The sequence below is a fragment of the Spermophilus citellus genome (assembly GCF_964194105.1).
Source record: "Spermophilus citellus genome assembly, chromosome: 3".
NCBI classification, from domain to species: domain Eukaryota; kingdom Metazoa; phylum Chordata; class Mammalia; order Rodentia; family Sciuridae; genus Spermophilus; species Spermophilus citellus.
Window position 1 is genome coordinate 14,526,660 of NC_138184.1, and position 144,179 is coordinate 14,670,838.

A 144,179-nucleotide genomic window follows, 5' to 3' on the forward strand; every position below is an offset into this window, starting at 1 on the left:
AGAAAACCTTGATACCTGACAGGACTTCCAAAGAGGAAGGGGCTCTGGTGAAGTATCCAGTTGGAGTGGGTTTAATGGTTGCCTTGTGTTCCATTGTATTAACGAGCCACCATTTCTTTTTTTTTTTTTTTTAAGAGAGAGTGAGAGAGAGAGAGAATTTTTTTAATATTTATTTTTTAGTTATTGGTGGACACAACATCTTTGTTTGTATGTGGTGCTGAGGATCGAACCCGGGCCGCACGCATGTCAGGCGAGCGCGCTACTGCTTGAGCCACATCCCCAGCCCGAGCCACCATTTCTTTAATGGCCCTTTATTCATGATTTATCTCATGTTTTCCAGTCATAAATGTCACTGCTCTGAACACCTTTTTGTTTACACAGATGTGGAACAAATCTATGAGGCACTGACATAACCAAGCGTCTGTTCTAATCAGGAGTCAAGATTTGAACCTGGATCCGTCTGCCTGAAACATGCTTTCCCATGGCTCTGGAGAGCAATGAGATTTCTCAGTAAATACATAAGCAAATATTCTGGTTTGTTCAGTGGGGTAGGGAATTAATTAGTCCACCCTAGAAATATTTGTTTAGAATTGATTGTATGTTCCAACAACCATGCTGGTTCTGGAACGAACGAGGTGATCTAATGATGAAGCTTGCAGCCCAAGGATGCACTGTGTGGTATGAGATATCCAGAGCTCAACTCACAGCCAGTGCCCGTCCATTTCCCAGGTTCCTTATTCATTAGGACATCACTGGATCTTACTTATTTTAAAATCATGACTCCTGAATTCATCAAAATTTTCCTCAGTGTGCCTAGGATGTAAGCTCCAGTACAAAATGGGTCACTATTGAGCTCCTGTGCCATAAAATAAGGATGTTGGGGTATTTGATTTGGAGAATGGACAGTCTCCCTGGAATTGGGATCCACAGAACCTCCTGTAGGAAGATACTGCATAAAGCCCTGAATGGAGAGGACATGGAGTCCACAAAGACCCTGCGTGACGCCTGGATCATCCGTGTCATGTGAACTTGAGTGAATCACACAGATTTGGAGCTTTAGTTTCCCCCTTTAAAATGGAGCATGTGTGTGGTTCTGTTTGTTGCCACATGAGGCTGTGAGGACACCCTGTGCCCGAGCATGAGGTGCAACATCATCCTGCAAAGGGGGCTTCTCTGGATTCCCCATTGTGACTGAAATTGTTCCCTGCTTCCTGCCACTTGATGTCATCCCAGGATTTCTTTTTACTGCTAAAGAGATAGAGACAGACTGAATTTATACTTAGAAAAAACGATGTAGTCTGCTATTCAACTTAAATGCAAAAACACCTAATTTTAGCAAATTATAAATACTCTTCAGTGGGATCGAACTGTAATCCCTCTTCATGGAGAAACAGATGTGCATTAAGCCCATCTGACCATGAGATAAAATAAATTTTCATCCTGCGCTCTGAATTCATTGTCCTTGTCCCCCAGAGTTTCCTGCTGGCCCATGTGCTGTGTCGCCATCTAGCACAGTGGACGGTATCTCACAATAGGGCACTTTTACTTGAACCAACCACAAAGGCACTTCTGTCTGTAAGTATTCAAGATTCACACCTGAAGCATCAAGGTTTCCTCAGCTCTTTCCCCTGAATCTGATTGTTGCTGTTTCTAACTCATATTGCACAGATTTGGGCAATGCTGAACTGTAGGGTGTTTTGCTCTCCTCTGTGTTACTGATGGTAGTTTCTGATACACTTAAAAATCTGAGTCACTCCTCCCTGGTGCTGCCAGGTACAAGTGGAGCTGATGTCTGCCGCTTCTCATGGCATTGAAGGTTTGTGCCACTGGAAATCTTAGATGACTCTGGATTTTGGCATGCGGAAAACAGGTTAGAGGTTTGGTTCTGATCAAGTGTCCTGTTGCAGATAGAAGTAGTCAAATATTATTGTCTCTGTGTTATTACCTCACATATCCTTCTGTCCCAAATAAATATCTGATGTTGATTAACCCCCGGTGTACACACTCAGATATTTCTTGCAAAGAAACCTGAAAACATCTAAAAAATATAGGTTAGTTCATGTTGGTGGAGCATCATCTCTAACAGTGGAATTTGGAAACCCAATTTAGTTACTCCAAGGGACTCCTCCCAGAGCATCATATTTTTTCTGGGTAGAGTTTGCTGAGCAAGGTCTTCTTCATGGTGACCTTCAGCTCCTTGTTCCTGAGGCTGAAGATGATGGGGCTGAGGAAGGGCGTGAGGACCGTGTAGGTGATGCCCATCAAGGTGTCTCCTTCCAGGGACTGTGGTCCCTTGGGCTTGAGGTAGATGACAGAGGCAAAGCCGTAGTGCACAATCACCACTGTGAGGTGGGAAGCACAGGTGGAGAAGGCCTTGTGCCGCCCCTCTGCTGATGAGATCCTCAAGATGGCGGCCACGATGAAGGTGTAGGAGAGGAGGATGAGGAGGAAGCAGCCCAGCAGGGCCGTGATGCACACCAGGCCCACACCTTTGGCCACCACTGGGACATTCTCCCCACAGGCCAGCTTCAACAGGGGTGGGACGTGGCAGAAGAAATGTTGGACCTCGTTGGGTCCACAGAAGGTGAGATGAAAAATGGCCATTGTCACCACCAGCCCCATGACAGAGCCACCCGCCCAGGACCAGGCCACCAGGCAGGCACAGGCACGGGGGCTCATGAGCACGTTGTAGCGCAGCGGGTGGCAGATGGCCACATAGCGGTCATAGCCCATAATGGTGAGCAGGAAGGAGTGGGTGAAGCCAAAAGTGAAGGAGAAGAACATCTGGTTGCCGCAGGCAACAAAGGCGATGGAGTGGTGGGCGGAGAGCAGGTCAGCCAGCATGCGTGGGATGATGGCCACTGTGTAGAGGATCTCGGAGATGGAGAGGGCGCACAGGAAGAGGTACATGGGGGTGTGGAGGCTGCGCTCGCTCCAGATGGTGGCCATGATGAGCAGGTTGCCCAGCAGCGTGAAGAGGTACATGAGCAGGAAGAGCAGGAAGAACATCAGCTGGAGGTGGGGGAAGGTGGAGAAGCCGATGAGGATGAACTCGGACACAGCTGAGCGATTGGCTCTCTGCATGGAGGCTGTGCCTGGGTGAGGTGTGGAGGGAGCAGTCAGCTACAGGATGGAGGAGGGTCAGCAGTGTTCACCTTTCCTGGACCTGCCAGCAGCTGAGCTTGATAAAGAATAACAGGTGGCATTAATTTCTTTCCCACTGTTACCTCCTGTAACCAATGCTCTCCTCAGTTTAGGAGGATCCGACTTTTTTCACCCTCATCATGCTCTTTTGAGAAGACTGGGATGTAGAAAGGCTGGGCAAGTTCTCAAGGTCAAGCTGTTAAAATGGCCAACTCAAGACTTGCACTGAGGGGCGGCTGGACTATACCCTTCGCTATTCCTCCCTGTTGTTCCCCCCATTGAAAATGTCCCTTTCCTGTAGCCTCCAGCCATTGCTTTCCTGCCCAGCTATTTCTTTGTGATCAATCCTGTTCTCCCCACAGCTTCAGGTGCCACAAGATTTTTCCCGCCCATGGTGTCAGCTCCTGGGACCGGGTGCATCTCCAATTTAATTTAAGTCAATCAGATTCTTCTTCTGAGGTTATCCATGTGGATAATCAGAAGGACAGGTGACAGACTGAGGTTGTGAGGAAACAGCCAGAAATAACACTGTGCTGTTTTCCAACTTCTGTGAGGCACATCTGTGTTCTGAGACAATGCCACACAACCATCAGACAGGAGGAGGCAGGCATTAGCAGACTCAAGTTCAAATCTCTACTCCCCTACTGCGTAATTTGAGCAAGTTTCTTCATTTCTCTGCAACTGTTTCCCTTCCCCACCTCAAAGTGTTGTTAGGTGAAATAAATGAGTTATTTGAGAGTGCCAACCCAGGAGCTGTGACATATGATAACTAGATCAATACAATAAGTGAGCAAATGTGTGTGGTTTGTGCTTAGTAAATAATCCCAATTTAATGAGATTTCAGTGTTTCTAGATGAATCACTGAACCATATTTAAATTATCTTTTTTTTTTCAAATTAGACAATAAAACGTTTAAAAAGTAAACCACTTGTCTGCTTTCTGTTTCCACGGTTGGCCCGTTCTAAACATTTCATAAAAACGTATGACAGCATTGTCTGATTTATTTTGTTCAACATGGGGTTTCAAGGTTCATCCACATTGTAGCTGCATCGTGACTTTGTTCCTTTCTGTGGCCACATGATATTCCACTATGTGAATGTACTTCACCAGCTGATTGTCATTTGGATTGTTTTTTCCTTCTGGCTTTGGTGATAGTGCTGCAGAGAACATGCTGGAGGAACTTAAGGCAGACGAGGGGTTTCCAGAGACCGGGGCAAGGGGGATGGGTAATAACTGCTAACGAACAGTGTTTTCCTTGGGGGAGATGAAAATGTCCGGCACTAGACGGAGAAGATGAGTTGTAAAACACTGCAGAGAGCAGGTCAGCCAGCAAATGTACTTAATGCCTCTGGATCTTAAACATTACTTATATTTTAAGTTTTTTTTTTCAATTCTACATGACAGTAGAATCCATTTTGATATGATTATACATTATTTATTTTGTGATGGTTTACTTTTAAATTTTTTGTTATAATTTTTGTTGGCTAATCATAATTGTATGTGTTTATCACACATGATGTGTTTTGATATATGTATTCAATGTTACATAATCAAGCTCATGGCCACATTCATGACCTAAGTAATCTGTTCTTTTTAATATTTAAAAATTGTGTGTGTGTGTGTGTGTGTGTGTGTGTGTGTGTGTGTTTGCCAGGGTTTGAACCCAGGTTTCATGCTTGCTAGGCAAGCACTCTACCAGTGAGCTCCACCCTCAGCCCTTGATGATTCTTTTGTGATGACATTTAAAATTTGTTCTCTGGGGCTGGGGATGTGGCTTAAGCCTGGCATGCGTGCAGCCCGGGTTCGATCCTCAGCACCACATAGAAACAAAGATGTTGTGTCTGCCGAAAACTAAAAAACTATATATTAAAATTCCCTCTCTCTCTCTCTCTCCCTCTTAAAAAAAAAAGTTAAAAAAAATAAAAATAAAATTTGTTCTCTGGGTGATTTTGAGCTGTATAATACATGATTATTGACTACAGTCACCCTGCTGTGCGATAGAGCTCAACACCCAGTCCTCCCGTCATTTTGAACCTTTGTGCTCTTTGATCAACCTCCCTATTCCCTCTCTCTCTACACCTTCACCTCCAGCCTCAAAAAACAGTTAAATGGTCCATTTTTATATGTATTTTTCCACCATAAAATTTCATTGCTGTGGCTTGGGATGCAGCTCAGTGGTAGAGCTCTTGCCGCACATACCTGAGGCCCTGGATTCAATCCCAGCACTGGGAAAAAAATCCATTTTAAAAAGGCACTTGCATGATTCACCTTTCCATGAGTGTTGACAAATAACTCAGTAAATCAAATGAAGGAGAGGGAAGGTTTATTTTGGCTCATGTTTTTCAAAGTTTCAGTCCATGACCAATTGATCCCATTAATCTGGGCCTGTGGTAGCACGTCACGGCAGGAGTGTGTGGAGAAGCCCATTCACCTCATGGATGGTGTGAAGGAGACAGGGGTCCCACAGTCCCTTTGGTGGCATGCCAGAATGACCTAAAACCTCCCACTTGGCCCCAAATGCCAAGGGCTCCAGCACCTCCCAGCAGCACCAGGGTCTGGGGACCAAGCCTTAACATGGCCCTCTGGGGACTTTCAAGCAGTAATGAGTGGCTCTTCAGTTGGCTTAGGCCCTGGATCAAGCCCTGACAGGTTCATCATGAGCATCAGTAAGAACCAGTTACTTTGGAGAGTGGAGGCTGCATCCCCAAGTACTGCCACCTCCCATTTTGGGGCCTCTCTTCCTGGAACTGCTTTCTTCTTTCCCCCACTTTGAGGTCATCATCTGCCATTGCTCCCCAGGACGGTGCCCAACAGTGCCACACAGTCCTGCCACTCTGAAATCATAGAGGGGTGAGTGGCTGGGAAATGAAATCCTCCAAGAGACCATGAATGACACTGGGAGATGCGTGCCATGCTCACAGGCCCTCTGTGGCTCCCCAGTGTCTAGGGCAGGGTTACTCACACTTGGAAATATGAGTATTTAGGGCAAGATCATTCCGGGAGGGGCCTGTGCCTGTGGGATGTATAGCAGTGTCCCTGGTCTTGACCAGCTAGATAGCAGACTCAGATCCGATGTGACAAACAAAAAATGTCTCCGTACAACACGGGTGTCCTCGTGGGGTGCCACGGTGCATGGTTGAGAACCCAGAGTGCAGCTTCACCTGTTGGCACCCCCCTCCACCGCCCAGGCCCCGTCTTCCCCCTTTGCACTTGGCATGTGCCTGTTTCTCTTTGAGATTCAGTTTCAGGGCTGGGCTTGTGGATCAGTGGTAGCGCATTCACCTAGCACGTGTGAGGCCCTGGGTTCGATCCTCAGCACCACATAAAAATAAATAAATAAAAATAAAGGTATTTTTAAAAAAAATCAGTTTCAGTGTCATTTCCTTTGTCCCACACTCCTGAAAGTTTCTTCCCAAAAAACATTTAGTCACTTCTTCCCAAACAAAAATTCCTACATGACTCTAAAACTCCTTGCTTATGACTTTGTCCTGCCATTCATCTGTCACCGCGTTGGAACCATATCTACCCTATCACTGGACTGGGGGTCCTTAATGTCAGGGACTCTTATCTCTACAGAACTCAACAGCAATGCCCCAGTCAGAACAGCTGCCCTTGGTTGGATGCTTCCGTTGGACTAAGTATCTCATGTGGTCCTTAAATCTTTTCCTGTGAAACTCCGCCCCCACCACCACCCCATTTTGCAGATGGAGAAGCTGAATCCCACAGAGGAACTGTCACTTACCAGGGTGCCATGACTCTAGAACACGGGTGCCAGGATCTGAACTTAGATCTGACTGACCCCAAAGCTTGCTTTTTTCTGGCCTCTTCTTGTTGCTCATGGCTTACTGGAGGCTGTGGAGTGTCGGGGCCATGCTCAGGTCAAGGAGACACCCCTCCCCATGGCTACGCCCACACTCTCACTCCTCATATCTCTGAAGACCCCAAACACCCATAGAAAGAAAGAACTCTGAGAAGACGAGAGCTGCTTCCCTCTGGGGAAATGTGCAGGGCAGCTACGCTTCCCTCTGGAATGACGAGGCTCTCGGGATGCAGCTACAAGGGGCGCCTGCTCATTCTGAAAAAACGCACCATCATGGAGACAAAGGAAGGTCTCTGGCTGCCAGGGAATCGTGGGGTCAGAGGGAGGAACAGGAAGGGCACAGAGAATTCTTCAGGTGGTGGAACTATGCTGTAGGGCACTGTAGAGACAGATTCTTGACATTGTGTGTTTGTCAAAACCCAGGGAGTTCACAACACTATGAGTGCCACTGCATAGAAATGTAGATTTTAGTGAGAGGGACAAAAAAGACAAAAAACAGAGAGGGGAGAGAGAGAGGAAGATGAAGGAGGAAGAGAAACACAGAAGAGGACTTTCTGACACTAGGGGAACCCACAGCAAGGTCAGCTCTCTGCCCAGAGACTTGGGGACCACGCTCAGTGAGGCAAGTCCTGCCCACAAGTGTCCTTGCAGTGGGGTTTCCCAACTTTAGCATTAGGGACATTTAAAACAGGACTGTTCTTTTCTCATATTATTTTTGATAGACTTATCATAATTGTAGGCATTTATGGGGTACATAAGTGATGTTTTGATTTAACATGTCATGATTAAATCAAACCATGGCCGTATCCATTGCCTCATTTATTGTTTTTATGGTGAGCTATTTGAAACACAGTCTCTTATTTTTTATTTTATTAGTTGTAGATGGACACAATACTTTTGTTTACTTTTATGTGGTGCCGGGTTCGAACCCAGTGCCTCACACAGGCTAGGCAAGCGCTCTACCACTGAGCCCCAGCCCCAGCCCCAGCCCCAGCCCAGCCCAACTCTTAGTTATCTGACATGGATTTGTGTTACCATTGAGGAGAGTCACCCTGCTGGGCAGCGGATCCCAAAACTTACTCCTGCGGTCTAATGGGAACTCCACCACCCACCATCAATAATTCTGCATTCCCTCCCTCCCAGCTACACCCTCAGTGCCTGATAACCAGCCAGCCAGGCCCAGAGAGACAGATCATTCATGATCCCCTTCATACGTGGGGATCTAAACAGTTGAACTCACAGGCAGAGTGGCCTGACGGCTGATCACTGGGTGGGCGCTGCCCAGGGCATTTCATGGTGTGAGCAGCGTTCCTGACCTTGATCTGCTGGATGCCAGTGGCATCCCCAATCAGGACAATAAGGTGTATTGTCCCACACTGTCAAATGTCCCTTGGGGGATGGAATCACCCCCAGTTGAGAACCATGGACTGGGTCTCTCTTCCTCAAACCCCTCTGCCTTCCCTGCTGCCCACCCTTCTTAGTGACCCTCTCCCATCTCAGCCACCTCCTCCCTCATTTCTTATTCCAACTCTTTAGCATCTCCTCATCTGGCCCACGATGCCTTCCTCACTGTTTGCACCCGGGGAGCCTGGAGCTGCTCCATTCTGAATCTCCTTGTCTCTCTTTCCTCTCTGCCTCTCCCCAGCCAATTTTTTTTTTCCCCAGACAAACCAAGAAGAAAGGTTAGAAGCAGACAGATATCCTAAGTGACCAAGCCGTGGTCCCCTGTCTCTGCATCTCAGTTTTCTCACCCATCCAAAGAGCTACCTCATCCAAAAAGAATCAGGTCTGCTAGGCAGTCGTCACAGGTCCTGATGTCCCCTGCTCCCCTGACTTGAATTGCCTGAGTTGTACAAATGGGTGGCTTCTCTGGCAGGTGTCCTGGTCAGGTAGATGGCAGGGGAGGTGACTCACCTGGAACTCCAGAACCTTTACTTGTTTCTGCCTCACCCCAGCAGCTGACCCTGGAGTTTCCCTGTTGAGAACGTGTGGAGGGTGACCTGTGAGCCTCGGCCGCTGGGCAGGGAGCTTGACAGAGCTTGACCACCTTCATTTATCCCCCTGCTTCCTGCCCATTTTTTTCTCTCGCTGGTGTCCTTCTACCTCTGCGACAGGGAATGCCGAGACCCCTGGGACCCGCTCGGGGATGTGGCAACATCAGGGAATCTGTGTCCTCACTTTTCCTCCCAGGCTGAGTCAATTACCTGAACTTCTCAAGGGCTTGAGAAGAGACTAATGCTCTACAAATTTGGGATTTGGGGACCTGGCTGTTGATGTCGACAGGAGAGCAATCCCATCATTGCCCGCTGGGACTGAGGCGGCTACCTGACAGGCCCCTCCACCTTCCTCCTTCTGAATCTAGGTCTCCTGCCCAATTAGATGATTTTTAATGATTTTTCAAAATCAAAGATCATGTGTGTATTTGTTCCTTCTTCTTAAGTAACTGAAATGCTACAAATAAGGCTAAGGGCTGCCATGCCACCATGACGGTCAGTTACACAACATCCTTTCAGACTTTCATAGGCATATGGCACATCAACCAATGCAGACCTTTGAAGTGCTGCACATCACAGTTTTATTTTTGAGACACATTTCATATAATTAACCACTTTACAGAGTACAGTTCAATGGGACTTAAGGCATTCACAGTATCACACAAGTACCACTTCTAGCTGGTTCAAAACATTTTCATCATCTCTAAAGGAAACCACACAGTCGGAGCACTCACTGCTTGCTCTCCCACCTCCCAGACCCCGGCAATCGCCGGTTTGTTTCCTGCCTCAGTGGAATTGCCCATTGTGAATACCCCATACCAATGGCATCCTAGAAGAGGTGGCGTTTTGTGCCTGATGGCTGTCTCTCATGACAGTGCTCCCAGGTTCTCCAGTGGCGTTGCATGTATCAGCAACATCTGTCTTTTGCATGGCCCAGGGAAACCTGGTGCCTGGATCTACATTTTGTTTACCCATCCTCTGCTGATAGACACTGGGGTCCTTTCTACCTTTTAGTTATGATGAACAGTGCTGCTTCGACCATTGGTGTAGAAAGATTTGTTTGAACTCTTGAATTATTCTGGGTACATGCCCACGAGTGACATTTCTGGTAATTCTATGCTAAACTTCCGGAGAGACTGTTGGGCTATTTTCCTCTGCTGTGTGTTTTGACATGAATCTGATTGTCCTTTCTGAGACTTTTGGCTTTTCCACTGAGCAACTTGGAGTTTAATTCAAACCAGGTCTCAGCCCTGACAGTGCCCATGTGCTGGGCTACACCATTCTTTGCAGTGCACCCCACCCCCACTGTGCATGGCAGGATGCCCAGCAGCATGTCTTTGTCTGCCCACTGGATACCAGCAGCATGTCCCCACCCCGGACATGACAGAAGTATTTCCAGATATGGCCAAATGTCCACTGAGAAGTAAAATTACCCTGGGTGAGAATGTTTCTTTAGGACCACCCAATTTTCATAAAAGCAGCTTAATATTCAAGTTGATGATCATCTGTGGCCTGGGTTTAGCTGTTCCCTACTCATAGACACCTCAGTTGCTTCCAGTTTTCCACTGTTACTAGGAATAATGCGACACATCTCCTCATCTGTCTTTTATTGCTCACGGGCACTAGCTGATTCAAATACAGATTAAGGTGATAACAAGATCAGGTCCTAAGGGGCTGGGGCTGGGGCTCAGTGGTAGAGAGCTTGCCTAGCGTATGTGAGGCAATACCATATATCAACAAATGAATAAAATAAAGGTCTATCAACAACTAAAACAAATAACTAAATTATATGTATATAAATGTCCTAAATAAAAAACAGGTCCTAGGAAATGTGATTCTTCAATTTAAGAAGGATCGTAAAATTAACTCCCAGCAACCCTGCTTATCTACACCCCTAGCACCTTTGTGTCACGGGATCTATTGTCCTACACCATCCCCAGTGTTTGACAAAATTAATTTTGACAATATAGTTGCCAAATGGTCTCCAGTTGTTGCTTTAATTCATATTTCCTTAATTACCAGTGGGGTTGAAAAGTCTCCTTTTTAAAAAAAAATCATTTGCTCTTCTTAGTCATACATGACAGTAGAATGTATTTGGACATGTTATACATACATGAGTATAACTTCCCATTTTTGTGGTTGTACATGATGTGGAGTTACACTGGTCAAGTATTCATACATGAACATACAAAAGTTATGTCCCATTCATCCTACTACTCTCTTTCCTATTTCCATCCCCCATCCCTTCCCTTCATTCCCCTCTAATCCAATGAATTTCCATTCTCTCCCTGTCACACATATACACCTACTTACTGTGTGTTAGCATTCATATATCAGAACATTTGGTCTTTGTTTTTTTGGGATTGGCTTATTTCACTTAGCATGATAGTCTCCAGGTGCATCCATTTACCTGCAAATGCCATAATGTCATTCTTCTTTATGGCTGAGCAATATTCCATTGTGTGTACGTACCACATTTTCTTTATCCATTCACCTGTTGGATGGCACTTTGGTCGGTTCCATAGGTTAGCTATTATGAATTGAGCTGCTATAAATATTGATGTGGCTGTGTCACTATTGTGTGCTGATTTTGGTCTTTTGGGTATATGCTGAAGAATGGGATAACTGGGTCAAATGGTGGCTCCATACCAAGTTTTCCGAGGCTTTCCAGAGTGGTTGCACCAACTGCAGTCCCACCAGCAATGTATGAGGGTATGTTTTGCCCCACATTCTCATCAATATTTACTATTACTTGTATTCTTGATAATTGCCATTTTGACAGGAGTGAGATGAAATCTCAGTGTAATTTTAATTTGTATTTCTCTAATTGCTAGAGATGTTGAACATATTTTCATATCTGAAAGTCTCCTTTAACTCATATGGATATCCTCTTTTGCAAAAACCCTGTTCAAAACATTTCTTCATTTTTCTGTTAGGTTGTCTGGTTCTTATTGATTTGTAAGCATTTTCTTTTTGAGAGTCTAAATACTAATTTTGTGTACCATTGTGTTGTCCTTCTGCCTCTCTGTCTTTATACTTTCCTTATCAGATATATTTCTATGGGGTTCTTCCGGTACTTTTATACTACAAGTTTAGGGGCCAAAACTATAACATGGGAGATATACTGTTGCTTTTATGAGTAAATGGGGTGTTTTTTGACAATGATGAAAGAAATTTAATAAGACTCAAATATATGAAAATGTATCTCATGCTCACACAATGGAAGAATTAACATTATTAAAATATCCATACTACAGGGTCAGTGTCATCCCTACCAAAGACTTTCTTAACAGAAATGGAAGAAACAATTCTAAAATTTATATGGAACCACAAAAGACCTTGAATAGATAAAGTGATCTTGAGGGACGAGAACAAAGTTGGAGGCATCCCACTGCCTGACTTCAAACCTGGCCCCAGCAAAACGCAGACACACAGCCCAGTTGAACAGAATAAACCGCCCAGAAAAATCCACACGTTCCTTGCTAACTGATTTTCAACAAAGGGGATAAGGCTGCATGATGTAGAAAGCAATATCTCTTAGAAAATGGCACTGGGGAAACTGGATATCCATCTACAGAATGAAATTAGACCCCTTCCTCTCACCACACACAAAAATCAATTCATAATCCATTAAAAAGACTTAAAATATGACAATGTTCTAAAACCAGACAATATTCTAAAATTGAATGGTCTAAACTTTGACAATGTTCTAAAACCAGATGGTGGTGACATTTGTACAATATTGTGAATGTACTAAGTGTCACTGAATTGTTTACTTTAAAATGATTTTTAAAAAAAGACTTAAAATGACTTGAAACTATTAGAGGAAGACATAGGGGAAAAGCTGCATCACACTGTTTTGGGCAATGATTATAAGGGGCCATGACTCCAAAAGTCAACAAAAGGAAAAATAAGCAAAGGGGGTAACATCGAACTAAAATGCTCTGTAGAGCGCAAAGGAAACAATCAACAGAAGCAACAGATAACCTCCAGAATGGGAGGAGATATTTTTATACTATACATCTGATATTAATTTCCAAAATATATAAGGAACTCAAACAATTAAATAGCAAGGAAACAAATAATCCAATAAAAAATATGCAAAAGAGTTGGCTACGTAACTCAGTGGTGGTGTGCTTGCCTAGCATGTGTGCGGCCCTGGATTCAATCCCCAGCAACACACACACACACACACACACACACACACACACACACACACACTCACACATACAAATAACCTGAATAAACATTTCCCAAAAGAAAAAAAAATATTCAAATGAAATGCAAATCAAAACCACGATATCACCTCACACCGTTAGAATGGCTATTACCAAAGAATCAGTCACTAGTGCTGTGGAGAAGGGGGACCCTTACACACTGTTGGTGAAAATGTCCAGTATTATATAGACATTATGGAGAACATTATGAATATTCTTCAAGTATTAAAAACAGGACCCCTGCATGATCCAGCAATCCCACGGCTGCACGTACATCCAAAGGCCATGAAGTCGGTCTGTTGAAGAGCCACACGCTCTGTATGCACCACACCTTTCAGGATGGCCACGTTATAGGTCCATCTAAGTGTGCAGCAGTGAGCAGATGGGTAAGGAGAATGTGGCCCATGGACATGACGGAATACTATTCAACCATAAAAGAAGAAAACCTTGCTATTTTATGGCAACGTGGATGAACCTGAAGGACCTCTATGAAGTGGAGCAGGCCAGACACAGAAAGACACTGCCCGATCGCTCCATTTCCCGAACATATGGAGTTGGTCTCATCAAAGTGGACAGTGGAACAGCAGCGCCCAGAGTGTGGGCGCGTGGTTGAGGCAGGGAGGGATCAAAGGCTCCGTCATTTCAAAAGATCCAATAGATTTCAACAAATGCTTTTTAAATGGGCAGATAGGGTACAAAGTAAAACAGGGACTGCCCGGGCAAGGAGGCTTGGATGTGGCAGGCGGGGCCTGGGAGAGAAATGGGGACTACGGCCTTTTCTTTCCCTTTTCCTTTCCTTCCTTCCTTCCTAGAAATGGGGATGATGGCCTTTCCTTCCTTCCTTTCCTCCTCCCTCCTTCCCTCTCTTTCGAACCCAGGGGCCCTTTACTCAGGGAGACATAGGGAATTAAGAGAAAATATATACCTTATTAAAAGTTGTGCAATTACTTTTTCTTTTCTTTTTGTATTACTAGGGGTTGAACTCAGGACATTGTATATACCAGGCAGCCACATACCACTCAGCTGTGCCCTAAAGATATTTTAATTAATGAATTATTTTTCTAGTATTGGGGGTTAAACCCAATAATGGGCCCAATGGGCACTTACCCATTCGGCCACACCCACAGCCCTATTTATTTATCTATTTATATTTTGAGGCAGGGCCTCACCAAGTTGCTCAGGGCCTCATGTTGCTGAGGTTGGCTTTGAACTTGTGATCCTCCTACCTTAGCCTCCTGAGACACTGGGATTACAGGTGTGTGCCACTATGCACTTTTGTTGTACTGCTGTATATGACCTAGGTATGAACATTTGATGGCAAAGGACTGAGTGGCATGTTTTCTCCTGGACAAATCATATTTCTCAACTCGAGTTAATTTATACTGAGTAGGTGTGGAGAGCCATTCTGACACATGATTGGGTGACTCCTGTTAAGGGCCTGAGGCACTCTGGCTGTGTCGGAGTTATCCCGACCCTTTCCTGATGAGAGAGCCCATCCGTGTGGGGGTGTGCATGACCACTGACCCTGGAGACCCAATCACTGACCCTGATCTTGGAGTACAGCCCCCCCCTCAACCTTCATTGGATGGAATTCTCCCCTGAATCTCTTGTTTCCCCCAAATAAAAGGCTGATCCCCGGCGTGTTCGCTCTCTCTCTCTCCTGCTAGCCCAGAGTAATCCTCGCTGCCCTGCTGGGCGGCTGGAGGCAGGGAAACAGGGAGGCGAGCCGTCTCGGACCTAGCAATGTAAAATAAGGTACTGTCTGTGTGTTTTATTTTGATCTCTTCTAACTAACTTAATGCCAGAACCTCATTAATGAAACCACTGCGCAGGCCGCGTGGTAGAATTGGCGCCCAAGAGGGGGGCATTCTGAATTAGTTAGATTGAGTGGGAGCGCGCGCTAAAAAGATTAAGGGAAAGAGAAAATAAAGGAAAGTAAGGAATAAAGAATAAAGAAAAGGAAGAGGTGACATTTGGGTCACAAAAGTAATAAAGAGGATAAGGAAAATAGGAAATAAGATAAGAGAAAGGAAGAAGTGACATTTGGGTCACAAAAGTACCGAGAGATATTAAAGGAAAGAGACGTTAATTTACTTAAAATGGGAAATTCTACTTCTTCGGATAAGGAAATGTATCTAACTATTTTAGACAGTATAATTAATCAGAAAGGAAAACAGATAAAGAAAACTCAGTTATTGCAATTCTTAAAGATTGTAGGTGAATATTGTCCTTGGTTTTGTGACCAAGAGTCTCCAAATTTACTTACTTGGGAGAAATTAGGAAGAAAGTTACAGAGAGTTTGTCTTTCTACTGAAATACCTGGAGGTATAGAGAATATACAGAAAACTTGGACAGCCCTAGAAGTCTGTCTCTTTGAATACATGGACCAGAGTCCGTGGCCGCCAGAAGACCTTCTGAGAGGTATTCAAAGAGCCATTAGGTCTATTCAAATGGAAAATCAGCCTGAAGCTAAATTAATTTCCTTTCCTTTGAGCCGTTTTAAAACAAAAGCGCTAGGAGCTAAAACAAAGGTTAGAATTGTGCAAGCGCAGACAGATTGTACAGAACAGCATGATAAAGAAGAAGCATCTCTAATCTTGGAGAGCCCTCCAGAAGTGGTAAACAGTCTTCCTGGAGAGGAAAATACAAAGGAAACTCCTAGTGGGGCTCAGGTTTCTTCTCAACCACGTGAGTTAGAAACCCAAATTCCAAATGGCGATAGTACAGAGTCTGATAGCAGCTCACAGTCTGAGGAAGAAGAATTAGACATAGAAACTCAGGACTTAGAGAGAAATTTTAATAGATTGCATTTAGCACCACCTGCCCAAGCTTTTAAAATTCGGCAGATACCTACTAGAAGGACCAAATTTAACAGGTGTGCTGAATTAAAGATGACTTTTCTTACCCCAGTTCAACAAGGTATTAAGAAGGCTCAAGAAATGGGAGAGGATACTACTGGTTTTCACCTCTTTCCAGTTTTTGAGCAAACTAATGAACAAGATCAGAGAGTTAGAGTTCATGCTGTAATCCCTTTTAAAACTATCAAGGAATTGAAAACTGCATGTGAAACGTACGGCCCAAATTCGCCTTTTGTTCAGAGTCTGATAGAAAATATTTGCTCACAACCCCTTCCTCCTAGTGATTGGATTTTTTTAGCCAGATCTTGTCTGAGCGGGGGAGATTACTTGCTTTGGAAAACTTACTGGACTGATTTTTGTAATGAACAAGCAGAAAGGAACAGGAGACAGGGCATAGAAACGCCAGTAACGATGTTTTTAGGGACTGAAGATTTTGCTGATTTAGAAAGACAGTTAAATTATGATTTTGTAGTGTACAATCAAATAACTGATTGTGCAAAACGTGCCTGGAGGCAAATTGTCCCCAAGGACCAGTCCAATTTAGTTCTTACCAAGATCAGACAAGGTGCCAGTGAGACTTATTCAGATTTCGTAGCCCAACTATATCAGGCTGCGAACAGGTCCATCGGGGACCCAGGAGCTAGCGAATTTATTGTTAGGCAATTGGCTTTTGAGAACGCAAACAAAATTTGCCAGGATGTTCTCCGTCCCCATCGTAAAAAAGGAACAATTTCTGAGTATATTCGCTTGTGTTCTGACTTAGATTCCACTCAGTTGCAAACGGTGGCCTTAGCAACAGTATTAAAGGAAACTTTGGGGCCACAAAATTCAGTTCAGAAGTCCCGCGGCAGGTGTTACGTTTGCGGAAAACCCGGTCATTTCGCCCGCGAATGTCGCCAACGCAATTTTAGGTTTAGGGCTCCATCTACTGGCGATAATAGATATTGCAGGACTCGGCGCCACGTGGTTGATTCGGGTGGCGCGGATGAGCCCGCCTTCTTGCCACAAGTATTTCCTCCTAGCGAGGGGACAAAAAACTTCCGTTCGGCCCCTCCCCGGGCCCAGAAACAATATGGGGAGACGTCGCACAGTGTGACGTCACTAGCGGCGCCGACCAGGACAGTCCGCGATTTTTACCGGAACAGAGACATGGATCACAGACAGTTTTCTTAGGACCTTCAGAGACAGTTGAATTAGATCCTGAAACGGGACCAACACAAATCCCTACTGGGATTTCCGGGCCACTTCCTGAGAATACTGTAGGTTTAATTTTGGGGCGTAATAATTTAAAGGGAGCTATTGAAGTAATACCTGGTGTGATAGATTCAGAATTTAAAGGGCAATTATATGTTACTGTAAGATCCAATTATGCCCTAAGGCTCACCCCAAAGGATATTTTTGCTCAATTAATATTATTGCCTTGTGTCTCAGAAAGGCACCTGCCGGCAGATTCAGTTTCTAAACCGCCGGACAGAGTATATTGGTCCCAGTTAGTGCGACAAGAACGCCCTTTATTAAAACTTAGAATTAATAATAAAAATTTCCTAGGAATAATTGACACAGGGGCTGATAGCTCAATATTGTCCAGCCGGTTTTGGCCCAGGACATGGCCTTTACATACAGCATCAGCTAACCTAGAAGGAATAGGACAAATTTCACAGCCTGCTCAAAGTGCCAACTATCTCCATTGGGAAGATTCTGATGGGAACAGTGGAATATTTAAGCCTTATGTGTTAGAGTCTTTGCCAGCTAATCTATGGGGAAGAGATATATTAGCCAAAATGGGACTACTACTAGTTACCCCAAATTCTATAAGGTCAGTTGAGGAAGTTAACCAGAGGTATTTTCCTGGAGATGATAGGGAAACCTTTCAGGAAGAATATCTGTTTACAAGTCAGTCTCCACGACAAGGATTAGTAAATACTTCAGGCCAAAATTTTTACTAGGGGCACTGAGTACTTCCCCAATCCTTAAGACAGCTGAAAAAGTCACATGGCTCACAGAAGAGCCTATTTGGATCTCTCAGTGGCCCATCTCAGGGGAAAAACTTAAAATAATTCATAGATTAGTTGAGGAACAACTTCAGGCTGGTCATATTGAACCAACACTTAGCCCTTGGAATACACCTATTTTTGTTATTAAGAAAAAGTCAGGAAATTGGAGATTACTACAGGATTTAAGGGCAATAAACCAGGCAATTCAGCCTATGGGATCATTACAGCCAGGACTTCCCTCCCCCACAGCCATTCCTTTAGATTATAGCTTGATGGTAATAGATTTAAAAGACTGTTTTTTCTCTATAAGGTTACATCCTGAAGATTGTGAAAAATTTGCTTTCACTGTCCCCACAATTAATTTTAAAGAACCTGTTAAAAGATATTGTTGGAAGGTTCTTCCTCAGGGAATGCGTAATAGCCCTACACTGTGTCAAAAATATGTTGATCAGGCAATAGATCCCATTAGAAATAACTTCCCTGATGCATATATTATTCATTTTATGGATGATATACTATTGGCTCATATTAATTCAGAAGTACTTTCAGAAATTTTTACTCAGTTAGAGACCTCACTTACAACAATGGGTTTAAGTATAGCTCCTCAAAAAATTCAAAAGGTATCTCCTTTTCAATATCTAGGTCAGATAATTCAAGGGAGTACAATCCGTCCTCAAAATCTTCAGATAAGAGTTAAGGAGTTACATACCCTTAATGATTTTCAAAAACTATTAGGAGATATTAACTGGCTAAGACCATCCTTAAAGTTAACTACTTCTGAGTTAAGTCCTTTATTTCAGATATTACAAGGAAATCCTTCTCCAACCTCTCCACGTCGACTAACTCTGGAGGCCAAGGCAGCCTTAAGGAAAGTGGAAATTGCAATTAAAAATGCACAGCTTACTAGAATAGATCCTAAAGAAATAATGTATTTATTAATATTTCCAACTGAGCATACCCCAACAGGAGCCATATGGCAAAAATTAGGAGTTATTGAATGGATTTACTTATCTCATTCCCCTCAAAAAACATTAATTCCTTTTCATGATTCTATAGCTCAATTAGTAATTAAGGGTAGAACTAGGATTTTACAATTAATTGGATCTGAGCCTGATATCATAATTATTCCATTTTCTGTTCAACAGACTAATTGGCTTTTTCAAACTTCTACCTCATGGCAGATAGCTTTTGCAGATTTTCCTGGGCAGATAGATAGCCATTATCCTCGTGATAAGATTGTACAATTTGCATCATTAACATCACTTATTTTTCCAAAGATTGTACGTTCCCATCCAATAGAGGGAGCTTTATCGGTGTTCACAGATGGTTCCAGCTCTGGTAAGGCAGGTTTCTTCAGCCGTGTTCACACAGAGGTAATACAAACTTCTTATACTTCTGCCCAAAGGGCAGAGCTCCAAGCTCTGATTTTTGCCTTAAATTATTTTTCAAATGAGCCTATTAATATCTATTCTGACAGCTTATATACAGTCAGAATTACCAAAAATATTGAAACCTCAGTTATTGGGTTTACTTCATCACAGGAGTTATTTGAATTATTTCATAATTTACAAAAGACAGTGCTAATGAGGAAGTACCCATGTTTTATTGGACACATCCGAGCCCATACTAACCTCCCTGGACCTCTAATTGCAGGTAATGACAAAATTGATAAATTAGTAGCTTTTTGTCAACAGATGTCTTCATATGACTGTGCCCTAGCTTCCCATTCCTTGCATCATCAAAATGCTTCTAGCTTACGTAAAAAATTTAGTATTACCAGAGAACAGGCTCGTCAGATTGTAAGCCAATGCCCTAAGTGTGTTATTTACACTCCATCTCTGCCATCAGGGGTAAATCCCCGTGGTTTAAAACCAAATCAAATATGGCAAATGGATGTAACTCATATTCCTCAATTTGGTAAGCAATGTTATGTGCATGTCATAGTGGACACTTATTCTAGATTTATTTTTGCAACAGCACGTACTAAAGAAAATACTCAACATGTAATTTCTCATTGCTTAGCAGCTTTCTCCGTTTTAGGGTGTCCTATGCAGATTAAAACAGATAATGCTCCAGCTTATGTAAGCTCTTCTTTTCAACAATTTTGCCAAGAGTTTCAAATTAATCATAAAACAGGAATTCCTTATAACCCCCAAGGTCAAGCCATTGTAGAACGAGCTCATTTATCTATTAAACTTCAATTACAAAAATTAAAAAGGGGGAATAAGATAGTGACTCCCCAAAATAGTCTTAATCATGCCTTGTTTGTTTTAAATTTTTTAAACTGTGACGCAAAAGGTCACACAGCTGCTGAGAGGCAAATGTCTCCCTCGGTGACAGGCCCTTTAGGCAGAGTTCTGTGGAAAGATTTACAGACTGGTCAGTGGAAGGGCCCAGATCCGGTAATATCATGGGGCCGAGGGCATGCTTGTATTTTTCCAGAAGGTGCTTTTCGTCCTATCTGGGTGCCTGAACGTGCTATCAGACATGGAGGAAATAGAACCCAGACTCAAGCGACTGAGGATCGACCCAGAGGAGCCACAACCCAGAAGGAGGAGATATCGGAAAAGGATGAAGAAAAACCAGATTGAACCAGCCGAGAAGCTGATTTCATGGAAAGATGTGAAGAAGCTGACAACCCAGGCCTCCCAAACACCTCGACACCTAGGAAAGAACAGGACCCCAGTCTTGATGGTAGCGACAGTAATTGCCCTACTGGGCTGTCAGGTAAAAGGGAATCAAGTAGACACTTATTGGACATATTTCCCAGATCCACCCCTGGTACACCCAGCTGTGTGGACTGGAGAATCTATTCCAGTATTTACTAATGACTCATTCATGATGGGAGGATTTACAGATACTCATATTACTCCCAGTCATGTGACTAGATTTAACTATTCTGGCTACAGTGCCCAATTACCTTTATGTTGGTCACATGATAAACATGCTGGCTGTCTGAAAGTATCATTTGAAGAAAAGACAGCAATTGGTAAACCTAGACTGACAAATAATTCTATTTATGGGGACTTAAAACCTAATACTAGATCAGTAATTAAGATGGGACTTTCCCATAACAAGCCAGTCATTTCTGCAAAACCTCCACCGGTACCCCACTGTCCAAATAGTTCTATAATTGAAATTGGCACCTTTCCTAAATGGATGGATTATGTAAATACCTTTCCTGTACAACATAAGGTGTCTAAAGCTAGTGGATATATTTTAGACTGGTCTCCAAAAATTGATAAGAGACAATTACGAAGAAATTCTGCTATGACACCTGCAGGATTTGTTAGTAATATTTTGACTTATAGTGAAGGAGGTATTCAAAAAGATATTTGGCGTTTAATTGCTGCCTCAGAATATTTACATTTTTCAGACAAACCTTTACCAAAATTTGTTGGCAAGAACTGTAAAGAGGGATCTTGCTATGGCCTAAGAGCCTGTGTCCAATCTCCTTATGTTTTAATTATTGGAAATGTAAAAGTTAAATGGATAGATGACAGATATTTTGTTACTTGTAATAAGTGCAATCTAACTAATTGTATTTCTAGGTATAATGGAGGAAAAGGAGTGCTGATACTTCATCAGCCCTCTTTTGTTTTATTACCTGCTAATATTTCAGAGCCATGGTATACTGATGCTGGTTTACAAGTCTTACAACAAATTCATGCCCAGCTAACAAGACCTAAACGTGCTATTGGAGTCATAATTGTTGGTGTCTTAGCACTGGTCTCATTTATTGCCTCAACTGTCTCTGCATCTCTGACATTGTCTCAGAATATTCAGCATGCAAAATTTCTTAATAATTTAGCTCAAAATACTTCCAAGGCTCTGCGTAATCAAGTAAATATTGATGAAAGGATTGAGACTAAGTTAAACGCCTTAGAGGCGACTGTTATTAACATTGGTAATGAACTTTCAGCCTTAAAATTTAAGGAAAGGCTTAAATGCCATGCTAATTATAAGTATGTATGTGTTACAGCTGCCAAGTACAATGCTTCTCTCTGGGATTGGGAGAAAGTTAAAAACCATTTATTAGGTATTTGGCAAAATAGTAATAATAGCTTGGATATTCTGGAACTTCATCACCATATCCAAGACATTCAGAATAATAGAGCTGATTTTTCAGATCCTTCTTCCTTGGCTAACCAAATATTGAAGGAGTTAAATGGATTCAACCCTGGAAATATTCTTAAGCACTCCGCTTGGTACATTATTGGATTATTCTCTTTGCTGTTAATTCTCTTTTGTATTGTAACTATAGGATGGCGAGTCTTCCAATCAAGAATCCGGGGACTCCAGAGAGTGAACCGCCGCCTCATTGTTAAGAATAGAAAGGGGGAATATGTGGAGAGCCATTCTGACACGTGATTGGGTGACTCCCGTTAAGGGCCTGAGGCACTCTGGCTGTGTCGGAGTTATCCCGACCCTTTCCTGATGAGAGAGCCCATCCGTGGGGGTGTGCATGACCACTGACCCTGGAGACCCAATCACTGACCCTGACCTTGGAGTACAGCCCCCCCTCAACCTTCATTGGATGGAATTCTCCCCTGAATCTCTTGTTTCCCCCAAATAAAAGGCTGATCCCCGGCGTGTTCGCTCTCTCTCTCTCCTGCTAGCCCAGAGTAATCCTCGCTGCCCTGCTGGGCGGCTGGAGGCAGGGAAACAGGGAGGCGAGCCGTCTCGGACCTAGCAATGTAAAATAAGGTACTGTCTGTGTGTTTTATTTTGATCTCTTCTAACTAACTTAATGCCAGAACCTCATTAATGAAACCACTGCGCAGGCCGCGTGGTAGAAGTAGGGATTCTTGTTTTTTTTTTTTAACCTTGCCTGTGTCCTGTGCTTCTGAATTTGATAACTGTTGACACTGTTAAGGACAGGTGGTGTCCTTGGGCCCATCCCATGTTGAGTATGTCAGTCACATCCCCCTTCTGCACTAAAATTAGGACGCTACTCAAAATGAAAGCTGTCTGTTGCTCATTTAATTATTTTGATAAATGACCTTGAAGCTTCCCTGCTTCGTTTGGTGTTTCCAGGGGGACATCACAGCGGCGTCTACTTTAAGAATGTGTCACTGATTAGCTGGGTGCAGCAGTGCATGCCTATAATCCCAATTTGGGAAGCTAAGGCAGGACAATCACAAACTCAAGGCCAGCCTGGGCAACTTTGAGAGAGCCTGTCTCAATTTTTTTCCCATAACTATTAAAGTTGAAATACAATAAAATGCACATATGTGAAGTATGCAATTTGATCAGTTTCACCATGTATGTAACCAATATAATTAATACAAAAGCATTTCCATTACTTTTTTCAAAAAATTGAAATCATGAGGACTGGGTTTCCTGTGTGATTTAATGCATTAGAAATCAATCATATGAAATAAGAAAAATACAGCTTAAATTTGATAAACAAATCTAATCAAGAAAAAAGCAAGAACACAAAAATATAAATGGAAAGAGAGCTACATAATTAATCCTTCAGATGCTAAAAATATATTAATATTACAATTGTATGGGAACATATGTGGTAGATTACATAACATGGTCTACCATACACAAGGCTCCATTGGCTAAGAAAGTGTATTCAGTCCAAGTCCACATTGTCAATTGTATTTTTTAGTTCTTTGGCTTTAGTTTTTGTTTGGAGCATCTATCCAGTGGTCACAGAAGCATGTTAAAGTTACCCAGTATTATTGAATTGTGGTCTATTTGATTCTTGAAATTGAGAAGGGTTTGACTGATGTGTAGATGCTTCATTGTTTGGGGCATAAATATTTATGACTGTTATCTTATTGATGGGTAATTCCCTTAAGCATTATGGAATATCCTTGTCCCTTCTGATTAACTTTTTAAAATTTTTTAGTAGGGGGCTGGGGATGTGGCTTAAGAGGTAGCGAGCTTGCCTGGCATGCGTGCGGCCCGGGTTCGATCCTCAGCACCACATACAAACAAAGATGTTGTGTCCGCCAAAAACTAAAATATATTAAAAAAAATTCTCTAAAAAAAAAATTTAAGTAGTAGATGAACACAATACCTTTATGTGGTGCTGAGGATCAAACCCAGTGCCCCACGCATGTGGGGCAAGCATTCTACCACTGAGCCACAACTCTAGCACCTATTTCTAGTTTTTAACTGGCATTAGTTTCTCATTTGACTATTCTTTTAGTGTAGTTCCTACAAAAACAAGCTGATTTTCACTTTTCTCATTTCATCTTTATGGTATATTTTGGTAAGAATGTTCTGTAGTGCAGGCTTTCTAGTTTCAAATTCCTTTTTTGTTTATCATGGAAAGTTTTTATTTCATCTTCAAATCTGAAGCTTAATTTTGCTGGATTTGGGTTCATGGTTGGCACCCATTTTCTTTGAGTTTGGTATGTTATTCCAGGAACTCCTAGCTTTGAGGATCTGGGTTGAGAAATCACCTGAGATCTGAATTGGTTTCCTCCTATAAGTAATCTGATAGTTTTCTCTTTCAGCTTTAAAATTCTATCCTTATTCTATATGTTAGGCATTTCCATTATAATGTGCCTTGGTATGGGTCTGTTGTAATTTTGTGCATTTGGGATCCTGTATGCCTCTTGTATTTGATTTTCCATTTCATTCTTTAGGTTTGGGAAATTTTCTATTATTTCATTGAAAAGATTGTGCATTCCTTTGATTTGTATCTCCACGTCTTCATCTATCCTGATAAGAAAAATTTTTAAGTTCGGTCTTCTCATGTTAACCCATAGTTCTTGAAAGTTCTGTTTATATTTTAACATCTTCTCACTATGGTTGACTTTATTTTTAAGGTTATATATTTTGTCTTCATTGCCTGAGGTTTTGTCTTCCAAGTGATCTCGTCTATTGGTGATGCTTTCCATTGAATGTTTAATTTGGTTTATTGATTCTTTCATTTCGAAGAGTTCTTCCCCCCCCCCAATCTCTGCCTCTCTCTATTGAAGTGACCTTTTACTTTCTGTATTTTCTGATATTCACTCCTTCTCTAACATTTCTTCCACTGTGGTGTCAATGGATTCTGTTATTGAAGTATCTTAGTTTGCTTGAGGTGATGATTTTTCATGTTGTTTGTATGTCTACCCATCTAACAATATGGATCTGAGGCAGCAGAGTTTCTATCTGTGGACTTATAGTGTCTCTGAAGGTTTAATGTACCTCAAGGGTAGACAAATAATTAACAATAACCAATACAAACAATATATAGCATTAAACCAAATATTTCTACTATGATGTCTACAAATTATCATAATAAACAGAAATTATATGATCAGTTATTGCCTACAATAATAACAACCAGCTTGCAAAAGGGTTTATACTTTCAAATGGTGGACAGAGAAAACAGAAGTGATAGGATGTGAGATTATGAGGGAGGAGAGAAGTAAAAAATTAAAGGAAGCGTGAAAGAGAATAGAGATTGGCTGCTAGCAGAAGAGAATCAAGGGAAACAGAAGAAAAAAAATATGTAAAGTAAAAACTTTAAAAATTAAAAATAAATACAAAACAATACTAAAATATACTAATCAAGCATCCTGTTTAACAAAAAACCTAATCCATGAAAAAAAAAAAACTGGCTTCAAAAATACTAGAAGAAAAACTTTAAACTGTATAAATGTCCATGTACCATCAAGGTAATAATTAAACAGAGAAAAAGAATTTTTTAAAAAAATTTTTAAATCTTGATGAAAATTTAAAGAACTCTTTCCATTGGAGTTCAAAATATTCTCAGCAGTTGTAGGTGGGGTTGTAAGGAGTATGATGCTCCACCCTCTATATTGCCTGAAAAAAGGGCTGGGGATGTAGCTCAGTAGTACAGTGCCCTTGGATGCAACTCCCATTACTCCCCCACAACAAGAATGAGCCCCTGATAAACACAATATCTTTATTATAACTTGTAGTATTTCCTTCAGATTGCGTATTTTCTGGAGTATTTTACACAAATTATTTTGCATCGAGTTCTTCATATTACTCGTAAGATTGCACTACATGACAATTTTTCATTAATTGAAACTGTGTTTCAACTAATAACTTTCTTGGGTTTTATTTTTTTTCTTCACAATGACAAGGTTTGATTCAGTGTGCATCCACATGTGTGAGCCAAATGGAGACTTTTATACATAGGGTTTCTCTCCACTGTAAATTTTTTCATGTTTTCAGGGAACTGGGATCACCAAACGCTTTACCACATTGCTTGAGTTCGTACAGGTTCGATGCACTGCGCGTTTTTTTATGGGTTCTCAGAGCAGTGGAACAACGGAATGCTTTCCCACACTGCTCACAAACGTAGGGTCTCTCTCCAGTGTATAATCTTTTCATGTATTTGAAGGGAACTGAGAAACAAGATTTTCTCACACTGCTTACACACATAGGATTTGCCCCTGTGAGCTTGTTCATGTGCTATAAAATGATTCAAAATAAGGAAGGTTTTCCCACATTGCTCATATACATAAGGTTTCTCTCCATTGTGCGTTCTTACGTGGTATTTAAATGAAGAGGGATAAATGAAGGCTCTGCTGCAATGCTGTCAAAATATGGTTTCTCTTCAGTATGCACTCTTTTATGTCTTCTAAAGGCACTGTCAGAACTGAAGGCTTTTCCACAGTGCATACATCTATAGGGTTTCTCTCCTGTGTGAGTTCTTTTATGTCTCCGAAAGGCACTGTCAGAACTGAAGGCTTTTCCACAGTGCATACATCTATAGGGTTTCTCTCCTGTGTGAGTTCTGTTATGTCTCCGAAGGGAACCAGAACAAGCAAAGGCTCTCCCACACTGCTCACATACATGTGGTTTTTCTCCAGTGTGAACTTTGTTATGTCTCCGAAAGGAACCAGAACAAGCAAAGGCTCTCCCACACTGCTCACATACATGTGGTTTTTCTCCAGTGTGAACTTTGTTATGTCTCCGAAAGGAACTAGAAGAAGCAAAGGTTTTCCCACATTGCTCACATACATGTGGCTTTTCTCCAGTGTGCACTTTGTTATGTCTTCGGAAGGAAGCGGAATTATGGAAGGCTTTACCACACTGCTTGCATTCATAGGGTTTCTCTCCACTGTGAATGTTCTCATGTTCTTTCAGGTAACTGGCACTATAGAACGTTTTACCACACTGCTTGCATTCATAGGGTTTCTTTTCGCTCTCTCTATTGTGTGTCTTTACATGGTACTTAAAAGAAATGGAATAAACAAAGCCTTTACCACAATGCGGACATACATAGAGTTTCTCTCCAGTATGCACTCTCTTATGTTTTCGAAAGGCACTGTCAGAACGGAAGGCTTTCACACAGTGCAGACATTTATAGGGTTTCTCTTCTTCGTGAATTCTTTCATGTTTTCGAAAGGTACCAGAACAAGCAAAGGCTTTCCCACATTGCTTACATACATATGGCTTCTCTCCCCTGTGAATTCTTTCATGGTATCGAAGGGAACTCTGATCACAGAAGGCTTTACTGCATTGCTTACAAACAAAGGGTTTCTCTCCAGTGTGAATTCTTTCATGTGCGTAAAGGGAACTAGAACGAGTAAATCTTTTGCCGCAACTCTTACACACAAATGGTTTCTCTCCGGTGTGAATTCTTTCATGCTCTACAAGGATACTAGAACGAGCGAAGGTTTTCCCACACTGCTTACATTTATAGGGCTTCTCACCAGTGTGAGTCCTTTTATGATTTCCAACAGGACTGGAACACCTAAAGGCTTCATCACATTTTTTGTCACAGGGTCTCTCTCCACTGTGAGTCCTTTCATGAGTCTGCAAACACTGAGAATAGCTGAAGGATTTCCCACACTCCTTCTGATTATATGGCCTCTCTCCATATTCCTGATGCTCACATGGTTCGTGTTCAGTGGGACCTCTCAGGGGCACCTTTAGGGATGAATGACCAATGGTCACTTCTCCACACACAGGACTTTCACATGGTGTTACTCCTGGAGGAGTTTTTTCCTTCAAAATATGCTCTGGAGTCCAGTTAAGGTTTTCCGCACACTGACTATCTCCTTTGCATTCACAGAGTCTCTCAACCACTTGACTTCTGTAAAAAATGAGAAGCACATTACTAAGGTTTTTTGTTTGTTCTTTAATATTTTTAGTTGTACAAGGACACAATACCTTTGTTTAGTTTTTTATGTGGTGCTGGAGATTGAACCCAGTTGCCTCATGCATGCTAGGCAAGTGCTCTACCATTGAGCCACAACCCCAGCCCCTAGGTTTTAATTATTAATAATTTACTATCCCAGTGGTGCACACCTGTAATCCCAGCGACTCAGGAGGCTGAGACAGGAGGATCGTGAGTTCAAAGCCAGCCTCAGCAAATGCAAGACATGAAGCAACTCAGTGAGACCCTGTCTCTAAATAAAATACAAAATAGGGCTGGGGACGTGGCTCAGTGGTCAAGTGTTCCTGGGTTCAATCCTCAGTACCCCCCCCCCAAAAAATTTTTTTTTTTGCTACAGAAGTGCTGGTTTTGTGCCCTGTAAGAATTTTTGAACATCAATGGATTGAACACTCAGTAGAAAGTTTCCAAGACAGCTATTACAAAGAGTTGGTATTTATATGTGGTTCTATATGGTAGGTACTTGAGTATTCCTTATATAGTGGCCAAAAGTACACTGGATTTTGATATATTTGCACAGACATAATGAGATATCTTTAATATGTCTTCTACTTTACAAAATTCATTTTTGTTTCACATATACATTATACCAAAAATCTGAAGGAAATATAAAAATTTTAATAATTTTGTGCATAAAACAATGTGTGTATACACACACACACACACACACACACATATACACATATGAGAAAGTGTCACTCCTAGCATTATGTTGCTCCCAATGTTTCCAATATAGTTAATATTTGGGGTTTTGGATTTTCTGATTATGGAGGCTATTAGCTTTCCATCCCTGTGATAAAATGTATAAGAAAAACAACTTAAAATATGAAAGATTTATTTTTGGTCCATAGTTTCAGAGGTTTCAGTTGCTAGTTGATAGGTTCCATCCCTTTGGGCTTAAGGCAGAACATCATGGTGGGGAGCGAGGTAGAGCAAAGTTGCTCCCCTAATGGTGGCTAAAACTCAAACGTGAGGAAGGGGGTCAGGCAAAGAAAAAGCCTTCCAGGGCATGCATGAAGTCTTGTAGGGCCCTACTTCCTCCAACTAGTCCATATCTCCTACAGTCCCTGCCACCTCCCAGGAATGCCATCCATTTATGAATATACGCCAGGAGCAGTAGTGCATGCCTGTCATTCCAGAGACTTGGGAGGCTGAGACAGGAGGATTACAATTTTAAGACCAGCCTCAGCAACTTAGTGAGGCCCTAAGCAACTCAGCGAGACCCTGTCTCAAAGAATATTTTCAAAATAAATAAAAATAGATTCCTCCTTTTAAAAAAGTTATGCATCTATTAATTGATTGATGCACTGATAAGGTTAGGTCCTTCTTTATCTGATCACTTCCCAATGCCTCAACTTTGAACATTGCTGCATTGTGCACAAACCTGCAACACATCAGCCTATGGGGGACATTCCAGATCCAAGTCACATCAGATGCTCAACCTGTATACAGTTGGGGGGAACACTTCTGAGATTAAATCAACTTGAAGCTGCCCTTATTTGTACCATGTGCTCGTTTCAAAAAATACCTATCATTCCAAGACTCTGCAGGAACACTGCTTTCCCTTATGAGTGCAAATTACCTTAGGTTTTTCCTGGGGCTTTTGAACTCATCTTCAACATTTAGTTCTTTCCATTTTTTTCCTAAAATGTAGACCCAGAAAAACCACTATGAATCATTCAACATTATAGAAAAATTATTAGGTTCTAGCTATATTCAAAGTATAATAGGATCATGCCTCGTGTCTTCACCCCAGTGTTCCCAAATTCACATTCAGAATTATGCAGCAACACTGATGAAAACAAGGGACATTTGCCTTCCAAGACCAAGCCAGGGAATCATGCCATCTTTACCTATAAAGGCCAGGTTCCCAGAGGTTTCCTGCATCACATCTCTGTAGAGCTGCTTTTGGGAAGGATCCAGCAGAGCCCACTCCTCCTGGGTGAAATTCATGGCCACATCCTCAAAGGTCACGGGCTCCTAAAACATCCACATATATTTCCAAGAGGAAGGGAGAGAGACATCAAAAAGTCATTTCTAGACTCACGGGGACAAAATAGTATCTACTTAGGGACATGCATGTATTCCATGCATGGCATACACAAAGCCCCTGGGTGTGGTACCTAGTGCCACCCACATCCACAAATGAGACACATCTACTGTAAGATAAAACAACATATTGAAAATAAGACCTAAGGCCTTGGGGAGGGAAACAGTCAATTGAAATCTAAGTGTTGAAGACGGAGCAAACAGGCAGGGAGTTTTGCTTAGAGGACACCGATACACTCCACTGTCAATTCCTGTCATTTGAACTTCAATCAAATCTACAGACCAGTCATTTCCCAGCAATGTTCAGAGAACGCATTTTCCAAATGTATCTGGAAACAGATGCAATATTTTTCAAAGCACTAAGAAGGGACTTTGAGAAGCCCAAGGCCCTCACCACTGGATGGATGGAAAATAGTTTGCTTCAGCCTCAGTCATGAGAATGTGTGGGACCTAATGAGGCCAAGAAAGGAACCTGTAACACTTTCCCTTGAAATTGCCTTAATACTTACTAAAAGTTAGAGATTAAATCAACTTGAAGCTGCCCTTATTTGTACCATAAATAAGGTACTTTCTGTTTCTTAAAGAACACTGGTTAGTAAAAAATCACACAGAAAAGACTGGAAAGTGACTGAGGAATTAGGACATTGGTCACCTATGGAGACTCTAACGAATGGCCAAGGCTCTGTTATGAATCTTCAGAAGTCTCAGGATATTTATAGTGTTAGTACTACTACGTCTTAATCTTACCACAGACCTTTTATTTGTTCTTTTGTCAATATACTTTATGATGAATCATTTACACAAAGAATTGAGTTTGGGAAAGAACAGAACATATCCCTATTTATGTCTGCCTTGAAAGAAGCACTGTGGGGCTGGGGATGTGGCTCAAGCGGTAACGTGCTCGCCTGGCATGCGTGCGGCCCGGGTTCGATCCTCAGCACCACATACCAACAAAGATGTTGTGTCCGCCGAGAACTAAAAAATAAATATTAAAAAAAAATTCTCTCTCTCTCTCTCTCTCTCTCTCTCTCTCTCTCTCTCTCTCTCCTCTCTCTCCTCTCTCACTCTCTCTTTAAAAAAAAAAAAAAAAAAAAAAAAAGAAAGAAGCACTGTGAGCTAAGATTCGCAGACTGGGTAGCAATAAGCAGGGTAGCACAGGTCACACCGGGAGATCCCCGGACCCGGAGCAAGCAGAGGTCAGAGTGCATGCTGGCCGTCAGGCAAAGAGCAAGTCAGCAGATGGAACAAGAAAACACAGACGGGGAGGTGGTCAGTGTCTGCACATTCCGCTTATGGTCTGGTCATCTCCACAAGGATGGTTCTGATGCTGACACTGAGGACAATGTGGCATAAAACAAAAAAAAAAAAAGCGAGAAGACAGGCAAAGGCTTTACTCACTGAACTGAGGGCTCAAAGAGAGAAGGGCAGGTCTCTCAAGCAGGCAGCAATTGTCTTTGAGAGAGCAAGGCAAGAAGCCTGGCCTCAGAGATTCATGGAGGCTACAGGGAAACTCTGGGCAGAGGTTGGGTGGTCTGAGTCTCCTGCCAGCTCCAAAGAAGGGAGCCTCAGGCTTCTGATCACCGCCTTAGTGTGGTGCACAAAGAGAAGAAGAAATGGAGAGGGTTAAATTGTGGAGCCCTAGTTGGCGGTGTTGGCAAAAGCCAGGCCTGGGAAAGGCGAGGATGTGAACGACCTTGACCCTCGGCTCTGAGGCCAAAAAGTTATCAAAAGTTCCACTAGAGTGGGTTTTCTGGGTACAGCAGGATAGCCGCAAGATGGTTCTAACTGTATAACATTTTAGTGCACAAAGAAGCCTCTTGATAACTCACAAGCCTGAACAATTCACAAAGCTTCTGCAGTTTCACTTCCTGGTTATGAGACCCTACATGATAAACATGCTGAGCTAGTTCCGGGTCACTCTTCCCACATTAAAAAATTCACACAGGACAGAACCCCTATAGATGTGAGGACTGTGCCAAAGCTTTTATTTATAAGCCAGAGCTTGTGAAACACCAGAGAACACACAAGAAAGAACCCTATAAATGTAGGATATGTGAGAAGGCCTTTGCCCAGAGATCAAACATCACTGATCAAAAGAAAATTCATAGCTGGGTGCAGTGGTACACGCCTGTAATCCCAGGGACTCAGGGGCTGAGGCAGGAGGATTGAGAGTTCAAAGCCAGCCTTGCAATGGCAGGGCACTAGGCAAACTCAATGAGACCCTGTCTCTAGATAAAATACAAAAAAAGGCTGGGGATGTGGCCCAGTGGTTGTGTCCCTGAGTTCAATTCCCAGTAAAAAAAAAAAAAAAGAAAGAAAATTCATGCCAGAGAGGGCTTATGACGTGGCCACATCAATGTTCACAGCAGCTCAATTCATAACAGCTAAGCTAGGGAACCAACTTAGGCACCCTTCAACAGATGAATAGATAAAGAAAATGTGGTATATATACATAATGGAATATTACTCAGCCATAAAGAAGAATGAAATGATAGTATTTGCTGGTAAAAGGATGCAACTAGAGACTACCATGGTAGGTGAAATAAGCCAATCCCAAAAAACCAAAGGCCAAATATTCTCTTTGATATGCAGATGCTAACACACAATAAGGGGAGAGAGTAGGGATGAATAGAAGTTCACTGGATTACCCAAGGAATGAAGGGAAGGGTAGGGGAATGGGGATAAGAAAGACAGTAGAATGAACCAGATATAACTTTCCTGTGTTCATGTAAGGGGCTTCACTAAGTTGCTGAGGCTGGCTTTGAACTCGAGATCCTCCTGCCTCAGCGTTCCAAACTGCTGGAATTAGAGATATGTGCTATCGTACCTACCTCTAATCCACAGCATGTACAACCACAAGAATGGGAAGTTATACTTTGTGTATGTCAAGATACATTCTACTGTCATGTGTAACTAAAAATAACAAATTTTAAAAATCTATATAGGAAAAACTTCTAAATGATACTAGTGATAGATGGGAGGAAGCTTTCTTTCAGAAGTCAAGACTTCATATCCATCAGAAAATTCACAGTGGAGAGAAAGCTTGTCCATGTAGAAAATCCCTCAGCTAGAAGCTGGGCCTCGGTTTACATTTAAAAATTTGATACTGGACAAAAACCTTATGAATGAATGTTCTGAATGTGGGAAAGTCTTCACTGATAAGTCTTATCTTGTGAGACACCAGAAAAGAATTCACCACAGATAGGAACCCCTGCACTTTAAACATAAGGGAAGGCCTTCACTTATAGGGCAGCCTAAAGCCACTACACAGAAATTTGCACCAAAATGGACTATAATGTGAAGGCTATTGCTGAGGTACTGAAGACTTGTCTATTTCCTTTGAAGATTTATTTGACTTATTTATTCAGTGAGTAATTACTTTGTTGTTATTGGGGTTTTTTTTATTTGGTTCGGTTTGGTGCTGGGGATTGATCTTAGGGGCACTTTACCACTGAGCTGCAACTCCAGCTTTTTTTTATTTTTTATTTTGAGACAAGTCTTGCTACATTGCTGAGGCTGGCCTCAAACTTGACATCATCGTGCCTCAGCCTCCTCAGTAGCTGGGATTATAGGCAAGTACCACCACACCCTGTCACTCAGCACTATATTTATTAAGTGCCTTTTGGCTAACAAGGACTTTTCTAAACACTGAAGACAGAGCAATAAACAGAACATGACAAAAATAAGAAATGGTTACCCTTCATCTCCCAACTGGGGAAACAAAGAGGCAGACCCTGAGCAGGATTAACTTACTACATCAGAAACACTTAACCAAGGTAGGAAACCATCCCTGATGAATTTTGCCAAAGACAGAAAGAAAACCAGTTGGAGAGGTGAAATTTTCTGGGGGTCCAACCTTAGCAGATCCTAAAAATAGCTGAGTTTCACCTACAGAATCCTACCAGGTTCTCAGTGTAACAATCAAAGAAAAAAAAAAAAAAAAACACCAGCTGATTCTGATACCAGGAGGGAAAAAGGCATTGAAATTTTTAATTTTTTTCATAAGTTCTTTTTTAGGAAGAAAAAAAAATTTCCCCAAACCCTAATCAACTGAGAAATTTCTAGAACCAAAAGTTCAAAGGAAGTGAAGAACCCCATTTCAACCCCCTCTAATCTTCCTGCCTCAACACCAGAAAAGCAGGAGAATCCGATTTGTCACAGTGATATTCACACAGCCACCTTCCAATACAATGATGAAAAAAATCACAAAGAATGTGGACAAGCAGGAACAGATAGCTCAAAAATGGGGGGGAAAATGAATGGAGAGAAACCATTTCTGAGGACCTTCAGGCACTGAACTACCAGACAGACTTTCAGACTGAGGTTTGCTCAAAGGAGCAGAGGGGACTGCAGCGAGGGACTAAAGGACACCAGAAGGAGGACGTGCAAATACTGCACCAACAGAGTTACAAATCATCAAGGACCACACAGCAATCAAAGCACAGTGCAAATGAATCATCCCTAGATGTTCAGTTATGGATCTGAGCAAACTGAGCAGAGTGTCATGAAGATAAGATGGTGGAAACTACACAACCTGAAAAAAGGAAAGAAAACAGGACCAAGTTGAGAGACTGTGTCACCAGGAGACCTCTGTCATATGAATTTTTGAAAGAAGTTCTCTGGAAAGAAGCAAAATGGTAGTAACTCTGATGACTCAAAGAAAAGTTTGTTAGTGCTCTGGAGCTGGGGCCTTCTGAGAAACTGGGCAACGAAGCCTCCGCCTTCAAACCCTGATTCTTGCGACCAAGTCAGAAAGATTTCAAACCTGTCACTCAGAGTAACAGGAATGAGTTTACTGAAGGGATAGGGGGAAAGGGAAAGGGGGCACTCAAGGGAGAGAGTGGGTCCTCTCAGAAAGGAGAGGGACAACATGCCTCTCCTGCACTCCAATTTTATTAGGGGTCCCAGGGAAGTTTCCAGAGAGTCCCGCCCAGGTCCACCACTTGACTTTTGACTGACAGAAGGATGACACCAGATGTCAAGTCTCATTGCCATAGCAACTCTAAGTCACCTTGGTCCATGCTGACCAGTTCTAATTGGATTTTTTTTTTTTTTTTTTTTTTTTTTTGTACCAGGGATTGAACCCAGGGGCACTTAATCCCAGCCCATTTTTTTAAATATATTTTTTTATTTAGACACAGGGTCTCACTGAATTACTCAGGGCTTCACTAAGTTGCTGAGGCTGGCTTTGAACTCGAGATCCTCCTGCCTCAGCGCTCCAAACTGCTGGGATTAGAGATATGTGCCACCATGCCCACCTCTAATTGGACTCTTAACCATATGTTCTTAGAGATTTTATAGTGAGGGGGAACTATCATCTCCCAGAGTTTCAGGATCTGGTCACCAAAAGTCTCCTGGGTTCCTCTCATTGACATTTATCTTGGACCTGCATTTATCCTGCAGTTAACAGGTACTTTGCTGAGGAATGTGACATCTCCTGTCCACTTAAGCCAGACAGGGCTGCAGGTAAATTGCTTCTTGGAAAAGAAAGCAATGGAGGTCAGCACAGTGGGCCCATTTTATAGAATTAGTCTCTTAGCTTCATGTTCCCACCGTTCATATCCGTCTGTCCCCTAACATTAGGAAAGAATTAAATGGAAATACAACAAAATCTTTCCTTTCTTTACTTCTATCCATAGGAACAGATAGATGTTCATTCAAACCAACAGGAATATCAATATCAGACTTGGTGGTCACAGCTAATGACAGCAGTTGAACACGGGGTATGAAAAACAGAGCATACCGAGGACCACGAACACAGTCCAGCGGTATCCAGAGTGCATTTAGATTTCCTGTAAACAGATTTTGATAGTCCTGGGAAATCACTAAAAATATTTAGAAAACAAGTATACTTGATGTGCTGATGGAGAAGACAACATAGAAGCAAAACGCAGTTAAAATGAGAAGGCAGAACCTCATGGGAAATTTAAATAAAAACCTGGAACGACTAGAACAAATCAAAAACAGTTACAAAGACGACACTCATTAATATATCAATAATCACTGTAAACGTGAATCATCTGTATGCACCCGTTAAAAGAGACTGACAGTTCAGAAAACAAGACCCAACTTCCTATTCTGCACAAGAAAAAAACATTTTATATATGAAGACCCAAGGAGGGAGAGGGCAAGGGAGACATCTTAAAAGATCAAAATTATAGTTGCATAGGAAAAATAAATTCAAGAGTTCGATTATAGTAAAACATGATGACTAAAAGGTTATGGAAAATAATATTCCTATAAGATAGCGCCTCGAAAAACAGAGGGAGTGCGCTCAGGAGGAGGGAGTGAATTAGCCAAACATTCGCAATGGGCCTTCCCGGGTTCATCCCCAGCATCTCCACCAAAAGCAAACGTTTACCCCTTCTTAACCACAATGGGTCCTGAAGCGGGGAGGCTAATCTTGAAATGCTGGGCCCTTTCCCATTGCAGATGAGTCCTGGAAGAAGAAAAGCGAATAGTGAAGCTCTGGGTATCATTGGGTCCCAGAGGAAGGAAGGCAAGCAGCGGACACCAAGCTGTGAGCTCTTCCCAGTGACAAGGAATTTCAAACTTTTTATTTTTTTTATTTATTTTTTTTAGTTGTAGTGGACACAGTACCTTTATTTTATTTATGAGGTGCTGAGGATTGAACCCAGGGCCTCACACATGCAAGACAAGCACTCTACCACTGAGCCACAGCCTCGCCCCAATTTCAAACTTTTTACAACTGCCTTCCTGGGTTAAAATTTTAACCTGCACAACTAGCTCCCTGACTGTCCAAACTGCACCTCCGCAGTCTCCATTGATTAACTCACTCTCCTTGTAAACTATAAAACCCAAATGCCTTCTGTAACCAGGGGGCCATTTCCCACACCCAGAAAATGAGCCCTCCCATGCCTGATGGGTTGACTTTGCTGCAGAGTCGAGGAAAGCTTGCTGTTCGGAGGTTTGCTTCCCATCTCCTGCTTCCATCATTGGTGGGCCACGTGCTTACAATGAGCATAGTTAAAAAACTGGACTCTGCTGGACATGGGGGACAAGCCGGTGATCTCAGCTACTCAGGAGGCTGAGGCAGGAAGATCATAAATTTCTGGCCAGTCTGGTAATTTAGTAAGACATGTCTCAAATAAAATTTTAAAAGCAGCTAGGGTGTAACTCATTGGTAGAGGGCTTGCCTAGCATGTGAAAGATTTTGAGTACTAAAAAATTAAAATGAATAAATAAAAATGACAAAGTTGTACTCTGGAAAATCACGAAGGAATTAGATTTTAGGGGCTTTCATTACAAATAATGATGGGTGTGAAGTTATGTATATGTTACTTCACTTTAGCCTTTCCACAATGCAAATACACTTTGAAATACATATTTTACATGATACTCAATTTTCATGTATGATTTTTAAAAATGTAAATAAATATTTTTAAAATAAGATAACATACTGATACTGACATATTTAATATAAAAGTATGCACAGATATACCATTAGGGCAATAATAAAAAAGTAGAAGCTATGTTAATTTGAGATGAATCAAGCTGTACCTTAAAAAAAAAAAAAAGAAAGAAAGGGATAAAATAATGATACAGCCGTCAATTCTCCAGGAAGATGTAACAATTCTTAATAGGTATTCCCTTAAACAAAGCATCAAGTTATGAGGCAAAAACATGTAACTGAAAGGAAAATTAATATTCAAATATATCTGGAGACTTCAACACACTTCTATTGATGACAGATTAAGAAGGCAGAAAATCAGTACTGAAATAGCTGAGCTCATGAGCATCAGCTGGCAACTTCAGGTGTTTGATGTCACAGGACACTCCAACAACAGCACAGTACACACTTCTTCCAAGATCACATGGAATATTCAGGAACCTAGACTATGTTTTGAGCTACAAAACATTTTATCAGGGCTGGGGTTGTGGCTCAGTGGTGGAGCACTTGCCTACCAAGTGTGAGGCACTGAGTTTGATCCTCAGCACCACGTAAAAATAAAGGTATTGTGTCTACCATTTAAAAATATATTTAAAAAATTTTTATCAATGTCAAAAAACTCCATCAATGTTGGTATCTGAGGACAGAGCTAGATGAAATTAGGGAGACTCACCAGCAGTTACCATTGTCTATTTACCTGCACGTGATTCCACAGAGATCTTATACTTTCTTAATTGCTAGGAGTTAAATTTATTTACTTATTATTATTTTTTCTTTCTTTTTTTTTTTTTTTTTTTTTTTTTGTGGTGCTGGGATAGAACCCAGGGTCTTGCAAATGCTTGGTAAGCTCTACCCCAAGCCCCGGATGTTTATATTCTTCCTTGGTATGAAATAATCTATTTCAAGAATTCTCTTTGTTTCTTCAGACCTCATTATTCTGTCCACTCAGGTTACAACTAAGAAAATCACCATTTAGCTGGGTGTAGTGGCACACACTACAGTCCCCTCTACTAGGGAGGCTAGGGCAAGGAGCATAGGGGACAAATAGATGAGGATGGTGGGAACCCGAGGTTAAGGGGATAATTCTATAAAATAGACCCACTGTACAGACTCCCCATGTGCTTTCTTTGCCAAAAAGCAATCTGCCAGCAGCTGTGCCTGGTCTGAGGAGACAAGATATGTCACATTCCTCAACAAACCAAGGCAGAGGGCAAAGGTCTGGCAATCACTGTAATAATGACTGATGGTGGTTGAGAGAGGATGATGACTGGTTCAGAAAGAGAAGACAATGGTTTGCTAAATAGCTGTGAGTTGGGGATGGGGAGTCACACTCCCCAGCTCAAAGGGTTGCTACCAATTTCCCCTGAGCTCCTACTCCTTCCAGACCTTAGGCAGGTATGTGGAGAAGAGAGGGTGAGGGGTGAGGGGTATCAGGTATGGAAAATGACAAACCCCCAAATAGTGAGGCCTAGGAAAAGGGACTGAAAAACAAAATAATACATGGATAGCTTTCATCTCTCCCAAAATAAATCCTCCCCAGATGCTGACCACAGGCCCCCAGCCCCCAAATTCAAATTCCTGAGTGCACAAACTGACTCACTTACTAAATCACCTCTTACTATAACCTACATAAGCCCAGGCCCCTCCTTTGTTCAGTGGCTCATTTCTCCACCAGGAATCCGGCCTAACAGCATCACCCCATCCCTGCATCCCCTGTTCCTGTATGAAACTTTGTTCCTGAACAATAGAGCTGAACTGATTAATGAAGTATGGGACTGGACAGCTCTTTTTAAGGGAGCTATAAAAAAAAACAAGACACACCCACTACTGCAAAGGGCACAAATAGATGGTGCGGTGGCTCACCCTGAAATCCCAGGAGCTAGGGAGGCTGAGGCAGGAAGCCAGCCCCAGCAAAAGCAAGGTGCTAAGCAACTCAGACTTTGTCTCTATAAATAAAATACAAAATTTTATTTTGGGGGGCTGGAGATGTGGCTCAATGGTTGAGCAGCCCTGAGTTCAATTCCTAGTACCCCCCACAAAAAAGGGGCACAAATTACACTTCAAGTAGACCAACACTGTATTTCCAGAATTTAACAGCTTGAAGTGGCACACCCACTTTCTCCACAGAAAAGCCCTCTTCACCATGGCTGATTTTAGGACTGTCAGCACCACGTATTTTCATGTCGCCCTATTTACTTGGCCACTGGCTGAGAAGATACCAGCACTCCAGGTGCTGGACACCCCTTACTAGTTTTTCACAAATGTATCCAGTATAGTACTTTGTAGAAATGTGCAAACAAGGCCTCTGGCCTTGAGCTGGGGCTTCACAGAGATGTCTACATTTTTAAGATAAGTTACAAATGGGCTCCATGGTAACAGCTGGCAGGGGGTGGAAAGAAAGGGGAAAAGAGGCTCTCCCCTTCTCAGGTGTTGTCCTTGAAGAGTTAACTTGCCCAGAACAGAGAAAGAAAAAGCTGCTTTTCTGTGAACTTCTGCAGATTGTGAACTTCTGAGTCCCTCCCCTTACATGCTGGGTATAAAATTCTGAAACTCCCTGAACTCGGGGTTTAGGGGATTGATTGATTACATCAAAAGCTGTGCCCTCTGAGCCTGGCTGCAGCCAAATACAACTATTTCCTGCTATCTTGGTGCCTTGCCTCATTTATCCCTACAACATTTTTGGCGAGCCAGATGGGACAGAGGAGGTAAGGAAGGCTATTCTGCCTCTCTTGTCTCCGGGGACTGGCTTCCCTGGGGCGGTGGGGGACAGCGGTCCCCTTGGCACGCCCAGGCCACTCTTGACCTGAAGGAGGATCGACTCACCCAGCGCTCTGGGGCTGCCACCCTGAGCACAAAGGAACCCACAGGCAGCAGGAACCAGAATTAGGGTTTTGGAGCACCGCCCAGCTGAACAGGTAGGACCCGGGTCCATTTGGTTTTGTAGCCCACCTGACTTCCCCTTTGAGGCCTAAGCGGGTGGAAGAGAGGCTTGATCACCCACTGTTGGGTCCCGAGTACCCTCCAAAGTGGTTGCAGCTGAAACGGACCTGGGGAGTCACCCGAGTAGTATCTGTTTGGGGTCAGCAAGCAGAGGGGACACCGTGACTCCCTTTTCTGTTTGGTTTGGAATTGTTGGAATTTGGGCAGTATAGAAATTCTGTCCTGGCCATGTCTGTGTGAAAGTGTGTGAATGAGATGGACAAAGGGAAGGGTTCCGACCCAACCCGAGGGCCGAAGCGAGTGCAGAGTCCTGATTTGCGGTTCCGTGCAGTCTATGGCGGAATTTTGCCAACCAACGTCTAGGTGAAAGCTCCAGGTCAGGGGTTGATACCAACCCGCAAGGCTAAGAGGGCCCTAAGTCCCCGTGAGGGGAGTGGCCAGAGATGGACGAAGCGAGTCTTGTCCTAAGTGTGTTTTGTTCTAAGTGTGCGACACCCATGCAGGGTGGAACATGGGAGGCAAACTAAGGAAACCGAGCCTTCTGAAATGTGTGTTAGAAACCTTTAGGAAGGTTTTCCTGGTAACTGTGGGGTGAGACTCACTCCACAAAGGTGGCATACTCTGTGAATTAGAGTGGCTCACCCAAGATATGGGCTGGCCACCAGAAGGATCTTTAGATGACAGAGTCACTGCTGAGGTCCTTTGATTGTTGAAGGAACCCCTGAACCATTTCTCTTATATGGATTGCTGTCCAGAGATAGTGCAGAAACAGCCCCCTTGGTTGAGAGCCTGTCTAGATGGACAGTCCAAGCTGATGTTAGCCAGGAGCACAGTGGTCTCTAAGACCCAGCAGAAAGCAGCTAAACAGAAAACCTGATTGGAAAAGACAGGAAGGGAAACAGTTTTCCCCATGAGCCAGAAGAGGACCCAGGACCAACTTTGCCAAGACACTGGCCAGCAGACTGTCCCCTAGCCCCCTTGTCCTCAGAGGCAACAAATGATGGCCCCCAATACTGGCCATTCCTTCCTCTGTGATGGCCTCAGAGCCAAAGGCTTCCTAGGACCAAAGACTCTTTCACCTCCCAAGATGAAGGTGGGAGATTTGTCCCGAGACCAAAGCCACAACTCAGATGAGAACTCTCCAGATGCCCCTGCAAGGGACTAAAGGACATACCCATGTTGACCAGAGGGAAATGTCTGAGGGAGACAAGGCAGTTTTGTGTGGCAGCCTTTCTCCACCTCTGAGCTCATACGCTGGAAAAATCCTCCTCCCTCCTACACGGAGGAACCCGGGACCATGACTGATCTGATGCAGCCCATTATCCAGACCTAGGATGGGGCCCCAATGGAGAAGGTCTAAAGATAAAGAGATGTCAAGAAGCCCTCAGAGAAAGTCTAAAGAATAGAAAAAAGAGAACAAAACACACTGTCTGTGCCCAAGAGTTAGAAGGAATCGGAGCCAGCCCTGAGCCCCAGCTTAAGCCAAGGACATCTCAGACAATCAGAGCCGAGATAAGCCTCCTGCTGCTCCAGCATCTCCCTCTCGCACCCTCGATAGCCTGAATATTTCTCTCGGCCCCACATCTGCCTAAGGCCCCTCTGCCCTATGAAACTGGCAGCAATAATCAAAAGAGATGTGCCCAACTGACTCAGAGCTAAATTTCCAGGCCACCGCCACTGCTGCCCCTCTCCCTGCCCAGAGGTGCCTGGGGGAGGAGGGGCACCATACAAACATTGCAGCCGCAGTGCAAGTTTGTCAGTGAAGAAATATACAGCCTTTGTGAGGCAGGCTCAGAGAGCCATTTGCCAAAAACTACAATCCTAGAGGGCTTTACTGAGAAGTATGCCAGAGACTCAAAGACAGGCAGACCAGAAAGATAAAGAGGAGGATGATCTCCTTACAAACCCAGAGTTCACTCAAAGGGGGGCTCACTAGTACAAAGACAATGGTCCAAATGTTTATAAAGAAGAAAAAAAAGCGTGGCCAGACAAAAGGGGAAGCCACCAATGGCCCTGGCAGACAAGCACCCACTGCAATGCTCAAAAGCTAAGCCTTGAACAGAGAAGGAATGAATGTTTTGGCCCCAGCCCCTCCTTTCAATTTCTTCCCACTTGCTCGGAAGTCTGTGATTGACGAATATGGCAGGGGTCCCATAGACACACACAACTGCATCTGATGCACAGGACCCAGAGCCTCAGGAGGGCTCAGCTGCTGCAAGCCTCCAAATGAACCAGGAATATGTTCATGTTAACAGCTGATAGTGGGCCATAGGGTGCTCACTCCAAAAGGATATGCCATCCTGCTCCAAACCACACACTGTGAGCCACCAGCAGGAAGGGCCACAGAGCCCCATGCACCCAGGCTTACTGACAAGTGGGGCAGCCGCTATATACAATTAGAGCAGGCTCCCACCTGGCAAGAGGAGAAAGCCACACAGTCAAAGAGCAACACCTAGGTGGGCACAATGTGGCTGCCACACTGGGACCTTCACGGAACCACACTGCTGCCCTCCAACCTTGGCAGACAGCCCACGGCGAGATTGACATAGGTGCCTTTTATACAAATTATGTCCCAGGTCATCAGTCTCTGCTAAGATTTACGTCAGATTTAAGAGTTGGAGAATCCTAGCAGCCAAGATCCTGCACTGAGGGATAACAAAAAAAAAAAAAAAAAAAAAAAAAAATTCTGCATCTGAAAGTGCCAGAGGCTCTATGTAGACCTCCCTTCCCTAAATGACAGTTCCTCCCAAGGGCTTGAGTACACCATCCTTGGGACAGCACTGGACTCTTGACTGAAAAGCCCATATCTATCAAGAAAAAGTCAAATATTTTGGTTACCATCTGACTCAGCAACAGAACAGAACAACCACTGAGCCTCAAAAGAAACAGGAGATCTGCTCAATTCCAGTCCCTTCGGCCTGCCATCAGACTAGAGAATTCTTGGGGGCTACTGGGTTCAGCCATATATGGATCCCCAACTTTCAGTTATGGCAAAACCCCTCTATGAAGCCACAAAGTGGGGAGAATGGGATCCTCTAATATGGGGGTCATCTAAGCAAAAGGCCTTTGAGGACATTAAACAAGCACTCACCAGTGCACCTGGATTAGGGCTCCCTGACCTCACAAAGCCTTTCTTTCTGTATGTCCATGATCGGTCTGGAGTGGCTATGGAAGTTTTGACTCAGATGCTGGGGACATGGCACTGTCCAGTGGCCTATTTGTCCAAACAGCTGGACTCTGTAGCCCAGGGCTGGCCACCTTGTTTACAGGCCCTTGCAGCCACAGCTCTTCTGGTGTTGGAAGCTGATAAACTGGCCATGGGACAAGAACTGGTTGTCGGAGTTCCTCATTCAATTTTGACATTGTTAGAATATAAAGGACACTATTGGTTGACTAATTAAAAAATGGTCAAATATCAGAGCATGTTATGTGAAAACCCATGTATCCGCGTTGAGGTCCTCAGAACTGTAAACCCAACAACTTTGCTGCCTATCGGACCTGGAAAACCTGATCACAAATGTGTTGAGGTCATGGATGAAGTGTTCTCCAGCAGACCAGACCTAACAGACCAGCCCTCGGGGACGCTGATGCAGAGTACTTCACAGATGGAAGCAGTTTTATAAAAGATGAGGTATGTTTTGCTGGATATGCAGTGGTCACTCTGGACTCTACAGTCAAGGCAGAGCCTCTGCCTCAGGAAACTTCAGCACAAAAAGGAAGATTTATTGCTTTGACTCAAGCACCTCAGTTGACAGCAGGAGTCTGTGTGGATATTTACATAGACTCAGAATATGCGTTCACTACCCTTCATGTTCATAGGGCCTTATGTAGACTAATTAACTCAGGGAAAAAAAAAGGGGGGGGGACATGATGTATGGGCATGAAATTCTTGGAACTTTTGGATGCACTGTGGGCTCCCAGGAAGGTTGTGATTATATATTGCCAAGGTCATCATCGAAAGGGAAACACTGTGGTTTCTCAGGGCAACCGGAGAGCTGACAGAGAGGCCAGGTTAGCTGTCTGCAAGAAATGGAAAGAAAATCCAGTCCCAGGTTTAAATGCTGCCCTTCTGCCTGGCCGACTAGCTAACAGAATGAGAGCCAACATACTCCCAACATGAAAGTAAGTGATTTAAGACTGAAAAAGAAAATTTTCTCCCAGGTGGATGGTGGAGATTTTCTGAAGACTGGAATAGCCATCCCAGAGATTCTAGCCCCAGACTTTATCAGTCAGCTTTGCAGGAAATCATGTTGGACATACAGCACTTGAGACAGTTCTGAGTCAACATTTCTATGACCCCCCAGCTCACAAGCAACACCTGGATGATCTGCAAACAATGTGAGGTTTGTGCTCACAATAATTCTTGTCAGGGGCCAAACCTTTCACCAGGAATCCAAACTATAGGACAAGCACCTTTTGAAGACTTGGAAGTAAACTTCACTGAACTACCATGCTCACGGGGCTATAAATAACTTTTGGGTTTTGGGTATTCCCACTCTGATTGGGTGGACGCCTTTCCCACCTGCACTGAAAAGGCTAGAGAGAGACTAGGATGCTTCTCTGTGAAATTATTCCCAGATTTGGTGTCCCAATAATTATTGGCTCAGACAATGGGCCAGCTTTTGGGCAGAAGTGATAAGATTACTGACCAAGAGTTTAAATATCAGATGAAAGTTATGTACTGCCTATAGGCTGCAGAGTTCTGGTAAAGTTCAAAGGACGAACAGGACTTTAAGGCTCAATTGGGTGAGCTGTGTCAGGAGACTCACATTGTGATGAACTCCTCCCTATTACACTGCTGAGGATTAGATCCACTCCCACTAGGAGGACTGGATTCTTTTCTTTTGAGATAATATATGGGAGCCCCCCCCCCCTTATTAGGGGACTACAGGGAGACTGAAGAGAGATAGGAAAATTAACCCTGAGTTGACAGCTTCAGGTCTTAGGGAAAACTTTACAGGTTCTCAACCAATGGGTTAGAGAGAGATTGTCAGTGAATTTGACCCAGGTGCACACTCCTTCAAGCCTGGAGATTGAGTCTGGGTCAAAAAATAAAACATACAGCCCCTAAACTTCTTTGGAGGGGCCCTTTCAATGTTATTTTATCCACCTCAACTGCAGTCAAGTTTGCAGAGACAGGTCCCTGGATTCACTACACCAGACTCAAGCCTGCAGCTGCAGACTGGGAGTGCTCTCCAGATGCTGCTACACCCTTGAAGCTGACCATCCTGAAGAAAAAGGAGCACCGAAGAAGCTTGAGGATCAGAAGGACAACAGCCCTGCTCCAGTCACTCCGGAAGCTGACTGGTCTACGCACGGCCGAAGCTTGAGGAGACTACAACCCTGTTTCAGCCACAGAGGAGGGACTGGCTGATCAATGCACGGTGAAAGATAAACTTCCCACCAGGACTAATGGACTCCTTCAACCTCTGAGATGGTTCTTACACTGGAATGCATTGCCACCCCTTGCTTCTAGGTATATACACAGTTCTCTGGTTTTTGCTACTGGTTTGATAACAGTAACTCCTACTGACTGGACTCTGGGTAACAAAATTTCACTTATATTTTTTATCTTGCTTATATAAGCTTTCTAGGATTTGTTTGGTGTTATTAGTTTGGCTTTGTTAATTCATGCTGTTTAACTTATGCTAACAAAAATGTTAGTCTATTATTTAGTTTGGTTTCCTTTGATAACCATAAGGGATTCTGCCCTTCTCCTATTCCAACCATGGAGGTCATGTGAACCATGTGTCAAGACAATCCACTATAACCAAGAGGTGGTAAAACATATATTTAGGACCTGTCCCACCAGAGGAATGCTATAGATGGATGACTGTTTGGAAAGGAAAAAGAGGTCCATTGGAAAGAAACTTGATTTAGGAGGTCACCAATCTTGGGGTGAAGGTAACTGGCCACCCCAGAGGATTATTGCCACTTATGGTCCCGCTACCTGGGCACAAAATGGCAGTTGAAATTATAAAACTCCTATTGACACATTAAACAGAATTATTCACTTACAAGCTGTACTATAAATTATTATTAATCAGACTGCCACAGCCTTTGACCTCCTAGCCACACAACAGACCAGATGCAAGGGGCTAACTATCAAAACCGCTTGGCATTAGATTACCTACTGGTTGAGGAAAAAAAATATGTGTAGAGTTCAACAGCTCAGATTGTTGCATCCAAATGGATGACAATAGACAAACAGTTAAGGATATAGCCAACAACACAAGAGAACTAGCACATGTCCTCGTTCATACCTAGAAAGGCATTAAAGTTTGGGTCCCAAACATGCTTTTGGGAGATGGTTTTCAACTCTTGGTAGATTTAAAAGCTTAACTGGTGTAATGGGATTCTGTTAACCTGTTCATTGCTCCCATGTTTGGCTCCACTGTGCATTAAAACTATTGGGTCCACTGTAGAAGCTGCTGTTGAAAGGATGACAACAACTAAGGTTTTGACATTGTATAAGACTTTAAGCCAAGATAATGGTAATGATGCTCTTAAATATAAAGGATTAAATTATGGGGAGCATCATTAAAGGGGAGAATTGAAGTGGCCACCCCCTTTCTCCACAGAAAAGCCCTCTTCACCATGGCTGATTTTAGGACTGGCAGCAAAAGAGTCCAATGTATATAAACTTCCTATTTTCATGTCGCCCTGTTTACTTGGCCACTGGCCGGGAAGATACCAGCACTCCAGGTGCTGGACGACCCCTTAATAGTTTTTCACAAACGTATCCAGTATAGTACTTTGTAGAAATGTGCAAACAAGGTCTCTGGCCCTGAGCTGGGCTTCACAGAGATGTCTACATTTTTAAGATAAGTTACAAACGGGCTCCATGGTAACAGCTGGCAGGGGGTGGAAAGAAAGGGGAAAAGAAGCTCTCCCCTTCTCAGGTGTTGTCCTTGAAGAGTTAACTTGCCTAGAACAGTAAAAGAAAAAGCTGCTTTTATGTTAACTTCGGCAGACTGTGAACTTCTGAGGCCCTCCCCTTATATGCTGGGTATAAAACACTGAAACTCCCTGAACTAGGGGTTGAGGGGATTGATTGATTATGTTGGGTGCAGAGCAGGCTGAACTGTGTTGTTTGCAGGGCAGGCTGAACAGATGTTGGCTGCAAGATAGCCCACACACTCAAACCCCTCTCTATCTGGTCCTTTATCACCTATTTGCCTCAAGTCTGAATATTCAACCCCCGCTCAAGGCTGAACACTTAACCCCCACCTTGGGCCAACAAGGCAGCTTGCAGACCCAAAGGCCCCATTAGATTGGGCTATAAAACCTCCCTCTCTCTTGCTCTCTCTCTCTTGCTCTCTTTGTCTTTCTTGTGCGCGCTCTCTGTCTCTCTCTTGCTCTCTCCCTCTCCCTCTTCATCTCTCCTCTTTTCTTCTCTTCTCTCTCTCTCTCTCTCTCTCTCTCTCTCTCTCTCTCTCTCTCTCTCCTCCTTTCTTTTCTCTTTGTTGCACTGCTGCAATAAAGACCTTTTGGTTGCTCCGAGTCTTGTGATCACTTTCCCTTCATTGGTGCCAAAACCCGGGAGAGGGTTAAAACCCACTTTTGGGTCCCTCTTCCTTCAGAAGTGCCACTCACCGGACAGTCTGAACCCATTTTCTCAACCCCAGAACTCCATCCACCACTGACCTTCGATTGGTGAGTTTCCCCTTCCTGGAATACTAAACCCAATGGTGGTGTTAGGAGGATTTGACAGTTGATTGTCTGGCAAACCTCTTTGCCCACCTGCGGGTAGGAAAACACCCCACCACAGCCTTTAAGGCTACAGTGGCCCTCAGGGACTCCTTCCTAGGGCAGAATAGACTCCTGGGTTCAAAATTATTCCCTTCCCTTCCCAGCTGGTAGTTTACCAGCATAAGCTTTGTAGGTCTCCCTCGAAGGACTGTGTAACTTCCAGGGACACATAACAGAGAACTGAACATCACACCCCACCCAGACCTTCACCGTCTCAGTGGCTCTCCTAAAATCCTAGTCCTCACACCTTCAAGACTCGGCCACCAGAGAGATGTTTACCCTCCCCCCCTTCCTCTCTCTTCCCCTGTCTCTCTCTTTCCCCTCTTTCTGGCCCTGGGAGTATCCAGCCTTTCCAGGAGGGGTCCCGAAAAGCCTTGGCCAAGGTCTCCCATGGCTCCAGCTCCGTCCAAGACGAGAGCTTTGACTGTCAGGATTCTGTGACGACCAATCTCTGCAGCTCGAACCTGCCACTAAGGCACTCCTGATTTTTGGCTCTAGTGGGGACGCCCCTTTTGCCAATAAATCAGTTTCCACTACAATGCCTCTTGGATAACCTCAAAACCCTCTCCTTGACACCAGACATCAAACCCAAAAAATTGATCAAATATAGCACCCAGGCCTGGCCCACTTATCCCTTAGACAACCAAAGCAGATGGCCCCCCTTTTGGATCCCTGGACCCCTCCATTCTAAGGGATCTCTACAATTACTGTGGGCATTCGAAAAAATGGGAAAAAGCTGCTACATCAAAGCTTTCTTCTTGCTTGTGCTCTCTGCACCTCTTGCAGACCTCTGCAAATTCTTCTAGCTTGCAAACCAACACCCACAACCACTGATCCCCAATCTCCTCCTCCTCCAGACTCCTCCACTTCTTTTGACCCTGCTGAGGAACCTCCACTCTATCACCGGGCTCAAAGAGGTCCTCACCCTCAGCCTTCTGCCCCAGCCCCTTTGCTGTCACCGCCACCTGAACAACCTGCTCTCTCCCCTCCAATTACTAGATCAAAAACCTACACCACCGCCCTTCCTCAGACCCTTGCCCCCTTGCTGAGGTAGCAGGTACTGAAGGAATCCCTCCACCCACTCACTCCTCTCTTCTCCTGTCAGCGCCTACACTAGGTCCCAGCAGGTCCTCTTACCAGCTAACCCAAAGCTCAAACAAGCTGAGGAGAGCCCTGGACCCCTATCAGAGATCTGGTGAAAATGGCCTTTAAAGCTGCTTTGTCATCACTGAAAACAGGTTACTAACAATTGTCCCTTACAGGCTTTTTGGGATACTCACTCCCATCCTCCCCTCTGCTCTCCCTGTTCTACTGCTCAAGTTTTCCTTGCTAGGGAAAATCCCAAACCCCTTTCCCATTATTCTTTCACATCTCCTTCCTCATTCTCAGATCCACAGCTGCTCTCAGCCCCGCCTTCCCGTCTTCCCCTCCTTACCCAGGCCCACAGAAAAGTCTTAACTGACCTTCTTCAGCAATATTCACCATGGCTGATTTTAGGACTTTCAGCAAAAGAATATCTACAAAAAAGTTTAATGTAGATAAACTTCCTATTTTCCTGTTGCCCTGTTTTACTTGGTCACTGGCTGGAAAAATCAGCACTTCAGGCACTGGACACCCCTTACTAGTTTTTCACAAAATATGTAAACAAGGCCTCTGGCCTTGAGCTGGGGCTTCACAGAGAAGGCTACATTTCTAAGATAAGGAGGTTACCAACTGGGCTCCATGATAACAGCTGGAGGGGGTGGGGAGGGTGGGGGGAAGAGGAGAGAAAGGAAAGAAAAAGCTCTCCCCCTCCCCCCAAGTGTCCTTGAAGGGTTAACTTGCCCAGAACAGGGGGGGAAAAAAAACTGCTTTTTATGAACTTCTGCAGACTGAACTTCTGAGCCCCTTCCCTAACATGTTGGGTGCAAAATTCTGAAACAACCTAAACTTGGGGTTCAGGGGATTAATTGATTACAACAGAAGCAGTGCCCTCTGAATTTGGCTGCAACCAAATTAAACTATTTCCCTATCTTCAGTGCTATCTTAGGTGCCTTGCCTTGTCCATCCCTACAACAGTATAATTCTATACACTTAAACATTGTTCATGTTTTCATGAAATGGTCAACAGGTGTGATTAATTGTGTGCTGCAAATAACAATATCTCTTATTAAAATGGAATAATTTGCCTAAATTCAGAAATTTACAAGGATTGTTTCAAAATATAAATAAAGAAGGAGTTAACAGATAGGAAAGAGAAATTAGAAAGTTCTAGATATGGATTTAATAGAAAGAAAATGTGTTTCTGGATAAGAGAGTCTATTAAGTAAATAAGAGGGTTTAAGCAAATGATAAAGAAGGTCTGTGTAAGTTGATTATATATGTAAGTTTTTTGAGCAAGTAATCTTGAAGGAATTAAGCATTATAACAACTATGGTTAAACAACAACTGTTATTTTGAAATATTGTAATATTAATGTTATTTCTTTAAAAGCTAAACTTGATTAATATAAAAACATCAATAATAAGTGTGGTACTATTACTCTTCTTTGTATATTAAATGCGTTCATATTTTCCAGGTATATAGGTCATTAAAATAGAAGCTTTTTTTTTTTTTTTTTTGAGAGAGAGAGAGAGAGAGAGAGAGAGAGAGAGAGAGAGAGAATTTTTTTAATATTTATTTTTTAGTTCTCGGCAGACACAACATCTTTGTTGGTATGTGGTGCTGAGGATCGAACCCGGGCCGCATGCATGCCAGGCGAGCGCGCTACCGCTTGAGCCACATCCCCAGCCCAAGATAGAAGCTTTAAAAAAAAATTATATCAATCTGGTGTTCTCCAAAAGGTTGCATGGTTATTTTACACTTATAAAAATAACATATTGGAGATTTATTTATATCATTTAATGTTCTATAACTGGACCTGTCATCAATAAGATTAATATAAAGTTCTATACACTGGGTACAATTTAAATATAATATACTGTATTACCTAGTATTCATGTGACATCAAGCAACAACATATATAAACTTTATAAAATGATATTTAGGGGCTGGGGATGTGGCTCAAGCGGTAGCGCACTCGCCTGGCATGCGTGCGGCCCGGGTTCGATCCTCTGCACCACATACAAACAAAGATGTTGTGTCCGCCGAGAACTAAAAAATAAATATTAAAAAATTCAAAAAAAAAAAATAAAATAAAATGATATTTAAAAACAAAGATCAGCTTCAATACTAGAACACTTTACCTAAGATTTACAAATCTTAGCCTTACCCGAGATAAGGCTGTGCTTCCCATCTTACTACATGTCAGAATGACTCCAAAGTAGGCCAGACTTCAGCTAAAGCCCAATACTCTTAATTTAGGGTAAAACTGACTTTGCTGGATGTTTATGATCAAGACTTAAAGTTAAATTAAAATGGCCAAGAAAACCAATATTTGGCTCTGGCCCTCTGAGTCAGTCTGAAATCCAGGGAACAGGGAACTTCTCTAAAGAGCTTTGCAACTCTGGGCCACATAACCTCCTGATCAGGGAGATTATTGAGACCACTGGAGAATGAAAAGCCAATCAGTGCACATGCTGTGAATAGGAGGGTCACTGAAGATATCCCCGATGCTTCCAAGGGAAGCCACATGGTCAAGCAAGACCAGAACCCATCCTAGCGCAAATGTCACTAGCAGAACTGAAAGACCCCAGCCCCATAACCTAAGGCCCGATTATAAAAAGTAGAAAGTATGCAGTAAACAGGTGAGCTCACCACATGACCTGTTAGAAAGGGCACCCTGACCACATCACAGGACATGCTTGAGCAAACTGGGATCATAAGCGGGAACAGGGAGGAAACACAATGTAAACCTGTGAGATTGATGAGTTTTTCGGGAACCTATAGTGAAAAACAAGTTTATCATAGTAAAAAACAAGTTTACCCTTTAAGTGACCTGTACGTTGGATTCAAAGGGACCAATGAGACACCTGTTACTGTGCTAGGCGGGAAACAACTCCTTTTTCCCTATAAAAGATCTGTACCCCAAAGCCCGGTGTGCCAGTTCACCAAAGCTTCGGCTGAGGTTTTGCTGTGCACCCGCAGGCGCCTGTGTATTAATAAACTTGCCTCTTGCTTTTGCAGCCAGTGTGACGCTAGTTCTTTTGGACGGGGGATTTGAGGGTCTGGGGGTCTTTTCAGAACTAGGAAGCTGCTCTCAAGTTCCCCCACGAGCAACCCCTATGGGAACTCAACTGACTCTTAAGGATAGATAGAAACAAAGTCAATTTTGACCAACTTGATCTTAGACACCTACCAAAAACAGTTAAGCCAAAAACACAGTCATTCCTAGGAGTAATGAAGGACAAGAACAGCTAGAAAAGAGGAGACAGCAACTAAGCCAACAGGCTCCATGGGGAATGTTCAGTCAAGTATGGCCTTGGCTCCTCCCCCTCACAGGACCCCTATTAGTTAGTCCTCTTTATATTTCTCCTAATAGGACCATGACTATTAAATTGCCTACAGAAGTTCCTCCAAGATCAGATACACAAACTCACCAGTCAGTCAATCACTACCAGCCCTGATGCCCAAGACAGAGACCTACGACTCATGACCAACTCCTCTGGCTCCAGAGACTCTGTGCCCATCTAAAACCCTCTCTAACCCCTTTTTCCAGTTTTCACAACCCCCTCTTTCACTTCCTAGGAATGAGAACTACTCTCCAGCAGGTCCACTCTGCTTATTCTGTCTGCTCTACAGTATCCCCACAAGGAAGCATCAAACCTAAACTCCCCACACTCCAGATGAGGAGCCACCACCCAGGCAAAGACTGGTAGATCAACTTCACTCACGTGCCTAGGCACAAAAAGTTCGCTACCTACTTACACTGGTTGATAGTTTTTCAGGTTGGATAGAAGCCTTCCCTACATCCAGGGAAACTGCTGACACTGTCACCTCCATCCTCATCCAGCAGATCATTCCCAGGTTCGAACTTCCCGCCTCCATCCAGTCAGACAACAGTCCGGCCTTCACTTCTCAGGTTGTTCAACCAGTCTCCAAAGGCCTCAACATCACTTGGAGGCTCCACATCTCCTACCAACCCCAATCCTTGGGTAAGGTTGAGAGGCCTAATGGCATTCTCAAGGATCATCTCACTAAACATGCTATTGAACTCAGGCTCTTCTGGCCCAATCTCCTGCCACTGGCCCTTGTAAGGGTCAGGCGAAACGTCGGAGAAAGAGACCACGAGACTAGCTTCATGCAATTGCAAGGGGGATTTACTGGATCCATTCCAGCGCGCTGGGACTCCATGCTCACTCAAGAAGGGAGAGCAGCCCGGAGCCCAGAGCAGAGGTCAAGCAGAGCTTAAGTACACTTTTTGGAGAGGGTGGGGGGCTTTGCATACATCAGAACAAATCATCATGAGGCGCGGGAAAATTGAACAACAACTCTGATACATGATTAGTCCATTCATTGGCGGGAAAAGGCTGGGCAGGGGTGATTGGTCACTTCCAAACTGGGTACACATTCAAACTGATTGGTTCGGGCCCTGTGACGAACTGCACAGGGCCCTAGGCTGAATGGCCAGTAGGGCGTTGTCTTAACTATCTCAGGAATCTGGGTGTAACAGAGGAACTTAATAGTACCTAATCTTTTACATTTTAATTCAAACTTTCCAGCTTAGAAACTTTACCCTTTCATTCCCCACTCCTTTTTCTGACTACTTTTAATCTTAAAAGTAATGAATATTGGGGAGTCTCATTTTTCATCTCTGTCAGTGGAGCATATTGCCTTCTGATTACCATGGGTTGTCCTGTGTTTCCTGGAATCATTTTTAGCATGGCCTCCATTTTAGATTTCACTCGGTATTAGACCCTGATTTATCTAACTACACTGACTACCTAACTTTAAATCTGACTTCATTCCCCCCTCTAATTTGGGAACTCCTTACTGCTGTAAGGAAGGGGGACGAAGAGGATCTCTCTGGCTTCTTCAGGCTGAAAAGGGACGGTGTGGGGCAAGCAGTTTGGAGTCCCCCTTAAAAATATCGGGTCTATCGAGTGGTCCATGCTAAAAGTCCAATTGAGAAGTAATAGGCTGGAGGGCCATTCGAGTGATAGGTGGTCTATAAGAGAAACAAGAACTCATTAGTACTGGAACCATATTGATGCAGTAATAAATGCCACAGCACAGGAATATGCCAATGAGTATAATGACCAAGACAAAGATTAACAATGTTTTTCCTCAGGCAGTACCAAGAACTAGGAGCTAAGATATTGTTTTCACAACAAAGTTGCTGAGGACATGGCTTCCATCTGAGCATGTAAATCTTTAAGGATATTTGTCACATTGTCAGAAATGTCAGGGATGTCAACACAACATTTAGGGTTACAGATGTCTTTTCCCTTAAGATATAGTCTAATAATCTAATGCCATCTGATCCTTCAAAATCCTTTGCTAGTATGACCTCTGTGTCTAATAGAGAAATCTTTAATTCTGCTACTCAGGGCTGGATAACCATACTAGCAAACATCAAGCCTACCTGCGTTGGTTAGAAATAAAGGCCTTAGACTAAAACTACTCTAGCAGTCCCTTTGACAGTTATCAGGCATTTCAGTCTAAGAATCTCTTTTGTAGCCTCCAGTCTACTTATTCATGGAAGTTACATTTAACTATTATTATCATTTAAGATGTCCAGGAACAGCTGTGCTTTGGCTTTGACTGTCTTTGCTAAGTGTTTAAGATGAAGCAAGTCAAACTGACTTCTGTTTCTTCCTATTGTTAACAGTCAGCTGAGTCTCTGGGAAGTCCTCGGGAACTTCACAGCAGCTTCTCAGTTCTGCTAGTGCCATTTGCGCTAGGATGGGTCCAGGCCTTGCTTGACCATGTGGCTTCCCTCAGAAGCATCAGGGATATCTCCCTTTTCTGATGACCCTCCTCTTCACAGCAAATGCACTGACTGGCTTCCTGTCCTCCACTGGTCTTATTAATCTCCCTGATCGGGAGGTTATGTGGCCTAGAGTTGCAGAGCCCTTTGAAGAAGTCCCCTATTCCCTGATTCAGACTGACTCAGAGGGCAAGAGCCAAATTTTTAATTTTAAAACTTAATCTTAAACATCCAGCAAAATAAGTTAACAGCCTTATATTAAGGGTGCTGAACTTTTATGTCTATCTATCCTGTAGGTGATAACTCCTTACCTTAAGTTAACCCAGGTTGTGAGTTCTTAAAGCAGTACCTCTTAAAAAAATTAACAGGCAATCCTTAGACCATCTAAAAGTAAACTTCAAAACAAAACTAACTAGGATAAAAACATATTTAGTTTACGTAATAGCTACCTTGAATTCTGGCAGAGTTATGCATTATAATCCCCTGTTTGATATCCTGGCAATCGTGACAAAAACCAACTTTTGGGCACAACTTTAAATGCACTGAAATCTGGCCTACTTCTTTCATAGTCATTTTCACATGCAGTGAGTTGGGACATAGAGCCTTATCTCAAGTAAGGCGGGGCTCTTCATAAGTCTTAAATACTATAGTTCTAAAGCTGATCTTTGCTTTTTAGACATCATTTTACAAAACTTACATAAATTGTTGCTCAAGTTCACATGAATATTAGCTAACACAACATAATATCACATCTAAAACATGAATTAAAGGAAGGCTGGAAGCTTCTAACCTCTTGTAGGAAAGTAGCAAAGCACTTTTGTGTTTTACAATAAAACCTTCACCCAGATTAGGCTCTCATTGACTTAAAAATACATTTAAATTGTATCTCAGTGTAAAAAGTAACATGGAACTTTACATAACTTATTGATAATAAGTACAGTTATAGAACACAAGTGATATAAATAAATTTCCAACATGTTTTTTTTTTCTTTGAACCTAAAATTACCATACAACTTTAGAACACCAGCTTGTAAAGCTTCTACCTTACAGACTTGTATACCTGGAAGATATGAACACATTAGTAACATCACAATTACATTGATGATTTTATGCTAACCAAGTTTGGCTTTTAAAGAAATAACATAGCATAATTCTCTAAAACAATAGCACTTGTTTAACCAGCTGCTTAATTTCTTTAAGATTACTTGCTCAAAAACTTATTTATAACCAACTTGCACAGACCTTTTTTATCATTTACTTAAACCCTCTTAATTAGACTCTCTTATCCAGAAACACATTTTCCTTCTATTAAATCCATATTTAGAACCTTCTAGTTTCTCTTTTCTATCTGTTAACCCCCTTCTGTTCACATCTTGAAACAATACTTGTAAACTTTTTAATTTAAGCAGAGTTAACATTTTATTAGGGCCTTTTTGAACACCTAGAAAAACTTATAAGCTTAATTTAAGACCTCCTTTTTTATCTGTTTACCAAATTTAAATTGAACCATTTGAATCACGTGAATCAAAGATATTTGGATCCATTTTTAATTTTTTTATGAGCGCTCCTCATCTGTTAATTGTCATATCACTGCAGGATATATGGACATACACACATACAGACATACCGACATACAACACATAACAAGAGTGTGCACACATAACAATAATAAAGGCCTCGTACTTTTTCGCAGATGAAATCTCCATTGCAATGTTTTAAAAAAAACTCCAGTTGATCAAAAAATAGAACTTATCAGAAAAACATTAACTTGTCTGTAGGATAAAAATCATGAGCTCAAAAAAACATAGAATCTAAGAAAAGGGCAAAAGTCCTTTAATCTAGTTTGAGTTCCCATAAAAAGATACCTTTACCTTTTTTTCCTTGGGCCTGAGTTCCAAGCTGCTTCTGTTTGCATATCAGCTTAAGCCCTGGCTAAAGTCTGGAAGGAGCAGGGAAAAACTGCTATTTTGAACAGATACTTTAGGCCTAAGGCATTTTAGCCATAAGTCATATTTCCAGGTTTGAATGTCGAAAATTATGATACAAATTTAAGAAGCAATTCCCAAAATTTTATATCTTTTTACACTAGAAAAACTTGCTCACATAAAACTGGAAATAGGATCTCTACCATCAGAAGAAATTTCTTTAGGACCTCTAAGCCACTTTCCTTGTTCTGAAGTTCCTAAAGTAGCATTAAGTTACATTAAATTTGCCTGAAAAATTTTAGGAAGAACCACACACTACCATGCATATCTGAAATTAAGCTTTGAAAATTCCCAAGACTGTTGCTAATTAATATCATTTCAATAAGCCAGACCAACGTTTTAATTCAACACTTTTTCCCTAAATCTTACACACAGAGAAACAGATACCAAATCATAATTTACTATCCTTGCCCAAATCAATGCACTGTATACCTAGTGAAATCTCCTTAGGCTGCCCAGTTCAAAATTGAAACTCTTTAGAAGTATCTGAAATCAAACTAAACAATTGCTTAAACCCAACTTTTAACTGCAAGATAGTGCAATGCTTTAGAAACCCATTCAGATACCAGATTGTTACAATAAAGAAATTATTTTTTAGACACACATTTAACCTAGTTTATCTTTAAGAAACAATCAGACAACCAGATAAGAATATATCCCTCCAGGTTTTGAACTCTCATTTAATTATGACTCCCATCAGTGGCACCATAGACTTTCCCACAGGTGGACCAGATGTTTTCACATAGGGGCAACTATAGGTGTAAAATCAAGGGTCTCAGTGTGACTGACTTTACTGCATTTAGGTGGAGTAATCCTTAAGTGCAGGGAAATTATGAGGAAATTTTCCCCAAAGCGAAAATGGCTCTGGCAGCTGCTGGGAATTCCTCAGTTTCCCTTTCACTTGCAAGATTAGCTCCTCCAGTTTGGTTTGACCTTAGGCACTAGGCTTTTTTTTTTTCCCTAACTTTTTAGTAGCCAGCTCCCAAAAAGCTCATCCTCTGCTTACAGTTGTTTCGAGTGCTAGGCTTCCCCAAGAAAGCTGAGTGGAGACTCAAATTTGTGACTGAAAATTTGGTTCCCATCTCTAAAGCCAATTAACACCAATTTAATAACGAGGACAGGGCTTTGAGAAAAGTCAAAGCAAGATGTCAAAGTTGTTAAATCCCCAGCAGGCATCTCTATTTGCATTCAAGCCGAAAACATCGCTTCCCTAGTCTCAGTATTTAGCCTTAGATGGAATTTATCATCCGGCCTTGGGCTGTATTTCCAAGCAGCCCGACTCTAGGAAGATCCGTTCGCTTCTTTGGCCCCGGGATTTGGTGATCACTGCAGCCGGGGAGGGCTGTAACACTGGGGGGGGGGGGGGGGTTTGGGGACCCGGTCCCTTCTACCCCCACAAGGGAGGGAGAGGGCTGGGTGCCCCCAAGCCGCTTTTTTTCTGCTCACCAGCTGGACGGAGGGGGGAGGGACGCAGTCCCCTGCGGGCTCCTACTCCAACCCCACCCGCCCCACTGTGGTGGAAATACGCCCAGTGGCAGCCGGTTGCCGGCAGAGGAGAGGGAGGAGGGGCGGTCCCCCGCCGACCTCACCCCCCCCCATTCCGTCTGCCCGTCCACCGCGCCTGCTGGAGCACCCCTCTCCCCTCTCCCCTCCCGGGAGGGGAGACGGCCAGGGGGCAGAGAGGACAGGTGGGACAGGGACAGGACAGATCCGCCATACCGCCGGGTGGAATCCTCCCAGCGGACTGCGCGGACCCCACCCATACAGGAGGAGATTCGCAGAGGTCCTGAAAGGTTAGATCACCATGATCTGGATGGCCATGAGGCCCCGGCTGAAACGGGAGGGACTCTCCTGGGGGCCATTCAACTCCGAGGGTGGGCCACTCTGAAGCGCAGGGAGACAACACAAACGTGACACAAACGTGGACACACAGTAAACGTTTAACACAAATTCAGAAGCAAAAATTAAAGACAGACAGTGAATTCAACAGAAAGAGTTGCCGGCAAAACCAGACGGGTTGGCAGTAAAATACACCGACGAGAGGGTTTATCCGCCCCTCTACCTGATGGGGAGCACCTCCGTCCCCCCGAGTCCCCCAAAGCGTCCCTTGGGGGCGTGGCCTGTGACTCCTGAGGCACGTCTGCCAGTCACCGCCAGGGGGAGCTTACGCTCTCCACTGACAGCCACACACACACACTGCCAACCCCACCCGAGGCTCTGAGAGATTATGCCCTTTGGGGACTTACGCCCACCATTGAGCCGCCAGAGACCAAACCTGAGCGATCGCACCTGAGCCAAACCTGAGCGATCGCACCTGAGCAATTTTGAAAGAAGAACAAGGGGGAGAGAAGGAGAAGAAGGAGAGGGGAGAGAGAGAGAAAGAGAGAGAGAGAGAGAAAGGCACCTTACTTACCCCCGAAGCAGTTCGTAGGTCTCCCTGTCCGGCGATGCGCAGTTCCCGGCCAATGCACCAAATGTAAGGGTCAGGCGAAACGTCGGAGAAAGAGACCACGAGACTAGCTTCATGCAATTGCAAGGGGGATTTATTGGATCCATTCCAGTGCGCTGGGACTCCATGCTCACTCAAGAAGGGAGAGCAGCCCGGAGCCCAGAGCAGAGGTCAAGCAGAGCTTAAGTACACTTTTTGGAGAGGGTGGGGGGCTTTGCATACATCAGAACAAATCATCATGAGGCGCGGGAAAATTGAACAACAACTCTGATACATGATTAGTCCATTCATTGGCGGGAAAAGGCTGGGCAGGGGTGATTGGTCACTTCCAAACTGGGTACACATTCAAACTGATTGGTTCGGGCCCTGTGACGAACTGCACAGGGCCCTAGGCTGAATGGCCAGTAGGGCGTTGTCTTAACTATCTCAGGAATCTGGGTGTAACAGAGGAACTTAATAGTACCTAATCTTTTACATTTTAATTCAAACTTTCCAGCTTAGAAACTTTACCCTTTCAGCCCTCACCTGAATTCAGGTAGCCCCAAGAGCTCCCTCAGGCCTTAGCCCCTTTGAGCTACTCTCTGGGCGCCCTTTCTTAATCAACCAAAGCTTTCCAATCACTCCTCCTCCCCTTGTGTCCTACCTGCCTAATCTCACACTTCTATGCAAACTCCTAAGAGAACATGCAGACCAGTGCCTTTCGGTTCCATTCATTGCCTCAATCCCCGCACAACCACCAACTGAATTGGACCCTCTTCAACTGGGTGACTCAGTCTTACTTCAGGAACTGCATTCTCAATCGTTGGAACCTCAATGGACAGGACCCCATACAGTCATAGTTACTACCCCAATGGTGGCCAAGCTTTTGGGCCACTCCCCCTGGTACCATGTCTCCCACCTTAAAAGGCACCTGTTCCAAATGTCCAGTCCTGGACTTCGACCACACCCACCAAACTCAAAATTTCTCGCCAACCCTCTTCTTCTTTTACTAATCATTATTCTCTCTCAAGTTTTTATCTCAAACCACAGATACCGCTTCTACATCCAAATGACATGACACCAGGATGACACCACCCACTCTCAATTTATGGGTCAAGGTGATTGCCCTTCCACTAGCTGCAATTGGGCTGTCACCCTTAACATTACTGGGTTCAACCAAGCCACCTCCAATACTTCCTAGAGTCCCTGCTACAGGACCAGTGGCTGATACCAAGAATCTCCTCCATCCAGGACTGGTTTGATGCCATCGAGGACTTGTGGCTTCAAGGAACTTTTATGGACTTTACCCCTACCACAGTAGTTGTCTGTAGCCACTGAGTGTTATTTCTGGCTGCCCTGGTGTTCTCAGACCTGTCCCCCGAACATTCCTCCACTCCCCCTTCTAGGTCCAAGGCCACCCACCATTAAGCAGGAAGTAGCCAGAGGACTTTATGCTGTCCCAGTGTCACTTAGAAAAACAAAAAGGGAGGAATGTTGGGTGCAGAGCAGGCTGAACTGTGTTGTCTGCAGGGCAGGCTGAACAGATGTTGGCTGCAAGATAGCCCATACACTCAAACCCCCCTCTATCTGGTCCTTTATCACCTGTTTGCCTCAAGTCTGAACATTCAACCCCACTCAAGGCTGAACACTTAACCCCCCACCCCTTGGGCCAACAAGGCAGCTTGCAGACCCAGAGGGCCCATTAGATTTGGGCTATAAAAACTCCCTCCTGCCAGGCCCCCCTCTCTCTTGCTCTCTTTGTCTTTCTTGTGTGCGCTCCCTGTCTCTCTCTTGCTCTTGCTCTTTCCCTCTTCATCTCTCCTCTTCTCTTTTCTTTCTCTCTCTCTCTCTCTCTCTCTCTCTCTCTCCCCTTCTTTCCTTCTTTTCTCTTTGTTGCACTGCTACAATAAAGATCTTTTGGTTGCTCCGAGTGTTGTGGTCACTTTTCTTTCAGATTACTGCAAAGGCTGTACCCTCTGAACCTGGCTGCAGCCAAATAAAACTGTTTCCTGCTGTCTTCGGTGCCTTGCCTCGTTTGTCCCTACAACAAGCTATAGCTGCTGAGTTGACCCAAGAGCTTAATCCTGATAAATAGTGATGATTAAGGAACTCTCACCTCTCAAAGACTTTTGATCTAGCACAAAGAAAACTCTTCCCATTAGTTAGATGATTCTCCTTCCTTTTAAACTATAAAAACCAGACACACACTTCTAGCTAAAACAAAATATTTATTGTAATCTCGGGAGAAGGGGGCAGGGGGAAAATTTATTGTAATCTCAAACTTATGCTCTTGACATAAGTGATTTCATTTTCTGATCTTACCCTAGGAGATACCCCACCCTTAGTGTTCCCTACCCCACTCTTAATGTTCCCTTCTAAGTCAAAGAGTTATCTACCATCTACACAAGCCATCCAGAGAAAAGCCACAAACCCACCCATATCCTGCTAGACAAAATTTAAAAAGTCCCCAGGGAGACCTGAGGTGCCAACTTCTGGGCCCAAGCAAGCAATCAATACTGCAGGCTTTGCTCTTTGATCCTGGCTATAAACCACAGCCTGAAGCTTTATGGAAACTAATATTCTTAGGAGGGGGGGGGCAAAAAAAAAAAAAGACAGGTGGGGCTCCAGAGGAAGGAGGGAAATTAGCCCAACACTAAGCCTCTCCCAGTAAATCCTTTTCCAGGAACAATGCACCCTGAGGGAATGAGACAGACTCTGAATGATGGGCCCTAAATTTTGGTCTTCTCCTATTGTCAAATTAGCCCAGAATTCCCCCACAGTAAAGAACAAACATCTGGGGAACAATAAATCCCAGGGGAAGAAGAAAAGCAATGGGTGAGATTTGGGATTTGAGTTTTCATCACTAGGGATCAGAGCTCCTATCTCCTCCCCGTAGAAATGAGTTTCAAACTTTTTATACCTGCCTTGCTGAGTTAAACTTTTAACCTGCACAACTAGTTCCCTGACTGTCCCATCCGCATGTCAGCAGTTTCCAACGATTAAACCATCCTCATTGTACCCGATAAAATTCAATTCTAACCAGAAATGAGCCCCTTGGGTGCCTGAGTGATTGAGTCCGGGAATAAACACACAGCTTTGCAGAACCTATGGAGTCTGCATTGCTCATTTTGCGATTATGCTGCCTATGGTGTCTGACCCTTTTCTCCCTGGGAAATTGAATAAAACTTTGCTTTGCACTTAGACTCTGTAAAATCTTTCACACCCCACAAACGGGGCGCCATTTAACTAAATCTAACACTTATTAAGCAAGCTTTTCTGAACTGTCTTTCCTCTTGGTCTGTGATCTTTGACCCACCCTCAGCCTGAGCAAGGTCACTCTAAAAGCAGGCTGACTTCAGAGGGAAACTGGATAGAGTGTCTAGGGTCTAAGGTCACCACCCCCTGCTCCATTCCTGTCCCACCCTGTTTCTACTCCTGTTTGCTCCTCCCTACAAAAGCAGAAATTCTTGAAGAACCCAGCCTAATTCCATTTTAAGATTGGGAGTAAAAGGAAAGTGACCATGACTCTCGGAGCAAGAGATCTTTATTGTGGTGGTGTCTGATCAATGAGAAAAGAAGAGAGAAAGAGAGCGGGGAAGGAGAGAAGAGAGAGAGGGAGACAGCAAATCGAGAGAGAGGTGGTCTTACATCCCTTTTGCTGTGTGTTTAAATCTAACAGTGTCTCTGGGTCTGCAAGCTGCTCTGTTGGCATACAGGGATTGGGTCACACAGTACTTGCCAAGGATGTCATCTTCTGCCTTCAGACAGACCAGGCAGGGGCCAGTTATGGGTGGGGGTTGAGTGTTCAGCCTTGAGGCAAACAAGCGATAAGGAACCAGATGGGTGGGGGTGCAGTGTTCAGCCCACTCTGCAGCTAACATTTATTCAACCTGTCTTGCAGCTCACAAGGAGCCATCTCACAAGGTCACGAAAAAGTTCATTTCTGTTTTACTGTAAAATATAAGATTTCTATTTGGCCTGACCATATTTTGATGTTTAAACTAGTTTGGAATTCCTGCCCATGCTTTGAACTCATCCATGCCAGGCTCTTCCCAACCAAATAACAACCCTCCCTGAAAATTCAGTGGCTCCTCATTAATTCTGATGTTGGAATCTGAATTTACTCCCTACCTTGAAATGTTAAGGAGTGTAGATCATTAATCTGCTATCTGCCCTTGCATTGCTCTTGCCAGAACCCTGTTAGCTCTAAGTTCCCAAGACACCCGCCTTTGTAACTAATTGTGCTATAATAAAAACCCTGCTCTTATGCCAGACTGGCTTTTGGGTGAGGCAGATGATCAGCCTCTTTATTTTGGTTTAAAGTTCTTTGTCTGATCATGGAGATCCCTGCAGGTCCAGGGGTTGGGGCTTCCCCTTGTTATGGACCAGGCTATATGGGCAATGACCAAACAGACTCCATTTTACCCTGAGACTCCATATCATGTAAGAAATGCTTCTGCCATGGGAAAGCCCCACCTCGGTACCCATTAACAGTTACCTAGCATAGCATACATGGCAACGAAAAATGGCAATTCTTATACAATGCAAAATTGTTCTCTCTTTGGGTCCCATGTTTCTTGGGCAATGACTGTCTAGACGTTAGCAACCATTCTCTAACTTGTACCCAACTAGGGTCATTTTGACCCACTTCCCTTCTTCTTGCTTTCTGCTATGCCAACCTGGAAAGTCCCATGGGAAATACCAATGTACACACACTGCATTGTCCCGCTAACTGCCCAATTCAGCTTCTGTACCTGCTTGCTCACAGCTATGTCAACCCTGATGTGGGTTTTGCAGTTTTTGCCTTTAAATATCCTAAAATGCTCAGGCCGGTGACTGTTCCTTGCAGAGACAGTTAGGGGTCCTGCCTGGAGCAGTCACCAGCCTAACGGCTATAAGACTCTTCAATTTGGACAAAACTGGGACTTGGTGTGTTTTCTGAGCGACCTGCCCCACAACACCCTACTGCCATACGCCTTCCAAATAAAGTCAAGTCCCACCTCAAACAGCATTTCGTTTATGTAAAACGATGACTAGAAAAAAAAAAATCAGAGGATGGTAACAGTCATGTTAGGAAGGCTCACGGGATGTGGAACGTCCACACGCCCATACCCTTTGCAAACAGTTTGGCAAAGTAGGAAATGCAGGCGCCCTGGGCTGGGGGCTGGGGGCAGGTCGTAGAGTTTGGACGAAGCTTACCTTGAACCTGCAAGATCAAAGGAAAACCAACCACCACTAAAGAGAAAGGCGGGCTGGGGACCCCACAGGTCCAAGCTCCGCAGAGTCGCGGTCCCACGGACTCTCCCGCCCGCCGGCGCCCAGCCTGGGGAGACACGGGGCAGAGCAGCCCAGAGGAGGCTGCAGGACCCGCCTGCAACGCGACCCGGCGCCGCGACCCGCCTGCCCGCCCCACAGCACCCGGCGAGCGGGGGCCAAGCGGCTCCGGCGGAGGACTCTGGCTGCAGCCCCAGGGCTGCCACCCGGAGGCTGGGTCCCGCCACAGTCGGTTTCACGTGGAACTGCATTTTCCTCCCTTAGCAGTCTCAAGGTGGTCCTGAGCTTGGGCTCACTGGCCTCAGCCCTTTGTCCCACACCCCACTCCAGGTGACTGACCATCTCAATCTGGCCAGCACTCTCACCATCTCCTGACTCCTGCAGTGTCCAGGTGTCTTCCCTGTGGCTTCCGGCGGAGGTGGAGGTCAAGGAGCAATCGGAGGTGAACCACCAGGGGCTCAGCAATGAGCAGGGATCCCGCAGGTGGCAGCGCCAGACAGCACCACCTTGGCACCGCTTCCGAGCTTCGGCAGCCTCAGACTGGCGCTGCTCCTGGAACTCTCCCAGCAGCCTGAAGCAGCGTCTGATTGGCTACGGTGCAGGGCCCGCCCCCCTGGAGCCTGAGTGACAGAAGGGATCGCCTATCTGTCTCAGTAATGGCAGGATTCCAGCCCGAGCACTTTACAGCCCAGATTCCCTCCCCTGGGGGACGTTTGCCTTTGAGGACTTCCACCTAGTGGTCACCTGTTTCTTCCTCCTGTTAAAGGGGACCGCTAAGCCTGTGAGCATAACTGAAAGAACCAACAAGGCTCCTGTGGGAGAAAAATGCCCCTTTATTGAGGAACAGCTCTGCATATTTACAGAGCCAGGGGTGGTTTGACAGTTATGACAGTTTAACGGTTAACCGGTTTGACAGTTGGCACAGGGTGCTTTGTGACTGGTGAGTTAGGATCATGTGAATCAGCAGGGCTCACCATTGGACGTCTCTTCTGGGGGTGGGGAAGTTAGTCTTTGGAGCAGGTGACTCCCCAAAATAACCATGGGTTAATTTAGAAGCCAAGTCAAAGAATCCCATTCTGCCCAGAGCCTCACCCTGCTCCCCCCCCCCTTCCTGCAAGAGCCCACTTACATAGAAGCTGGCACCCCCACCCACCTGCACCCTAATCATAATGCTCACAGACCTTAACCTACTTTCTGAGTATGTACGGGGGCTGCCAGTTCTGACAACTTGGTGGCAATATGTTGGCTCCTCCTGCCCCCTCCACTTGGTGGTCCTTTAGGGAGAGTCGCCTCTGAACCTAATTCAAACAAGAGAGAGCTTTATTTACCTGGCCAGGGACTGTCTCCCACCCTTAGAGACTGATGCTCTGTGGGAGAAGAGTAAATTTCCTGGCTTGTGTCTTGGGAATTTAAGGATGAAAAAAATAACACAGTCCAGGGGCTTTTCTCAGCATCATGCAAGTAAGGAAGTTACAGAAGCTTTAAAAAAAAAAAAAAAAAGGCATTTAGCTTAATCTCGTCTCCAGTCCCAACAAGTGTTAGACAACTGTATCCTGAGTTTTAGCTGAGGGCCGGTGATAATCTATTTTAAAGTCATGAAGACCCATAAATGTACTCAAACCCACAGGTGTAGCTCACCAGGACCACCACTGTATCCTGAGTTGATTGCATTCTGTGGGGTACAAAGTACAGCAAAACAGCTTTCATTTCAGTTTCTCAGAAACAGCTCTTGTAACAGTTTCTAGAGAAGGCAGCAAAATGGAGTCTTAGGCGCCTCTGTGACAGTTGTTGCTTTATAATTGTCTTATCTCACCAAAATCTTATATCTGTGATCCATATTTTTTTTTACTAATCTATAACCTCTAACTTAGACTCTTACTGATTTTATTGATTACTTTACACCACAACAGTTCTTGAGGTTTTGAAGCTTACTCTCCACCTGCAATCGCAAAGGCTAAACGCCCCCCATGCATAACCTAGATTCTGACTTAAAGTTGACTCCAAAGAAATCTGCTGCTTTCTCTCTTCGCAGAGGCAGCCCGTCAGATTCCTGACAATAGACGTGCTTCTGCTTGGCCTTGGTGTGTCCAAGGGATCAGTCCTGAGTCCAGTTTCCTTTCAGATCACTGTTAGGTCGGTGGCAGCCCGAGTGGAAAAGAAACATCAATCAGGCGCCAACAGAAAGGCCTATCAATCAGCGGGATCTCCTGACTAAGGCCTGTCAATCATCAGGACCCCCTGGCCAATCCTGGAGTTCAGCCAAGCCCCCCCCCCCCACCAACTCCAGCAGGACAAGGGACTCCAAAAACACCTTTTCCTGTCCCAAGCCCTTCCCTTCCTGCTGTAAGCCCCATAAAAGTCCAGTCCCGTGGAGCTTCCACGCAGTGTCTCCTCAGACCCTTCTCCTGTCCACTCGGTGGCCTGGGAGTGGCCTTTTCAAATCTGCCTCCTTTGGTCGCTGCCCGCCTGGCCTGATCTTACAATCACAATCAGGAATTCCAGACTCAAGTGTCCCCTGGAGACACTGCATGAACGCAGAAAAGGAGAGGTGCCTGGGGCAGGCCCGGCTTCCTGCTGGATGGCTCCCTGGTGAAGAGGAAACTGTAGAGGAAGAACCAGAGGAAGCAAAGAGGGATCGAGGATGTGTGCTCATGCACACAAAGTGTAAAGTTTTGCTGTGCTTAGCTAAACAATGGGGTTCTGTGAGAACTATGAACTCTTTGAACTGTGTCCTTGTTGTTGTCTTAAGAAGATAAAAGAATGTTCTGCCAAGTTTAAAATCTATAATGATATATATGTGTGTGTGCGTGTGTGTGTGCGCTTGCCAGGAAATAACTAACTACAAGTCAGATAATAAGAAGTACCAGCACTGTGACCATGAACAAAGTTATTCTGAGAATGTTTCTCCATGCTTGAAAAGATTAAGCTGCCGAGAGGATGTGTTTCTTTTTTGCTGTATAAAAGAAGAAGGGAAAAAATAAAGAGGTGCTCATTTCTACTGGGTGTGTGTGTGTGTGTGTGTCTGTGTGCGTCTTTCAGCATCTTTGCTGTAACAGGAACTACAGTGGATTCTTACATGAGAGGGGGGCTCAACAGTAACAGGTTTATTTGGGACAAAACTGAAGCCAGAATTAGACAGGCAGGGAAGGACCCCAGCCCCATAACCTAAGGCCCGATTATGAAAAGTAGAAAGTATGCAGTAAACAGGTGAGCTCACCACATAACCTGTTAGAAAGGGCACCTTGCCCACATCACAGGACATGCTTGAGCAAACTGGGATCATAAGCAGGAACAGGGAGGAAACAAAATGTAAACCTGTGAGATTTATGAGTTTTTCGGGAACCTATAGTGAAAAACAAGTTTATCATAGTGAAAAACAAGTTTACCCTTTAAGTAACATGTATGCTGGATTCAAAAACACCTGTTATTGTGCTAGGTGGAAAACAACTCCTTTTTCCCTATAAAAGATCTGTACCCCAAAGCCAGGTGTGCCAGTTCACCAAAGCTTCGGCTGAGGTTTTGCTGTGCACCCGCAGGCGCCTGTGTATTAATAAACTTGCCTCTTGCTTTTGCAGCCAGTGTGACGCTAGTTCTCTTTTGGACGGGGGATTTGAGGGTCTGAGGGTCTTTCAGCAGCAGGTATAGATAGGTAAATCAAGTCAGGTCAGATCAAGGAGGACAATTTGAGCCTGGGAAGTTGGAGACTTGCCCTTAAGGGATTGAAATGCCTTCAGAGTTCTTCCTCCACCCTATCAAGATAACCTGCCCCCACTCCAACCTGTTGCTAAGGTAACCTGTTCCAGGAATTGCCTCTCCCTACAGGGGGTTATAAAGTTGTTTTTTTTGTTGTTGTTGTTGTTTTTTTTTTTTTTTTTTTAGAGAGAGAGAGAGAGAGAGAGAGAGAGAGAGAGAGAGAATTTTTAATATTTATTTTTTTTAGTTTTCGGCGAACACAACATCTTTGTTTGTATGTGGTGCTGAGGATCGAACCCGGGCCGCACGCATGCCAGGCGAGCGCACTACCGCTTGAGCCACATCCCTGCCCAATATAAAGTTGTTAAAGAATGTGTTCCAGGCTGCTCCATCTTGCCCTCCGCCCTTCCCCTGTCCTCCTGCTTCTCACCTTTCAGCCGTCCCACTGAGCATCTCCTGGGGTATACAGGAAGGAGAAAAATAAGGGGAAGAGAGAACAGAGGAAGCCTAGGATTATAAAAAGGCAAAACACCCCTCACTTGTTGGAATACCAGATACCAGCTATGGCCCCCTTCTCCCTCCTGGGAAAAGTCCATGCTACTTACCCCTTTCTAAATAAACCCTGCTTTATGTATTTCCTTCTCTAATGTTACACTTCAACATGTGAGGGAGAGCACTCACCAGCAACCACCAGTATCAAAAACTGTGTGTGGGGGGGTCCCAATGAGACTGAAGCCTGCCTTCTGACTCATAGCCGTTGCTAGGGAGTTGTCAGGAAAGGGTTCTTGTGATTGTCACATCATTATTTGTGATGTCACTGTTCATATTGAAGGACCCCAGCCCCATAACCTAAGGCCCGATTATGAAAAGTAGAAAGTATGCAGTAAACAGGTGAGCTCACCACATGACCTGTTAGAAAGGGCACCTTGCCCACATCACAGGACATGCTTGAGCAAACTGGGATCATAAGCAGGAACAGGGAGGAAACAAAATGTAAACCTATGAGATTAATGAGTTTTTCGGGAACCTATAGTGAAAAATAAGTTTATCATAGTGAAAAACAAGTTTATCATAGTGAAAAACAAGTTTACCCTTTAAGTGACATGTATGCTGGATTCAAAAACACCTGTTATTGTGCTAGGTGGAAAACAACTCCTTTTTCCCTATAAAAGATCTGTACCCCAAAGCCCGGTGTGCCAGTTCACCAAAGCTTCGGCTGAGGTTTTGCTGTGCACCCGCAGGCGCCTGTGTATTAATAAACTTGCCTCTTGCTTTTGCAGCCAGTGTGACGCTAGTTCTTTTTTGGACGGGGGATTTGAGGGTCTGGGGGTCTTTCAAAGTGACCTGTACGCTGGATTCAAAGGGACCAATGAGACACCTGTTACTGTGGTAGGCGGGAAACAACTCCTTTTTCCCTATAAAAGATCTGTACCCCAAAGCCCGGTGTGCCAGTTCACCAAAGCTTCGGCTGAGGTTTTGCTGTGCACCCGCAGGCGCCTGTTTATTAATAAACTTGCCTCTTGCTTTTGCAGCCAATGTGACGCTAGTTTTCTTTTGGATGGGGGATTTGAGGGTCTGAGGGTCTTTCAATATCAAACAAGGTGTTTCTCATCATTTTAGTACCAAATAACAATTCCACTGTCTGGGGTTTATTTAGGTCAGGCTGACCGTGGTTGTGGGTCAGAATACCTGTGAGATGACTATTGTTCCAAGATGGAGGATATGTTTCAAAAACGGCATTGCCCACACCAAGTTCTCCCTATCAGAAGGGACACCTAAGGATTCAACTCTGGAAGTTCGTTATCTGGAGTCCCTCCTCAGTGTGGAAACTCTCTCAACGCCTTACTATTCACCAGAGGGACACTACTGTAAGAGTAAAAGAAATTGAAGTTAAAGTGTAAAAGACCAGGCATTGTAAAGTTTCCAAGCTGCAAAAAAAAGTGAAGGACCAGGTATTGTTAAATTCCTCTGTTAGGACAATACCCGAACTGCCCAGTAAATATTCCTCCTGACCCTCTGGCTGTTTAATAACTAAGGGCTCTGAGTAGAATCAGTTTGAATGTGTACCCCACTTAGAAGTGACCAATCACCCCTGCCCAGCCTGTTCCCGCCAATGAATGTACTAATCAAGTCTAAGAATTATTGTTTGATTTTCCCGCGGTGTATGGTGATTTGTTAAAGGAGACTATGATGTGTATGCAAAGCCCCTGCCCTCCCCAAAAAGTGTACTTAAGCATTGTTCAACCCCTGCTCTGGGCTCTGGGCTGCTCTCCTTTCTTGAGTGGGCACGGAGCCCCAGCATGCTGGTTCAATAAATCCCCTTCTGCCAATTGCATGAGTGGTCTCTTGGTGGTCTCTTTCTCCGACGCTTCGCCGGACCCTTACACTACCACATGGATTTACTTTAAGGTTCTTGCCAAATAAATTGTGAAATGTGAAAGAAAAGTGACCACAACACTCGGAGCAACCAAAAGATCTTTATTGCAGCAGTGCAACAAAGAGAAAGGAAAGAAGGAAAGAAGGAGAGAGAGAGAAAAGAGAAGAGACCAAGAGGGAGAGAGCAAGAGCAAGAGACAGAGAGCGTGCGCCAAGAAAGATAAAGAGCAAGAGAGAGAGAGAGCAAGAGAGGGGGGTGCCTGGCAGGAGGGAGGTTTTATAGACCAAATCTAATGGGGCCTCAGGGTCTGCAAGCTGCCTTGTTGGCCCAAGGGGGGGGGGGGTTAAGTGTTCAGTCTTGAGCGGGGTTGAATGTTCAGACTTGAGACAAACAGGTGATAAAGGACCAGATAGAGGGGGGTTTGAGTGCCTGGGCTATCTTGCAGCCAACATCTGTTCAGCCTGCCCTGCAGACAACACAGTTCTGCCTGCTCTGCACCCAACAAAATGTGTGAGCCCTTTCTCCAGGAGACTTTCATCATATAATCAGCATCTCTAGGCATGCCAAAACAAAATCACTGTTCAGGAAAGTCGGGACAACCAGTGACCACTCCAAAAGGACTAGAAGCCCCAATTACATCTGCATGAGGCTCTGCAGCTTCTCACAGGCAACACTCCTTCTGCAGGTGTTCTGAGCAGCTTATCAGCCACCTGTGGAGGGCAGCTGCCCAGGAAGCACCAAGGGGAACTTCATTCCCCTCCCTTAGCAGGCTCAAGAAGGTCCTCAGCTTGGACTGGGGGGGAGGGGACCCTGGGGGGGAGGGGCCTCCTCCCTTTGTTTCCCTGCCCCACTATTTATTCACCTGCTTCACACTAACATCCATGAGTTAGAGATGCTGCATTAAGTGAGACAAAGATGCTGAATCCAAATATTTCAATTGAAAACAACAACAAAAAATTACCTGCTGTACCTCTCAGTTTACTTGTAAAGTGAATAGAGAAACCTGAGGATATTTCATGTGGTTTTAAAAATTTGCAAATAATCATTGCATCGAGAATGCAAAGATTTCAGCAAATTAGTCACTTTCTATACCAGTTCACATAAATGATCAAATGTGAACTCTTTTTTCCACTGCTTCTGCAGTCCCTAACATTCCAAGTGAAACACTCCAGCCCCATAACCTAAGGCCCGATTATGAAAAGTAGAAAGTATGCAGTAAACAGGTGAGCTCACCACATGACCTGTTAGAAAGGGCACCCTGCCCACATCACAGGACATGCTTGAGCAAACTGGGATCATAAGCGGGAACAGGGAGGAAACAAAATGTAAACCTGTGAGATTTATGAGTTTTTCGGGAACCTATAGTGAAAAACAAGTTTATCATAGTGAAAAACAAGTTTATCATAGTGAAAAACAAGTTTACCCTTTAAGTAACTTGTACGCTGGATTCAAAGGGACCAATGAGACACCTGTTACTGTGGTAGGCGGGAAACAACTCCTTTTTCCCTATAAAAGATCTGTACCCCAAAGCCCGGTGTGCCAGTTCACCAAAGCTTCGGCTGAGGTTTTGCTGTGCACCCGCAGGCGCCTGTGTATTAATAAACTTGCCTCTTGCTTTTGCAGCCAGTGTGACGCCAGTTCTCTTTTGGACGGGGGATTTGAGGGTCTGGGGGTCTTTCACAAGCTGATGGTCTTCACCGGGGACTTTGTGACAAAATGGCCCCAGGTTGACTACCCCTCAGACACATCCTCTGATTTGAATTATCTTTTTGAAATGTCTAAGGGGATAAGTGGTGATTTTTTTTTTTTAAGAGAGAGGGGAGGGAGGGAGGGAGGGAGGGAGGGAGGGAGAGAGAGAGAGAGAGAGAGAGAGAGAGAGAGAGAATTTTAATATTTATTTTTAGTTCTTGGCGGACACAACATCTTTGTTGGTATGTGGTGCTGAGGATCGAACCCGGGCCACGCGCATGCCAGACGGGCGCGCTACCGCTTGAGCCACATCCCCAGCCCCAAGTGGTGGTATTTTGGATGAGTACCAAGGACATCTTCTTCACTGCTCTTCTCTGTAACCTGTCATATCACCTGCTCATTGAAGTCACACATCAGATGTTACGGGTCATGGATTAGTCCAGAGATTGTAACCCAAGAGCTTCTGTTACTTTAATATCTCTGGAATGATAAATTGTCTTCTAAATTCTAGTGAGATATTTGGGGACCCCTAAGTAGCTTCAGGATGGCGAATGGTCAGGTCACCAGAAAGACCAAGGCATGCTTAAAGGGTAGACAAATTTTTAATTATTTTGATTTATAATTGATGGGAACGTTGAAATGTTGAGCTACACCCGCGGGACCTCAGGAAGGAAAAAGGGATGAGTCATGAGTGAATCCTCAAGGGCTGATGAACTAATCCATCATGTAAAAATACCAGAAACCTACGCGAGAGCCCCTAAATGTGGTGTGTGAACTTCTGGGTAGGTGGACACACAGAGGTGCTGGAAGCTTGGGACCTCTGGGTGGGACCTGGAAGATTCCTAATCCCCTAACTCCATAGCTTGCCCTACATCTCTTCTATTTGGCTCTTCCTGGGTTGTATCCTTTATCATAAACTAGTAATACTAAGAACTTTCCTGAACCCTGTGAGTCCTTTTAGCAAATTAGCAATCATGAAGGAACTGGGAGAGTGTGGGAACTTGACGCCATAGCCAATCTTGGCAGAAATGTGGGTACTTTTGAATCCCCAATTTTTCACTTGCATCTGACATAAGGGTTGTCTTGGGGGACTCAGCCCTTAAACCTGTGGAGTCAGGTAGTGTCAGAATCCAGTGGAATCTTAAAAATGGCTAAGAAGAACCAGGAATATGTTTACTATCATGAGTCTGAAAAATGCGTACGTTTAATTTTAATTTTTGTTTAAGTTGTAGTTGGACATAATGCCTTTATTTTATTTTATTTTTAAAGAGAGAGTGAGAGAGGGGAGAGAGAGAGAGAGAGAATTTTTTTTAATTTATTTTTTAGTTATCGGCGGACACAACATCTTTGTTGGTATGTGGTGCTGAGGATCGAACTCTGGCCGCACGCATGCCAGGCGAGCGCGCTACCGCTTGAGCCACATCCCCAGCCCCAACCTTTATTTTATTTATTTTTATGTGGTGCTGAGGATCAAACCCGGGGCCTCGCACATGCTAGGCGAGCACTTTACTGCTGAGCCACAACCCCAGCCCTAATTTTAATTTTTTATTTTAAGAGTCTCTGCGAAAGAGTCCAATGGAGATAAACTTCCTATTTTCCTGTTGCCCTGTTTTACTTGGCCACTGGCAGGGAAGATACCAGCACTCTAGGTGCTTGACACCCCCTTACTAGTTTTTCACAAACTTGTATCCAGTATAGTAGTTTGTAGAAACTACTATAGTAGAAACTACTTGTATCCAGTATAGTAGTTTGTAGAAACTACTTGTGCAAACAAGGCCTCTGGCCTTGAGCTGGGTTTCACAGAGATATCTACATTTTTAAGATAAGTTACAAATGGGCTCCATTTGGGGAGAAGAAGCTCTCCCTTCTCAGGTGTTGTCCTTGAAGAGTTAACTTGGCCAGAACAGTGAAAGAAAAGCTGCTTTTCTGTGAACTTCTGCAGACTGTGAACTTCTGGGCCCCTCCCCTTACATGCTGGGTAGAAAACTCTGAAACTCCCTGAACTCGGGGTTCAGGGGATTGATTGATTACAGCAAAAGCTGTGCCCTCTGAACCTGGCTGCAGCCAAATAAAACTGTTTCCTGCTATCTTCGGTGCCTTGCCTCGTTTGTCCCTACAACAGTAGCCTTTTATTAAAAAAAAAAAAAAAAGAATTAGCCATGAGAAAGACAAAGTAATTTTTGTTAAGTTTCTTTTAAAAAAAATGAATCTTTTTTTAATCATTATTTTAAGAGAGAGAGAGAGAGAGAGAGAGAGAGAGAGAGAGAGAGAGAGAGAATTTTAATATTTATTTTTTAGTTTTCGGCAGACACAACATCTTTGTTTGTATGTGGTGCTGAGGATCGAACCCAGGCCGCATGCATGCCAGGCGAGTGCGATACTGCTTGAGCCACATCCCCAGCCTGAATTTTTTTTTTTTTTAATATTTATTTATTTTTGTTGTAGTTGGATACAATACCTTTATTTTAATATGGTGCTGAGGATCGAACCCAGGGCCTTGCACGTGCTATGTGATCACCCTACCACTGAGCCACAACCCAAACCCCTGTTAAGTTTCTTTCCAACTGTGGTTTCTGGGGAGCATTACATGTATAATAATTTGCATCAGGCATTTCATATTTCTTAGACTTATAGAATTATTTCACATGGGGAGTTTTCACAAGACAGTGTTTATTAACACTGAAAAAATTTTCACATATTTCTCACATTTACAGGGTTTGGATAAGCTGTGCATTTCTTACATGTTGTAAGTTGCGGGCCAATGGAAGATTTATCCACATTTGTTTAAATTGTTTAAATGTGGTGCTGGGGATGTGGCTCAAGCGGTAGCGCGCTCGCCTGGCATGCGTGCGGCCTGGGTTCGATCCTCAGCACCAATACCAACAAAGATGTTGTGTCCGCCGATAACTAAAAAATAAAATATTAAAATTAAAAAAAAAATATTTAAATGTGTTCTTGCATCACTTCAAGTTCAACTTGGAGAATGAGAAGCTTTCCCATGTTGATAATATTTTTTTTTTTTTTAAAGAGAGAGTAAGAGAGAGAAAGAGAGAATTTTTTAATATTTATTTATTTTTTTTAGTTTTCGGCGGACACAACATCTTTCTTTGTATGTGGTGCCGAGGATCGAACCCGGGCCGCACGCATGCCAGGCGAGCGCGCTACCGCTTGAGCCACATCCCCAGCCCCCCATGTTGATAATATTGTAGGCTTTCTTTCTCTGGTCTTCTCACATGGGCCAGTAGGGTTGTGTGAAAAAAATGTCCCACATTCTATATACAGAATTTGTTCCAGTAGAAGTCTTTAGTGCTTGGATAGTACCATATTTATTTTTTTCATGCACTTCTAACCGAAATGACTGAATACATAAGCATGTCGCACTCATAGGCTATTCTCCACTGTGAGTCCTTTCATGTTTATACAAGAAGCTGGAGCGCCTGAAGGCTAGCCCACATTGCTTACATTTGTTAAGTCCGTCCATCTCCACTGTTCTGTGTAAGAGCATGTGTTTTCGAAAGTTGTCGAAACAGACAAATGTTTTCCCACATTCCTGACAGTCATAAGGCTTCTTCTGCTCACCATGGGTTCTCATGTGACTTCGAAAGTAAGTAAGACAACTGAAGCCTTTCCCACACTGCTCACATTTATAAGGCTTCTTCCCTGTGTGAGTGGTTTCATGGTTTCGAAAGGAAGTAGCGTATCTAAAGGTTTTACCACACTCTTTACATTCATAAGGTTGCTCTCCATTGTGAGTGAGTTCATGGATTCGAAGAGAACTAGGATAAAAAAAACCTTGATCGCACACCTTGCATTTGTAATTCCACTCTCCACTGTGAGTTGCCATGTGCCTTTGAACTGAGTGGGAATAAGTGAACATTCTGCCACACTTCTTACACTCGTAGGGTTTCTCTCCAGTGTGAGTTCGTTCATGTATTCGAAGGTGACTGGGATGCCGGAAGGTCTTATCACATAGCTTACATTTATAGGGCTTCGCTCCACTGCGAATCCTTTTATGCATTTGAAGGGAACTGGAATTCAGTAAGTTTTTCCCACATTGCTTGGGTTCATACATTTCCTCTCTCATGTGACTTGCTTTATGATTTCGAAGGAAACTGGGATAAGGAAACCCTTGGCCACCTGTGTGTCTTTCAGCATGATGGGGACTAGTGAACTTTCTCCCACACGGCTCATGTTGGTAGGGTTTCTCTCTAGTGTGTATCCTTTCATGTTTTCGAAGGTAACTGTGCAGCCTAAAGGCCTTATCACACACTTGGCATTCATAGGGTTTGTCTCTGTATTCCTGATACTCAAACGGTCTGCGTCTGGACCTCTTCAATGATGAATGACCAATGGCCACTCCTCCAGCCACATGGCTTCCACTTGGTTTGGGTCTAGGAGTTTTCTTGGCCACAATATGATCTGGAATCTGGCTGAAGGTTTTTCCTTCTTTATGCTCACGGAGTCTCTCTGCCGCTTGACTTCTATAAAATATGAGAATCACATCATTAAGGGTTTGCTTATACACAGTTTTTTTTGTGTGTGTGTGTGTGGTTTTTTTTTTTTTATTGGTTGTTCACAACATTACAAAGCTCTTGACATATCATATATACACAGTTTTACATCTATTGACATATTCAATGTATACTGTAAAATTTAAAAGGAAAGTGTAGGCTTTATATCCAGCTCAATTTTTTTTTTTAGAGAGAGAGAGAGAGAATTTTGATATTTATTTTTTAATTTTTGGCAGGCACATCTTTGTTGGTATGTGGTGCTGAGGATGGAACCCGGGCCGCACACATGCCAGGCAAGCACGCTACTGCTTGAGCCACATCCCCAGCCCATCCAGCTCGAATTTTTCAAACTTGAACTCAATGCTCTGTAACACAGCTAGATCAGAACTATTATCAAAACAGCAATATTTGTATGAAGCATTCTAATACTGTTCCAAAGTGACTTATTTTGCAAACCGTAAGAATACATTACATGTGAATATATATTTTTAGAGGAAAATTTCTAAGTAAACTTGAAATTAGGCTCTTAATTTTTTCCTTCACTTGTTTTTTTTTATATTTATTTTTTAGTTTTAGATGGACACAATGTCTTTATTTTATTTTTATATGGTGCTGAGGATTGAACTCAGTGCCTCACGCATGCCAGGCGAGCATGCTACCACTTTAATCACATCCCGAGCCCCTCCTTCACTTGTTTTTAAGATTTTCTGACAATCTAAGATCCTCTTCAGGGAACCTACTATCAAATATATTACCTTAGATTTCTCTTTGGATTTTTGTACTGATCTTCCATGTTCTGATGTTCCCATTTTTTCCCTAAAACATAGATCCAGACAAGCAAGATTATAAATTGACTGTTATATTGTGCTCATTGTACACCCCAGCCATACTTGACTGATTCACCACAATGTAATCTTACCATATTTTATTTTATTTTCAATTTTTTTTCAGTTGTAGGTAGATACAATATCTTTAATTATTTATTTATATGTGGTGCTGAGGATCAAACCCATTGCATCACCCGTGCTAGACAAGTGCTCTACCACTGAGCCACAACCCCAGCCTCATCTTTTTTTAATTTGTTATATGTGACAGCAGAATGCACTACAATTCATATTACACATATAGACCACAATTTTTCATATCTCTGGTTGTACACAAAGTAGAGTCACAGCATTCATGTCTTCATACATGTATTCAGGGTAATGATGTCCATCTCATTCCACCACCTTTCCTACCCCGCCGGCTCCCTCCCTTCCCTTTGCCCTATCTAGAGTGCATCTACTCTTACCATATTTTTAATCACTGGACAGCATCCATGATCAAGAAACTCGTCTTCAAATTAAAAAAATTTTTACCTACAAAGGACCAGTTCTTGAGGGTTTCCTGCATCACATCTCTGTAGAGTTTCTTCTGAGAAGGATCCAGCAAAGCCCACTCCTCCTGGGTGAAGTTCACAGCCACATCCTCAAAGGTCAGTAGGTCCTGAAACATCCCACATGTTTCCAAAAGGAAGGATGAGACTCACAGAGCGGTGATCTGTGCTCAGTTCATAAGACGGTTACAGGCTGCATCAGACTCCACTCACCCATTCTCTGACTTCTTAACCAGACTCTTCCTCTGTGTCTGTGCATGCATTCTCCCCCAACGCGACTAAGACAGAACTATGTAGTACAGTCTCACCCAAATAGGAAGAATAGGCTTCTGGTCAGTGAGTATATGCATAACATGCAGCTTGAATCACCCCTAGTGTCTCCTCACTGGGGCCCAGGTTCCCAACAAACGAACCCTTGGGACACACTCAAAATCATACACAGACTGCAGCGGTGTCCAAAAGCAGATTTATGTAAGCAGAACAATGAATCGGCTAAGATGAAGACAAGTCAGTGGAAATTATGCAGCTGAGAAAGAGAAAAATAAGAATGAAATTAATTGTGTCTTGCAGGAATTGTTTAAAATTCTTCACTGAAAAGGAAAATGGTACAAGTTATGAACTGGGATCACCTAAAGAAAAGAATGTGAGAAAAAAGAAAAATGGGGTACCACAAAATATCTACTTTCCTTATTCTTATCTGATCTAATAGATGGATACTTGTGCAGAATGATAATATTGAGTGGTTGGAGGTACTGGGATATCAGGTGAATGGCAGTAATTGATTATACAGGACAGGAAGGAGGAATTGGGGACCATACTCATGTGTCATGAAACAGTGGAGTGTTATTTGAAAGTGGATTTAGATTAATTGTAAAGGCATACTTCAAATTCTAGGGAAACTCCTTAAAATTTTTAGATGACATATAATAAATCGCTAATAGAACAAAGAAAATGGATCATATAGGGGCTGGGGTTATAGCTAGTGGTAGAGCGCTTACCTAGCACATGCGAGGCACTGGTTTTGAACCTCAGCACTACATTAAAATAAATAAAATGAAGGTATTATGTCCATCTACAACTAAAAATATTTCTTTAAAAAATGGAGTCATATAAAAAGCTCAATTAAAATGAGAGGGCAGAGCTGGGCATGGTGGCACACACCTACAATCCCAGCGGTTCGGGAGGCTGAGACAGGAGGATCTGGAGTTCAAAGCCAGCCTCAGCAATGGCAAGGCACTAAGCAACTCAGTGAGACCCTGTCTCTAAATAAAATACAAACAGGGCTGGGGACGTGGCTCAGTGGTTGAGTGCCTCTGAGTTCAATCTCTAGTACTCCCCATCAAAAACATGAGAAGACAGAGAAAGAAAAGCTTTTTAAAAAAGGACAACAAAAATATTAAAGTTGTCAATATGACAATTTGATTATGTCAATGATTCAATTTAAATGGGAATTATGTAAATACACCTATTCAAAGACAGAGTAAAGTACAGGTGGTGGCACACACCTGTAATCCCAGTGGCTGGGAGGCTAAGATAGGAAGATCATGAGTTCAAAGCCAGCCTCCACAAAAGCAAGGCACTAAACAACTCAGTGAGACCCTGTTTCTAAATAAAATACAAAATAAGGGCTGGGGGTGCGGCTCAGTGGTCGATTTCCCTGATTTCAATCCCTGGTGGAAAGAAAAAAAGGAAGGAAGGAAGGAAAGAAGGAAGGGAGGGAGGGAGGGAGGGAGGGAGGGAGATTGATTAAAAACTATGCTGCAAATAAAGGAGAGAAGGGAGGGGAGATGTCAATAAAAGGATTCCAAATTTCAGATGTATAGGAGGCATGAACTCAAGAGATCCTTGTCCAACATGGTGACCACTGTTAATAACAATGTATTCTGCTCTGCAAAGTAACTCTGGGGTTCATTTTTTTTTAAGTTGGACACAATATCTTTATTTATTTATTTTTATGTGGTGCTGTGGATCAAACCCAGGGCCTCGCACATGCTAGACAAGCACTCTACCGCTGAGCCACAACCCCAGCCCGTGGGGTTCAATTTTAAGTGTTATTATCACATACACTCTCACACACACCACACACACACACACACAGGTATGTGAAGTAATGCATCTAGTAATTAGTTCTCTTTACCCATTCCATGATGTACACATATATAAAACATCACCTTCTAAATTGTAGGTATATTTGACGACCAATCTCTGCAGCTTGAACCTGCCACTAAGGCACTCCTGATTTTTGGCTCTAGCAGGGACGCCCCTTTTGCCAATAAATCAGTTTCCTCTTTCTCTCTTATACTATCTTTATGTCTCCTTCCCTCTCCCCTGTACTACTTTGTGTCCTCTTCTCTCCTCCTTATACTACCTTTGTGACATGGGTAATGTGTCCTCTCTGCTGGTCGACTCTCCCCTACAATGCCTCTTGCATAACCTCAAAACCCTCTCCTTGACACCAGACATCAAACCCAAAAAATTGATCAAATATAGCACCCAGGCCTGGCCCACTTATCCCTTAGACAACCAAAGCAGATGGCCCCCCTTTTGGGTCCCTGGATCCCTCCATTCTAAGGGATCTCTACAATTACTGTGGGCATTCGAAAAAATGGGTAAAAAGATGCTACATCAAAGCTTTCTTCTTGCTTGTGCTCTCTGCACCTCTTGCAGACCTCTGCAAATTCTTCTAGCTTGAAAACCAACTCCCCTAACCACTGATCCCCAACTCTCTCCTCCTCCAGACTCCTCCACTTCTTTTGACCCTGCTGAGGAACCTCCACTCTATCACCCGGCTCAAAGAGGTCCTCACCCTCAGCCTTCTGCCCCAGCCCCTTTGCTGTCACCGCCACCTGAACAACCTGCTCTCTCCCCTCCAATTACTAGATCAAAAACCTACACCACCGCCCTTCCTCAGACCCTTGCCCCCTTGCTGAGGTAGCAGGTACTGAAGGAATCCCTCCACCCGCTCACTCCTCTCTTCTCCTGTCAGCGCCTACACTAGGTCCCAGCAGGTCCTCTTACCAGCTAACCCAAAGCTCAAATGAGCTGAGGAGAGCCCTCGGACCCCTATCCAAGATCTGGTGAAAATGGCCTTTAAAGCTGCTTTGTCATCACTGAAAACAGGTTACTAACAATTGTCCCTTACAGGCTTTTTGGGATACTCACTCCCATCCTCCCCTCTGCTCTACCTGTTCTACTGCTCAAGTTTTCCTTGCTAGGAAAATCCCAAACCCCTTTCCCATTATTCTTTCACATCTCCTTCCTCATTCTCAGATCCACAGCTGCTCTCAGCCCCGCCTTCCTGTCTTCCCCTCCTTACCCAGGCCCACAGAAAAGTCTTAAGGGACCTTCTCCAAAATCTTCACCATGGCTGATTTTAGGACTTTCAGCAAAAGAGTCCCTACAAAAAAGTTTAATGTAGATAAACTTCCTATTTTCCTGTTGCCCTGTTTTACTTGGCCACTGGCTGGAAAAATCAGCACTCCAAAAGCTAGACACCCCTTACTAGTTTTTCACAAAATATGTAAACAAGGCCTCTGGCCTTGAGCTGGGGCTTCACAGAGAAGGCTACATTTCTAAGATAAGGAGGTTACCAACTGGGCTCCATGATAACAGCTGGGGGGGGTGGGGAGGAGAGAAAGGGAAGAAACGCTCTCCCCCTCACAGGTGTCCTTGAAGGGTTAACTTGCCCAGAACAGAGGAAAAAAAAAAAACTGTTTTTTTTTTTTGTGTGAACTTCTGCGCCCCTCCCCTCACATGCTGGGTGCAAAATTCTGAAACTACCGAAACTTGGGGTTCGGGGGATTAATTGATTACAGCAGAAGCTGTGCCCTCTGAATCTGGCTGCAACCAAATAAGATTGTTTCCCTATCTTTGGTGCTATCTTAGGTGCCTTGCCTTGTCCGTCCCTACAACAGTATAATTCTATGTACTTAAACATTGTTTATATTTTCATGAAATGGTCAACAGATGTGATTAATTGTGTGCTGCAAATAACAAAATATCTCTTATTAAAATGGAATAATTTGCCTAAATTCAGAAATTTACGAGGATTGTTTCAAAATGTGAATAAAGAAGGGGTTAACAGATGGGAAAGAGAAATTAGAAGGTTTTAGGTATGGATTTAAAAGAAGGAAAATGTGTTTCTGGATAAGAGAGTCTATTAAGTAAATAAGAGGGTTTAAGCAAATGATAAAGAAGGTCTGTATAAGTTGATTATATATGTAAGTTTCTTGAGCAAGTAATCTTGAAGGAATTAAGCATTATAACAACTATGGTTAAACAACAACTGTTATTTTACAATATTGTAATATGTTATTTCTTTAAGAGCTAAACTTGATTAATATAAAAACATCAATAGGAATTGTGGTACTATTACTCTTCTTTGTATATTAAATGTGTTCATATTTTCCAGGTATATAAGTCATTAAGATAGAAGCTTTTAAAAAAAATTATATCAAGCTGATGTTCTCCAAAAGGTTACATGGTAATTTTAGGCTTATAAAAATAACATATTGGAAATTTATTTATATCATTTAATGTTCTATAACTGGACCTGTTATCAATAAGATTAATATAAAGTTCTATAAACTGGGGTACAATTTAAATGTAATATCATATTGTGTTAGCAAGTATTCATATGACATCAAGCAACTATATATGTAAACTTTATAAAATGATATTTAAAAAACAAAGATCAGCTTCAATATTAGAACACTTTTTTTTTTAAAGAGAGAGTGAGAGAGGAGAGAGAGAGAGAGAGAGAGAGAGAATTTTTAATATTTATTTTTTAGTTCTCGGCGGACACAACATCTTTGTTGGTATGTGGTGCTGAGGATCGAACCCGGGCCGCACGCTTGCCAGGCGAGTGCGCTACCGCTTGAGCCACATCCCCAGCCCAATACTAGAACACTTTACCTAAGATTTATAAAGAGCCCCGCCCTACCAGAGTCAGAATGACTCCAAAGTAGGCCAGACTTCAGCTAAAGCCCAGTACCCTTAATTTAAGGTGAAACTGACTTTGCTGGATGTTTAAGATCAAGATTAAAGTTAAGTTAAAATAGCCAAGAAAACCAATATTTGGCTCTGGCCCTCTGAGTCAGTCTGAATCCAGGGAACAGGGAACTTCTCTAAAGAGCTTTGCAACTCTGGGCCACATAACCTCCTGATCAGGGAGATTACTGAGACCACTGGAGAATGAAAAGCCAATCAGTGCACATGCTGTGAATAGGAGGGTCACTGAAGACATCCCTGATGCTTCCAAGGGAAGCCACATGGTCAAGCAAGACCAGAACCCATCCTAGCGCAAATGTCACTAGCAGAACTAGGAAGCTGCTCTCAAGTTCCCCCACGAGCAACCCCTATGGGAACTCAACTGACTCTTAAGGATAGATAGAAACAAAGTCAATTTTGACCAACTTGATCTTAGACACCTACCAAAACCAGTTAAGCCAAAAACACAGTCATTCCTAGGAGTAATGAAGGACAAGAACAGCTAGAAAAGAGGAGACAGCAACTAAGCCAACAGGCTCCATGGGGAATGTTCAGTCAAGTATGGCCTTGGCTCCTCCCCCTCACAGGACCCCTATTAGTTAGTCCTCTTTATATTTCTCCTAATAGGACCATGACTATTAAATTGCCTACAGAAGTTCCTCCAAGATCAGATACACAAACTCACCAGTCAGTCAATCACTACCAGCCCCGATGCCCAAGACAGAGACCTACGACTCATGACCAACTCCTCTGGCTCCAGAGACTCTGTGCCCATCTAAAACCCTCTCTAACCCCTTTTTCCAGTTTTCACAACCCCCTCTTTCACTTCCTAGGAATGAGAACTACTCTCCAGCAGGTCCACTCTGCTTATTCTGTCTGCTCTACAGTATCCCCACAAGGAAGCATCAAACCTAAACTCCCCACACTTCAGATGAGGAGCCACCACCCAGGCAAAGACTGGTAGATCAACTTCACTCACGTGCCTAGGCACAAAAAGCTTCGCTACCTACTTACACTGGTTGATAGTTTTTCAGGTTGGATAGAAGCCTTCCCTACATCCAGGGAAACTGCTGACACTGTCACCTCCATCCTCATCCAGCAGATCATTCCCAGGTTCGAACTTCCCGCCTCCATCCAGTCAGACAACAGTCCGGCCTTCACTTCTCAGGTTGTTCAACCAGTCCCCCAAGGCCTCAACATCACTTGGAGGCTCCACATCTCCTACCAACCCCAATCCTTGGGTAAGGTTGAGAGGCCTAACGGCATTCTCAAGGATCATCTCACTAAACATGCTATTGAACTCAGGCTCTTCTGGCCCAATCTCCTACCACTGGCCCTCACCTGAATTCAGGTAGCCCCAAGAGCTCCCTCAGGCCTTAGCCCCTTTGAGCTACTCTCTGGGCGCCCTTTCTTAATCAACCAAAGCTTTCCAATCACTCCTCCTCCCCTTGTGTCCTACCTGCCTAATCTCACACTTCTATGCAAACTCCTAAGGGAACATGCAGACCAGTGCCTTCCTGTTCCATTCATTGCCTCAATCCCCACACAACCACCAACTGAATTGGACCCTCTTCAACTGGGTGACTCAGTCTTACTTCAAGAATGATGGACAGGACCCCATAGACTCAGAGTTACTACTCCAATGGTGACCAAGCTTTTGGGCCACTCCCCCTGGTACCATGTCTTCCACCTTAAAAAGGCACCTGTTCCAAATGTCCAGTCCTGGACTTCCACCATACCTACCAAACTCAAAATTTTTTGCCAACTCTCTTCTTCTTTTACTAATCATTAATCTCTCTCAAGTTTCTATCCCAACCACAGATGGTGCTTTAACATCCAAGTGACTTGACACCAGGATGACACCACCCACTCTCAATTTATGGATCAAGGCAATTGCTCTTCCACTGGCTGCAAGCGGGCTGTCACCCTTAGCATTACTGGGTTCAACCAAGCCACCTCCAATACTTCCTAGAGTCCCTGCTACAGGACCAGTGGCTGATACCAAGAATCTCCTCCATCCAGGACTGGTTTGATGCCATCGAGGACTTGTGGCTTTAAAGAACCTTTATGGACTTTGTCTCTGCCAAAATAACTGTCTATAGCCACTGGATGTTATTTCTAACTGCCTTGGTATTCCCAGACCTGTCCCCCAAACATTCCTCCAATTTCCTTCCTAGGTCCCACCATTAAGCAGGAAATAGCCACAGGATTTTACGCTGCCCCCCTGTCACCTAGAAAAACAAAAAGGGAGGAATGTTAGGTGCAGGACAGGCCAAACTATGTTATCTGCAGGGCAGGCTGACCAAATGTTAGCTGCAGGATAGCCCACACACTCAAACCCCCCTCTGTCTGGTCCTTTTATCACCTGTTTGCTTGCTGCAGTCTTGGCTGGGCACAAAATCACGAGCCACTCACACCTTGTAGATTCAAACAGCAATTCTTTATTCCTGAACTCACACCGGCCCTGTACAAACACGTTCTGGGGAAATCCAAGTTCTGCTGCCCAATTCACGTCCCAAATACTTTCTCAATTCCATGAGAACTCAATGGGAACTCAGGCAGCAGGATAGGCCCTATTCCCAGCAGGAATAACCTTAAACCTGGAACTGCCTTAAACCCGGATTGTTCTAAACCGGGAACGCCCTAAACACAAGGATCGGGATACTTCCTAAAACCTGCAGGATACACCCTAAACCTGGATCCACCCTGGTCCTTGTGCAGGGTCACCTTTCTCAAACACACATGCAATGTCACAGCGAATTTCCAAGGCAGGTCCATTTAACATGGGGTACGCTGGCAAGGAAATTTCGATGCGTCATTCCTACTTGGCAATGGCCCTCAGCATTGCTCAAATTTGAACACTCAACCCCTGCTCAAGGCTGAACATTTAACCCCCCTTGTGCCAACAAGGCAGCTTGCAGACCCAGAGGCCCCATTAGATTTGAGCTATAAAAACTCCCTCCTGCAGGGCCCCTCTCTCTCTTGCTCTGTCTCTCTTGCTCTTGCTCTCTCTCTCTTTTCTCCTTTGTTGCACTGCTGCAATAAAGATCTCTTGTTTGCTCCAAGTGTTGTGGTCATTTTCCTTTCACCCTGCCCTTAACCCTGGTGCTGAGGGCCATTGCCAAGTAGGAATGACGCATCGATATTTCCTTGCCAGCGTACCCCATGTTAAATGGACTTGCCTTGGAAATTTGCTGTGACCTTGCATGTGTGTTTGAGAAAGGTGACCCTGCTCAATGACCAGGGTGGATCCAGGATTAGGGTGTATCCTGCAGTTTGAGGAAGTATCCCGCTCCTTGGGTTTAGGGCATTCCCGGTTTAAGACAAGTTTAGGGCGTTCCCAGTTTAAGACAATATGGGTTTTAGGGAAGTTCGAGGTTGAAGATTATTGCTGCTGGGAATAGGGCGTTCCTGCTGCCTGAGTTCCCGTTGACTTCTCGTGAGATTCAGAAAGTATTGGAGAAGAAAGCCTCGTGGAGTAGGTGATTTGGGTGGCAGCAGAACGGGATTGCCCCAGAACGTGTGTGGAGGCCGGTGTGAGTTCGGGAATAAAGAATTGCTGTTTGAATCTACAAAGCTGTGTGGTGGCTCGTGATTCTGTGCCCAGCCAAGACTGCGGCACCCTGGCAACTGCTGCCCACAAGCAGACCCCTACAGACAGCTTCCTCCCTCCAACAGACCACCGGGTAAGACCTGTCCTCTTAATTATGTGACTAAGGGACTGAAATTATGCACTTCTGATTGGCTTATTAAATCCAAAGCTCAAAGAGCTTGACTGGCTCAAGCCAGCATCCCAGATTAGCACACCCCCTCCCCATCAATCACCACTGCGAGCCAGTACAGAAACCTAGAAAACCCCGAGGCGAACAGACGCCAGTACCCTCCGCGGGCCCCTTTACCCAAGGGCGCCTTTCCCGGCTTTAAATAAATCTTACTACCCCACCCCCACCCCCAGGATCTCATTCTTTGAATTTGCAAAGGCAAAGAACCCACCCGCCTGTACAACTCTGTCTTAAAACCGGGTCGTTCCTTCTCCTGGGCCACTACTCCCACCCTCGCCTCACTGAGGTCGGTTTTCCTAGTTTGGGCGGAGAATTCTTCACGGATTCGAAACCCGCTTCCCAAACACCGAGAAAATTCCAGGCAATCAGGTCCGTCCGCGGAGGAAGGAGGGACAGGACTCGGTTCTGAGGGAGCCTGCCTCGCACCTCCCTCTCCGCGCAGTCCCGGGCAGCGCGGGGATGCGCGCGCCCAACTGCCCAGAGCGGGTCCCGCGGTCAGAGGACCCACGGGAGAGGACGCCGACCAGGCTGCCTGACCCGCGGCGTCCGCAGCGGAATGCGCGGGAGGCTGGGTCCCTTTCCCGTGGGCTCCCACCCACCTCTGGGGATCCCCGGCCTCCGCACTCACCATTTTCCGGCTTCTGGGAGCTCCAGGTGAGCTCGCTGAGACAGACCCAGCGACAGGGGACGGAACCCCTCCCGACCTCCCTCGGAAGAGGGAGCTTAGAGCACCATAGACCCGGAAAGGAGCACTGGGCGGCGCCAGGCGCGCTCCCCACGCCCCACTCCTGGTTGGATGCCTCCCAGAGGCCAGCCTCCACTCCCTGATTGGCTGGAGGCCCACGGCCCACCTCCTCAACCTGAGGATATGAAAAATAACCACCCCCAAGGAAAAGGGGAGTAAGTGTTATGCTCAAATTGAGGACCCCCAAAAGACCACCAGAGACCAAGATCGATGTAAGCAGCAAAGAGGTGTTTATTGCAAGCTAGCTCGGCCCTCTGCACGCGCACACACAGCAGCTGGTGACCGTGAGAGGCCCAGCCCAGGGTTTGCAGCAGTTTTATACACTCTTTGGGGGACGTCAGGGACTTCACATACATCATAGCATCGCTTAGCAAATCATCACAGACCGCGGGAAAATCATAAAACAACTCTAAAACATGATTAGCACATTCACTGGTGGGAACAAGTTGGGTAGGGGTGATTGGTTAGTACAAGAGGGGGATTTGTTTGAACTGATTGGTTTAACCTATGAGGGGTGTTTGTGCTGAACTACATGGTTTCCCAACACCATAAACTACTGGGAGGGTCATCTGGCATCCCAGGTATTTCCCTGTCTCATGCTGATTGTGGCTGCTAGGGGGTTTCTATGGATCCCCACCTAGCCTGATTGAGTCTGGGACACCTGGCGCAGCAGATCTCTCCTGTTATTTGTAGATAAACAACTTAGCAGGGTGGAAATGTGCCTAGGAGTGCTCTGTGGGTCTTTCCAAGGACAAAGGTGATGTCCCTTCCTTGGACAGGCTGTGCTCTGAGGTAGAGGCTGGTTTTTCAAGGTGTTTCTCAACTCAGTGAGACCTGTCTCTAAATAAAATACAAAATAGGGCTGGGATGTGGCTCAGTGGCCAAGTGCCCCTGAGTTCAATCTCCAGTATCCCCCCAAAAAGGAACTTAGATATGAAAACCAGTATTCTGTGCTGGAGCATCAAGAAGAACCTGGAGACCAGGTAACTAAGCAAAAGAAGGACTGGAGGGTTTGGTTTTGTTTTCTACTGTTCATTGAGGCATAATTGATACATAAAGAGCCACACATTTGTTTGTTTGTTTTGTACTGGGAATTGAACCCAGGGGTGTTTTACCACTGAGCTACATCCCCAGCCCTTTTTTATTTTTCATTTTGAGATAGGGGAGCTGCACATTTAAAAATATTTTTTCAGTTGTCAATAAACGTTTATTTATTTATATGTGGTGCTAAAATGGTGAAGGCGTTCCTGCACCTGCTGTCTGACAGGGTCACTGAAAGGAAAGTGACCACAACACTTGGAGCAAACAAGAGATCTTTATTGCAGCAGTGCAACAAAGGAGAAGAGAGAGAGAGAGAGAGAGAGAGAGAGAGAGAGAGAGAGGAGAAAGAGAGAGCAAGAGCAAGAGAGAGAGGGGCTCTGCAGGAGGGAGTTTTTATAGCCTAAATCTAATGGGGCCTCTAGGTCTGCAAGCTGCCTTGTTGGCACAAGGGGGGTTAAGTGTTCAGCCTTGACGCAAACAGGTGATAAAGGACCAGACAGAAGGGGGTTTGAGTGTGTGGGCTATCCTGCAGCTAACAGTTGTTCAGCCTGCCCTGCAGATAACATAGTTCAGCCTGTCCTGCTCCTAACAGTCACAGCATGGGGGATGCTGCAGCAGGGCCACACCATCTATAAACAGGAACTATTAGGAATGTTAAGTGTTTTGTTTATGATCCTCATGATATGGATAACAGGGCATACGTCAATCAATAATAGAAGTATGTATTGCCTGAGATTGCAGGAAAAGTCCCAGAATGAGAGTAAGGATGCAATTGAGACATGCCATAAGGTGCATTTCGGTATCTCTCAGGATACAAACAGTGGTGTTATTCCTCAAGCTTAAACAACAGAAATATTTATCCCATGGTTAACAATTTACACTATCCCCCCCCAACCCCATCCGAAAGCCACAACCTTACAACAGCCTAGCTACAGAAAAACAATTGCTGTGCCCACAGTACGAGGACCACCGTGTAGCTTATGGTATCCCCTCGAGGACAAGAGGCTGATAAAAATACATTCCCCAACCAATAGACCCTCCTTTGGCTTATGCAGAAACTTATAATGAAAATGGAAAACACATAGTTAACATAAATGACAAACGGTTTGAAGTGTAAATCCTGCCCTTTAGTTAAAGATTACAAAAACATAAGAATTGGTGTGCTTTGACCAAGGATCAAGGAAGTTCTTTAAGAAAGCAGTTGAATAGGTCATATGAAAACAGGAAATTACCTTGGAAAATAAAATAGAATAATGTAAAATTAACATAGAGTTTAGAGGCACTTCAGAGTAGTAGGCTTTTAAATAATAGACTTTCATTACTTCAAGTGTGTTTTACTGGGATTTTAGTCTAGAAGTAAGAAAGCTTACCAATAATAAGTATGATTTAAAGTTAAAGGTTAATGAAATAATTATAGGTATGCTTTTAAGTTAGAGGTGAATAACAGGTCAGGAGTGATGTAGTCTAGTTGCGTCCCCTAGCACCTAGTGGTTGAGGTAAAAACCTAAAAGCTTAATCATGATTGACTAAGGTTACAGAAAAATATTTTGAACAAGGTACTCAATATCTTAGGTAATCATTGTATGTCAGAAAAGATTTTTAACTCTTGAATATTACGTAAATCAAAGTTCCGGGCTTTGAAGCTATCCATGAGAAAACCCCTGTAGGAATGCTGACAGTGAGAAGCTGCAGAGCACTGGGAAGGAGGAGACCCATGGGAAGATGGGCTTGGATGCTTCTGTCCTTTCTGGGGTTGTGACTCTGGTTGTCATATGGATGTTTTGTGGGAGCTGTGTTTGTTTTGGCACACCCGGAGGTGATGTGTGTGAGGAATGAGGAAAATATACATGAGGAATATCTCTGATGGTCACACTTAGAGAAAGACTAATTTTTTTCTATTTTGAGACAGGTTCTCAGTAAGTTGCTTAAGTCCTCACTGAGTTGCTGAGGCTGACCTCGAACTTGCAATCCTCCTGCCCCAGCCTCCAGAGTCACTGGGAATAATGGCCCCCACCCTCCCAAGATGTCTACATTCCAATCTCCAGAATCTTTAAGTATGTTATGCTACATGATAAAGAAGAAGTAAGGCAGCAGATGTAATTAAATTTGCTAGCTATCTGACCTTGAGTTGGGAAGATTATCTTGGATTATCCAGGCAGGCCTACTATTATAAGGACCCTTGAAGTAGAAGAAGGCGGTTAATAAGGGTCAGCAGGAGAGTGAGGTAACATGAGAAAGAATCAAGCCACTATGGACTCTTAAGTTGGAATGGAGCAGGCCACCTGTAGAAGAGGAGGAAGACAAGGAAACAGATTCTCTCCTAGATCCTCCAAAAAGGAACACAGCTAGCTGGCACCAGGGGTCTAGCTAACCCAAAGCCATTTTAGACTTCTAAACTGCAGAACTGTTACCTAATAGATGTGTTGTTTTAAACCCACTGTTTGTGGTAATGTGTTCAGTAGCAATAAAAATCGAATACAGAAGCTTTTGAAAATTAAAAAAAAAAAAAAAACTCATTTAGTTAGTCTCCCAGGGAAAGGGTTTGTGCATTTGATGGCTTATTTAAGTAAAAGCACAAAGTAACTAACTACAGGTCAGAGTGTCCCTCTGGTGAATGTTAAGGTGTTGAAGGACAAAGAGTTTTCACACTGAGCCTTGGGGACAGCAAAGCATGGTGGGCTCCTAGAATTACTCCTTAGGTGTCCTTTCCTCAGTACCAGGGAGTGATCCAACATAGGGCTTGTTGGGTGCAGGACAGGCTGAACTATGTTATCTGCAGGGCAGGCTGAAAACGTTAGCTGCAGGATAGCCCACGCACTCAAACCCCCCTCTGTTGCTAGGAGCCACAAGCAAAATATAAATGGCACCTTTGGTTGTAAAGTGACCCAGCTAGCCACTGAGGTATTATTATGCTAAGATTTACATTCATATGCAAATTGGGCTCCTGCTGTTCACCTTGGCCTGCTACAGGACTCAAGTTACCGGACTGCTGGAGAGTTCCCATTGGTTGGGGAAAGATAGTAGGAGGAAATTCCGGGGGAGGTCCGGGGCCCCTGGTTCCGGGAGGCGCGCGGTTCCGGGAGACGCCCGCGTGGGAGGACCGGGTTTGGCTTGCCTGCCCGCAGCGGCTTTTTCAAAATAAAGTTTTGTTCCTGCTTGAGTGGCTCGTGATTCTGTGCCCAGCCAAGACTGCGGCACTCTCTCTGGTCCTTTATCACCTGTTTGCGTCAAGGCTGAACACTCAACTCCCCTCGTGCCAACAAGGGCCAGATCCAGAGACCCCCGTTAGATTTGGGCTATAAAAACTCCCTTTTACCAGGCGCCTCTCTCTCTCTCTCTCTCTCTCTCTCTCTTTTCTCCTCTTTTCCACTGCTGCAATAAAGATCTCTTGGTTGCTCTGAGTGTTGTGGTCACTTTCCTTTCAGGGCTACCTTCAGCACTCAGCCTGGCCCTCCAGCCGGGGAATAAGTTCAATCTTGTGAATGGGGGTCTTCCTGGTGACCATGTTTAAGCAGGCTGTTTGTACACAGAGTTGCTTTTCTTTCTTCTTGATTCTTTGTAGAATATTGCTGCCATATAGCTTATAGCTCCATTTTCTCCATGCATTGATTACCTGTATTCTCCTTTTGATGTGTTTTTATTTTCTCAGCTGAAAATGGATAGGCTGAGAAATGGTGGAAGAAAGCCTTGGCCATTTGCCTTATTCCAAGAAATGACATCAGGCTCTCCATCCACTTCCAGGGGGTCAGGACTGCCCTGGGTACCCCTGCTTCTCTGAGATCATAGGTTGTTTCCCTGGGACACTGAGTCCAGAATTTCTTGAGCAGATCTGTGGCCCCATTTTCAGAGGAAGATTCAAGAAGAGCCCGTTGAGTACAGATGTCCACTCTTGAAAGCCAGGAGCAAGTTCTGCTTATTTAAGCAGAATATATAAATATATGAATAATTTATAATTATTTCCTGTCCAGGCCATTTCCAAGCTCGGGGTGGGGGCCGCCCAGGTTAGGAAGAGCTGAGCTGGAATCTGTCATTTAGGCTCCACCCAGCCAAGTAGGGGATCGCCTCCCCTGTCACTCAGGCCACAGGGTGCAGCCCCTGCCTCCGTAATCAGTCAGGATGCAGTTCCAGGCTGCGCAGACTGTCCAATGAAGAGCGCTGGTCTTGGGAGGTGGACGCTCCAGACCCCCTGGATCTCGCTTTCTGAAGCTGCCATATTTGGTCCGCGCAGCAGCTCGGCCCTGATCGCTCAGTGGTCTCCACCGACTGCAGTAGCCCACGGAGGACACCGGGACACACCGGAGGCGGAGAGATGGTGAGTGTGTCCTGCCGGGCGTGCACGGTCAGGGCGGCGGGACCGGCTCCCAGCGGCTCGCCATCTGATCTGCCGCAGAGTCTGCGGCAGGCGCCGCCCGGCCTGGTCTCTCGGGCCCTCGGGCTGTGGGCCAGCGGCGGGGACGTACTGACCCGGCCCTGCGAGGCGGCGTGTCCCCACGGCCCCGAGTGCCCCGCGCTGTGCGGCGACGGCGGGAGGGCCACGGGGGTCTGCGCGAGAGGAGCGGGGTGTGGGGGGTCACTCCCCACTCCCCAAGTGGGGCCGGGTTTTCCTGGGCATCTTCCAGGTTCAAGGGCAGCATCGTGTCAATTCCGCGAACTGTCTGTCCCCTGAAGCGAACACTTCTCAGGGGGCAGTAAACCCGGCCTCTCGGTATCCCCCACATTGCAGGGCCGCGGAAGCGGGGTCGGGTGCACGGGGTCGGCCTTGGAGTGGAAGGGGAGATGTCGCTATTACTCCGACTCCCTCACCCCTCCCCTCCTCTCCCCTCCTCTCCCCTGGGATTGAACCCAGGGGGGCGTAACCACTGGGCCACATCCCCAGCCTTTTCTAATGTTTTATTTAGAGACAGGGTCTTGCTGAGTTGGTGAGACTGGCTTTGAACTCTGGATCCTCCTGCCTCAGCCTCCCGAGCTGCTGGGATTACAGGCATGCACACCACGACGGGCTCTCAGACTGTTCCTTGACATTGTTTTAAAAACCGAAATGCTTATTAAGGAAGGGTGTGACTTTATTTGAAAGGAGTATTGCATTGGTGAAATCCCACTCTAAGGTCTGGAAGCACATCAAAGGTTAGGCAGAAAGAGGATTTTCTTTCTAGGGAGGAGCAAAAAGAATAGAAATTAGGTGGGCAGGAGGGTGGCAACATCAGCTCCTAGGCCAGAGAGCATCACCCTTAGGTCTGCCTGTTTTTGTTTTTGTTTTGTTTTGTTTTGGGGTACCCATAATTGAACTCAGGGGCACTCGACCACTGAGCCACATCCCCAACCCTGTTTTGTATTTTATTTAGAGACAGGGTCTCACTGAGTTGCTTAGCACCTCGCTTTTGCTGAGGCTGGCTTTGAACTCACGATCCTCCTGTCTCAGCCTCTTGAGCTGCTGGGATTACAGGCGTGCATCACCACGCCTGGGTCTTTTTTAAGGGTGATAATAGAGGAAGGTTGGTGTACTGGATGAGGCTTCCTGAGGGTGGGTCAAGGATCACACACCTGGAGGAAGAAGAGAAAGATAATGGAAGTTTACTTAATAAGTGTTTTGTTTCTGCTGATCAGTTCAATCATTTTTAAAGCAAAAAGTGGGAATTTGGAAAGTGTCTGTCTGCCCTTGTCTGTGGTTAAGGGTGGGGGGCGTCCTCTAAGTGTAATGGGAAGAGTGTTAGTGTGAACTAGGCTGCTTGTCCAAAATAGAAGTTGTTGGGGTCCAAGTCAAAAACCTTTATTTACCAGAATTATATTGCTTGTGTAGAAGCAACCTCTTCAGCCTTTTGCTTCTGCACACACAGACTTGGTCTGGTCAGAATTTAATATGTCATTTGAGAAGGTCTGTGAGAAGAAGTCTGAGAAAAAGGATGTGTAGTATAATAAAATTTAGTCTTTGTCCAAAGTGTCAGGCATAGAGATTGTAAAACCCTTGAAATTTTCTGAGCAATTTGTGTCTTTGGTTGTTTATCATAAGAAACTTCCAGACAGTGTCTCAGTTTATGCTAATGAGGTGATTCTGGGTACCAGTTTATTCACACGCATGCGCACCACAAACACAGCGGACTGGACCGCAAACTCGTACTTTGTCCTTTTATCTGCGGTGGAGATAATGGTGTCAGAATTAATTTGTGGGACACCCAGTTGGTGTTGCAGAATTGTTTGGTGATCCGTAAACACCACACTTGGTGTCAGAAGAACTGTCAGCAAAAGACACACAGGTCTGAACTTTCAGCGGGAGGGAGCCGCGCGGGGCTGCCTGAGCACAGCAAGAGTGGGGCCAGGGCACACTGCTTCCTTGAGTGGCTTCCCTTTTGTTTCCTGTATGGAGTGTTGTTTCTGTAAAATACCAGAATGACTTAAGTATTTAAGTCATAATGTAAAATGACTTAAGCATTTCAGAATTTTATTTCATGATTCGAATGGAAGGTGGTGATTTTCCGGGTTGGAAACTGAATGGGTGGAATGATGAGGTCTGAAGAAGCAAGAAGTCTTGAAATAAATTATGTGTTTATATTAAGTTCAAATAAGATCATAAAGATCATTGAATCAGCATGCAAGGGAATAAATAGGCCATGATCGCTCCGGATATGTCTCCCTGATCTCAGCAAGCCGTGCACTAGAGGTAACTGTAGGATGGTTTTTTTTTTTTTTTTAGTTGGACACAATATCTTTATTTAATTTCTTTATTTAATTTATTTATTTATTTTTAATGTGGTGTTGAGAATTGAACCCAGTGCCTCTCGCATGCTAGGTGAGCGCGCTACCACTTGAGCCACATCCCCAACTCCAAGGATGGATTTTTTTTTAAGGGGATTTTTTTTTTTTTTTAAAGAGAGAGAGAGGGAGGAGAGAAAGAATTTTTAATATTTATTTTTTAGTTTTCGGTGGACACAACATCTTTGTTTGTATGTGGTGCTGAGGATCGAACTGGGCCGCACGCATGCCAGGCGAGCGCTACCGCTTGAGCCACATCCCCAGCCCCAAGGATGGATTTTTTGATCGTTCCTTATAGCTTTACCATCTCTTATCATTAGGCAGAGTTTTGCTTGGTTTGCCTCTTTTGTTTATGAATGAGTTAATCTTGCCACTAGCATACTATTACTTTATGCATGTGGTGGGGGGGTAGCTTTGCCTTCATGGTTTGCACACAGGGTTGGTAAGGTGGACATTCAGCCAGTTCACTCAGTTATTCCTCTGCTCTTCTGTGGGCCTTGGGTTGTTTCAGATTTATCTATTTATTTATTTTTGACGTTGATAATAATGTTATTTTTATTTTGTCCCCAAATACTAATGCATCATCAGTTATTTTTTGCAGAATGGGATAAAAACTGTTGATTTGTAGACTGGATAAGTTCAAATTTAGTTGGAGATTGTGTTAGTACATGAATTTATCATTTGACCTTTCATGGATTTGTGTGCTCTGCCAATGCTTGGAATGCTTATGTGGATGCATCACGTATGATTGTATTTTGCTTCCTGCTCATTAACTTTGGCATTGAATTACTTGTAGATGGCCTTCTCTGCCTCCTCCCCCAGTATAATGGCATTGCGATTTTATCTTCCAATCCAGTTGTTTATAGTTGATCTATAGCCAAATGGTGAGTTTTCTATATTAATCTACTATCATACAAACTTGCTGTAAGCCCTTTTTAATTCCAGGAAATACTCTTCTTTTCTTTCCTTTTTTTCCCCCCTCTAATTCTTTGGGGTTTTCTATATTTACAAAGTTTGTTAATTTTCATTTTAGATGAAATACTTAAATTTTGTTGAGACTTCCCATGGACACATGTTAGTTAAAAGGACACATTAGTGATTTGAGGATGGGACATGGCTCAGCCGCAGAACACTAGCCCAACATGAGCTTGGTCCTGGGTCAGATCCCAGTCATCTCACACACACAGACACACACACACACACACACACTCGCGTGCGTGCGTGTGTGTGTGTGTGTGTGTGTGAGAAATTTCATCTCTAATTCCTCTCAGGTTTTATTTTGTTTTGTTTTGGTACCAGGGATGGTTGAATCCTGGGGTGCTTAACCACTGCGTCACATCCCAAGCCTTTTTAAAATTTTATTTAGACACAGGGTCTCACTGAGTTGCTTAGGGCCTCAGTAAGTTGCTGAGGCTGGCCTTGATCTTGTGATTTTTCCTGTCTCAGTCTTCCAAGCCTCTGACATTACAGGCGTGTGCCACTTCACCTGGCCCCCAAGTTTTCCATCTGTGTTTCTGTCATCAAGTTCTACTTGAAATCTATTGTGATGCAAGGACATAACCTATATGATTGGTTAAGGTGTGTTTTGTAGTACAAAACATGGTCTTTATCTTGAGAAGATGTGTACTCTGTAGTTGTTGAATGAAGTATGTTGCAATCTCAAATGTCTCCACTTGATGGATGATGCTGTTGATTTCAACTGTGTCATTACTAAACTTTTTATTTTTATTTTATTTATTTATTTTTGGTACCAGGGATTGAATACAGAACTGCTTTACCACTGAGCTACATCCCCAGCCCTTTTAATTTTTTTTGAGACAAGGTCTCCCTAAATTGCTGTAATCCTCCTGCCTCAGTCTCCCAAGTTGCTGGGATTACAGACATGTACCTTCATGCATGGCTACATTTTTGCTTTCTTGATCTGTCAATTATTGATGGAGGTGTTTTGAAGTCTACAGATGTAATTTTGGTTCTGTGATCTTCCTTTCAGTTCTCTGTTTTTGCCCATGTGGTTTGTTGCTGTGTTTAGGAGAATACCTTGTAAGGAATTTATGTGTTCTTGAAGAACCAACTGCTTTATTTAATTAATCCCTTATTATTTCCCTTGAGGTTCAGCTAAATCTACTTGTGTCTTTGTCTTATTTTAATTCACATTTTATTGACATATAAAAGTAAATATATTTGTCATACAAAAATGCTTTTTGGAAATACATATACATTGCATGGTGAATATATACACTATCTCATACCTATCATCTTTTTGTGATGAGATCACGTAAAATTGAATTCCTTAGTGACTTCCTGGAGTGCAATGATATAATAAATTTGATAGACCCAGCCTGATTTTCTCTTAAAATTGGGAACCATCTCGCCACAAAGCCATGAAAAGATAATTTCGGCTTTAAATTTAAATACTGTAAATTACTGCAAATTCTGAACCTGCTTGGAATGCCTGCCCGTGCCTTGAACTCACCCATGCCTGGCTCTCTGACCAGATAGCAGCCCTCTCTGAAACTTTAGGGACGCCTCATAAATCCTGGCCTTCCCTGGCCAGATAACGACCCTCTCTGAGGCTCTAATGACCTTCATAAATTCTTTTTTTAAAATTTTTTATTTACTTATTTATTTTAGTTTTCAGCGACACAACATCTTTGTTTGTATGTGGTGCTGAGGATCGAACCCAGGCCTCACGCATTACAGGCGAGTGCGCTACCGCTTGAGCCACATCCCCATCCCCATACCTTCATAAATTCTGATGTTGAGACCAGCAAAAATGTAAACTACCATTTGTGTTATGCTCGTCAGAGTTTTATTATCTGTAACCCCCCCACCCCCCACCCCCCATGGTTTAGATATGAAGGGCCCCCAAAAAAAACCTCACATGTGAGACAACTCAAGAAAGTTTAGAGGTGAAATGATCGGTTTATGAGAGCCTTAACCTAATCAGGGCGCTGACCCACTGGATGGATGAGCTGGGTGGTGATCTAGGCAGACAGGGTGTGCTGGAGGAGGGAGGTCACAAAGGGGGCATGCCTTTAGTGCACACAGTGTCCCTGGCGAGCAGAGCCCGCTCTGCTTCCTTTTTGCCATGTCCTGAGCTGCTTATCTCTGCCACACCTTGTAGCATGATGTCTGCTCACTCAGGCACAGAACAGTGGAGCTGGCCATCTCAGACAGACCTCGGAAACCATGAACCCCAAATAAACTTTTCCTCCTCTGGAAATCATTTTTGTCAGGTCTTTTGGTCATGGAGGCGAAAAAGTTGACTAAACACCATCCTTTCACTTGTTTTACTATCCTTTGATATTCTCCAATAAACACTATAATGTTTTTCTGTTGGTATCCTGAATCGTCCTTCATGAGTCCTGTTCAGTATTTAATTCCAGTTGATCTATAATAAACCATATATACAAGTTACCAAATGTTCTTTTGGTGCAGTCACAAAAAAATGCGTTGAATTTGTAACAACAGACAATAAGTATTACCTATAGACCATCTCTAGATTGATCATCCACAGTATACTAAGGGGAAGATGAGGTAGGCTGCTTTTGATGAACATATTATTACATTTCAAACATTCAGAGGGACAACTGGAGTTAAACAGGTTATATATTTTTGGCATCAACTGGTTTGGAACACCAAGACCTTCTTTGAAATTAGGATGGTGAGGTCCATCCCGATAGTATTTCCCAAATACCAGCAAAGGTCAAAGTTTGTTCTTAAGTATCTCCAAGAATAGGCAGTCTCAGGACGGTTGCTGTTAAGTCTCATGCACACTAAATAGCAGTACTTTGTTGTGAAAGGGGCTGACCTCTACAAAGAGCAATTGGAGTGACCCAGTAGCACAACAGGTGTTCTGTTCTGCTGCTGCTTTACCTGCTAGTTCCAGTGCGACATCGTAATTACTGTGTGAGAGGATCTGGGGATGATGGAAGTGCCCGAGTATGTCAATCGAGTGGTGGCATATTGAGAGAACATAATATCATGTGAAATTCTTATGAAATGAGTCTAGATCTCTAGTGCCATGAGTCTTACCCTTCCTCCTGGAAATATATGTGGGATGTTTTAGGAGTCAGTGACATTTGAGGATGCGGCTGTCACTTTCACCCTGGAGGAATGGGCTTTACTGGATCCCTCCCAAGAAAAAACTCTACAGAGATGTGATGCAGGAAAACTACAGGAACCTGACCTCGATAGGTAAGCGTGACATTCCCTCTCGTAGCCAGTCAGATAGCAATTGTTACTTGCTTGTCAATACTGTTCCATGATTTGGGAGTGTGGAAAGGGAACATTCTGGTGGATATACCAGCCTGCTCACATTATACCATGAATCTAGCAAGAATCTATTCTTTTTTTTTTTTCTACAATATTGTAATTAGTCATAATGGCCTGTTTTGGTCTGTATTTTAGAAAAACAGTGGGAAACTCAAGCCACTAATGATTGCTACAAAAATTCCAGGAGAAATATAAGGTAATTTGCACTCACAAGAGAAAGCAAAGTACATCATGCATCTTAGAGTAACATAAAATTTTAAAACAAGCAGATGGTACAAATGTGCTCAGTTTCAAATTGATTTAATCTCATTTTTCTCCAAAAATGCGTACAGATTGAGCATCCATTATTGGAAATTCTGAGATCCAAAATGTCCCAATAGAGGCCACATCTGTATCACTGACATGAGACCACAGTGGTACTCTCCCAGTTTTTAATACACAGGCTGTGTTCCATACACGAATTATTAAAAATGTTTTTATGAAATTACCTTCAGGTTTTGGGTATAAAATGTTAATGAAATAAAAATGAATTTTAGATTTAGATTGGGACCCATCTTGATATCTTATTATGCATATGCAAATACTACAAAATCCAAAACACATTCGGTCCCAAGCGTTTTGCATAAGGAATACTCAACTGTATTTAAATGTGCTATAGATATTCAGTGTTAGCAAAATACTTTGAAGCATTAGTAAGGAACCAAATGTCCATATCACCGTTTTGATAACTGCTGTACTCAAGCCATCCTATAGTGTTTTCAGTCCATTCATGGTCAACAATTGTTACAGAACATAAAACTTCCAGGATATTATTAATAAACTCTTAGTGATGTGCTTCTCATTTTTTTGTAGTGGGCAAGTAGTACAGAGACTCTATAAAGATGACAGTTGGTGTGGTGACCACTTCAGCCCGATTCTCCATTCTGTTGTGAACAAGAAAACACCTCCGAGAGTCAAACCAAGTGAAAGCTCTGTGTGTGGAGAAGTGGTCTTGTGTGATTCCCCCCTAAATGTGCCCCTGCCAGCTCACACTGGATACAAAGCACGTGCTTGTCAGGAACACAGAGAGAATTCATATAAAGATAAGGAATAGGGGCTGGGGATGTGGTTCAAGCAGTAGCGCGCTCGCCTGGCATGCGTGCGGCCCGGGTTCCATCCTCAGCACCACATACCAACAAAGATGTTGTGTCCGCCGAGAACTAAGAAATAAATATTAAAAATTCTCTCTCTCTCTCCTCTCTCTCCTCTCTCACTCTCTCTTTTAAAAAAAAAATAAATAAATAAAGATAAGGAATATCCAGAAGCCTCCAGCTATCCCCAGTGCTTTCAGAAGAGGGAAAGGATTCACACTGGGAAGAAGCACCATGAATGTAAGCAACTTGGGCAAGTCTTCAGTCGTCCCAGTTCCCTTCCACTACATGAAAGAACTCACCCTGTAGAGGAACCATGTGGAAAAGCCTTTAGTTCTTCCAGCCACATTGAAAAACATGAAAAAATTCACTCTGGAGAGAAGGCCTATGTCTGTAAACAATGTGGGAGAGCCTTCACTTTTCCCAGTTCCCTCCAAAGGCATGAAAGAATACACAACACAGACAAACCCTGTACATGTAAGCAGTGTGGAAAAGGCTTTCTTTCTTTTTTTTTTTTTTTTTAAGAAAGAGTGAGAGAGGAGAGAGAGAGAGAGAATTTTTTTTTTTTTTTTTTTTTTTTTTTTTTTTTTTTTTTTTTTAGTGAGAGAGAGAGAGAGAGAGAGAATTTTTTAATATTTATTATTCTCTAGTTCTCGGGGGACACAACATCTTTGTTGGTATGTGGTGCTGAGGATCGAACCCGGGCCGCACGCATGCCAGGCAAGCGCGCTGCCGCTTGAGCCACATCCCCAGCCCCTGGAAAAGGCTTTCATTCTTCATATTCCTTTAAAAGACATGAAAGATCACACAGCAGGGTCAAACTCTATGTATGGAAGCAGTGTGAGAAAGTCTTTTATGATCCCTGCTCCTTCAGAAGACACGAAAAAACTCACATTGAAAGGAAAGCTTACGTGTGTAAGCAGTGTGGAAAGGCCTTTAGTTCTTCCAGTTACATTCATAAACATGAAAAAACGCACACTGGAGAGAGCCCCTATGTATGTAAGCAATGTGGGAGAACTTTTAGTCATTCCATTTCCCTTCAAATACACGAAAGAACTCACACGGGAGAGAAGCCTTATGTGTGTGAGCAATGTGGGAGAGCCTTCAGCGAGTCCAGTACCTTTCACAGTCATGAAAGAACTCACACTCGGGAGAAACCCTATGCATGTAAGCAGTGTGGGAAAGCCTTTAGTTCTTCCAGTTACATTCGAATACATGAAGAAACGCACACTCGGGAGAAACCCTATGCATGTAAGCAGTGTGGGAAAGCCTTTAGTTATTTCAGTTCCCGTAAAATACATGAAAGAAGTCACAGTAGAGAGAAGCCCTCTCACAGTGGAAAGAAGTCCTGTGTAAGTAAGTATTGTGGAAAAGCCTTCGGTCGATCCAGTCATGTTCTCAGACATCAGAGAACCCAGGCATGTAGGCAACGGATGTGTGAAAACCTTCCCTCGGTGCAGTCACATCCTCGTACAGGAAAGAAGTCAAACTGGAGAGTGACCCTGAATAAAGAATGTGGGAAGACCTCATTGTCTCATGAAGACTCTAGCAAACGTGAGAATGCAGAGACAAGACCTTGATGGATGGATGGAAAGCCTGTGGGAATGCCTGAGATCATCTTGGTTCATTGTACACCTAGGAGTGAACACAGCACGGAGAGAAACCTGGAATAGAAGACGAGTGCAGAAACCTTTTGTCCAACACTGGGTCAAAAAGCTGTGAATGGAAAATAGAAGGAATTTGTCAGTTGTAACAAAGAGTTTGAACATCTTCCTCATGTAGTGGGATCCTATAAATGTCATTAATATGAAAAACTGCATGCCAGTTAAAATTGTTTAAAATGCTCTGACAAATATACTACCTGAGGAAATGTGCTAGAAGTCTAAATGTACCGGGTTCATCAGTGACTCATTCTGAAAGGAGATTTCCGCACTATGTATTTCTGATTTTTACTCTTGAAAATAAAGCTCATAGTCACATACCTCTGCAAGTTTTGACTAGGCAACAGTGTGTTGAGATTCTCAGGTAGTGCCCTTTTCAATTAAATCAAGTGATGAGTATTTTTCCTTTCATTTTGGCCATGTTGGATCCACAGGCAAATTGAAGCACAGTTCGGATATGCCAGGAAGCTTGATTTCTATGTAGTTTTTAAAATACTTGTGGTTAATGGTACACTAAAAAATGGGTTTTTGTGAGTCGGCACTTTCCTACCGGCTTCTTTTGATAGGTTTACCCTTTTACTCATGTTTGTTCTCTCTTTCTCTTTCTCTCTCTCTTTCACTCTCTCTCTCTCTCTCTCTCTCACACACACACACACACACACACATCATTCTTGGGGACAATTTACAGTTTTTACATGGATTTTATATTTTTCACTTTGATGTATAGTTTGTTTTTAAATAACCTCAGTAGGTCCTTTTAAAAAAAATCTGTTTTGTTTATTTATTACTATGTGGTGCTGAGGATTGAACCCAGTGCCTCACATGTGCGAGGCGGGCACTCTGCCACTGAACCACAGCCCCAGTCCCCATGTTCCAACAACATTCTATATGTGTTTTTTGAAAGAGTTTGCTAAGTGTTTTTTTTTTTCCTATTTTCACAAAGTCTAAAAGTTTTAAATACAATTATAATAATTGAGAACTAATTTATGGAATATATTTACTCATTAGAAAAAAGGTAATTCTTTTTCATAGGAATCACAATTTGCTTAACTGTGAGCTCAAACTTATCATTCCCCACCATCAAATTAATTACAAATATTATCTATGTAAACCATCCTTAGCTCAAGGGTCATGCAAAATCAGATGGTCAGAGCTGGCCTCAGACCTTAGTTTGATAACTAAGAAATTTTCACTGGAGCCATGGAGAGTAACAGATCAAAAGAAAGCAAAGAACAGGAACAAGAAATATTATAACTTAACATTTTTTTCTGAAATATATGCATGTGCTTCTTTATTTCACATTTCATTTTATTTGACTTTGCCAAATACATTTTCTTGGAGATGGATTAGAATTATTTAGAAAAATGAAAAGGAAGAGAAAGAATCTGCTTAGTCTTTGACTTCCAAAATAAAATTTTTTCATTTTTAGTTAGACCAGAATATTGATGTCAATCACAAGTAAGAGAGTCAAACCTTTTTATAATTCCTTAATTTCCTATCAAGAACCAAGTTTTTGGGCTGGGGATATAGCTCAGTTGGTAGAGTGCTTTCCTCACATGCATAAGGCCCTGGGTTCAATCCCCAGAACTGTGCACGCATGCGTGCACACACACACACACACACACACACACACACAATAACCAAGTTTTACTGTCTGATATTCTGATACTTAAACTAAAAAGTTTGGCATATTTTTTTCCCTTGCTTTCAAAAGTTATGTTTTGCTTTCTGCTTTTTTTTTTTTTTTTAGTTGTAGATGGACACAATATCTTTATTTTTTTTATGTGGTTCTGAAGATGGAACCCAGGGCCTCGAACGTGCAAGGCGAGCACTCTACCACTGAGCCCCAACCCCAGCCTCTCTGCTTTTATTTTTAATGGATGCACAGAACACAAATGTACATATTAATGGGAAAAAATAATAGTCCTTACATATATAGATTGTGTGATGCTCAAGTGAGGTTAAACATGTTTGTTTCCTTTCTTTGTGGTGAAACCTTTCAAAATCCTTCTAACTGTGAACGGTGCAGTGAATAATTGTGATCTATTTCTCTGCAATAGTAAGTACTTCAGTGCTTCTTGTTCTATCTTGAACAACTTCTCCACAACCCACTCTCCACCCTTGGGTAATCATCATTCTAGTGTCAACCCCTGCTAGGTGAACTTGTTTAGATTCCATGTGAGAGTGAGATCAAGTCACATTTGTCCATCTGCACCTGAGTTTTTTCACTTAACATAATCTCCGTTCCCATCCATGTTGTTGCAAATGACAGGATATGTATTCCCCTTCCTCTTCTTTATGGTACTGGAATTCAAATTCAGGATTTGGTAAATGCTCTAGCACTGAGCTACATTCTCAGCCCTGATTTCGTTCTTTTTAATGGTTGCATAGTATTCTACCACATATATTTACCACGTTTTCTTTATCCATTCATTAGTTGAAAGACACAAATTGTTTCTGTTTCTCAGTTATTGTGAATGGTGCCGTGATGAACATGGGGGTACAGATGTTTCATCAATATTCTAATTTCATTTCCTTTGGACATATACCCAGTAATGGAATTACTGGTTCATGTGGTGCAGAGGATCGAAGTTATATATTTTAGTTTAGGAAGTTATATATTTTAGTTTAGGTGTAATCTCCATATTGTTTTCCATAATAGCTGTACTAATTAACTTTTCACCAAAAGTGACCTTTTCCTCCCCATTCTCACTATTGTTATCTTTATTCTTTTTTATATCAGTCATTCTTACTGATATATCACTGTGGTTTGGATTAGCATTTCCCTGGTAAATAATAATGTATCTGTTAGCTATTGTATCTCATCTTTTGAGAAAGTGAATTTAGATCTATTGTCCATTTTTTGGATTGAGTTATTTGTTTTTTAATTATTAAGTCTTAGAGTCCCTTATATATCCCACCTACCAACCCCTCGCCAGATTTGTATGTCACAAATATTTCCCACTATTCTGTAGGTTGTCTTGGAACTCTGTTGTGTGTCTTGCTGGACAAAGCTTCTTAGTTTTATGTTATCCCATTTGTCTGTATTTGCTTTTGTTTCCTGTGTGTTTGTGGTCTTTCCAAAAACATCCTGGTCCATTCCAGTCTTCTGAAGCATTTCCTATATGCTTTCTTCTAGTAATTTCATAGTTTCAGGTCTTACATTTAAAAAACTAATTTGGATGATCTTTGTGACTGGAGTAAGACGGGGTCTGATTTCATTCTTCTGCATATGGCTGTCCAATTTTCCCAGGACCAGTTATTGAAAAGATTATCCTTAAAAAAAAAAAGAAAAGATTATCCTTTATTCACTCTGTGTTCTTAGCCTCTTTGTCACAGTCAGGTGGCTATAGGTAAGAGGGCTCACTTCTTGGCTTTCTGGTTTTTTCCATGGATATTTATGTCTGTTTTTGTGCTAGTGCCGTGGCTGGGTTTTTTTTTTTTTTTTTTTTTTTTGTGTGTGTGTGTGTGTGTTTCTCTGTCCATTTTAAGATTGCTTTATAGCTCTGTGAAGAACGCTGTTGTCATTTTGCTAGGGATTGCATTGAATTTGTAAGTTGCTTTGGGCAATATGGGTATTGTTAACAATATTTATTCTTCCAGTCTATGAACACAAGATGTCTTCCCACTTTTTTGTGTCTTCCTCAGTTTCTTTCATCTATGTTTTGTAATTCCTATCTTAGAGATCATTCATTTTTTATTAAATTCATTCCTACATATTTTTTTCCTTGTATATGGTATTGCTTTCTTCTGTTTCAGACCATTCACTATTGGCATGTCACAATTCTACACTTTTGCTATAGATATTGCTGTGTCATGTCTCCATTTCCACTTGTCTCAAAACACCTTTTAATTCTATTTATTTATTTACATGTTTATTTTGGGGGCTGTACTGAGTATGAAACCCACAGCTGTCACATGACAGACTTTATGACTGCTGCTGAGCTGCCTCCCAGTCTTTCAATTTTTATTTTGAGACCGGGTCCCGTTAAATTGCCCGTGCCAGCCTCAACCTTGCTATCCTCTTGCCTTAGCCTCCTGCTTGCTGAGATTACAGGGAGTTGTCACCACATCTGACTTAAATTCCTTCTTGATTTTTTTTTCTTGATCCACTGGTTATTCAAAAGTAAGTTATTTTCCGTGTATTTTATAGTGTCCAAAGCTTTCCTTGTTATTGATTTCTAGCCTGATTGTGCTCTGAAGAGATGCTCAGTATGATTTCAGATTTTGATATTCCATTGGGACTTACTTTGTCACCTGTCACGATCTTTCTGGAGAATGTTACAGGTGGTGATGAAACAAATGACTACTCAGAGCCGTTGGAAGGAAGGGTCCGCTGTCGTTAGTTCCGTTGATCTCTGGAGTCGGTGACTCTGCTTCTCTTTGTTCATTTTCTGTCTGGACCCTCCTGTCTGCTGCTGAGAGTGGGATGGGACCGTCGTAGCTATTACTGTGTGGGGGTCTCTCTCTGCCTTTAGAGATGGACGAAATTCTGTCTTATTGGTGCTTGTTTTATGTTGGATGTTCTGATACTGGATGCATATGTGTTTAGAATTGCTGTTTCTTCTTGGGGAATTGACCCCTTTGTCACATGCAGTGACCTTCCTGGTCTCTTTTTATTTATCGGTATGGCCACTTCTGCTTTCTTAGGTTTCATATTCCATCCCCTTACTTCAATTCAGTCTGTGTATATCCTGACAGGTGAAGCAGGTTTCTTGCAGGTATCATGTAGTTGGGTCTCCTTTTTTTAATCTATTCAGTCATTCTGCGTCTAAATTGTAGAATTTAATCCATTTATTCAAGGTAATTATGCAGCTTGTTTTGTAATTTTGCAGTAGCTCCTTTCCCCCTCTTGTGATCTTACTTAATGTCTAAATGAATTGGCACAGTACTATTTCCATTTTTTGGTGGGGGAGGGTACTGGGTATTGAACTGAGGGGCACTCAACACTGAGCCACACCCCCAGCCCTATTTCCTATTTTGTATTTTTTGAGAATCTCGGTCCCACTGAGTTGCTTAGTGCCTTGCTTTTGCTGAGGCTGGCTTTGAACTCGCGCTCCTCCTGCCTTAGCCTCCGAGCTGCTGGGATTACAGGCATGGGCTACCGTGCCTGGGTTACTGTTTTCATTTGTGCTTATTGTTTTTGGTTTGTCTCTTCCAGATTTTTGTTTCATAGTTACCATGGAGCTTACAGAAAACATAATTTTTTTTCAACTGAATTATGCATTTAATATTGGTAGAAATGCAATGGCAAACTGAAATTAAAATAGTAAGTGAAGGAAATACTACAGCATTTTAAGATGGGTACACAGAAATATAAAATTGGAACAGAATCAATGTTTTAAACATACATTGTTTCCTTTCAATTAGTTGTATTCTCATGTAAAATTACTGAACATTAAATTTTTAAATGAGAGCAACTTAACATGATCGTAAGGATGGGAACTGGAATTAACCAAAGAACAGGGAGAAATGCACTCAGAAAGCTCTGCAGTGTCTTTTGCATTTACTGAGAAGATACTAGCAAACAGCCCATCATAATTATGGAATCCATGTGTAGATTAGTCAGCTTTTCATGACTGTGACCAAAATACCTGACAGGAACGACTTAGAGAAGGAAGCTCTTGGTTCATGATTCCAGAGGACTCGGTCTGCATGGCTGGCTCCCAGGCAGGAACAGGGTGGAAGGGCCGGCAGAGGGAAGATGCTCAGCTCATGGCAGCTGGGATGCAGAGCAGGGGTGAGGGAAGGGGACAGAGAGAAGGTACATTTTCCAGGGCTTGCCCCCCTGACCCACTTCTTCCAACCAAGTCCCCTCAGCATCTGAGACTTTGGGGAAAGTTGCAGGTCCAAACCATAGCAATATGTTTACAACGGAAGGTGTTTTTATCTTTATGTCAGTTTTGCTTTTCTCAGGTAGAGGGCTTATTTTTGATCATATTTGTCATTCACTCCTCATTCCAAAAACTTCATCCTGCTGATGTGAGATGCTCTTTGCCAGAGACCACCAGGACTACAGCTTTTGTCACATGATACATCTGCCCTTACACCATAACTGGATCTGTGGCTCATCGGTATCACCATTCTCCATAGAATTTCCAACAGGACTGGGTGTTCCTGGAGGGAGTGCTGATTGCATTGTGTAGTCAGACGTTGTCCTCTTAGGGCTGCACTGAGGGGGGGAACACCATTCTGTCTGTGGTGATCACCAGAATTCTTACCTAGAGGACGGCACACTACTGTGGAGAGATGCCTAATGCATAAGATGCACCAGTCAGTCTCCGCAGTTCCAGGATGAGCATTTTTCTCCTTTTGTGAACATGATTGTAAGGATGGGAACGGGAGGGGAGTTCCGTCGTGACATAGTGAATGCCTTGTACCATCCAGTGAGAAGACTGCATTGTTAACCAGGTCGGCCTGTTTCCTGTCCGTTGCTATGACCTTCCTGGTTTGGATTTACATAGTTAGAATGGATTGCCATGTAGTGTTCATAGCAATAGGTATTTTTTTTCCTTTATGCAAACACAGTACCCCTTCTCTCTGAACATTCTAAAATGGCACCTCTCTCCTTTGTCAGACTTTGCTCACCATCTCCTAATTAATTATTAGTCCAAACTTCTAGCATATGTAATGCCTCTATGAACTTGCTTCTATTCACGCATTCTCTGTTTCAAATTTTTCCCTTTTTAGTTTGTTCTTTGAAGTTCTACATGGCAACGTCACCGTGGAGTTGAGGGCTTTCAGACATAATAAGGGTTATATGAAGTTCTAAGATGGGCCCTCAGAGTATGGTGAGCATCCTAAGATGTATAGAGGGAGATCATTTTCTCTGCCACGGGAGTGTACGGCACAAAGTTTTACACGTGCAAGCCATGAAAATGGCCTTCACTAGAAACTAGAGTAGCCATCACCTAGATCTTGGCCTTCTCAGGCTCCAGAAGAGTGAGAAATACGTGTCATCCGAGTTGTTCCTACAACAGGGAGTTGTTAGGAGTAGTTTTCATACCTGCAGAAAGGAGCAGTGTGATATTCTGTTGTGTAAACATATTTGTGGATATTTGAGTGAGTTGACTCCCATTTGGGATTCCCACGGAATTCTAACACACATCCAGTCAACCAGTTGGGTGTGCGGTGTACTCTACCCAACTGGACTAAAATATCAAGTTCCCATGATCTCCCCCTCCCTACATATTAGATAAATTGCTAGAATGACTCACTGAACTCAGGGGAACACTTTACTTACTACTACTTGTTTATGATAAAAATACAACTCGGGAATCGCCAAATGCAAAAAGTGTATAGGGCAAGGTTTGGGGGAAGAGGACATGTGTGGAGCTTTCATTTCATTTCCATCTGGTGGTCCTGCCCTCTGATATCCCACCCTCTGTGTGGTCAGCGTCCACAGCCCAGATGCTCTGCATAACCCATGGCTGAGGGGTTTTCATGAAGGTTTCCTGTATGTTCTCGGGATAGATTAGCTTACTGGGCTTCGTAGTTAACTGGCTTCCAACCCTGCTCCCTGGAAGATGGAGCTCTGCATTCCAACCCTGTTGTCAAGTACAAATGAAAAGAGTTGTTTAAAATCTCAACCCTTTAAACTTGCCTTATTCTTTCTGCTACCAGACCATTCCCAATCCTGAAGCCACACAGGAGTCCCCAGCCAGCAGTCATCTCATTAGCATAGAAAACACAAGTCTTCTCACCCCAAAGATTCAAAGGGTTTTAGATCAGAATCCCTTGGATCGGAATCCCTAGTCTAAGACCCAATAGTGCAATATTTGATGTACACTATTAGTGAGCAGGTGGTGTGTCAAGTTGTGGAGAAGAGCAGCAAAGCAAATGGCCCAAGATATCACCACATATCCTATAAGACCATTTCAAACGGGTTGTTAAATTGGAAAGCTGGAACCTTAGGGAGACTCAGTAGGGACTGGTTTAGTCCTTTTGTGTGGGATGTGTAGGCATTGTTCTAAAAATGACTGGACAGGTCCATGGTGGTTGGGTTGCATTTGAGAGACAGTTTCAAGTCATGAGACAGAACACGTCAATCCCCTGACACACAGTCCGTGATGACATTCCTCTTTGTCCTTCAAAATCCCAAAGCTTGAATGCCTCCTCTTCCATGAACCTTGTCAGTTTCACACTCCCTTATTCTAAGTTCTCACAGCATCTTGTCCTCTTTTATGTCCTCATGGGGCGAACAAATGGGGCGAACAAATGGGTGTTTCATGGTTATTTGATACAGAAATATTCCATGTGCTGAGAATCAGCAGTGACTAAGCTTCTCATGGTGCAGTTTGGGAAGCTCTCCTGTATCCAGGGATGACAGAGTGGTCAGAGGTGTGAAGAGGAAGGTACAGGTGTCTACAGGAGCTATGCATGTCAGGGGTTTGGGGAAGCTTGGTTTGAAGCAGGTGATAATCTGCAGTGGGAAACAGGCGAGTCCAAGCTGAGGACAGTCTTGGCCTGCAAAGGAAGGGTCCTGAAGTTCCCCTGGGACTTCCTGGGCACTTACCCTCCCCTGTAGGATCCTCCAGCTGGTGAGAACAACTTGAGGAGGGGAGATGATGGAAGCTGGAAAGTACATCCACATGCAGATGGTCTTCAGGGATTTTGTCCCTTCTGGGGTTGTCACTCTGGTTTTCTTGGAGCTGTTTTCTAGACAGGGTTTCTTTTTTTTCTTTTTTTTCTTTTTGGTGGTGCTGGGGCTTGAACCCAGGACCTTGTGCATGTGAGGCAAGCACTCTACCAACTGAGCTATATCCCCAGCCCCTAGATATGTTTTCTTTATAGCCTCCATAAATTTGCTGGATTCAACCAATAACGCATACATGAAGGAAATGTGTGGGTATCGGGCTTAGAGAAAGGGTGTGTGAAGTTGACAGTTTCTGTAGTTTAGAATGTTAACGGGACTCCAGGTGAGCGTGTCTGTCTGAAGGCGGGAGAGTTTTCACACTGTGAGGAGAGGACAGCAGGACATGGTGAGTTCTCAGATTTAAATCTGTGTATTTCCCTTCCTCAGTGCCAGGGAGTGATCCGCTCTGGGGCTCTATCTCCGCAGTCACTTTGGGCCTCCACCTTGGGAATATGTTTAACCTTCTCAACGTGTGTTTTTCCATGTGAGCTTGGTTGAGGCGGGCAGCCTGTCTGAAGGAGTTCAAATGTTTGCTTTCTTCCAACTTGATTTCTTTTAGAATATTGCTGCCATGTAACTCCAGTTTCTCCATGAGTAAAGAATTATATTTTCTTGTTGGCATGTTATTCTTTTCTTGGGTGAAAATTAATAGATTGAGAAAAAAAAAAGGTGCAAGAAAAGCCTGACAATTCAGCCAACTTCATAATCACAAATTTCTGGCTTCTGGTAACACAAGGCCCTTCCTTCTATTCCATGTGCCCAGGTGTGGGCAGATAGCCTTCTCTCACGTGGGGGGTTGTCTTCATGGGGCTATGCTCTGAAACGTCACACTTGCCACCCTTCAATTTGCCATTTTCAGGGGGAAGGAACAGGAAGAGCCCACTGGGTACAGTGAGAAGAAAGTGTCAGTTTTGAAAAAATAGTATCAAATTCTGCTGAAATGCAGTTTCCCCTAAGGACAGGTCAGGTCCAGGCCTGGATTTTTTTTTTTTTTTTTTTTTTTTTTTTTGCTGTCGCTCAGGCCTCAGGGGGCGGGTCCTGGATCACTAGCCAATCAGAGGCATAAGGGTGATGTATGCACTGTCCAATCAGGAGCGCAGCTGGGCGGGGATGCGGCTGCTCGCCTGTCCCTTTCGCGATCCTGTTTCTGTAGCCTCGGGACTAGGTCCCCTGCTGTGCTGCCTTGACGTCCACTAACTGCGGGGACAATGGGAGACGTGGTGAGTGTTGGAGGTGGGGCACCCCCAGACTGGGAGGGGGTCTGCTAGGAGCCCGCGGGGAGCGGCTGTGGGCGGAGCCTTGGCTCTGCAGGGTGGGGGCCAGTCTGAAGGCCCTTGGGTCCGCAGGGTGGTGCTGGGCCTGCATCGGGGACCGAGGCGTCCTGTTCTGTCCTGCAAGGCCAGCTTCTCCGGGCAGCTCAGCCCGCAGCTCGGCTCCTCCCCGAGCTGTGGGGTGACTGTGGGGTGACTGTGTGCGTCTTGGTTCGAGCTTGGAAGAGCTGGGAGCGCGGGGTCCCCAGTCCTTCCTTTCCCCTCAGGGTGGTCCTGCTTACCCTGAATTTTCTAAATGTTTGGGAATGCGGGGGGTGGGGGGGTGTGCTGATCGTGTGCCTGGTTTTACCTCCAAGGGCTAATACATGATAAATTTTCCAACAGAATGGGAAAGATTTTACTAGTGTGTAGATGGTGGACAAATTCAAATATGGTCGGAAATCTTAATAGGTTTATGAATTTATCTTGTGACTTCTTGGATGCGTATTTTATTGTGTGACTTGCCAACACTTAGATCTAATTTATTTATTCTTCTTGCCCATCTAGCAATAGACATCTACTCTGTATGGTTCTGTATTGATTGCCTCTGGCAGGGAGCATTTTTCTTATACAGTTTTTCATGTATGTGAAATAGTTTATCTTTCTCCTTGTGCTGTATAAGTGTATTTTTAAAATTGAAATTGAATTTTTTTATAGTTGCTATATAGAAAAATGATGATTTTTTACACATTTACCTATTGTACTACCTTGCTATGATCCCCTATTAAATCCATGAAGTTTTTCTTTGGTTCTTTGTTTTTTGTTTTTGTTTGTTTGTTTTTTTGAGGGACTAGGGATTGAACCCAGAGGTGCTTTACCACGGAGCTACACCCTGAGCCGTTTTTGAGACAGGGTCTTGCTAAGCTGCCAAGACTGTCCTTGGATTTGTGATCCTCCTGCCTCACCCTCCCAAGGTTTACAGATGTGGGTCACCACACAGGGGTCTTTGGAATTTTTTTTTTAAGAAAACAGTAATCTTGTTTGTGAACAAAGACCTTTTTTGTTTCTTTTTAATTTCAATGTCTTGTTTGCAATATTGGGAATTGAACCATGGCCCTTGTGTATGTACAATCCAGTCATTTTTAAAATTTTGTATGCTGAGATAGGGTCTAAGTTACCCAGGCTGGCCTTCAATTTGCCATCCTCTGCCTCAGCCTCCTCAGTAACTGATATTACAGTTCTGTGATACCATGTCTGGCTCAGTATCTTATTCTTTCTTGTTCTTTCTTGTTCTTATTCTTTCTTGTCTTGCATCTCTGCATCTCTTGTTTTGATCTTAAGAGTTTGTTGCTTAGCACTTTTGAATGTTTTATCATTGTTTCATACTTAGGATAATTAACGCTTGGTTTTGATGGATTATTCTGTTCCTTGAAATTTCTTTTGTTGAATGTTTATTCATCTTCATTCATAAGCAATGTTTGTGTGATTTTTGCTATTCATAATGTCTAATTTTTGTGTTGTGGAATATGTGTGTCATAGCTTGACTTTTTAAATATGATTTTTAAAAATTTAATTAGTTTGCATGACAGTAGAATGCATTTTGACACAATGTACACAAATGGAGCACAACTTCTCATTCCTCTGGCTGTAGAGTCACATCAGTAGCGTAATCATACATGTATATAGGGTAATAATGTCTGTCTCATTCTGCTATCCTTCCCATCCCCACAGCCCCACAGCCCTACCCCTCTTCCCATTCTTGATATTCATTGACACTCTTTAACCCTCAGTGCTCCTTCCTTTTGTGCCACACATCAGGGTAATGTGACCAAAAACCTGAGGCTCCCTCCTTTGGAGCTAGCCAGAGACTGAAACCACCCAATCCTCTGCCTAGGGAAGTGGGAGTGAATTTTCACCATAGATTGCCTTTGTAAACCCTGGGGCTTGGGTCCTTTGCTTTCTCAAGATCCCTGCTCACAGCTTGAGAGACCTGCTCTTCCCTCCCTGATCTTTGTGAGTTATGATTCTTTATGTGAGTTATGATTATGTGAGTGATGATTTTTGCATGTCTTCTGAGTTTTTTGTATGCTTACCAGTTTTTGTACACTTACCAGTATTCAACATCAGAAACAATCCTTTGAAGGTGACCAAAGCAGTTTGCACTATATGCAGGATTTTACATGTTGACCATTTTCTGGGTCTGTTTTTATTTGCCATGACTTGCTAACCTGTTTTCCTGCTGATGACCAGCATGCATGGAGACCTGCTTACTGGATGTAAGGAGATCTCTTTTTGCAATCTATAGGAATCTGTTTATTGTCACCCAACCAGTGAATTGTGACTCAAATTGCTATGTCACAAGGAAGAAAAACAAAACAAATATTAGTATGTTCTTTCCAAAATTTCTTTTTTAAAGTTTTTCATCATGAAGTACATTCTCAAAAGAATAAATTGAAAGTTTGGTAAAAATAATAACAATAACTTAAGTATCTCGGGAACCTCTGTCAAGATTCATAACTTGGGAACTGGGTATGATGGTACATGCCTGTAATCCCAGTGACTCCGGTGGCTAGACAGGAGGGTCTCAAGTTTGACACCAGTCACAGCAATTTAGCAAGACCTGGTCTCAAAAAAAGGAGGGGGGTGACTGGGGATGTTGCTCAGTGGAAGAGTGCCACTGGGTTTAATCCCCAGTACTGCCCCCCCCAAAATATTCATAACTATGGTGGTCATTAGAATCTCAGGTAGTCGTCCCTGTCTTGTCCCACAGGTGACTACTGTCTGTGAACCTTTGGCTACTTTTCCTATCTTTACTCTGTGATTTTTCACTAAGCACTTTCCCTTTAGTTTCTCTCCCTTGGAACCTTCAGTGAGTATTAAAGGAATTCCAAACACCACATACCAACAAAGATGTTGTGTCCGCCAAGAACTAAAAAAATAAATAAATAAATATTAAAAATTCTCTCTCTCTCACTCTCTCTCCTCTCTCACTCTCTCTTAAAAAAAAAAAAAAGATTTCACTTAATGTATTAAAAAAAAAAAAAAAGGAATTCCAAACAGAAGCATTTGGGGTGCTCTTCTTGCCCTCCCTTCCCTTGTCTTGCACACACTCATTCCTGAGGTGGGGGCAGACCGTTGCCTCCTCAGGTCCCGTGGTCACTGTGTCAGCTTTTTCAAGGTTCCTCTTCAGTGATGTCATAAATAGCACAAAGGAACTCAAGCATGGCCAGGGCTGCTGCTGGTGCTTAGTAAGTGGTTTGGTGAGTGGTTTGGGCCGTGGTGGCCAACCTGGGCCTCTCCCACTGGCCATGGCTCAGGCAAACTCCATTGAGCAGGGCAGGACGAGGCCCTGACCCCTGGCTTCCACCTGAGTGTGCATAATAGAGCCAACTTCTGAGCTCTTCTTTTTTTTTATTTCTGAACATGAGTAAGATGCCTCGCTCTGCCAGTTCCCGGGGTTGTGCAGGTCAAATATCTGAGAGTTACCTCCTTTCATTAAGTATTTCTTCTTTATCAGCCACAGAAGAGGTATTCCATGAAGACATAGATCCAATAATTATTTAACAGCAGATGCTGCTTACTGAATGATCCCTAGCCAGCATTCTTCTAAATGCTTCCTGCATATTAACTCATTTATTCATCACCAGAATCCGATGGACTAGTTATTGTTATCCTCATCTCCACTTAACAGTTGAAAAAAGTGGAGCACAGGAAAGTAATTTGCCTGAATAGTGGAACAGGGCCTCAGACCCCCAGGTTCCTGGCTCCAGGGCTCATGCCAAACTTGTCTTCTACTTCAGTGGAGAAGATGAAGTGTAATCAGTGTTCGGGTAGAAAGTCGTGGAGACATATGTAATATTCTTTGAGAATGTAGAGGAGGTGGTGCTATGAAAAAATCAAGGAGCTGTGGTTCACATTTTTTTTTTTAAATATGGAACACTTCACGAATTTGCATGTCATCCTTGTGCGGGGGCCATGCCAATCTTCTCTGTATCTTTCCAATTTTAGTATACGTGCTGCCAAAGTGAGCACTGTGGTTCACATTTAAGCTCAACATAAGGGTGTGATCAGTTTTAAAGTAATTACTTCTTTTTCAGTGTTAGATAAGAGGTGCTAGTGGATTGGGGATGGATTTTAGACTGGAAACCAGGAGGGCTCAAAAAATAAGAACAATCTTGTTGAGGTGGAAATGCACAATACATCCTCTAGACATTAGGGAAAAATCAGGGGCTCTGTACATTAAGGTGAAGTTCAAATTACAGGAAGTGGCAGTGGAATGTATCCATTAAGCTTTTTCATGTGTAACTCTTTGCTTGTTATGGTCTTCAACTCTTACATTTTGTTTGGCAATTTCCTCTACTATGTCTGTGGATTTTTATAGTATTTTACTTTGAGATCTGTACATTTGGGTCATTTTTTTAAAACATGTATTCAATTATGTTTAGTCTGTGCATTAATTGTGTGTGTGTGTATGTGTGTGTGTGTGTGTGTTACTAGCAATTGAACCCAGGGGTACTGTACCACAGAACTATATCCCCAGCCCTTCTTATTTTCTATCTTGCGACAGGGTTGCACTAAGATGTCTAGACTGGGCTTGAATTTACAATCCTCCTGCCTCAGCCTCCCAGATAGCCGAGATTACAGGCATACAATAAAGTTTTAATTTATAGTATTATAGTAAAGGGGGAGCTTTAACTTGCAAGACAATTCTTTGGCATTACGTACAATATGTTTTTTTTTTTTTAAGTTGACACAGTGCCTTTATTTTTATTTTTATTTATTTTTATGTGGTGCTGAGGATCAAACCCAGGGCCTCACCCACCCTAGGTGAGCACTGTACCACTGAACCACAACCCCAGTCCCTACAATATGCTGTTTTAAAAAAACTTTTTAGTTGTAGAAGGACACAATACCTTTATTTTATTTATTTAATGGTGCTGAGGATGGAACCCAGTATTCCACACATGTGAGGCAAGCGCTCTACCACTGAACCACAACCCCAACCCCAATATGCTTTCTTATTTGATTCCAGAATGGAATCAAACACAGACTAAGACTTCAGAGTATACACCCTTCATTACCCACCCCCAATTAAGTATCCCCTACCACTCCCTGGTGGCTGCCACTTCACTGTGCCATCTCCCATATATACCACAAGTGTCATGTGGCCCTCCAAAACGCTGGCACTGCAGGCTTCCCCAGCTGGCTGAGGAGGAGGAGGAGTGGGACCAGGCCAAGGACTCTGTATCACAAGCTTGTATCACAAGCTTCTTCAAGGGTCTGGTCTTTCCTAAAGTGTGATAAATAGATTTTTAGGGGAAAAAAAAAAAAACTTAGAAAAGAGAAGGGGCTGGGGCTGGGGCTGGGGTTGTGGCTCAGCAGTAGAGCACTGGCCTAGCATGTGCAAAGTGCTGGATTCGAGCCTCAGCACCACATAAAAATAAAAAAATAAAGGTATTGTGTCCAACCTCAACTAAAAAAAAAAAAAATTGTTTTAAATAATTAAAAAAATAAAACTAAAAAAATAATTTTAAAAAAAGAAAAGAAAAGCGAAGGGGCAATTTTGAGTACTCCTCAAAGCGGAGCAGTTCAGATTCTCAAAGTCTGTCCAGCAGAGGTGGGGGACAGAGAGGAGAGGCTGGTCGAGGCAGGCGTCCTCTAGGCATGTGGCCCACCAGGCTGAAGAGCTGCTGGGGTGGGCAGGTCCGTCTGACCTACAGGGAAAAGGCTGCCAAGTTGGGGTGTTGGGGTTTTAAAAATGCCTGGTGGAGACCGGGAGTCCCCGAGGGAATACGTGTGTTTAACGTATAGTGGAAATGGGGAAGGGGAAGGGGAGTGGTTTTCCAAGAGATTCTCCATAAAATCAAGAATTAGAGGCTCTGTTTTAAGTGGTTCTAGGGGTGGATGGGGCAGTTTCCATTGCTGGCCTGCCTTGTGTGGCCCTGGGGAGCTTCTTGATGCTTTGGGGCTCTCGGCTCCACTCGCAGCTGCAGAGTCCAAGCCCCCATCCAGCCAGGGCCGTGCGGGAGCTGCCCTTGGCCTCGGTGTAGAGCTGCTGCCTGGGGAGGGGCGGTCTGCAGAGGGGCCCTTCCTCTCCTCCTCTCCAGTGCTCGGACCTGCTGCTGCCCAGGAGCCTTGATCCGCCCGAGGTCACGACGTCCCGCTGGTGCGTGTGGTTTCCCTTCGTAGGTGTATAAGTGTCCCCCCGCCGCCTCCTCTAGGATGGGGGCCCTTCGTTTAGGATGGGGACCCGCGATGCCTCCCTCTCCTTGAAGTGAGGACCCGCGGATGGCAAAGCTGTCTGACGTGGTCCCTGCGTTTTCGTTCCAGTGCATTATGATGAACCCCTGTGTCAGCGTCGCTGTCCACCTCCACCTCGCTGTCATGGTCACTGCTGTTTCCCACAGCCCAGGGAGCGGCCCCCCTCGCGCACACCACACCGGCCAGAACGTCACCTCCCCGCCCTTCCTTTTATATTACATGATTGAAGGTGTTTGCATCTGCTTTTTGTTTTTCTTTTGCCTTTCTTAATTTTCATATATTAAAATGTCGGTCCACTTTTTGGCTTATTTTTCTTATGAAGAAAGTATTATGTTCCCCATCCCAATTTATAATTTGGCTGTTTTCCACAGACCAGATGGGAATAAGATGCTTGTTTCCAAGTAATCAGTTGGTCCCTTCCTGATGAATCGAGGAGTTGTGGTTCCTGCCGCCTTTTAGGACTCCTGCTCTATTGGGACTCACTGCTTCATCCACAGGTGGTCCACTGGAGACTCTTCCTTACCCACCATCTGTTGTTAATCTCTGATCTAGTAGGAGTGTCCTGCTGGCATGGTGCACGCCTGTAATCTCAGCTCCTCTGGAGGTTGAGGCAGGAGAATCTCAAGTTCAAAGCTACACTGGGCAATTTAGCCAAACTTTGTCCCCCATTTTTTTTTTAATATTTTGGTTTTTAGTTGTAGTTGGACACAATACCTTTATTTTATTTATTTTTATGTGGTCACAGAGGATCGAACCCAGGGTCTCGCACGTGCTGAGAACGCACTCTACCACTGAGCATCATCCCCAGCCACCCAAAAATTTTTAAAAATAATTTTTTTAAGGGCTAGGACCGTACTTCAGTGGCAAAGTACACCTTAGATTAATACCCAGTGCAGCTAAAAATAAATAAATAAAAATGTATGTATACGTGAGGGTGATCAGTATTGTAATTTAAAAGTCTTATTGAACTTCATGAAAATAGAATGGACAATAGAGTCCAGGAAGGGCATCAGGAAGGGAGAAGGGGTGTGAAATGAGAGGTTTTGGGGAAATGAAATTGATCAAATTAAGGTATATTTATGTACACATATCACAATAAATTCTATTATTATGTATAATTGTAATGCACCAATAAAATATTTTTAAAAAGTCTTTCAGGGGTTAGGGCTGTAGCTCAGTGGCAGAGCACTTGCCTAGTATAAGTGAGGCACTGGGTTCGATCCTCAGCACCACGTGAAAAATAAATAAATAAATAAAGGCATGCTGCACATCTACAAGTATATAAAAATATTTTTAAAAAGTCATTCAGTAGGCATATGTATTTGGATATTAGGCAAGCTATTACTTTATAGTTGCTAGGATTTTAAGCATTGGTGGGTAGTTATTATACTTACCAGTTTGGGGAAAGTAGTTTCTGTTGATTAGTCACAGGTGTTTTGGGAATTGTAGAGTTTCACTGATATATGTGAAAGGACATATCTTGGTGATATTGAGCCTTTTCTAAGATTATGTGCCTTTGTTCCCCTATTTCATTGTCCAATAACATCCATAATGTTTTTCCTTTGCTATAGTGAATTGCTCTTTTTAAAATTTTTTTCCTTCTTATTGGTGCATTATTATTTTTTTAAATATTTATTTTTTAGTTGTAGTTGGACACAATACCTTTGTTTACTTATTTTTATGTGGTACTGAGAATTGAACCCAGGGCCTTGCACGTGCTAGGGGAGCACTCTACCACTGAGCAACAACCCCAGCCTGTTATTGGTGCTTTATAGACATACATAACAGTGGGATTTGTTATAATATATTCATAGGTGCATACAATAAGACAGCATAGTTTGAACAATTTCAATCCCCAATACCTTCCCTTTCCCTTCCCTCCCTCCCTCCTGATCCCCTTATTCTATTCTATTGGTCTCCCTTCTGTTTTTTTGTTTTTGTTTTTGTTTTTGTTTTTGTTTTTAATTTGTCCTAATTGGTTATGCATGACAGTATAATGCATTTTGACACATTGTACACAAATGGAGCACAATTTCTCATTCCTCTGGTTCTACCTGGTGCAGAGTCACACCAGTAGTGTAAATAAATAAATAAATATAATGTATACATATTTATAATATATATACATATATATATATATAGTAATAATGTCCATCTCATTCTACCGTCCTTCCCATTCCCACAGCCCTACCCTTCCCCCGACTCTCCTCTGCACAATCCAGAGTTCCTTCACTCTTCCCTATGCATCCCCCATATGAATTGCTCTTAATGAATATTATTTAGTATTGAATTAATGGTGATCTATAAAACATCATGTACAAGCTTCAAAATACCGTCTCAGTGCAATCACAGAGCATGCACTGGATTCCATAAGGAACAAGTTATGACAAGAGTTGTTATAATGTTTTACAAGCTTCCTAGTGGGTCAGAATATTGCAAACATTCAATGAGACAATAAGATTTGTCTTCGGAATATGGGTTCTATAAGCGAGGATGGTATGATTCCTTTTGTCAATCAGACATGTGTTCTTTCTCATCAGGGCTACTCCAATATATGGAATATGGCAAGGGAACATTTGGGTAAAGATGTCAGGCATAATCACATTTATGCCATGAATTTAGCTACAATATAGTAACTTTTCTATAATGTTGTAATGATTCATATTCATTTTCTGGGTCTACATTTGGGGAAGAAAAAGGGAATATCAAAGCACTGAAGATGTGTACAAAAATTCCAAGGAGAACTGGACACGGTGGCACACGCCTGTCATCCCAGCGGCTTGGGAGGCTGAGGCAGGAGGATCACGAGTTCAAAGCCAGCCTCAGCAAAAGTGAGGTGCTAAGCAACTCAGTGAGACCCTGTCTCTAAGTAAAATACAAAATAGGGCTGGGGGTGTGGCTCAGTGGTTGAGTGTCCCTGAGTTCTATCCCCCATACCCCCCGAAAAAATAAAAAAATTTCAAGGAGAAATCTAAGGTAACTTAAAGGAGAAAGCAATGTCCCTCAAGAATCTTGGAGAAGAGAGGAGTGTGGTGGCACATGCCTATAATCCCAGCAATTTGGAAGGCTTAGGCAGGAAGATCACAAGCTTGAAGCCAGCTTCAGTGACTTAGCAAGACTCTGCCTCAAAAGAAAAAATAAAAAGGACCGGGGATGTAGCACAGTAGTAAAGCATTTTTGGGTTCAATTCCCAGTGCCAAAAAATAAAATAAAATGAAGAATCTTGGACTAACAGGAAATTGGGAGAAAAAAATGAGACAAATAACCCCAACTTCAAGTGGATTTGATCTCAGAAAACTTTCTCCAAACATGCATTCAAGTTAGTACCCATAACTTCTACTTTGATACAACATCTTGGCCTCTTTTATTTCCTCTGGAGTCAACAAATGCTTGTTTCATGCTCATTTGAAATGGAAACATTCTAGGTGCTAAGAGTCAGTAGTAATTAAGAACCAAGATGCTGGGCACAGTGGCACAGCTGTAATCCCAGTGACTTGAGAGGCTGAGAAAGGAGAATCGCAAGTTGGAGGCCAGCCTTAGCAACTTAGCAAGGCCCCAAGCAACTTAGTGAGACCCTGTCTCAAAATAAAATATAAAAAGGCCTGGGTGTGTGGCTCAGTGTAAAGCACCTCTGGGTTCAATCCCCTGGTACCCCCAAAATAGGAAAAAAAGGTATTCTCTGCCCCCAGATTTTCATGTTCATTTGGGAAGCTCTCCTGTACCTGGATGACAGAATGGCCAGTTATGTGATAAGGGAGGCCCAGGTGACTATAGGAGTAACATGTCGTTCAGAGACCCAGTCAGGGGATCTTAGAGGCGTCTGGAGGTGGTGATGTGTAAAGTGAGACCTGCAGCATGTTTAATTGCGATTCAGGTGAGGCGGGCAGGTGTGAGACTTTTCCAGGTATAAGGAATAGCAATTACAAAAGTTCAGGGAGACAGAAGCATGGCACATGTGGAGATGATGATGTGTTTACTGAGCCCAGTTGGAAGGAGCTGAGGGGGTTCTGAGACATCAAGGCAGACAGGTGGGAGCACAGTATCATGGGACTATGAAAGCCATTTGAAAAGTTTTTTTTTTTTTTTTCTCAGCACAGTTGAAAATCTCATTTCTGCATACGTGGTCTGATATTCCATTGGGGGAACATTCATGGATATTTGAGTTGATTCCCATATGGCATTCTCATTAACATCTAATGCATATCCTTAGCAGATCATCTTTATTAGTTATTTTAGTTCTGCATCAAGGAGGTAATTGCTGGGTTACAGGGGAGGCCTCCATCAGCTAGAATACACACTGCCAGTTTAACACAGTGTTTCTACCAGTCAGTTGGCTTTAAGTATGAGCAACATGAGAAGATTCCTGTTGGCAGACTCTGTGTAGATTTTTCAGTTCCAGTCTGGAGGTTCCAGCCTGTCAGCACCTATGTGTATTAAACAACCCAGGTTTACCCCATGCCCCATTTCAGGGATTTTTATGTATGTTTCTAATTGATTTACGTGATTGATTAGCTCATTGGACCTTCATAATTTTCTCCATCTCTAACCCTACACCTTTGCCCAGAGCTCCAGGGGCTAAGTTCAACTTTACCATCCTTTTGTCAATTACAAATGAAAGTAATTTTTAAAAAATATTTTTTAGTTGTAGTTGGACACAATACCTTTATTTCACTTATTTATTTTTTATGTGGTGCTGAGGATCAAACCCAGGCTCTCGCATGTGCGAGGCAAGCATTCTACTGCTGAACCTCAACCCCAGCCCTGAAAATAATTTTTTGAGTCTACCCTTTAAGCATAACTTGGTTTTTCTGGGTACCAGACCATTCCCAATCCTGAAACTACATAGAAGTCCCCAGTACCAGTGATCTTATTAGCACACACAAAAAACAGTCTTTTCATTCCACAGATTCCAAGAGACTTAGAAGTCTGTGGGTCAGAATCTCCAGGCTAAGATCCAATAGTGTGTGTCTTCAGTGATCATGTGGTGAAAGGTTATGGAGAATAGCAGCAAAGAAAATGTCCCTACTACTCCCTCAGAATACCACCATCTATTCTGTAAGACCGTTTCAAAAGAGTCATTTATGAGGAAGCATGTGAGAGAGACCCAGGGGATTCATCTTTGGGTCTGTTTGAGTTTTTGAATGGGAGAAGTATTCTAAAATGCCTAGGATTTATTCTAAAAATGACTGGATGGATCCATAGTGGTAAAGATGAAATAAAGAGACAGTTTTGAAAGAGAAAACAGAACATGTTAATACCTAGGCACATAGTACCTGGGGACAACCATAACTGTGATCATTAGGGGTCCTCTGAAGCAGACGATAAAGGGGAGAGTTTACATCCATTAGCATTTTCCATATCGGATTGTTCACATGAAAACAATCACTTGATGGCATCTTTTCGTTCTCAAAGGAATCATAATTCCTGCTTTTTAAAGCCAGGATGTCTCAGGATTTTTCTAGTCTATAAATAGTCAAGACAGAATGTTTCCTATTCACAAAATTGCATTTGGCATCTCTTTCTCATTTAACTCATTGATGTTGAAGTGAAGCTGGTGAATAACCTGCAGTGGGGAGAAGAGGCCAGTGCTTCTAAGCTGAGGCTGGTTTTGAGCCTGAAAAAAGAGGGCGGTGAACTTCCCCAGAGGGCAGTGAACTTCCCCAGGGTGCTTAATGGGAAGCAGCCCCTTCCTGTAGGTGATCTCCAGCTGGTGAGAACAACTGCAATGGGAAAGATGACAGTGAGAGGTGGCGGAGCCTGAAAAGCAGAAGACCCTCATGCAGATGGAATTTGGGGCTTTTGTTCTTTCTGAGGTTGTTCCTCTGGTTTCCTTGGGGCTGTTTCCTAGACAGTATTTAGGTTTGGGTATGCATACATTTACTGGAATCTCTGTATAACTTGTGTACATGAAGGAAATGTGGGAAGGTCAGGTTTAGAGAAAGACACTTTAGTATCCTCCTGGAGAAATTATTTGTGAACTTTAAAGAGATCTGATTTCTTGAGATCTGAATGTTAAGGTGACTCCAGGTAAGGGTGTCCCTCTGGTGAATATTAAGGCTTTGAAGGAAGAAGAGTTTCCCCACAGCGATGAAGGGACTGAAGGGTATAGTGAACTCCCAGAGTAAAATTCTTAGGTGTGCCTCAGCACCAGGGACTGATCCATTCTTGGGCTCCATTTCTGCCTTCATTCTGGACCTCAAGCTTGGGCATATGTTTCACCTTCTGAATGTGCAGTTTCCCTTGTGAGCCTGAATAGGTGGGCTGCCCTTTTGAACCAATTCAAATATTTGCTTTTCTTCCAGCTTGATTCCTTTGTAAAATACTACCATAGAACTCCAGCTACTTCATGAAATGAATAAAGAATAACTGAATAGGGGCTGGGGATGTGGCTCAAGCGGTAGCGCGCTCGCCTGGCATGCGTGCAGCCCGGGTTCGATCCTCAGCACCACATACCAACAAAGATGTTGTGTCCGCCGAGAACTAAAAAGTAAATATTAAAAATTCTCTCTCTCTCTCTCGCTCTCTCTCTCTCTCTAAAAAAAAAAAAAAAAAAAAAAGAATAACTGAATAAGTCCCTTGTTAACATGTTTTTATTTTCTTGGATGAAAATGGATGGATTGTCAGAAAAGGCATGACACACCACCTTGGCCACGATGATAACTGCCTCACCCCAAACTTCTGAGCTCTGACAGTGTGCGTCCTGCATTAGTCTGAGTTGACTTCCTTCTCTGAGGTGATGGTGTCCCCATGGGACACTCTGAAGCTGCCTGAGCGCACGCACTTGTTACCCCATTTCCAGAGGGTAGAGGAAGAGCCCAGTGTAAAGTCAGTGCCACTTCTGAATAGCCAGGATCAAGTTCTGCTTAAAAGCAAGACTCCCTTAGGATAGGTAAGGACCAGGCCTTGGGAGAACCGCGGGCTGGGAAGGGCTGTGGCTTGAGTCCATCATTTGGGATTCAGCCAGGTAGTGGATCCTTCTCTTGTCACTCAGGGCTCAGGGGCGGGTCCTCAGGGGCGGATCCACTAGTCGATCAGAGTCGTGTGGGCGGAGTTTTGTGAACTGTCCAATCAGAAGCACGGTTTGGGAGAGGCGGCGACCCATACTTCTCGCGATCTTACTTTCTGGAGCCGCCATAGTCGGTATCTTGGGTTAGCAGTCGGAGGAGGGCCCGGGTCGAGGAACGGTTGCGGCTCCGTTACGTCCGCAGATTCTGGCCGGGTGGGCTGCTTAGGGAGGACGCGGGAGCCGGCCATCACAAAATGGTGAGTGTTGTAGGGCGGGTGTCTGCCGGAGGGGAGCAGGGTCTCCTTGGAAACGACCGGAGGCAGCTGGGGTGACCCAGGCCTCCCGGCCGCCGCCCGAGTCTGCAGCGGCCTGCTTCGCTCCTTCCCCTCCAGCCAGCGCGGTGGGGCTGGGCCGCCTAGGGACGGCGGCGTCTCGTCCCGTCCACTCACCGCCGCTGGGGCCTGGAGTCTTGTCTGAGCAGCTCGGTGTCCGCAGCCCCGCGTCTCCCCGTACGCTGCGGTGACCGTGGGAAGGTCACGGGGAGACTCCCACTCGTATGTGGGGTTCGAGCTTGGAAGGATTTGTTGTGGGGTCCCCAGAACCTCCTTTCTCTTCAGGGTAGTCCAGCGTTCCTCACATCTTCTAAATGCTTGGGAAGCAGGGTCTCAAATACGCGACCTGTCCCCTCAGCCCCGTGCTTCTTGGGGCTGACAAAGATTGCCAAACTCATTGGTAAGGAGGATCCACATGCACATTGGTTGGTGGGAGTGAAGGGTGTTGCCCTCTGTGATGTAATCGTTATTTTCCCTGGACTGTCTCTAGACATTCTTTTTAAAAAATAAAATGCTGGTTGAGGTAGGACATGCCATCATTTGAAAGGAGTGTTGCAATAGGAGGAAAGCCTCAACTGTTGAGGTCTGGAAGCATCTGAAGGACTAGGCAATGGAGGAGAGGTCGGGGTGTGGAGGGTGGCAACATCAAATCCTAGATATGAGAGCGTTTGCCCCTGAGGTCAGCCCCTTCTTAGGATGACAGTAATGTAGGGATTGTGTTCTGGTTCAGGCTGACTCAAAGTTCAGAGGTCTTGAAGAAGAAGAGAAATATAAGGAAATTTCAGTTAACTGTTTTGTTTCTACTGATCATTTCAACTAATCATTTTTTGAGGCAAAAAGTGGGGTTTTTGGAAAGTGTGTTCTGCCCTTATAGATTCAAAAACGGTAAAGGACATCATTTTGGTGTAATGAGAACAGTGTTTCTTTGCACTGTTTTTCCAACACAACAAGGAAATATGAGATAGGGATTCTTTAATCGCCACCGTTTACCATGATTACAGTGTTTGGGTAAAATTTATAATCTTCAGGTATTTGCTTTTGCATCCAGAGAGTTGGTCTAATCAGAATGTAATTTGTGCTGAGAAAGTCTAGGTGGGGCAATCTGATGGAAAGAAACCTTGGAGAAAATATTTATGAATTTGAGAGTTTATTTGGGTGTATAGAATAAAAAATAATTTTGTTTTTGTCCCACATTCTGATACAGACAACTAAAATCCTTGGAAGTTCCTGGGCAATAGGAGTGTCTTTCCTTATTTATCACGAGTCCATATTAGGCAATGTCTGAATTCTTTAATGACATAACAGAATTGAACCCTGGGCCTTGTGTATTCTAGACAGTTGCTTTAGCACTGAGCTGCATCCCCAAACCTTTTTTATTTTGCAACAAGGTCTCACAGAGTTGCTCAGGCTGGCTTCTTGATCCTCCTGCATCAGCCTCCCAAATAGCTGGGATTTCAGGCTTGCTCCGCCACACCTGACTCCAGCCTTTGTTTTTAAATTTCATTTTGAGACAGGTTTAGTTATTCAGTATGGCCTTGAACTTGCCTCAGCTTCTTGAGTAACTGTGATTACAGGCAAGCATGTCTAATCCCAACTCTAGGCCTTTTATTATTATTTCTTGCCCTTTGTTTCTCTTCATCTATTGATTTTTGGGATTTTGTCGTTTAGGTTTTTGAGGTGGCTGATTACATTAATGGATTTTTAAGTTCTTTTATGTTTATAATAGATCCCTCTTAGTTTTGGCATATAATTCTGCTTATGAATTGAAGGATGTAATTGATATTCGATGAGGATTTTTTCATCAAATAAGAGATGTTTGTGGGTTTTGTTTTTTTCTAACATCTCTAGTTTTGATATGGCAATATGAACATCATGGCATAGATTATTAAGTATTAACCTCTGCTTCTATTACTGGGAAAAGATTGTAGATGATTTTCATTAAATATTAGTCAAAACAAAGCAGTGAGACCATGTGAGCCTGGTCCTTCCTATTATTGTTTTAATTTCTTGACTACATATAGACTTATTTACATTGATGTTTTTTGTTTTTGTTTTGTAGTGGGGATTGAATTCAGGGGCACATCCCCAGCCCTATTTTGTATTTTATTAAGAGACAGGGTCTCACTGAGTTGCTTAGTGCCTCGCTATTGCTGAGATTGGCTTTGAACTCCCGATCCTCCTGTGTCAGCCTCCCAAGCCACTGGGATTGCAGGCTTGCGCCACCGTGCCTGGCTTTCTGTGAGAGTTTTTGTAGATTGCTTCTTTCTAGGAATTGATAGATTTCATACAAGTGATAAAATTGATGAGCATGGTAATTGTTTATAAAATTCCTGAATCTGCTGTTGAATTAGTAACTTTAAACAATGGACTTTCTTGAGAGCTGCACAATGCTCCTAACATTGCACATTTGCAACTGAAGAATGTAACTGAGGAAATAGCTGCATACTGTGGCTAACTCTGTAACTTTCATGAATACAAAGAATAATGTTTGCATAGACTTTAATTTAGAGACATATAATAAAGATTGCTGGTGTAATTCTTTAGACCTGCTTTTCCATCAGAGAACAGTGCTCAGTCCGACCCCAGCTGTTTTATCTTCAAGATCTGCCAGTGTTGACTCTTATTTCTTCCAATCTCCCATTGCTCCTCTCCGGAACCTGATAGTTTGGCCGCACTGGTCGCGGCACTTGGGTTTGATCCCTAGCACTGGAAAAAATAATGAAAAGAATGTGTGCTTGGCCATTATTAGATAAAGCATTCTGCCATATCCAATGACTACAGAAATCATGCTGTTGATTTCAAATATACCATTAGTAATTTTCTGTCTTCTTTATTTGTCAATTACTGTTGAACTCTCCAGACATGTTTGTGTTGTATCTCAAGATATGGTTGATCTATGATTTTCCTTTCAGTTCCATGCTTTTGCCTCATGTTTGATGCATTTTTTTAAAATATTTATTTTGTAGTTTTCAGCGGACACAACATCTTTGTTTGTATGTGGTGCTGAGGATCAAATCCGGGCCGCACGCAAGCCAGGCGAGCGCGCTACCGCTTGAGCCAACATCCCCAGCCCCTTGATGCATTTTTTAGAGGAATATATTAAAGATTGTTGTGGTTTCTTGGACAATGGACTGCTTTACATTTAATCCCCTTGTTCTTTATTATTTTGTTATCAGATGCAGCTTAATTAGTCTCTATATCTTCTAGATGGTTTCTTATATCAATGCTAGAATGGTGTATCATTCTAGATAAATTTATTTAGTCTTCGTCTTTATATTGATCTTATTTTTCAAATATTTACACACTTTTTTATTGAAAAAAGATTGCGTACAATTATAATTTGAAACAATGCTTTCAAACATGTATACCTTGTCAAGTGGCTAAATTGAGATCTTTGACAGATATATTACTTTATATGTCTAGTGTTTTGTTTTAGAACACTTAATTGTAATTACTTTCTGTTGACTATAGTTAAGATCATTGTATTGTACCCTGAAAAACATTATGCAATTACATTTTAAATAAGGAAAACAGTATTTAATGGACACATAGACAAAAAACTGGCTCACTACATAATAAGCATAGTGTCCTGCTGGGAGTGGTTGTGCACTGGAGGCTGAGGCAAGGGGATTATAAGTTGGAAGACATCCTGGGTACCTTAGCAAGATCTTGTCCCCAAAAAAAATTTGAAGAAAGGGATGGTGATGTTGGTTAGTGGTAGAGTTCCTGTGTGTTCAGTACATAGTACTACCCCCCTAAACGTTAAAAAGTTGTAAAGGGTGCTGAATAGCATAGTTTAAAAGGCTTTTATCAATATTAGGCAAACTATCACTTTCTAGTTCCAATGATTTTAATCATTATACATTTTAAGCATTTATTACACCTACTAGTGGGGACAGTAGTTTTTGACATCTTGTCAAAGGTGTGTTTTGGGAATTATTCAATTTTACTGATGTGTGTTGGTGATACATAACCCATTCTAAGATCATTGGCATATACTGTTTGGGTACACTTAAACCCTCTTTACAGTTGCATTGTTGAGATTGATAGTAGTAGCAATTCCTAGATACTGATAAAGGTTGGATTTTGTTCTTAAGCATTTCTAAGAACTTGCAGTCTTGGGAAAGCTTGTGTTAACTCTCTTGTGCACACCAAGTGGTAGGACTTTGTTATAAGAGGTACAGATCAGGTTTATCAAAGAAGTTGGGGTGAGCTGGGAGGCTAATGTGTGTTCCTGTTCTGCTGTTGTGTTAACACATAGTTGTAGGTTAGCCTCAGAATTGTTGAGTGAGGATGTGACTGTGGATGGAGAAGAAGAGTGTGGTGACCAAACATGGAATGAACTCAGCCTCATGTCAACTCTATGAAGTGAACTGCAATCTCCAGTATGAAGTCTTACCCTTCCTCTTGGAAATAATATGGGATGTTTTTTTTAGGATTCAGTGACCTTTGAGGATGTTGTTGTGACCTTCACCCTGGGAGAGTGGACTTTGTTGGATCCTTCCCAGAAGCAGCTCTACAGAGATGTGATGTGGGATACCTTCAAGAACCTGGCCTCTATAAGTAAGTGTGACACTGTTCCCTCCTTAGTCATTCACAGAACAAGTGTTTTCTTGCTCATTAGTTCTGCTCCATTATATGGAATATGAAAAAGAACATTTGGGTGAATATATAGGTTTGGTCAAATTATGCTATCAACCTAGCTAGAATCAAATAATTGTTCATCAGTGTTTAAAAAATGGATATTGATTTTTCTGGGTCTATATTTTAGAAAAAGAAAGAGGAGGTCAGACCACTGAAGATGTGCACCAGAATCCCAGAAGAGAAATAAGGTAATGAGCACTGAAAGGAGAAATCAATGTCCCTCAAGAATCTGGGAGTGACAAGAAGTTTTAAAAACAAGCAAATGATACTAATAAGCCCAGCTTCAAATTGATTTTGTCTCACAAAATTTTCTCCCAACATGCATTGAGGTCTGTAATCTGGAAATTTAAAATCCAAAATGTTCCAACATGAAGCCTGATGTGACATGTTCTTGGGGGTTCATTGTGCACAAGCTTTATACATGCCTAAAATTATTTAAACATATCATGTGAAATTACCTTAAGGCTGTTCAGGTGCTGTGATACAAAGGTGAACTTTGTGTTCCATTGTGACCCATCCTCAAGATATCTTACTATGTACATGAAAATATTTGAAGATCCAAACATTTTTGATCCACAGGATTTTCCATAAGGAATACTTGATTGCATTTAAAGGTGGTATAGACATTCAGTGTTTGCCAAAACAGTTTTCTTGAAAACAGTATTAAGATACTCCATAATAATACAACTACTTTGATAATATTGGTGTTCAGACCATCCAGTAGAGCATTCAGTCCATTCATATTAAAAAATTCTTACAAGGCATAAAAGAGTGCTTCTGGTAAGTCATGAAGAAGGAAAATCTTAGTAATGTGCTTCTCATTTCTTCCAGAAGTCAAGAGGAAGGGAGATGCTATGAACATAAAGAAAGTAATCAGTGTGGAGAAAGCGGCAGCTGTAAACCTGATTGTCTTGAAAACAAGATAATTCCTCCTGGAGTAAAATCAAGTGAAAGCCCGGTGTGTGGAGAAGTCCTCAATGTGCCCCTCAGAGCTCACATTGAACAGAAACCATATGATTATCCAGAGTATGGGGAGAACCCATATAAATATAATGAATGTGGAAGAGCCTTCAGTTCTCCCCAGTTCTTTGAGGAATTTGAAGGAACTCAAATTGAGGGCAGATATCATGAATGTAGACAATGTGGAAGAGTCTTCAGTCTTCCCAGTTCCCTTCAAATACATGAAAGAATTCACACTGGAGAGAAACCCTATGTATGCAAGGATTGTGGGAAAGCCTTTACTCGTTCCAGGTCTGTTCACAGACATGAAAGAACTCACACTGGAGAGAAACCTTACATATGTAAGCAATGTGGGAAAGCCTTAAGTGATTCAAGTTCCCTTACAATACATGAAAGAACTCACACTGGAGAGAAACCCTATGTATGTAAGGATTGTGGGAAGGCTTTCACCCATACTAGGTCCTTTTACAGGCATGAAAGAACTCACAGTGGAGAGAAACCCTATATATGTAGGCAGTGTGGGAAGGCCTTGAGTGATTCAAGTACCCTTAAAATACATGAAAGAACTCACACTGGTGAGAAACCCTATGTATGTAAGGAATGTGGGAAAACCTTTAATTCTTCCAGTTACATTCGAATACATGAAAAAGCTCACACTGGAGAGAAACGGTATATGTGTAAAAAATGTGGAACTGCCTTTGGTTATTACAGTTCCCTTAAAAAGCATGAAAGAATTCATGTTGGAGCAAAACCCTATATGTAAGGAGAGTGGGAAATCGTAGATATTTCATTTCCTTTCACAAACAAAAAGACACCCTGATGAGAAACCCTATGTGTATAAACAACGTAGGGGAAAATACAGTCACTGCAGTCATGTTCTTAGACATGAAAAACACAAAATAGAGACAAACTCTATGTGTATATAAAATGAGTGTGGAAACACTATTAGTTCTTCCATTATCTTGGAATACATGAAAGAATTCACACAGGAGACAAACACTATACATGTAAGCAATGTGGAAAAGGCTTGCATTCTTTCCATTATATTGAAATCCATGAATGAACTCCATGTTAGAGAGAAACCTTGTGTGTTGTTCCATTTCCTTTCACAGACATGGAGGAACTCACGCTGGAGAATAACCCTGAATAAAGTACGTGGGAAGACTTTGTTATTACATAAGCTTTCTAGCAGACTTTAGAATGCACATTGCAGAGAACTTGTATTATGTAAATCATGTGGGAATGCCTCTAGTTATCTTGGTTCTATATATATATATATATATATATATATGTGTACATAGCTACAGTATGGAGAGAAGCCTAGAATAGAAGAGAAATGCAAAAAGATTAAGTTGGCCTACATATACACAGGATCAAACTCTGTGAAAAATACAAGATCGTTTTCAGTTTTAATAATTTCAATGTCCTGTGAAAATTTCTCAGGTAGTGGAACCCTATAAGTGTAATTAATATGAAGAGCTTGATATAATTTGTTTAGCATTCTCTAGAGAATTCACTGTAGGAAACATACTAAAGCTTATAAATATATTATGTTCATAAGTGGCTCATTCTGAAAGTAGATCTCTACAGTCTAGATTTCTAATTTATATTCTTAAAAATAAATGTTGAGAAACATATCTCTGCAAGTTTCATTTAGGCAATAGCATGAGAGTTTATATATGTAGTTGTCTTTCAGTCAAATGAGTTTTTGTCCTTTGAACTTGAACCATGTTGTGGATCCATAGGTGAATTAAACTGTGTTTCAAATGTGCCATAGGCCTAACTTTTATGCAGTTTTTAAATAATTGTGGTTAAAAGGCTACTGAAAAGTAAGGTGGTTTTAGAGTTTTTTTGTTTTTGTTTTTTTGGTACTGGGGTTCTACATTTTTTAGAAAGACTTTCTTGTAGATTAACATTTTCTTTTTTTTTCTTTTTTTTTTATTGTTGTTCAAAACATTACATAGTTCTTGATATATCATATTTCACACTTTGATTCAAGTGGGTTATGAACTCCCATTTTTACCCCGTATACAGATTGCAGAATCACATCAGTTACACTTCCATTGGTTTACATATTGCCATACTAGTGTCTGTTGTATTCTGCTGCCTTTCCTATCTACTATCCCCCCTCCCCTCTCCTCCCCTAGATTAACATTTTCTTTTGATTTTGTATTTTCACAAAAACTTATTGGCAAAATTCAAAATGTAGTGATAATATATATTTTGGGATACAGATCTAATAAGAATAAGAATTCTTTATATATGGAATAATAATTCAGTTAACTGGGAATTAAAAGTTAAGAATTTCTGTCACACTAATTACAGATATGTTCTGTAAAAATAATTCTTAGCTGAAAGGCTTTGCAAATTCAGTTCATTAGATTTGGACTACAAATCATAATTGGTGTATAAGGTATTTTTACCAGTACCAAGGAAGAAACAAAAATCAGAAGAAATCAAAGACCACCAAAAATAGATATTGTTTCTTACCTTTTTTTCTAATATCTGTATGCTGCTTTATTTCACATTTCATTGCATTTGACCTCCTTGTTGACAAAGTCATCTGTTTGCTCAGAGATGGATTAGAATTATTTAGCAGAAAAGAGAAAGAATAAATTTGTAATTATTGACTACCAAAATTAATGTTTTTAGTTCTTGTTTTTTGTTTTTTTGTTTTTTGTTTTTTTTTGGTACCACAGATTGAACCCAGAGGTGCTTAACACTGAGTAACATCTCCAGCCCCCACTCCCCCTTTTTTTTTAATCTAGAGACAGGATCTCACTAAGTTGCTTAGTGCCTCAGCCTCTGAACCATTGGAATTACAGGTGTACCACCACACCCAACACAAGCTAGTGGTTCTATTTGGCAGTTCTCTTAAGAGGTGGGGCCTCCTTGGAGAAACTGGACATCTGAGATGTGGGAGATGTTGGAACACCAGCCTCTTCCTCACTTTTTGCTTCTGAGCCACCATGAGGTGAGAAACTCCCTGCCATGCTGTTATCAGTGGCTGAAATGACAGAGCCAAATGTCAGGACTGACATCCCTGAAACTGAGCTAAACTAAACTTTCCCTCCTTCCAGTTGTTTATTTTAGTTTTTTGTCATAGAGATGGAAAACTATCAAACCAAGTGACCATTTAATGAGAAAATAAATGTGGATATAAGGAAACCATGTGCTGCTATCATTGAGAAAATGGGTGAAAGACTCAAGCTCTTTTGGACACCTTTAGTGCTGCCTCTGCCATGACAGACCCAAAGAGCTTGGCCTGGAGCACAAAACAATGAAATAGGAGGTGCCCGGGTCACTCATGTGAGAACTGGAACTTCCTCCAACTTGACCAGAAGACACTGAGCACCTACAATTAAGAGTAACCACTCTTTCATAACCAGATCTAAATTGCCCCCTTCTGGAGAGCCTGCCAACTGCCTTTACTGCAAGGCAAAGGCCTGACTTCACACTCTTGGCTCCCCCAGCTCCTGTCTTCCCTCCGACCCCACCTTGACCACGTGAGACTGCAGGGAGCTCCTCAAGCCAAGGCCTTTCTGTGCAGAGAGATGCTGCAGGAAGCCTTTGTTATGGGCTGGGAAAGGGAGTGGAGATTGAAGGCACCCCAAGTCTCTGCTTGATTCTGCAGACCCTGAGACAGCCAATCCAATTTGGCCTCCTGCAGAGGCCCATCAGAATGTCCTGTGGGGAAGGACACAGCAGACAGGACAGAGCTTTAGTTCAAAGTACTCCTTGGTCTGGTTCCTGCACAGCGTGGGCATGCACCATGAAAGCATCAAGTAGGGAGCCGCCTAGGCCTTCTCTAACTGGCTCCTTCTTGGAAATGCAGTCCAGGTAGAGGGGGAACAGGAATGTGATAGCACCAGACAGCATGGAACATTTGCACTTAGAGCTATTCAGTGTCTGGTGTTGGGGTGCAGCATTGCAGAGAAGGGAGAAAAAGCCAGAATCTTCCAGTGTGGAAGGCTCTCTGAGGAAGTCTTTGGTTTCTTCTTCCCCCCACCCCCACCCATTGTCTTTACCCAGCTTGGGTGCCCATTTTAGCTTCTAACTTGGTGATTCTCACTCCACAGTAATTCTCTAAACATTTCTTGTTCTCATTACGTTGGGAAATTATCTAGTGAGTTAATGCCAAGGATGCTGCTAAATGGTGTGCGTGCCCACCTGAAAGGATTATTCAGCTCCATATGTCACTGGTGCTAACCTTCAGAGACCCTGGTCCAGGTGTTTCTCACTTCCGTAATTGCCATATTTGTTTCCCTTATAACCTGGAGAGGCAGATTGGAGCTAGGTGCATTCATGTGCTGTGTAATATTTGCTCAGCACTTGTGCATGAGTCATCTTCAGAGAGACTGAGTAGGGGACATGGTCAGAAGACTTTCTCTGCAGCTCATAAATGTGCTCTTCCGAAGGCGGGTATTTCTTCCTCGTGTCAGCAACAGTCTTCTTCATTTTGCAGGTGATTCTGTGCACCAGATGACCCTTCCTGTGGGTTATACTTGGGACAGTACCCTTCTGAGACTACAGGGGTTATGAATATGGGAGGCCTTGTTCCAGGGCCAAGGGGTTCAGTAGCTCTGCTCAGTTATGTAGCTCAAGTTAGTCATTTAAATGTTTGTGTCTTGTTCTCTGATAGACTTCAGAGTCAGGTTTAATTCCACAGGGTTTCCAGTTCGGAGCTTTTGAACCTCATTGGATGATACACAGTTCTTTCCTTATTTATTGCCCTTTTCCTCCCTTCATGACAACGAAAGAACTATTTTGTATGCTTTATAGACAAGGACAGTGACCTAGGAAAGTTCAGCAAGTGGTTCAATAGTACAGAGCTCTCAAATTGCCTTTGAATTTTCACTTCTGTCCCTTCATTTTCTTCCTTATCTCACCAGATACAGCAGCCATTTAGGGTCAGAACTATAGCACCATGTCTGAATTTGTCCTCAGGTTTCCCATCCTTCTTAAAGCAACTACTTCAGCTCTCTTCCTGTTGTACCTACTGTGTGCTCTGCTGGGGCTGCCTGCTGGAGCTGCTGCAAAGCGACACATATACCAAGAGGAGCCACTAGAGGGCAGCACATACTCATAAATGCGCTCCTCTGTTCTACTTTCAGTCTATCAGAGAACAAGACACAAACATTTAAATGACTAAGAATTAAAGCTGGCCTCCTCATCATACCACCCCCATGGACTTTTTAGCCTTTGGCTTTGACCTGGTGAACTAATAATGTAGCTGGGTAAAGTTTCAACCACTTTGAATACCCAGATGTGAATCTTCAAAATCTGCCTTCAGGGCTGGGGAAGATAGCTCAGGTGGTAGGGTGCTTGCCTCCCATGCACAAGGCCCTGGGTTCAATCCCCAGCACCACCCTCTCCCTGCACCCCCGCAAAATCTGCTTTCATTCACATAGTGTTAAATACCACTGGTAGCTTCTTTCCCTGCAGGAAAGTTGTAGATTCCTGTTGTAACAATCAGTGTACTGGTTCAAACTGCACCAACAGTCCTCTAAGCCATCATTATATAATGCAAATTTTTTTTGTAGTGCTGGGAATTAAACCCAGGGCCTTGTGCATGTGAGGCAAGCACCCTACCAACTGAGCTATATCCCCAGCCCCTGCAATTCGTTTTTCTGGGTGTACCTGGGTCCCACCCACTCAGCTCTAAAAGCACAGGGGAGATTTGCCACCATTGGGGAAAATGGGTAAACAGTTTACATTAGCCAAAGAGTATTGAGGTCCTTCTTACAAAGAGGACCTTGTCTCCATCAAGGAAATGCACTAGTGACACTCATGAGCTCCCAAAGATAAAATAGAAGTTGGCCTCAGTTTTCTTTGGTTCTTGTGCAGGCAGCTTAGCTCAGGGGCACTTTTCCACTGAGCTGCATCTCCAACCCTGTGTATTTTTCATTTTAGTATCATGTCTCACTAAGTTGCTGAGCCTAGCCTTGAACTCCTACTCAGCTTCCCAAGTTGCTGAGAGTACTGGCAAGAGTCACCACACCTGGCAGAGATGCTGATCTTGAACCCTGAATTCTGTGCTTACCTAGGGGAATGTTCTTTGTGACACAAACAGAAAAGTGTCTAGGCTTCTATGAGGCGGAGACTGTGCAGCGCATCACTGGAAAGAGGTGACTCAACCATAGGGAGTAGGATGCATGGTGACTTCAGCAGAGAAAATAGAAGCTTTCACCAATGACCCTGGATACTCCATCTCTGTGCTACACAGCACTAGAGAAGAGAGGTCCAGGTCTAACAGTAGCTGGGGGAATCTCCTGAATTGGATCACTTTCTGGATTGGTGAGAGGAATGACCAGTAATGCAGTGACTGACACGTCAGAAACCACGGGAGACACTGCCATCAAAACTGGGCAAGACTTAATTGCTACCAAATCCTTGGACCCATTAGCCCAACTGGAGACAGAAAATAGATTAGATGATTTGTTTGCTCAGGAAGGTGGATTTGGTCTCTGGCATACACCACCACTGTTCTGGAAACGCAGAGACGAGTGCTGATAAGATTTTACAAAGTGATACTTGGCTTACAACTGCTCCCCCAGGCAGTGCTGGGCTCTAGGGGAAATGATGCAGCTTCCCTGCCTAACTTCACCTGCCTCTTACCACCATTAAGACTTCAGGTTGCTCGCTGGGCAGGGGTGGTGGCGCATGCCTGTAAGCCCAGCGACTCAGGAGGCTGAGGCAGGAGAAATGAGAGTTCAAAGCCAGCTTCAGCAATGATGAGGTGCTAAGCAACTCAGTGAGACCCTGTCTCTAAATAAATTTTTTTAAAAAAGGGCTGAGGATGTGACCCATTGGTCAAGTGCTCCTGAGTTCAATCCCCAGTACCAAAAAAAAAAAAAAAAAAAAAAACTTTAGGTTGCTATATTTCTCCTATGGTTAGCCCTGATCTTCTTCATCTCCTGATAAAATGTGTCTCCAAATCAAGAAGATGCTGGGTCCGGGACATGAGGTTTTCCTACACTAGAGACTTCCTGCAAGCTCCCCTTCACCTGGTCTAACAGCCAGACACCTTTGATTTTGGTCTAGGTAGGTACATTGCCCTACTCCAGCCAGAATTATCTTGGGTAGATGGACTGTCCCCTTTATTAAAATATTCAGATTAAGGTGTCAAAGTCTCTGGGAAAGGGAGGGAATGAGACCAGAAGTGGGGAAATAGGGGCAGGCATAGCCTTGCTCAGTGGGCAGTTTGAACTGGTCTTGTACGACAGGCTGTGGCTTCACCTAAGGGGTCTATTATAGATATGAGCAATAGGTGTGCATTCTGCTAGCATCTAGCCCAGATCCAGATGGCATCCAGCATCCTCTTCAACCAACCTGCTTCATGGGACAAAACGACGTTTGGTCTATCAGGAATCGGCACACCTTGAGCCATTTCTTATGCAGGCACACCAAGAAGCAACCTGATCCCTACTTTACCTTCTTGCTTATTAAGGCTGATTACTATTTCTAGTCACAGACCTATTAGCTACGTGAGTTCATGCAAATGAAGTTGAATGGGGTTCCATAAGGGACCTCCCAGTTCCAGGAACCCTCATGAACAGTTGATCCCTGCTCAGGCACATAAATTCCCCTACACCACACAACCCACCGCCTCTCTGACCATGGAGCTGCTCAGCTCTGGGTACTGTTCACGTTGCAATAAGGCAGTTCTTCTTTTGCTACAATCTGACTTGTCCTTAAATTCTTTTTGGTGACATGGTCACAAACCTGGAAAGTTTTTGGCTCTGCAGACCTCCTCAAACCCCTGAGTGGTGACAATGATGAGACCCCCCTGAGGCAGAGCGGGAAGGGGAGAGTTCACATGTCATTAATCATTTCCTGGATCAGATTGTTCACAGGAAAACAATAGTTTGCTGGTGGCTTTCCACCCCCAAAGGAATAGTGATTTGTCCATTAAAAAAAAAATTGTAGTTGTAGACAGACAGCAGGCCTTAATTTTATTTAGTTATTTTTATGTGGTGCTGGGGATGGAACCCTGTGCCTCACATGTGCTAGGCAAGTGCTCTGCCACTGAGCCACCGCCCCAGGCCAATCATTTTTCAAATTTTAAATCCATAACAAGCACCTTAGAATTCTGCTTGTGCACTTATAAGTCCATACAGAAGGAAAGCAGGGAGTCTCTGGTTTGTTTGTTTCTGAAAACTTGGATTCAGCAAGCTGTTATTTTGGCCCTCAAGCTTGGAAACACGTTTACTCTTCTGAGTCTGTTTTTCTTATGGCCTCATGTGGAGCAGGCTGGTGTCTGAGTTCAAATGACTCCTTCTCTTCCCTCTTGATTCCTTTGTAGACTGTTGCTTCCATATAAGTCCATTTCCCCCCTGAACTGAATAACTGTACTCCCTGTAGGTGTGTTTTTATTTTCTTGGGTGAAAGTGGGTAGATAGACAGAAAAGGCAAAGAAAGCCTTGGCTATGAAGCCAAATGTCTGACCTCTGACAATACAAGGCACTGCCTCACTGCCTTCTGTCCCATTAGGTCCTGGCAGTCAAGGTAGATGTCCTTTTTATTTTTTGGTGCCAGAAATTGAACCCTGGGGCGTTTAACGATGAAGCCACATTCCCAGCCCTTTTATTTTTTTATTTTTTTCCCCAGCCCTTTTATGATATTGTATTTTGAGACAGGGTCACACTAAGTTGTGGAGGCTGGCTTTGAACTTGCAATTCTCCTGCCTCAGAAGTCCAGCTTCTGGGGAGATGTCCTTTTCTGACGTGGGGTGTCATCTCCATGAGCAATGCTTCTGGAACTGCCTGAGTACACTTTGTTACCTCAATCACAGGGGCAAGAAACAGGAAGAGCCCACGGGGTATGCTGAGAAGACAACACCCGTTCTAAGAGGCCAGGATTGACTTTTGCTTAACCAATTAAATCCAGAAATTCCAAACCCAGGCCCTGTCCCCGTGGTGCCAAGTTTCTTGAGGCCTGAAGTGATGTCCGCACACACAGGTGTTTCCCCGCAGCGCCACGCGGATCGGAGGGGAGATCCACAGGTACGTGTGGGTGGGACTGGAGGAGAAGGGGAAAGGTCTTGTCCTCTCTGAAATTATTGTCGTCCTTGGGCCCTACGCGGAAGTAGGAACATCAACCACTGTAGAGGCTCTTGTGAATTAATTCTAGTAAGTTGTGCAGTGTTGATGGCAGTTTCAGCCTTCAATAATGAAGCCTTTGTAAGCTGCTGAGGAGAGGCCAGAGAGGGAATCTCCTATCATAGGTCAAATAAAGGGCTCAAGTCTGCAGCAGATAAGTGGAAGCTAGGCCTTAACCAGTTAAATCTCTCAGTAGCTTTTGAAAATCATTGAGAATATGTAAAACATCAGTTGTAATCTGTAAGTTTTGGGACGAATTAAGTCTCCTATAATTAATTTGCCCAACTATACAAAGTAAAGGCTTTTTATACTTCTGCAGGCACCAACAGACAACAGTTACACAATTTACAAGGAAAATATAAAATGAAATTTAATAAGAGTCAAAACAGGGCTGGGGATGTGGCTCAAGCGGTAGCGCGCTCACCTGGCATGCGTGCGGCCCGGGTTCGATCCTCAGCACCACATACCAACAAAGATGTTGTGTCCGCCGAGAACTAAAAATAAATATTAAAAATTCTCTCTCTCACTCTCCTCTCACTCTCTTAAAAAAAAAAAGTCAAACATATTTAGAATGTACAATCGCTATGAGCCAATAAACATGATTTTTTTATAATCCCAAATATTTATTTAGCTATGTTTCCTGTTTAAGATTATAGCAATATTTATAACAAAAATTTATTTTTTTAACTTTTTTTTGGGGGGGCGCATTGGGGCACTCAATTAGGGAGCCACAACTTCAGCCCTGTTTGTATTTTATTTACAGACAGGGTCTCACTGAGTTGCTTAGGGCCTCACCTGTTGCTTTCACTCACCATCCTCCTCCCTCCGAGCTGCTAGGATTACAGGTGTGTGCCGCTGCGCCCACTTTAGTGGTTATCTCAATGTGGAAAAAGGTGGGTCTTAACTAAGGTGAGGTAGTCTCTTGTCGAATCTTAGGTAAGATGTTTCCTTCCTTCCTTTCTTTTTTTTTTTTTTTTTCATTTTTAGTTGTAAACGACACCTTTAATTAATTAATTAATTAATTTTTAATGGAGTGCTGAGGCTCGAACCCAGTGCCTTACATGTGTCAGGCAAGTATTCTACCACTGAGCTAGAGCCCCAGACCAGGGTGTTTTATTTCTGAAACTAACTTAATTACTTTCTTAAATATTTTTTTATAAAGTTTGTCTATTTCATTTTTTGAGTCTGCAAATCAGTTAACACATGATATGATATTACATCTGAAATATGAATCAAACGAGTTAAGAGAGCCTGTGACTCTCCTTTGTGGGAAAGTGGCAAAGTATCTTTACATCCCATATTGTCCACCTTTAAATAAACCAGGCTCTCTTTATTATCTATTAAAAATATATTTATCCCTCAGTGTCAAGAGTCACACAAAATTATATAATTTATGATAGATTATTTTTTATCTAATTACAAAATGTTAAATCACATAAATAAAATTTTAACTAAATTTGTTATTTTTATTACAAAACACAGTTATAGAGAACACCAGCTTTATAAAATGTTCTCCTAAACCTTATATTTAAAAGACTTTATATGAATAGTTTTTAGAATAAAAAGAAACCAGTTAACAGTATGACAATTACACTATGTTCTTATATTAACCAAGTTTTAACTTTTGAAAAAAAAATTAGAATCTGGAATGTCACGTAATACTCTAAAATAATAGTTATTGTTTAACTAGAGTTGGACAAAAATTTCTTTAAGACTTTTTTTGTTTAAAACTTCACAGACATAAGAAATTATTTTGATCAGTGAGAGCAAATTAATGTTTTAGTAACTCCTATTCTTTTAACACAGAGAACTAGAATCTGGTTTACATCAATCCATTAATATTTTACTTGTGTCTGGGGAAAGGATCTGTTTTTCTGTTTTCTCTCAGCCTCTTTTTTGGAAGCTTAATTAACTATGGGTCTCTATCTTTTGAACTGTAAACAACTGTCCTAGGATTCTGAATGCTTCCTCTTGAAATGTAACAAATGATTGTGAAAAGAGCAGTTTTTTTCCTTGTCTGCTTCCATAAGTATGTTTTATGCCGGAGACTCTGTTCAAAGCCTTCAGCCTCGTAGATTAGGAATTTGCATTTTAAAAGAGGAAAAGGCCTTAAATAACTTTCACTGATTATGCTAATTATATATAACCTCTTTAGTCATGCACAAACTTTTTGAAATTTGCCCTTAACAAAACTTTTGCAACTTAAAAGAAACTTTTTGTCACATACTCAGACTTTATACCTCTTTCCCTTCACAACTTTTACTATATCTATTTCCCTTCACAAACCTTCTATCTGTTTCCCTTCATAAACCTTAAATCTCTGAACTTGTGGAGTCCTGCTAACTCTTGTGTCAGACCTTGAATTGTAGGACACCCAGAGAATAGTTTGGTGTTCAACAAACACCACTCATTTGGTGTCAGAAAGATTCCATGGGTCCAAACCCACCACTGACTCCAGATACGTGAGAGGTCACCTGTTAGAATTGAGCCTATTGATCAATGAGCCTTTCCACATTGGAACAAGGGTAAAGTAGGATGCATGGAGGTCCCAGAATTCAATATTCTGGCTTCTCACTCACTCGCTCCTGGGAGTGAGCATCGGCTCTGGGAGAGTGGTCCCTAAGCTTAGGAATGGGTTGAACATTCTGAGTGTGGACTCCCTTGTGAACTGTGATGAAGAAGGCTGCTTCCCCGAGCTGCTTCCTTTTAAATTCCTTCATAGAATCTTGTTTATTTCAAATTCCAGTTTAGTGGAGCATTTAAGAATGTTCTTCCATGAACATAAAATTGGGCTTTTTTTGGTTGAAACTCAGGGGATATAATTATGGTATTAAGAAGAAAAAAGGGTTCTTGAAATAAATTATTGTTTCAAAATCAGTTTAAATAAGAATAGAATCATCCATGGACCTGGGCTGGGACTGTTTTTTTTTTTCTTGGTACTGAAAATAGATCCCAGGGGTGTTCTACCAATGAACTACATCCCCAGCCTTTTTTTTTTTTTTAATTTTTTATTTTGAGATAGGGTCTTGCTAAATTGCTCAGGCCAGACTTGAACTTATGATTCTCTTGCCTCAACCCTCCCAAGTTGGGGATGACAGGCATGTGCCACTGTGCCCAGCTTGTTTTGAATTTTTAATATATAAGTCATATGAATTAT

At 43.1% G+C, this 144,179-nt stretch overlaps 4 protein-coding genes across 11 annotated transcripts; 1 reads left to right on the forward strand and 3 right to left on the reverse strand.

Annotated features, from left to right (window-relative positions):
- Nucleotides 1–385: 385 nt before the first annotated feature.
- On the reverse strand, nt 386–4,085 carry LOC308644768 (olfactory receptor 10H1). Its single transcript, XM_081286429.1, has one exon. The coding sequence runs from the start codon at nt 3,082–3,084 to the stop codon at nt 2,137–2,139; it is 948 nt and encodes a 315-aa protein (XP_081142555.1). The 5' UTR covers nt 3,085–4,085; the 3' UTR covers nt 386–2,136.
- Nucleotides 4,086–25,484: 21,399 nt separating this feature from the next.
- LOC308644304 (uncharacterized protein) lies at nt 25,485–65,358 on the reverse strand. Of its 2 annotated transcripts, XM_081285263.1 has the most exons (4): nt 65,184–65,358; nt 29,986–30,112; nt 29,715–29,775; nt 25,485–28,051 (listed from the first exon to the last, which is right to left on the reverse strand). In XM_081285263.1, the coding sequence occupies exons 1-4, from the start codon at nt 65,184–65,186 to the stop codon at nt 26,497–26,499; spliced, it is 1,746 nt and encodes a 581-aa protein (XP_081141389.1). In that variant the 5' UTR covers nt 65,187–65,358; the 3' UTR covers nt 25,485–26,496. The 2 variants fall into 2 exon arrangements, 1 of the variants encoding a protein (XP_081141389.1); XR_014020959.1 differs by lacking the exons at nt 29,715–29,775; nt 65,184–65,358 and having other exon boundaries at nt 27,926–28,051; nt 29,986–30,113.
- Nucleotides 65,359–75,637: 10,279 nt separating this feature from the next.
- LOC308644306 (uncharacterized protein) lies at nt 75,638–88,103 on the reverse strand. The gene is made up of 4 exons (XM_081285269.1): nt 87,863–88,103; nt 78,447–78,573; nt 77,844–77,904; nt 75,638–77,058 (listed from the first exon to the last, which is right to left on the reverse strand). Exons 1-4 carry the CDS (start codon nt 87,863–87,865, stop codon nt 75,966–75,968), a joined length of 1,284 nt encoding a protein of 427 aa, XP_081141395.1. The 5' UTR covers nt 87,866–88,103; the 3' UTR covers nt 75,638–75,965.
- A 4,177-nt stretch (nt 88,104–92,280) lies between these two features.
- Nucleotides 92,281–134,560, forward strand: LOC308643534 (zinc finger protein 441-like). Of its 7 annotated transcripts, none has more exons than XM_081283353.1 (6): nt 92,281–93,332; nt 99,837–99,964; nt 100,178–100,238; nt 100,895–101,118; nt 101,323–101,667; nt 101,938–103,153. In XM_081283353.1, exons 2-6 carry the CDS (start codon nt 99,856–99,858, stop codon nt 102,750–102,752), a joined length of 1,554 nt encoding a protein of 517 aa, XP_081139479.1. In that variant the 5' UTR covers nt 92,281–93,332; nt 99,837–99,855; the 3' UTR covers nt 102,753–103,153. The 7 variants fall into 7 exon arrangements, with proteins under 7 accessions (XP_081139479.1, XP_081139485.1, XP_081139481.1 ...); XM_081283359.1 differs by having other exon boundaries at nt 102,442–103,153; XM_081283355.1 differs by lacking the exon at nt 100,178–100,238.
- The last annotated feature ends 9,619 nt before the right edge of the window (nt 134,561–144,179 follow it).

What these genes read in the sequence shown, in the direction of transcription:
- LOC308644768 (XM_081286429.1), bottom strand. Translation starts at nt 3,084, where the DNA reads ATGCAGAGAGCCAATCGCTCAGCTGTGTCCGAGTTCATCCTCATCGGC.
- LOC308644304 (XM_081285263.1), bottom strand. An exon ending in TGGGAACCTGGCCTTTATAG is followed by an intron (nt 29,776 to 29,985) that starts GTAAAGATGGCA and finishes TCTACATTTTAG; the next exon opens with GAAAAAAATGGAAAGAACTA. An exon ending in AGCCCCAGGAAAAACCTAAG is followed by an intron (nt 28,052 to 29,714) that starts GTAATTTGCACT and finishes CATTTTTTACAG; the next exon opens with AAGTCAAGTGGTTGAGAGAC.
- LOC308644306 (XM_081285269.1), bottom strand. An exon ending in CAAGAACTGGTCCTTTGTAG is followed by an intron (nt 77,905 to 78,446) that starts GTAAAAATTTTT and finishes TCTATGTTTTAG; the next exon opens with GGAAAAAATGGGAACATCAG. An exon ending in AATCCAAAGAGAAATCTAAG is followed by an intron (nt 77,059 to 77,843) that starts GTAATATATTTG and finishes CATATTTTATAG; the next exon opens with AAGTCAAGCGGCAGAGAGAC.
- LOC308643534 (XM_081283353.1), top strand. Translation starts at nt 99,856, where the DNA reads ATGCGGCTGTCACTTTCACCCTGGAGGAATGGGCTTTACTGGATCCCT. An exon ending in CAGGAACCTGACCTCGATAG is followed by an intron (nt 99,965 to 100,177) that starts GTAAGCGTGACA and finishes TCTGTATTTTAG; the next exon opens with AAAAACAGTGGGAAACTCAA. An exon ending in ATGTAAGCAGTGTGGAAAAG is followed by an intron (nt 101,668 to 101,937) that starts GCTTTCTTTCTT and finishes CCCCTGGAAAAG; the next exon opens with GCTTTCATTCTTCATATTCC.